Source organism: Plectrocnemia conspersa, unplaced genomic scaffold (genome assembly GCF_051122295.1).
Source record: "Plectrocnemia conspersa isolate PC_06_02 unplaced genomic scaffold, ASM5112229v1 ptg000010l, whole genome shotgun sequence".
NCBI classification, from domain to species: Eukaryota; Metazoa; Arthropoda; class Insecta; order Trichoptera; family Polycentropodidae; genus Plectrocnemia; species Plectrocnemia conspersa.
The window spans coordinates 869804-971242 of record NW_028277174.1 but is presented as its reverse complement, the minus strand read 5'-3'; the positions used below and the strand labels follow the sequence as shown (position 1 = coordinate 971242).

The window sequence follows — 101439 nt, the reverse complement described above, 5'->3', positions numbered from 1 at the left end:
GAACAGCATATTGAATTCCACCAATATGCGCGTAGGAGAGATCGAGGACTCTTTGCTTCATTAACCACAAACAAGTCTTAGATATGTGTGACAGAATACTGGAATATAACGATTACACTAACATCGGTGTTTGTATTTTAAGAAACCGATATACACTGCTTTTCAAACGTCGACAACAAAAAACAGTTTAAAATAATTATTTTAAATACAAATTTCCGGCTATTTGCTATTTATGTAGCTGCAAATATATAACATAATAAAATAATCAAACATATTACAGGTTGTATAAACATATATTTGCCACTGATTAACTGATAATTATTGCTCTTATTGAATTATTGATTTAAAATTACCTGAAATAGTAAATACTCTCACACTAACAACTGAATTTGATTTTATCGTTTCCATGGCATCTAATAAAAAAAAAATATTTGTTGATAAAATATTAAATATATAGTCCATTATGAAGAGGTTAACTATCATATTGGTAATTTTAATTTTATTTATTTTATACGGAATATTTCGGTGAAATTGCACCTGATGTGTTCCATACATCTTCGCTCATTTCCCCCTAAAGTTTCTTGCTCTTCTTATAATATGGCCGAGAAGCTGTAGCTTTCTTATACTAATGTTTCGCAGTATTTATTCTTTACTCATATATCCGAAAGACCTCAATATTTGTAATCCTACCCATCCACGAAATTTTCAAATCACAAAGGTCCCTTCTTTTCAGATTAATTATTGTTTAAAGTCTTTACTTCGTATAAAATAATAAAAAAAATATAACAACAAATCCTGTACTCACTCTATGAATCACACTTCTTTCAATTTCGATTCAAAACATTAGTTTTCCATATGAGTCCCATTTCTCATTAATCCTTATACTGTTTTATTATCGATTGCTAAATTTGGTATAGGAAATGATCTTTTCATAGAAATTTATATTTTAGTTTTACGAATGTTATTCTTTATTGTTTGAAGGTTGCTCGCTTTACCTGCAAGTATACTATATCATCTAAAAATATAATGTTATTTATTGATTAAGCTTCTTGAAAAATTGATTCGGAGTACATGTTAAACAGCAAAGGTAATAATATGCATCATGTCGTACACAGCGTCTAATTTGCACATCTTCGTGGAATTTGTTCTCAACTTTAACATGACTGCTTGATTACAGTACAATTTTTTTATTATTAAGATTGTAATTATCGTCAATTCCTTTAGCCTTTTTTATTTTTGATTTTTTATGGTAAGCATTTTTTTATTTAATTGTTTTTAAATGGGCTGTTTTAAGAATTGCATTGCACGCTAAACGGTAATTGCAACATTATTTATTATTATTTAGTCAAATTAAATAAAATTGCAAATTTATCGGATGTACGACATAATAACATACACTTACTGATACTATACTTTTTATACATATAATAAGAATACTGCAGTAAGAAAGCCATTATTTACTCAGTGATAATAAATATTTGCACGCTTATTGACACACATTTAAAAATCCAACCATCTTTGCTCTACCCTTCTGTTTTTTGTCATTTCTATGTTATGTGATTAAAAATTTAGTTATATACGTGTAGCGTGGCGATGTAAAAACGCATGATTAATCGCACTTCTTACACTTGACCTACACCTGGAACCTCTCCCACTGCCCATGCAGTGTCGCTAAATATTTTTATTATTTATTTACAAGTTAAAGAAACGGTAAGAAGTACACGTGAATATTTGATCGTTTTATTGCAAATTTTATGCCTTGATCTATGCGATATTTTCTGGAACATATCTACCGCGTAAATCAAGGGATTGTATCACAAACTTGTAGCAACACCTAGTCTCCCTCTATCCTTGAACTCTCTGAATTCAGACTGTTGCTGAACTAGACCTGATATGACCTGAGGTAGAAGAAGTGTCAAATTCTGACTGGAAAAGTTCTCCACAGCTTTGGCATAACGATAGATTTAAAATTGGCAAAGACGCGAATGGCATCATTAGCTGTAATGTGTAATTTTAGGATAGTTTTTTTGTTAAAATGGGGTACAACGGTTTTCGTTACATTAACTTACTGTTAGTGTTTACAGTTTACATCTATTTGTTATTGTAAATTTGAAAAAGTTTCATTTCTTATTATAAAATCATATTAGCGATTATAGGGGGCACTGGTTTATGTTTTTTAAATATATTTTAATTATTAATACTATATCTCTAGGCAGGACCGGCGCTAAAAAACGAGGGATCCGAAACAGTTATTAAACATTGTAATAAAAAAGCGTTTTTTTTACAGTATTGTATATTTAGCGAAGCCCGAAATTTGAGATAAAATGCCAAAAAATTGAAAATACAGTTTTATTTTTTTTTAAATATTATATGAAAAACTTTAATTTAAAAATATGTGTTAGTGAATAAAATATTTAAATATTAAATACAATAAATTAATATTAAATTTAGTGTATTGAATAAAACATATATATTAATTAATAAATATATAATTATGTATTATTTTATTTAAACAATCTATAAAAAGTGGCATTTTAATTTAAGTAAATAAAATATTTAAATTTATCCATAATTTTAATTTTAATATACATATAGTACAAGGTGGTTCAGAAGTCGCAAACTAGTTTGTTTACTTCATAATTTCTAAAATATCAATTAAAACACAAAAATATAGATTAGACTTTTCAATTAATTAGTAAATATTTTTTACAAATCAATCGCCAAAAATTATATTACGTAAGTGACCTTAATTTTCTGCTTTGCACAAAACAGCTATTTCCTCTGCGTTTTTCACGACTTTCCTTAGTATTTCGGGCTGTAGCTTAAACTTTATGTTCAATGTTGAGTTTTAGCGCTTGAATGGATTGACGCTGATAAACCTCTCTTAGATTTTCCACCAAAACACCAAAGCTTGCATTTTTGTTTATTATAAAATGTGCTTTATCGTTATGAATAAAATTATTGTTTGGTCTGTAAAAAATCTTGGAGTATAAGGAAATATTTCAGACGCTTTACTGATCCAATAGATCCAATATTTGCAGCAATTAAATTGTGTATAGAAAAATGTGCATCGTTTTTTAAAATTATTTGCAGTGTTGTTTCGAATAACGCTGTGATAAACATCACCTGGTTATTATTGCATTTTCAGCAACACTATCCTTCACCTGTTCAATCGTGGCAGCAATTATAATTATTTACAGCGTTCTACTTCGAGGCAAGTGCGTGACTGATCCTTGTGCACGAAAACATTGAATTATTCGCCTTAAAGCCAATCGCGAAGGACATTTTTCAGTATTAAAATTTGTAAAAAATAATTTGATCACTTTCGTTTGTTACTCCGTAATGAAAGTTTCCAAGATTAATTGTAAGGGTTGTTTTTAAGTGATTTTAAAAAATAAATTCAACAAAGTTATCTAATTATTAAGTTATGACTTGTTCACACTGGTTCGCGACTTCTGCGCCACCTTGTAAAATCATATGTGCCTAAAACATAAACGGTATTTTTTTAATATATAATCAATATGGTTATAAAAATATTTTTTTTATCTAAAAGCAGATCTAAGTATTTTATTCTCAATTTTTTTATTTAAATTATTGTGATATTAAAATTATTAATAAAGTGAATTCACAATAGACCGCCTAATAACACGGTAAATTGGGGACGTGCTATTTGTGTGTCCGCTACTTTATGTGTGAGAGAGCCAATGTGAGGATATGCACATGCACCTGATTCGTACGTATTTATTGAAAAAAATATATTTTTAGTTCCCCAATTACACGCACCCAAATAGCACGTTCCAATTTACTGTGTTTTTGGGAGGTCTTGTTGTTCTATTTTTTTCATTAATTGTCAATTTATTATTTTAATTGTTAATATATTTTCACTAGCGCCTATCAGACAAATTATAATATATATACTGGTAAAAATATATTTGGACTTCACTAGTGAAAATATGACTTTACTGAAATACACACATCACATATACATAAATAATGATAAGTATGTTTTCATCTATTTTCACTAGCACCTGCCAGTTATATTATATTAGTACCAATAAAAATATATCTGTCGGTGAAAATGTATTCCGATATGATTTAACTGAAATGACATATTTAAAAAAATATTTTCGGGGTAGATTTTAAACTGTTTGCTTTTATATTAAATTTATTTGAGGAATAACCTGAAAATTTCTGGTTTAGATTTTTTTCCCAGAGAAGGGAAAAAAAGTAGCCCAGTCAGAAATAGTTATTTTAATATTATGATTTTATTAAAACTCATAGTTTTCCATTTAATCACAATATATTTTTTTTAAGTATTATTTTAATTATGTATTTTTTGTGTATTCAAATTTACCAATGTATTTTTTCTGACCTATCCGATAAACTGTTTTGATGCAAAGCGACTTTGCTTTTGCAATAACCATAAAATATAAATAAATTGGGAATATAATAGGCACCTTATTGTATCCAGGTGGGGTGCGCTTAAACGGGCGTTACGATTTTTTTGTCGAAAAAGTTGCTTAACGCGTTTTATTTTTCGAATACAATTCAAAAAAATGATTGTAAAAGTAAAAAAAAATCGCGCGAGGCTCCTTAAAGAGCGAGCCCAAGGCGGTTGCCTCACCCACCTTGCCCTAACGCTGGACCTGTCTCTGAGAACAAACATAAAATATTTGTAAATCTTCCCGCTTAATGTGAAATTGCTTTAGCTTCACTTTTTAATGAGTATCTTAAATTAAAACTTACTTAAGTAAATAATTTCTACTTTTTAAGGACAATTTAATATATGATTTAAGTACACTTTGATTTACGCGGTTTCGCTTTACCACGATCAAAAGATTATTATACTAACTTCATTATTCAGAACCAAGTATTTTATATGTATTTAAAGAAATAGACCCAGACGCGTGAAGAGAAATAACATGTTACTGGCGTTTAAAGGGTTAAATCTATATAGCATAGACGGTGGCGCTCTCGGTGTAATTTAGATGTATATAAAAGATATTTTGTTTTATTTTTTATACTATTATTCTGTCGATACGATCCGCCACTGCAAGTGGCCCTTCAGAATCTTTAGTGTTGCGTTGCGTTGCGAAATATCTTCCGGCATCGACGCTCCACTCGAGTCGACGAGAAAACAACAGTCGAGTGTCGACGACACTTTTAACTGCCACGGGTCGTAGGATTTTGCGATTATGCAATTAGTCCACGACTGTTATTGTCAAGGGCAGTCGGTCGGATAGAATGCAGTGATAATCTAAGGTTAACGTGTTTTTTCTCTCTTTATTCATAATTAAGTATAGCGATCTCATGCGTCATCCGGATAAGGCTGAGAACAAACAACATGTCTTATGTAAAATACGAATAATTTATTAAGGCATCGTCACATCACATGTGTTTACAGATCTTTGTAAAAATACTTATAACTAGACACGTAAAAATGCATACTCGTAGTCGCGCTACTTCCTAATTACGTAAGTGTCGATGGGGGAAAATTTATAAAGTATCGCTTCTCATCCTTTATAATTCTCATTTTGATGATGTATTATTATAAAATAAAAGATTTTTGCTCTGAATTAAATTAAATTATATAAAGTACGTGTAATTAATGATATATTTAAATTAAATTAATCGACAATGACACATAATACATATTTAATTCATTCAAGTTTAGGTATATAAATTTAAATTTTTTTTTTTTTAAATAGTAAAATATAAATATTATGTAAATAACTAAAAAAGATTCTTGGTATATTTTTAAATTTTTAGTTTAGGTTTTTATTTAAGTCAGTCTTATTTTTTTACGGCTACTTGTTATTCGTAACTATATGTTTTTATTATTACTTTACTAGTATTACGTCGTTTATAAACAACGCATAATTTGACATATAAATATGGTTATTGAATCGTATTGAACTACTATAAACAAATATATATATGTTAGAATACATAAAAATTTTACTATTTTTGTCAATTCTTAAACTCTTCTTTGAATAATTAAAATATGTACTACGTATCATAATATATTATAATTTGAGTAAAAGAGCAGAACCATGTGGCAAAAAAATGTTATAAACAATTTACATTTATCATCTCAAAATCTGTATCAAATTTTCTGATCATAAATAATCTTATTCAGCTACATATAGTTTAAATTGAAATGTCAGTCTTTTCTTTCCTTTGGCGATCGAAAAATAATAACGAAACTTTAAATGCCACAAAATTTTCAGCTCAATTCAGAAAACGAAAGGAATTCGCCCTCACTATATAAATACATACCAAATTCGAGTCACGACTATAAATCTAATGCGAGCGGAGCAAAGAAGTACTTTAAGAAAACTGATGTGACGTCACGCGTGCGTTTTCATGAATATAGCGGTCGCCTCCGGATGAAGCGATATCCATATTTCTCGGCACTTATCTTATTTTGTTCGAAAAACTGAAAATTTAGCACTTACGTCTTTACGGAAGAGCGCGATTCGACTAATGGTCGAATAATGGACGTTCTCGGAACGTTTTTGCATTGAGAGACATAATCACAATAAATATCAGTAGAAAAATATCAAAAAAATAGTTCTAACACTTTTTGTACATTATAAATATCACACGCGCAGTGCAAAAGTCACTAAAATCACACACACGATTGCTTCAATTTAGAGTCGTTTTGGATAGTTTTCTTCTGAGAGTGAAGAACGCCGCGATCTTCAAACATACTGATATGGTGATCAGAGCTGCGATGTTGACCCAATAACTGTTCCTGTCCATGTCCATCTCTTTAAGAATCGAGATGGGGTATCTGCGGAAAAAAGTCAAAAGTATTAAAACTGCATTTTATGGACAGTAAATGTTTCGACATAATGATTCGACGCCTTCTAAAATTAAATGTTTCACAATAGTGGTTAATTATATGCTCTAGAGAGTTGCGATCGCGTCCCTTATTCTTGCACCACCATATCAGCGATTGAGAACGCTCTTGCATGAGTCATCCAGCTTCTCAGCGAGCTTTTAGCGATGGCTATAAGGAGCTGGATTAAATTATGTAGGATGGTGCTTATCAATTATAGTTGTGCACCACAACTGTTGCTTAATGTGTAATTCTATAATTATTTTTAGTATATTAACCATCATGACTATGAGGTATTGTAAAAATCTGTCAAGTCATAATGATAAGATATATAATAGAAAATAAATAGCATACTGATTTTATCGTGGCAATGAATAACAGCGATGATAAAAAGCAATCATTAAATTTTATTTTATATATTTTATTTATTTCATTAAATCTTCCGTTGTAACATGACAGACGGAATCCCAATGCGTTACAACGGGGAAAATCTGTACCAACTAAGTAAAGTTAATCAGATGTAATGATTAATAAAAGTAAGTATTAACCAATAGATTGAAAGTCCGAGAATCGGTGATATCTATATTATTAATAATTATAAATTATTATGTGTAATATAATTTATAAACAATAGATGTCACTGCAGCTGAGGCCGGTTTTTATTATATTAATAGCCATTTTTTTTAAATAAGTTCCAGTACAGCTGCCGAGGCTCGAACCCGCAACTTCAGAGTTATTAATCTGAGACGTTACGGACTACGCTATACCGTATTTTTAAATGTAAGCATAATTTTGCGCTCAAATGGACAAATGTTAATAATGAATAGCGAGGGGAGTGAGTGAACAATACGACAATATGGTTTTATAGTTCTAGCGACTGTAGCTTTATTTATTTAATTATTCTGTATTTATATTTAAAACGTAATGACATGATTAATGCATAACACGTGTATATAATGATAATTTGTGCGTGTTATGGTGATTATGGTAATCTGTAATATTTTTTGTGTTAACTATTATATTTAATTAAAAATCAGGAGCGTCTCGAACCTGACACTATATTCACATTATGAGATATTTTAAATAAGGGGATTAGAATTCAGAATAATATAAGCACTTTAATAAATTATTTCAATCAAAATTTTATACAGAAGAAACAGAACCGTAGATTGATGAAATTAAAAATGTTTTTAAAAATTAAAAAAAATATATATTTTAATTTTTATGTCATACTAGATTTTTTAACGGAGCTACGAATTTAATCAATATATTAAAAGCTAAGTTTAATAAAAATTCGATTGTGCTAATTACGGATTATGTGTTGAGACAACGCGAAAATTTATTCCCGGAAATTTTCGGATATTTTGCTAAAAAGTGTTCTGTGGATTAAAAAAAATAACCATAATAATTTATATAATATTAGGTATATTTAATGTTTTTAATAAAATCTGCATAGTCGAAAAAATCCAAATACATGTATCAAGCTAACCTTTAAAGATGACTCACAAGAAATGTTTTCAAAATAGAAGAAAGACAAAATGTGCTTTTTTAGGACAACTCAAAAACTATTTTTCGAGTTGTCCCAAAAAAGTATGCAAAAAATATAGTCATGAATTATTATGACGACTTTTTTCAGTGTAAAAAATTTGGATAGCAAAGTAAACATAAAAGAAAAAGGCATTGATTGAATTGTCATAATTTCGATTGAATAAAAAATTAATACATCATGAAAATATTTCAATGGTAAAGAATAATATACAATCATAAATTCGAATCAACTGGAACTCAGACTCCAAATTTAAATAAGATATTTATTTAAATTTAATTCAGACCATCGTACCTAACATGTTACTCCAATGCGTCACGATATTCGAAAATAATATTTGTATTATTGCAATACACAAAAAAATATATATACATAATTAAAATAATAAAATATCAAAATTAAATAACACGAACTGGACCAGCTCCTCGTAGCTAACATTAAACAGGTTAATGTGTAACGGCCATCAAAAAAGGACGCGAACGTGATTCTGGAACCCAAAACTGGAATTCCACGAAAATAGCTGGATTATCGACAACACCCTTTAATAATTTAAAGATATGCTTAGCGACATACAACTTTTTGTGAGAACTCAGCGAATCGTATCCCAACGCTCCAAAAATACAGACGCTGGGATATAACCATATGTCATTTTGTAAAAGTATTTTTACAACCTTTTTTATCTTTTCTACTAAAAGAGAATATTTGATTATTTAATTATAGACCCCTATTCAAAAACGCTACGAATGTGTTATAGAGGATGCGAATAACTGATGAATTGTAAAAGTGAAAGGTGTTCCTCATAAAAAGCCGAGCATCTTGGAAGATTTATCACAGACGTCGTGTATGTATACAGAAAACCGCAACTTGCTTTCAAAGTGATTCCGAGATCTTTAGTAGAAGTTTCTCTAGTCAAAATGTTTCCACAGAGATTGTAGGAATATACTGATGGCGAACGAGATCGACAAAATGACATAGTATGGCACTTTCCGACATTAAAGGCATGATCTTTAGTGTCGGAAAGTTATGCGGTAAACGGAAGCGTATCTTCTCTCTAGAGCAGTGGTTCTTATCCTTTTCAAAGTCACGGTGCACTTTTGATCATGGGAAAAAATGGCGGTGCACCAGAATTAAGAGGTCGAAAATAATATGTGGACATAATTTTTATTACATATTTTAAAAACATAATAGTTACATACAAAATTACATAAAAAATTTTAATATATTTTTTTAAATTAAATTATATAAAAAAGTTTAGTATTGAAAATAAATTTAGGTAGTTAATTTTGCCCTAGAACAAATTTTTAATTACGTGTTTTATTAAAAATATTTGTATTAATATTTAAAGGTGCTCTTTGGGTGGCAAATCTAAGTGGTGCATTTTCACCCCTTTGCTTACCCAAAATGACGTTCCTGCTTAACATAATGGAATTTATACGATCAATCAAAAATTAATTAATGTGATACCTGAGCTTGTTGGCTTTTGCAGATATCAGAAATATTACGTCGAATATTTTATTTAGTTACCCTGAATTCTTCGTTTAAATTTTTTTCTGTCTTTCTCGTTTTTTAGTTTTCATATTAGTTGTTGTTGAGAAACCAAGCTCACACAAATATGATGTTGGAAACTGTAACAAAATTTTCAGTGCCTTCATGTAAAGAAGTGAATATTCCTTTTGGACAGTAATCCAAAAATTCTTCATAGTTATTTCGGAAAATTTAATTTTTAGAGTACGATCAGTCGACAATGAGACTAATTTGATGATTTTGTATCCGGTCATAATTTTCTATATTTAAGAATGGAAAATAATGTGCAATTTTTTCTTTCAATAAAGTTAAATGTTCTATTATTGCGGAGATAACTCCCTTGGGAATGTTTTCGTTAAGTGAAGGAAACATATCTACTTTTTTTTCTATTATTCGATTTTTCGAAAGAGTTATTTTTTTCCGAAATCCTGTCAATTTGTCAATGGATGTCATGAATTTTTCGTTTTTTCCTTGAAGGCTTGTGTTAACGTTATTTAAGTAATTAAAAATATCTGCTAAATATGTCACTTTAGCATACCAATCATTATTCTGAAGACATTTTACAAAATCATCCATACCTTCATTTCGAAAAAGTTTAACAATTCATTCTTAAGTTCTATTAATCGGCATAAAACTTTACCCTTAGATAACCACCTGACTTCAGTGTGAAAAAGCAAACACTCGTACATAGCTTCCATAGAAATGCAAAGTTTTTTAAACATGAGTGTTTTTAAAGGTCTTGATTTTATGAAATTCACTATATTTACAACTTGATTTAGTATAAGTTTTAGTGTTGCTGGTAATATTTTCGAAACTAAAGATTCTCTATGTAAAAAATAGTGCGTAGATATGATATTAGGTTTTCTTGTCTTTGCAAGGGTTACAAATCCTTTAAATGAGCCTACCATTGAAGGAGCACCATCCATACAAATTCCTACACATAACTTCCATGATATTTTAAATTGTTCTAAATATGAAAAAATAAAATCAAAAACATCTTGTCCTGTCGTATGCTCGGTAAGTTCTTTGCAGCATAGATATTGATTCACTATTTTGTTTTCATTTATGAAACGAACGAATCCTAGTATTTGTGCCTTACCGCTAATGTCAGTAGATTCGGAGACTTGTAAAACAAAATATCGCTTGGAAAGTTTATCGTTAACTATTTTCTCAGTATCATCCGACATATTTAATTATTTTTTTTATTGTATCGTTTGAAAGAGGAATTTTCATAATTTCCTTTTTGCTTCATCACCAAACATATTTTTTCCTATTTCACATGCAGGTAAAATTAGAGACTCTGCTATAGTATGTGGTTTTAATTGTACAGCAATCAATTCAGCAATCTTGTATGACGCCAGTTGTGCCCTATCGGAAATTTTAACAGTTTTTTCAAAATATTTCGCTTGCTTATTTTGCATGCTTAACAATCTTTTGAAGTAATCTTTACTTTTTGTTGCAAGATCGGCGTGCTTCGTAGTGAAGTGGCGATTTAACTTGTCAGTATACATCGCGCTATTGGACAGTTTTTCTCCACATACAACACATAGTGGAATGTGATATCCTTCCTCATTGATGCTAGAAAAACTGAAACGTAAATATTCTTCAGAATACTGTCCATTATTTTTTTTTTTTATTGGATATATTTTCTTTTGTATGAGACGTATGATGTCTAGTAATATCGTCACTACTTCTTCCACTTGTACTCCCAGTGTCATTAATATTTTGGTCTGATTCACAATTTCGTTTGGTAATAAATTTATCCATTGTGGGGTATCACGACCATAATAAAATATAAATTGATTGAAACATTAAGATTTTACTATTTTGCGGAATTTTTGTTTTTACCAATTTTCTCGCGGTGCACTTGCAATAAGCTCGCGGTGCACTGGTGCACCGCGGTGCACCGGTTAAGAACCACTGCTCTAGAGAGAAGGAATCCACAAGAAACCGAATGCATTTATACAATTTTAAACCATCTGCGTACAGAAGAAAATATGAATTTTTAATGTCCAGGTTGGACCCTTAAGAAACTCCCGAAGGGGTGTAATAGTCTTTCGATAATCAGCCGCCATAGGTAACATACTAATATTTTTCAAATTTTATTTGGTTCTGAATATAAAAAATATTTACATTATTTTTTTCTATGAATTTAATGAAAAATATTCAAAGTCTTGAGTTCCGAGATTTCCCGGATCTATTCTCGATTCGCGGGAATTAGAGAATCCCTAGTGGTAATCAAAATCGTTACTTGCCATATAATCAATATCAAAATATATAATAAAAACATAAGTTTTTTATTTCAGGCTTATTCTTTTTTTAAGTTAATTTAAAACAGGTAGATCCAGCTAGCCAACTAATTCAATCAAAATATTAACTAAATATATTTCTTAAAACAGTTTTTTAGCGATTTGATTGAATCTGTGACAATTTTTGCTTTTTAATAAATCATTATATCCCATATAAATAAAAAAATGATAATTTTTTTTAATATAAGTTACTATATATATAATTAAGTTCGTGTTTTTTTATTCAAGATTAAGAGCTTAATATTTACATAAATTAATTCAATTTAAATGAACAAATTTATCATCTAATAATAATATTATTTGATGTAAAAAATACTATGACTGACATTAATCTTATTATGCACTTTATTTATTAAATATTTCTAACCTTTTAGCATATTGTTTAACAGACACAAAAAATTAAGTTTTTATACTTGTAATAAAACTTAGGTTCTTAGAATAAATATTATATTAGTGGCTTTTTTTTATATTTTTAATATATCAGGTTGTTCCATTAGTCTTTGCGTTTTTTAAGGTGCGGATTAAATTGATAAAAAATTAAAAAGTGTAATACTTTTAGTAAATTAATATTCTCTTTTTTCTACAATTATTCTTCACATGTTAATCAATTTTTTTATATCTAATTCGAAAAATAGTGTATTTTTGAAAGCAATAAATTCTTTAATGTTTTTGCAAAAAAAAAATTATATCTAAAAACTATTGCAGGGATCTAAATAGGTGTAAATATTTAAAAAGAATACAGTGGGTGAGAAAAGAGTGTCAAAGAAATCCATTGATTTTTTCTTTTTTTTTTATGATACACAAGGACGAGTAGTACTGTTATGGTGTAAAAATACCCCTCTTAAATTTTTCAGGAAGGGTAAAATACAGTGGATGCGTTTTTCAAAAAATGACACATAAGATGTTTTTAAAAAAAACATTCACTCAAAAAGGAAGATCAAAAATGCACTCTACCAGCGAATCAATAGCATATTTTTTAATCAATTCAAATGCAAACCTATAAATATTTCGAAAAGAAAGAAACATTACTTAGTCCACTATCTTAATATGGGCTCTTATAGAGATTAGAAAAATCAGTTCTTTAGAAGGCGATGACTCATCCTGTGATTGATTATATTGTTACTTGTAAGGACAGTAGAACTCTTCTTCTGGACAGTCCAACGGCATTCGTCCGTAGCCGTAAGTGCCGATCATAAGAGCAGACAGTCCGTGATACAGCGAAGAGGCGTAGGTGAGGTATCTCATGAACGTCGACATGTGAGATAGATGAATGAAGAATCCTGCAAACAGCATTTGGACTCCGGCAACTACGGATCCGATGTAGGCAGCGCTCTATAGTTTAATGTTCATTTTATTATTAGCATATTAAAGCCTCACTTTGATTATGTACCCACCGTTAAATTGAGCAGCGTTCCGACTATGTGACCTGTAGACTCGGCAATGGTAGATACTATGATATAAACTAAGAGATACATCAGAAAACGAGAGACCTCCAATGGCTGGAACGTCATAAAGTACGACAGAGTGCCGAAGAAAATGGCAAACAATATCTGAAAAAAAAAGATTGTCAATAAAAACTGATTAAATATTAATATTTTTTATACGGCTCACCTGTACGGGAGTATTGGATAATAGAGATGCAGCGTAGTACATTTTTAACGTGTACCAGTTGTTAAATATCTCTTTTCTGATCAATCGAATCTCGAGTGGAACTGAAATTTATAAGAGCAATTATAAGTCGATTGCTTTCCCGCACGACAACCCTTAAAGATGGACTGTTCTTCTATTGAATTCGCACTAAATATATTCATCACGCAAGTGTCGGAACTACTAAAAAATAACGCAATAAATTTACATCTGACTTGTGCCGGCATTATGGTTGCAAACGTGAAGTACGCTAATCCGACGACGAAGAACGCAGCATTTTTCATGGATTGCGCTCCGTTGTTAGATCCGCACTTGATGAAGTTGAGTGCCAGAACTATGCTCACGAACAGATGGAGTATGATTTTCAAGTACGTGAGAGTCTGCAAATCAAACATTCGTATATATCTATATCAGTAGAAAAATCGTTAGAATTCGGCTGTGTAAACGTTACCCAATCTCTGTGCTGTTGCATGTAAGACCTCGCGCTCAGTAAATATATCTTGGAGAAAGCCGATACTGGCTTTAAAATTTCGTTTTTATTGTTCGAGTTGATGTCAATTAGAGTTCCGATTGGATCGCGATATGATTCGTCGTCTTCTTCGGTCGATTTTAAATAGTCGACTTCTTGCAGTTCACTCATTCGGTTGATCAGCTTCTCTTTGTATTCTCCGTGCTCACCGTTGATCACTTCCATCACTGCAAACAATGTGCTAATAAAATAATGTAAAAAGGCGTCGTTAGATTCATTCGAGACGCGCTTACAATAATCGGCCGGATTGTGGTAGTTAGGGCAAACGAGTCCGAAAGTTCCCAAGTAGTTCACAGTATCTAAGCTGCTACCTTGATACGCACACTTGCCGTCGGCCAAGATGAAGACTTTGTCGAAGAGCGTGTAGTCGAGAGCCGAGGGTTGGTGGATGGAACAAATGACCGTCCTACCAGTTCTGGCGATACTCTTCAGCACTGATATGCATTGATAAGTGGCAGTGCTGTCTAAACCCCTGAAAAATAAATACTATTAAACGTAAGGGCGAAGGATAGGTATAATTCAAGAAAGAACGTACGTCGTGGGTTCGTCGCAGAACATGACCGATGGATTGTTGACCAACTCAATGGCGATCGAGAGTCTCTTCTTTTCACCTCCGGAAAGACTTGCACATCGTGTCTTGAAAGCGTTCGTAAGACCGATGGCATCTGTGATGTTTTTCACCTAGAATTATATTGCTATTGATTCATCTATACCATAAGTTCTCAAAATTCTTCCATCGCCCACCAGTGAGCGATTGGAAATGGAAATAGTTTTTAACTATTCAAATATTGAAGTGTTTGAATATTCGAGTATATTCATATTTTTCTTCTCAGTTCTTATTTAAACAATTAATTCAGGGACGTTATTTGAGGGGGGAAGATTGGGCATTTGCCCCCCATTAAATCTGTCAAAAATCATTTAATAAAATATTACTATAAATTAAAGTATTAAAATAACGAGTTCTGACGTAAATCTGACGATTTTTTTTATATTGAAAAATACTATAACTGTATGATATTAATAAAAAATCAGTAAATTCATCATATCAAGAATTCTTACCTATAGAAAAAACTAGGAAACTATATAATATAGCAGAGCAAGTAATTCTTTTTGCTACAAAACTAATAACGAATACGACGATATCAGTTAAATTTCATTATCAAAGATATGTCATATAATAAAAAAGAGGGGGGCTCAAAAGTCAATATTACTCACTACAATTAGATGAGATTACCGACGTCTTTGTTATCATTTATTAGATGTGAGTATGAATATAAAATACAACAGGATTTGTTATTTTGCGATTCACTGCCTTCGTGTACTACAGCTAAGGTCACATTTAATAGTTGCAATTATTTTATAAAAAATATTATAATCGAGTGGTCAAAATGTGTTGGAATTCTCACTAATGGAGCTCGTGCAATGTCAGTAAAAACAAATGGATTGATTGCTTTTATTAAAGGTGTCGCACCTGAAGTAGTTGCTACATACAAAGAAAACCATTAGCATCCATATATATGTCAATACACTTAGTTCCTGAGTTTTTGAAGCTTTGTACATGGATTATTACACACAAAAGTACGTTGCTTGTCACGTTAATAAGTCTTTAATCGTTTTTGAGCTTCTTGATAAATACGAAACACAGAAAAAATATTTTTGATGAATACACAATTTGACTTTTCAACGATTTCTCCTGATTAGCTAAGATTGCTTAGTTGGCTGATATTTTTATTTATTTAAATGAACTGAATTTCAGCCTGAAAAATGCAGGTATTAATATATTTAAAGTTGAAGAGAAAATAAAATCGTTTATAAAAAAAATTGATTTGTGGTCGAAACGCATTAACAACTGTGTGTATAAGTCTTTTTTAACACTTCTAATAATGAAACACATCAGGTTTTTGTTGAGCATCTAATGGTTCTAAAAAGTTGCTTTAGGAATTATTTTCTTAGTCCTGATTCTGGCAAAAACTGGATCTATTTAACAAGGAAGTCACTAATGCTTAACATTTTTTTTTAAATTAGACAAGATTTTCTCGTTGTATTGTCATGCGTTACATACGAAACTTTCAACAAAACTTTTGCATACTTCTCAGATCTGATCACCCTAGACTTGTAAATAAAGCACTCCAAAATTTTCTTCCGGTCTGTGCAACAGGCTTTTTCGGTATTAATATTAAATAAATCAAAGTATAAATAAACTAGAAGTAGACCTAAAAATAAAACTAAGAATAAAACAACACGAACCCAACTTTGCGGTTCTGATTTCAAGGAAACAACTATACCTATTTCATAAAGTAGAATTTATCTGCAGAAAACATATTTTAATAAGAACTATATTGATCAATATTTGACCAAGAATATTTTTGTATGAGTTTATATTATTATACTTTTCATTTTTTTTTTATTCTTTCTACTACTATTTTTATTCATTTTATGTTTTTTATTCTATATTTAAAAAAAAAATTATTTCTACAAATGCACAAAACCATCAATTAAAATAACCAGCAATACATTTTTACGAATATTCAATAAAACGTAGTGCAGATGAGATTATTGAGCCAGAAATTAAGTCGCATGAACGACGTAAAATTGTTAATGTGCCAATAATGTAAGCCAATCACAAATAATGAATACATTTAATTAAGTATTAATTACCTGACTAAAAGTCTAGGAATCGGTAGTATTTATATAAATTGTTATGTGTATAATAATTTATGATCATTAGATGTCAGTCTTAATATATTATTAGCGCATTTTTTATAATTCAAAATTCAAGTCTGCTGCCGCAGCTTAAATATGCGCCCTTTGGGTTACATTTTAGATCCTAAAAACTACGCTATTACCACCTTATAAATACATTCTAGAAAAACCTAATCTTTGATAATATATCGTAATTACAATTATATAAAAATTACCTGACACGATAGAAAATAAACGACATTAAAAATATATTGTTTTTAAGAAAATATTATTTTTTGAATCAGATATAAAAAAATAATGAACATGTGAATAATAAATTATGAAAAAAGCTGAAGAATATATAATTTAATAAAAGTATTACACGTTTCAATTTTCAATTAATTTACCGACACTTTAAAAATACAAAGCCTCACCTGATATAAACAATGATTACCTGATATATGCAATGATTACCTGATATATACAAAAACAACCTGATATAGGCTTCACAGAATTCACTTTCGTCACAAACTGTCACCAGACAACACGCTTCCGAATTAAAATAAATATTATAAACAAGAGAATTGACATATTATTTTTTTTAAATATAAAAATTGATGGAAAGCCTATAAAATATTTTATTTAAATGAGTGTTTATCGTCGCCATTTTAAATTACATAAGTAGAACGATCGGTGTTAAATACAAAGGATTGGTTCGGCGTGGGTTAAAATTCGCAAGGACAGTGAATTAATAATATCAGACCCGAATTCTATACAATTAAAATATTATTAATTTTAACATACTGTACAAATATTTAAGGCATATGGTTTAATTAAATAATAATTTAAGAAAATAAGTAGTCTATTTCCGGCAGACTAATTCTAAAAGAATATATGAAACTGTACTAAATTCACTTTCATCAGAAATTTCCACCAGACATTACGCTTCCGATTTTAAATAAATATTATAAACAATATATTTGCTGAACTAGTACAGTAGTACAGATAAAAAAATCATGAGCATTTGTATTAAAAAAAATATCACACCATAGTTTATTTTATTAAATCATATAAATTTAGTTTTATCAAGTCGACTTTTGAATGCAGATAAATTAAAATTAAGGGCGCGATCGTTAACCGTTATTCTATTCTCTTGGCCTTAACACTTGTTTTTAACAATTTATTTTTTGGGTGATAAATTCCAATAAACAAAATTTTTATGTATTTTGAAATAAGATCTATTAAAAAAACATTGATTTAATCAGAAAGTGCTTCTCTAAAATTAAACAAGCACGTTCCTTTTAAAAAAAATTGTAGAACAGTGATCTCTAGAGTGGGTACGCGTACCACAAAAGGTACGCAAGTTGATGCAGAGGATAAAGGAATTACAAATTAAATAATAATGATTAAAATATTTTAAATAATAAAATAATACTTTCCAAAGCACAAATAAATGACAAGAAACAATATTCCCTATCTAATTGCAATTCTGAAAACAGGATTTCACTATGTTATGAATTTGTTGTGATCATTAATAAGGATAAGGATGGAAGCATACAAAAGCCCACGTTACGATTAATAAAAGGGTTGCACATAAATTGCACGCAAGGATTCTCCGGTGCATTGAATGAATATTTATTTATTACGAAATGGTTACAGTAAACAATAAATCACCGGAAGAGAAAAAGCACTGTAAGGTCACAATATTCCCGTTACACAATTTGATCTCGGAGATGTCCATCAAGCAAATTTCATGCAACGTTAAATGAATGCAACGATTGGCTGGATGATCGCTGCATGATTGTGATTCGTCAGCAAGCTTTGCAACCCTTAATACTTAAGACTCGTCTCCAATGGAGACTTGGCAGATTTGGCCCGACTGGAAGACGTGCCCCCGCCGACAGAAACGCGAAGATACGGCCTGAGATAAAAGAGCCAAGATCATCGCAGCAAGAGAAACTGAGCTCCAATACACTGTCGCTGTCACGTCTGTAAGATCTCTGCGGATCTTACACGGAACATCATCCTTCCGCCAGCTTCTCCACCACTGCTCGGAAAAAAACGGTACTTATCCATCATATGTAATATAAGCTAATAAATTATTACTAGTTTCCATATGCTATTTACTGACTAAGTCACACCCCTATGGGTTACTAAACCCTAAAAATGAATAAAAGGTAATTTTACACCAGGACAGCGCTCGCTCTCATGTATCTAATAAGACGATTAAAAAATCAATGAATTTTCTTGGAAGCTCTTCTCTCATCTACCGTAATCTACAGACATTGCTACAAATGACTATTATCTAACTATAAATCTCCGCAACAGTTTTAAATGGAAAAATATATTTTACAAAAACGGGTATAAAAAACAATAATAAATAATCTATTGCTTTCAAAAATACATGATTTTACGAATCAGATATAAAAAGAATAATTAGAAGAAAAGTATGGAGAATAAATAATTTTGTGAAAGCTATAAATGTTTTATTTTTTAAGTTATTTAAACCATATTCTTAAAAACGCAAAAACTTATAGAACAACTTGATATTATAAATAATATTAAAAGGCTAAACGGTGACGACAATGTAGAGCGCGTAGTATTTTATTAAGACTATATGTGTCTGAAAAGCCAAAAAAACGGCATGCGCATTTAGAATTTTAAATCAATACTCTTTGTAATCGCCATTTTTATAATTGCTTTAAGCGATTGAGAAACAGAATGGTATAATTTTAAAATAAATATAATTAAAGTGAAATATCAGACGAGGTCAAGAGAAAAAAATTGTGGAAGACGATTGAGCATATGTACAATAAAAACAATGACAGTAAAATTTTTAGCAACCAATTAGACATAATGATAATTAAGGCAATCTATGTGAAACTTTTTTTAAACCAATGTTTTTTTGTAATAAAATATATGAAATATCGATATAATAATATAATTAATATACATAGGTATAATAATATATTGTTCATAAAAATTAAAGTAGACCGCAGTCCTCCAATGTTTGACCATCCCTGATCAATATAGAGAAAAAATGAGAATATTGAAATTCGTAACACGATCAAGTACCTGGTGAATAAGAGTTTAAATACAACGTATACACAAGTTTTGAGTATCCATTCTTATTCGTCGGTAAGCAAGCGAGTCACGATTTTTCAACGTGACCCCCATAAATACAGAAAATATTGAAAAAAATCACTATGTAGTGTTGGCAAATCGCCGATTTGGAATGCGTGAGATTGCTTAAGTCATATGCATCTTCAATTAGCGAGTGTACCATTTCCTAACCGATAAATCAGACACGTCGAAGGTCTGTTTCTTTGTTTATTTCAAAGGTCCGATTTGGACTTGGGGAAATCGTAGTTAAGAACGGGTTTCATACTAAATTGTCTCGCTGCTCTTCGGTGAAGTTCTTTCCGATCTTCATGCTGGCCGAGAAGTGCATGGTCTCCTCGACGGTGAAGAATCCGTTGATGTAGTTATCCTGCAAGATGTAGCACGAGTTCTTTTTCAATTTGCTCTTCTGGCTGCAGTTCCTGTCGTTTATTTTGCCCCCGACGCCTTCCCGCCTTAAACGAAATTAGCGCTTTTAACGAGGTGAGTGGCTATAAAGAGCCGAACGTAAAGAGTTACGACGCACAGAAAGCCCGTCAGGATGTTGAGCAGCGTCGTCTTGCCGGCGCCCGACGGTCCCATGATGGCCGTCAGCTCGCCGGCCCTGAACGTCCCCGACACGCTCTTCACTAGCTCCTTAAACCCTAAAACGCACACATTCTTAAATTATTATTATTCAGTAATATATAAGAGGGTTAATAATATTAAACACGCCCAGTTCCATCGGGCAAAATTAATTAAAGCACGCAGGAAGCGGATGCGCGCCCGATGCACGCCTGGGGCTTGGCGCTACTCAAGCGCCATGGAAATGGATGCTTAAATGTAGTAGGTCTTGTTCCATAGGCCCGATTTGTACGATCGATAAATTAAAAAGCACACGTTGTTATTTTTAATTATATTTTTATTCGCCTACAAGGACGTAATTTAGGGAAGGGCAGGTGGGGGCATTTGCCTCCCCTTGAATTAAGCCAGAAAAATGCATGTTATTTAATAAAGTACTATTCATTTTAATTAAGTTATAATATTAAAAAAAACAAACACTGACTGCCCAAACCCCCCCCCCCCACACCTCCCTGAAAAAATCTGTAATAACGTCCCCGATTCTAAATTCGAATTTATCGGATTATCTTTCAAAGAAATTCGTAAAAAAAAGTGTCAAATCTATCCCGAAAATATTTTTTTTAAAATCATATTGGAATACATTTCCGTCGGTAAATATGTGTATATATTTTTACCAGCGAAAATATAATTTATCTGGCTGGTGCTTATAAAATTATATGATTTCAGCTTTTCCATACGTTTACATACTTATCATTATTTTTTACATTAGATGTTTAAATGTGTATTTTTTTGAAAATATATATTTTCACTAGCGAAGCACAAGTAGATATATTATGTATATTACTACTAGCGAAAATATAATTTAACTGATAGGCGCTAGTGAAATTATATGCTGCTCTAAAATGTCATATAAAACTCAATTTGACAGTTGCGAAACGTCAATTTGCTGTTCAAACTCGAACCTAACCTATACGATCAAACCCAACTTATGACAATTTTAAAATTTTGATTTGGTCAAGTACAAAACACAAACTAATCCAACTGAACTCTTAAAATAAAATGAGCGAAAGAAGAAGTACAGACATCGCATCTCACATATTGGTTTACAGGTTAACTGCATTTAGATATTACACTATGTTTTAAAAATATGCACTTTTGAAATAAAAGTATTGGTTAAAGTGAATTTAAATCGAATTTTGGTCAATAGGAGTGTGAAAAATACAATTATCACTTCTCAGAAGTAAAAACTTCACGTCAAAAGCAATAAAATCGTGCCGTCGCCGTCGCAGAAAGATTGCTCGGTAATCTAGCGTTCATATTGCTACTCTTTTATAACAATATTAGGACTAAAATTAGGTGAGAATCGAATGAAACATATCTAAACCAAATTTTGACTAATAGGATGACCTTTGGGTTTATATGTATATGCTTCATTTGAATCTCAACAAGTTTCGATTATAAAACTACAATATAACTACATTTTCACCAGTTGATATATTTTTACTGGCCAAAATATAATTTAACTGATAAAATAATTAAAAATAAAAGTCAATGATATAATATCTAGTAGAAATGTTTTATCCAAAGGCAAAAAAAAAATATAAATGATGTATTTGACATAGCTTAAATTAAAAAAAAAAATTATCAAGATAAGAATAAAATTAAAAATGTTTATTTAATAATTAAAATAATAAATGAGGGGGTAAAGATTTAAAAGACAATTTAATATTACTAGCTGTCGGTATCTCACTGTCGTGAGGTACCGAAGCTAGTGAATGTGCGGGTACCGGACCCTCAACTGATTGGGTTTTAAATATTATTTTTACTTCGTACTGATTTTTTAGAATCTATTTTTAAATTTAATGGTTCAAATTTAACATTATTATTCAAGATTTTTACCGATAGTCAAAATTGTTCAATCTATAAAAAAACTACTTAACATTTTTAATTCATTTAAAATAGGTTTACAGCATAACTAAATATCTCCAGAGGAAAACCTTTTATGTTATATAAAAATAGATTTGAAACTTTTAAAAAATATCAAAAGATAAATAAAAAAAGTGTATATTACAACAAAATACATGCAAAGATAAATTATTTGGAAGTAAAATATATAAAAAAAAATAATTTAATAAGTATTTCGCTATTGTAGAGTTAGACATTACAAGGTTTAATGGATCTAGGTAAATTAATTATTAAATGGAATAGGTGCAATGTATACGAAAATGTATTTATATATATATACCGTTGTTATAACTGCTATGCATATAATCATGAAGCTAGTGAATGTAAAATATAAAAAAATGTGAAAATGTAAATGAGAAGGTAATGCAATAAAAAAGATGTGTAAATTGTTGCAGAGCAAATAAAAATGTAAATTTAAATGTTGAACATAATTTAATGGATCGAAATTGTTCTATATAAAAAATGTATGCACAAAACTTTTATAACAAAATACAACACAATATGTAGCAAATAAATAAATAAATTTCACATGGAAAACATGAATCTGTAAATAGGATAATGAATAATGCACAGTGTTATTTAAAACATAAATAAGGGATGAAAATTAATATCCACTATTTTTAAGATTAATATAAACACATATCAAAAATGATATTGAAGAACATGAGTTATATGTTGACGATTACAATATGATTAGATGCGATTCTAATTCCAGACAAATGTATATGAGGTGTTATGTTGTGTATTATAAAATATATAAATTGTTAAATATTAGATGTAGATATAAATAAAGAAACTAGGAAATAAATTAAATTATTTAATAAATAAAGTATACTCTAAAGAAAAAATATGTGATAATTTAAAAATTGCTACTATTATATCAACACATAAAATTAAAAAAATGGTGAAAAATTTGAAGAAATGAGACCAATTAACATGTTGCTTTTTATAGAAAAGGTAATGGAATAAATAGTAATTAAACAATTAAAGGATTTCATTATTTCTCAGAATATTCTATGAAAACAACAATCGTGATTCAAAGAAAATAATATTTAATTAAAAAAACTTTAAAAAAAATCAGTAAATAATGATTATCTTAATTTATAATAAAAAACTTTATTAATCAATAAACTTTTTATAAATTATAAAATATGCATAACATAATACTGTGCGAATTACAGGTCAGTGAGAGCGTCAAAAGAAAAATACTTAATTTATTATTTTACATACTTTTTGATCAGGGACGTATCTCCGAGGATGTCAAAAATAATTTACAGCGATATAGGAGTGGCTTTTGGTAAAAATAAAAAATGCAGCTTTTATTACTTTTTAGGTATGAAACTTGCGACTATTAACAAATAGATAATAATTATTAGGAAAAGGATTTTTTTTCGGAATTATGTAAAAGCAATGGATTTCTGCGAATTTCGGTCATAGTAGACACACCGATAAACACCTGTCTTTTGAAGCGTAGAAATATTTTTGTTGCATTTAAAACAAAATAAAAGGCACATTTATTTATATTGGTACTCTGGTATATTGATAGAAAAAACGACTACATGTGTTTTCCAACTATATAAATTATTTAATTTTAAGATTTGTGCATGTGGCGAATAAATAACTGTCTAAAAAATAAAATATTGCCTTCGAATATTGAAACAGAATAGCTCATGTCCATTGTGTGCTTTTTTAATGTATTGTTCGTACAAACCGTATAATTCTCCGAGAAGCACTGGCGTCCCAGGCGTGCAGCGGTACACGCATCCGCATGCGCGCAAAGGCAAACGAATTGAAATATGTTTTATTATATACCTTTCTTGACGGGGATCTTGCACGTGATGTTCTGGAAGTTAACGTCGATCTGGTTGGCGTTGCACGGCAGCATGGAGTTGATCTTGGAGCTCTGCTCCATGTTCCTGGCCGCGTTCAGCTTTTCTAGGTCTCGGAGCTGAAATTAATAGATCGTTGAAAAGGCGCAAACGACACTTTTCGAGAGAGATTTATCGTTTGCACAAAGGGTTCAAAGCAAATTTATTCGTTCAGTCGGTGCAAAATTGTGATTTATTCCTCTTTTCGGCCGGAAGTATTAAAATAATAATAATTGTAAATCTTTTCACTGGGAAAAATACACTTTTGTGCGTATGCATTAATTTGTACGCAAATGTAACGAATAAAACTCAGAGGGATAGCGGGAGGTCGAGGGGTGGGCCTCCCTCTTTTGTTTTGTTTCCAAAATTATACAGCACATTTTTGCGCTTTTTTATACTCACTTTTTTAATATGGATTTTTGCACAATACCACTTTAATACGTATTCTTTAGCGTCTTTATTCGCGACTGAAGTAACGTTGATAAATAGATAACCTAACCGACAATTAATCATAATAAATAATACTAATAAACCAACGTCCAATGAAAAACTAATTGAAACCTAACCTCGTTGCCAATTCCAGTAAGAATATTTATTCATTATAAATTCATGTTCAAATTTAAAAAAATATTTAGTTATTAAAAAAATGCAAAACTATTGAGCATTGCGATCTTTTTTATTATGTGGTATTGTATATTAGGTCGTGTTCTTATAATTACAATCTAAAATTTTGACTGTGCCCCTTAAACCCTTAAATAAACCCTTTTTCAGAAATGGCAAGATAGGAGGTGACTCATCGATATATACTGCGGATACGGCAGTATCCACAGATACCCCGTTCCAGTACTTTCAAATGTAAATAATGTAACTAATACGTTATACACTAGATTGTATATTTGTTTTGAAAAAGTTATTAAAAAACATTATTTTTCTCTTTCAAAATATTTTGGATGGTCAAACTGTTTATTTAAACATACGTAAAAAATAAAAATATTATTTTGCTTCCAGATTATTATGCGACAATATTTAAGATATTTGCCATCGTACTAAAAGTAAGAAAAGATCTACAAGTTTAGAAGTAGAAAAATACTGTTATATACATATTAAAGTAAAGCTGCAAAACGTATATTTTTGACTATAAATACAAACATCAATAATAATATTATTTTAAAATAAAATCTCATTAAAAATATGACTGCTCTTAAAAAACAATTAAATTGAATTACAGATAAAATTAAAGTATAAAATTATAATGTTTTAAATCTAGAAACACTTTATGTAAATTTAAAAATATTTTAGTTCTCAGTAATTTAAATACAAAATATTTTGTAAGACTATTTCTCATAATCAATACGCAGTGAAATAATTAATAAAATAAAATTCAATTTCTAAAATCTGACTTAAGAGTTGGTCAGTAGACAATACTGGAATAGCGTCAATTTAATAATGATATTAGGGGCGGTGTCGACAATCTCAACGAAATTCAGCTGCGAACTTAGTATAATACATTGATGCAATACATTATCGCATAAAGATGCTGAGCAATCGTGGGCTTAGCCACGACTATAATAACTTTAAAAAATATTTTTATAATATACGTTTGATAACAATCGCAAATAAAAATTTACTTTAAATATTTTCAATAATGTTTTACTCCTACTATGCAGTTTTATTTAAAGCAAACTTCGATGCTCAATTACTAGTGCAATGAAAATATTTTTGCTTATACGTGAAATTTAATTCAGTGGTTGGCAAATATCCGCTATAAAATACCTCAATTATGATCGTACTCAATTCGCCCGCGGGAGGAACAAAATGGCATTTTACCTTCATTCGTATTTTTATTGGTTGTTCGTTATCATTTACAGACTAATATTATTTTTAATATTATCAAAACTTGCATGCTAGCTCTTCTAATATTGCCATGCTCATAAAAAACTTTTCTCATAAGAAAGTCGATCTATCTATGTAAAATCGCGTCGGACACCCCTTATTTATATAATTACTTAATTCCATCACAATCAACTTCTTTCCGTCCGTCTGCGTATTTAATAGCAGCGATTATTTATTCTTTAAGCTTTCAAGGACATCGGGGAATATGCCCCCGTATCTCCTTTTTACCCTTCGTACTTCGGGCTTGCACCCCAGGGTCTACGACCCATGACTTGACAGTTATTGCGACACGTTAATCCGTAACCTTGAGAACCACTGTTTAATAGTATTTAATTTTATTTACCGAACGAAACGATTTCAATGCGAGAAAAGGTAGAAACCTAAATAAAAGACATCGAACGACTCAGGTATAATAATGTTTATTTTTCTATTCTTGAGGCAAACATCGCCTTGATGTCAATCACTCTTAAGTTCACCTGATATAAAAACGTCTCTATATCTTTGCCTTTTCCTTGGCACGCTGCCAACAACTATCAACTTTTCCCTTGCCCTTATATCTCAAATAAAATACTCGGAAATAATATGTAGTCTTTTTATTTTGGGACTCTTCTGCGTCCCTTTTACTTCTCTACCGATAAATTATTTATTAATCTTGTTTAGATTATAAACTTACTGAGTTTTTAATCGATATAATAAAAGTAACGATATAAAATAATCTTCAGACATTAAATTAAATGTTTTGGTATTAATTTGTTTAATTTAATATCAGGAGAAACACATAATGGAGTTTTGAATTATTACACAATGTACTCGATCATTCACTGAAAATTAAATCGTAGCGCCTCTGTAATTACGACTATGCAATGAATTCAACACGGAAAATAAATTAAATTTGATGAGGTATTTATTTTAAATTATTAATATATTTATAAATAATCTTATTTTGTATACGATAATTATATATTTGTATATATATTTTAATATGGCCGACTGGTATTTCTTGTCTTTGTCGAGAAGCTGTGATGAAACAATAATATTATGACAACCACAGTACATCGACGAGAGACAAGTAACATATTTATTATATATAATTAATATGTCTGTAAAATTATTTATATTATTGAAATATACGTATTTATTAAGTACTTTACAATAAATCACGCTAACAAAGGAACATAATTTAAAGATAATATAAGCGGCAATGTTAAAAGATAACGTCATATTCGACAATAAAAGACCGTAAAAATCGAACGAAGACGAAATCATAAGAGCACTAGCAGTTTTGAGATATTTAATATTACACCTGCAGGGAAGCTAAACTCAATAGTAAAAATATGCGATTACGCAATTATATTCGATCAGATCACTCTTTTACAAAATACACTACTTCACGGGAAAAAATTCATAACGCCTGTCACCTGAATCATCCAGCACAAAAGTAAACGCTATAAACTTCTACTGAGCTGAGCCGACAAAAAACAGCTGATATTTTGGAATCCACGAACTGCTTTTTCACTAGTTAGCATTGTCAGATTATTTTAAATATTAACACACTTCTAAATATAATTAAAGCAAACAATGAGCTAATATAAAAAATGTTTTTTATTCACTTTCAAAGATTAGAGTTTCACGTGCAACTTGATATTAAAAAAAATGTATTCCAAGAAGTGGTGAAATAACACCACATCTGTTCATGAGATCCGCATGAACACCCATATCAAACGGCAATAAACCTTGTGAATATTTACTTTCAAATATATTGAGTATCGTGGGGGTTAGAAACAAAGCCCTCAGGGAATCTGCCCTCGAGAATGCGCCCCCATGGAATTTTTCCTCCGGGAATCCGCCTTCGCCTTTATGTCATTTTGGGTGACTAATCGGGCGGCCATTTTGAAAATATTTGTCCGTAACATACAACAACGAAATCATTTAGACGTTAAAAAATTCAATATCAATTTTAATATGTACATAATTATGTACTCATCGATTTCGTTTTTTATATAATGGACATAATATTTGTTTAATTAAGAAAATTACCATATACTTATGCCATTATATGTTTGTTTTCTTCCAAACAGTGCTTCTATAATATACATAATAATGTCAAAATAAACTGCTAAAAATAGATCGGTCGCGGTTACTGTATTAATAAGTTATTTCACAAAACGTAAGGTTAACCGTGACTAGTGTTTCTGATTTCTCTACCGATTTTATTTATAATTCTCGATTAATTTATTTATTTATATAAATTGATAATTTAAATAAGATACTAACATTTATTGGAGTATATTTAGCTTTATATAGATATATGTAATAAATTATATTTTTAATAACATTAGTAAGAATCGAGTCATTACTATTAGATTTTAAAATCAGGAAGTATTTAATTGAATACATTCGAAGAAAATAAAAATATTTTATATCACAGAGAATAGCAACTTCAAAGCACTTTGTTTGACTATAAACAAAATATTCTAAGAATAACCTTTAAGGTTATCGAGCAAAATACAACGACAATCGTTGTTTTTCTTAAGTATTGAAATGTTTCATTTTTTCCCCCAAAAAATGGTAGAATCTTGAAAAGTGAATGAGATCATTTAATTTTACAGGCCAATGACATAAATATGCGTAATATATAAAGTCCATAATGACGCAAATATGCGTCATTTATAAATTTATCATATAAATATCGAAATAATTTTTCAAATAAAAATTCAAAGCTAGGAACAGACACCCGCGTCTCAGCGACACTCATGTCGTCATTCATAAATGGACACTGGGGTACTTGCGGAATTCAAACGGTTAAAAACCATTATTCCACGGTATTACAATATTGAAACATTTTTTTATTTGCACTTCAATATGCATTATCCAATTTGATTGAAATTGCATTATTCGACAGCTAGTAAACGTAGGGAGAATCTGCTGCAGTATAGTAACAAGAAATGTCATCTGACTAGTAAGTTTAATCATATTTATAACACATTTTTAATATAGATATTGACAATATTTATTATAAATTAATATTTTTATAGACTCGTTATGTTTAGTATTTTATTTAATTATTCAATCTGTATTTTTTTATTCATTAAATTGGAACACTGAGTTTGCAACACTTTTTTATTATTTTTTCATCCAAAGTTTTTCCAACATAGGAAGCGGAGGAAATTGTAGAAGATGAGAATTTTTAGGAAGTGTCAAAGGTGTGGTTGTGTTTATAACACTTGAGAGCAGTCCTCTTGTGTTGATAACACAAGAAGGTAGCGACAATAAAATTAAAATTTTGATATAAATCATCTGAGCAGGTACCAATTTCAAGCTCGAGGTGTTGCTACAGTTCACTCAAAGACATTAGTTTATAATTTTAATGAAATTAGTAAAGACGAAGATATAAAAGTTTCACTTTCAGAGTTACAGAAGAGACAGAAAATAATAAAATTCAGCGTCGTGCAGGCTGCTTAGTTTTAAACATTTTATATTTCCAATGACACCACTAGATATACCTTTAAATCCACTGGCTTGTTTCGAGTTATTTTTTGTCACCAAAGTGTATAAAGCTATTAAAAAATATGTTTCAGTAGTAACGAATCTTCCAAAAAATGCCCCTTTCAAAATCTGTAATAAAAGATTTTTTCATTATTGAAATTATCTGATTATTTGCAAACATATATGGCTATACGGTAACACTAATGGTAAATGTCCAATAGCCAATACTGAATTTATATAAAGACAAGAAAGGGGACATTTGAATTTTATACTGACACCAAAATTGGCAATACTTTTACAGTTTGGAAAGATGTGGTGCTCCTGTGAACCAGTAATACCAATATGAAAGGCTTAAATATAGATATCCTCTGAAAAAAACCACCCATTAAACAACGAATTATCATATGGGTGGTGTAAATCGAATGGATGAAAATATAGCTAACTATAAGTACCTATCAAATTTAAAAAATAGAGGAGGGGTACTTTTTGTTTTGATACTGCGATTCATAATGCTAGGTAACTTTAATAAAAAATGCAGAAAATAGTATTTTTTGCATTTTAAAAGAAATAGTATAATTGTAATAAATGGGAGGAAAAAGGCCAAAATCTTAAAAATAAATATCTAACAATTAATACGATATGATCGACTAGAGCAGGGGTTAAGAAAGCTTATTTGGATTGGTCCGCCGCAGATAGAACTCAAAATTCAATATACGCATCTGCTTAATTCTAATAAAAAAAATCATGTTAAAAAATGAAATTTAATTATTGAATAATGTTTTTTTTATTATCCTTGACTATAAACAATTCCGCCAGTAAAAAGTTACGGGTTACGCTCAACTGACCGCCGAAGGTTTTTGATATTTTCGGAGAAAAATCAAAACTTTGTAGTTGAGAGTTTTGAATCGCCCGCGGATGATTTTATAAATATCCAAAAGGCCCTTGGTATAAAACGGTTCACCGACCCTGGACTAGAGCATTAAATAGTTTGAGCTAATAAGAAAAATCAATGTTCACTTTGGAAAAAAAATACTACAAAATGTGGTTTAAATTTACACGAAGAATGTTTCAAACTATTCCATATTTGTTAATTCATGTTTATATATATTTTAATAACATTACTTTATGTTTGTGCGCTCATTTTTAATATTGTAAAATTATGTTTGTAAGAACATTTTTTCTATTTTTGTTTTCTAGCCTGTACCTCATTGTATTTTAGAACATCTTAAAAAAGCAATATAAACGTAAAAAAATATTTTGTAGTTTGTCATGTATCATTATAATTTATTGTAATTTTTAAAATTTTAAGAAAAAAAATCAGACAAAAATGGGTAGTGGCATCTCCACTTGGAGTGAATAGCCCCCCCCCCCCTTCGAAGTAATCGGCGCCCTCTTAATCGCTCCCCTATTTACCGTAACGAGCTAAAATTTTTACAAAAATAAAAAGTCTGGTTCCGCCCTAATTTTTTCATATTTGTCAATGATCGAGGAAGGGACATTGGATTTTTTTTCAACTTGAGAATTTGCCCACAGAACTAATTTATCTTTGACTTTGCATACTGTAATAAATAGCGTACTCCGTAACATAATAACATAAAATAGCGTAATAGCGGACGGAATAACGTAGTCCATAATGTCTCAGATTAGTAACTCTGAGGTTGAGTGTTTGAGCGAATTTTATATTTAAAATTTCGCTGTTAATAAAAAAAAACCGGCACCAGCTGCAGTGATATCTATGGATTATTATTTGTATAGCAAATAATAATATAGATTATTGTAGATATTCATTGATTCATTGACTTACTCAGTTGGCACAGATTTGGCCGTTGTAACATATTGGGCTTACGCCTGTTAAGTTACCACATAATATTTATTAAAAATAAAATGAATTAATAAAATTTGATATTTAGCACTTTTTTGACCTTTATTTATTTTAATCGCTCCATATTTATATTAAATGTTCAATACGATACACGTATATTTATGATAATTAAATATTAATGAGAAACACGTGTAAATAACTAATTACATACAATTTAATTAATTTGTAATTTGTGTCTATAAAAATAGATTCGTTGCTGCTCTGCGAATTTATTTTTTAATAAAAATAATATGCAGTTAATTTGTTGGTTCTAACAGCTATATTAGCTAATTGAATTAATAAAATAAATAACAAGTCATGCAGCAGCTTTCTTTGTGTTCGATTTGGTCTAGCTCGGCAGTCATCTTTGAGTCTCTAAGAGTTCAATACGACTTGAAAATTATTCAGTCATTTTTATTATTTACATATTTATATTGTAATATTTCACCGCAAGTTTGACTGTTTTACGATTATCGTAATCGTTGTAACGTTTAAATTCCTTTTAAATTCAAAATAAATGTAAAAATTATGTAACTTAAAATTTCGATTGCTTTATTATAAATATTATATAAACGTTAGCTCGGGTAAATTACGACTTGTGACGTCCGAGTAATTATTTAAAATTCGCGGCGAATACGCGGACGTCTATATAAATTAAATAAATTATAATCGAGCGTGCGGAAAATTTTAAGCAGTTCGAATCGAACACATGAAATAAATCTGACATTTGCCGTTAAATTGAAATTATAATAATACCATGTCGTTAATATTATATTAGCATCGCGAGTGGACAAACGTATGTATGTACGCGTGCGTATGACACTCAAACTGTGTCAATTGTAGTTAATTATTTACCAAGCGTCCATCGGCCTTGGAAAATTTGTACATATTAGCGTTAGTAGTTCCCTTCGATCGGCTGTGGATACAATGTTGGCAAGTCATCGTCGGTAATCGCGATGCAGCGCCGTAAAAAATGTTTTTTAGATGAAATTTAATAGTATGTAGGTAGAGAAGAGCGTTAATATTAACTTGTTGAATATTATTTAGGGGGCCTTAAAAGGTTCCAGACCGCCCCTATGAATCATAAATATACTCTGCACCGCCCGACTGCACAAATTCCACGCGGATTAAAATTCAATCTAAATTATTTATGTTATCGCTTTATGATTAACACCCTAATGGAATTGCTCGAGACCCGCCCCTGCCCGAAACCTTTTTTTATTACGCACATAACGCACTGAATTGCGCAAAATAGGCAACGCGTCTGCCGATTGTGCGAATACTTGTTGTGCCGATCGCATTAGCGTTATATACTTATCCGTCGACCTCGCGCATAAAAGAGAAATATATTCTAAAAATATATACAATAGTAGTACTGTTTGTTATCAATCGATAGAATGCCATCGATGTCAAACAAAGCCCGGCATATATCAGTATTTTAAGTGTCGTCTCGATCTATTCCGCGTACCTCTGCTCGATTTGACTTTGGCTGAACTCTTATTATTGCAATCAAAAGCTAAGTAAGTGATGTAGAATGCCTTGAAAATCAAAGACGGGAAGGGGGCAGATGGCTATATTTAAAAAATTCTGATTATTTGTTAAACAAATAATTTGACTTCTTCGCGTTGGGCAAACAGTAGGGTGAATATATTTGGTACCCATTTCTTTATAAAGTGTCTTATTTATGATCTTAACATGGGGACATTTCTCCGTTCCCTTGAATTTAACCAAAAAAATGCATGTCATTTAATTAAAGATCATTGTATTAAAATAAAGGTGAAATGTCATTCTCGATTCCAAACCAAAAATTCTCGGGCTATCTATCAATAAAAATCTATATTTTATATATGTTATTTCAGTGAAATCATATCGGAATACATTTTCACCGGTAGATATAAAATATGATTTAAATATTTCCATATGTAGTAATATTACAATTACATATTTATTATTTATTTACATGCGGTATGTTACATAATGAAAGTGTTAAAACTAATTAAAGTTTAGGTAAAGTTTAAAATACAAATAAAGCAATTCATCTCTCAGGGGAAAATAAGTACAGACTCGCATTTTTTAAATATGTTAACTTTAATTACATAAGACATACTAATTATATATAATTAACATGTTAATGGTTTATCACCATTAATAATATTAAACAAAAAGTTTGTTAATATTATTTAAGAGAAAAAGTAAAAATAAACTTTAAATAATTTAGGTGACAGAAAAATAAAAATACAGGAAACAAGCACAAGATAATTTGAGTACATATAAATAAAGAACTGGAATTATTGGTATGTCGTCTATAGTCACTGAAGCATTATGTGCATTAGCTTTTTGTGCTCGTATTTAAATTTAATGTTGTTTTTATCGTAGTCACCGATACACGAGATTAGTGGGTTAGTGTGGTTTCGCGAGATATTTTTATAATATATTCTGATATGAAAATGATAGTGTTCTTTAAATATTAAACCAAATTTTGATCATGAGAAAAGTGCAAAAACAATTATCACTTCTCAGATGTCAAAAATTCACGTCAAAAGCAATAAAATCGTGTCGGTGCCGTCGCAGTGGTAACGCTCGGTAACGAGCGTTACCACTGCGACGGCGCCGACACGATTTTATTGATTTTGACGTGAATTTTTGACTTCTGAGAAGTGATAATTGTTTTTTGCGCTCAACTATTAATTTAAATTTGGTTTAAATGTTCTTTATTCGATCGTAATATGGTTCTAAAAAGTATCAATGTGAGCGCTTGATAACCGAGTGATTAAACTGCGACGGCACGATTTAATTATTTTGATGTGGACTATTACATATTATTAAAATCAAAACTGACTAACCAATATAAGCTTTCCCCCCCCACCCCTGTGGAAAAATCTAAAATGACGTCCCCATTGAAAAATCTACAGTATAGATTCCCTAACAAAGTCGATGGTTCAGAGAATCAGACTTTTATTTATTTTTTATACTCTTTATTTTTAATCTTCCGTTGTAACCTTATAACGGAATAAATCTGTACTACCTGCGTCAGTTAATTAGACATAATAAATATTCACAAGTTAATATTAACCACCAGACTTTTTAATTTGAAAATCGTTGCCATTTATATAACTACTTATAAATTATAATATGTATGGTAATTTATAATTAAAGAGAATTTTTATAAATAAATATTCGAATCTGCTGCCGTGGCTCGAACCCGCGGCTTCTGAGCTACTTGTCAAGACCTTATAGACTACGCTATTCTAACTTTAATACTAGAGTGCTTAATCTAAGAATTTGGTTCTGTTCTGCAGAAGTTTTGTTTAAATAAGGTTCAAAGTTGTATGCAAGTGCTTTTAAGTTATTTTTGCACTTCGCTTATACATGAAATTGTATTTGTTTTTTTTTTACTAAAAAGAAACTTCATGCGTTTTTAAATCTGGGAGTTATAAAACCCTTTTAGCAAGTCTTTTTAATTATTTCTAAATATAAGTAAGGGTGAAAAATAATAATAAAATATTTTGAATTCTCTCCATCATCAAAGAATATATATACCAATGATGGAACGATTCATTACGCTTCAAAGATGTTCAAAACACATATTTTTTATGATAAAAACAGTTATATTATATATTTATAACTTTAATAGCAACTAAACATAATTGTTTAAAATAAATTAATGGGACTCTGAAATTTTTGGTAGATTTTTTGTTAGATTTGAATATGTAAAAATTCCGTCAAAGGCCGAAAAAATTTAGTATGTGTGTAAAATTGCTTTTTTACATAATTTTTCATGATATTTTTATATGTATTAGTATATTTTTTATCTCAATATATTTTTTGTTTTGACTTAGGAATTTATACTATTTTATTAAAATTGATTGTTTTTGCTATATTTTGATTTTAATTTTTATTACTTAATAATTATTACATTTTTTTATAGAGGTACAATTTTTATCTTTTAAATAACTGTCATTTAAATAAATAGCCGAGATATTTACTGAAGCTATTTTTGGAATATTTTATCGTTTCCTCAAAAAAAAAACACATGTAAAAAAATATTAATTTTAATTATAAACGGTTCTTTACATTTTCCCTAAGATTTTTTTAACGGAGTTATGATGTTTTCTATTTTTTTGAATAGCCGGAATCATACTAGCTAAAAAATGTGATTGAAAAAAAAAACTTTTATTAATATAGAATAAAAACGACGGTAGTTATCGCGTCCCGAAATTTCTAATCCATGTTCTGTATACAAAATAGCTTTATTGAACATATTAGAAAAAAACATATATACATATACGGCAACATTAATTTTTATTTTTTAATATTTTCAATTAACATGCACAAAAAATTGCTAATTATACTAATAAGATTAAAAAAAAATGATGTCGCACTTATCAGCTATCGCGAATAGCATTATGCTAAATATTTAGCAAGCTTGTTTTTGAGCGCTGACGTTCTGATTATTATGGCCAAGAACATAGGATGCAATTGTCACTCTTTAAAATAGCTAAAAATCGCCAAGCAAGGATGGATTGTCAACACAACTATTCGGCAAATTTTAAAGAGCTTCATTAAATATAGATATTTTTTCTCTGAATTCACTCCAACAACAATGAAATTTTTACTCAGACAATATAGCTATATTATGGTTCACTACGAGCTAACGTATCGTACAAAACGCAAAATTCTAGATTATGTAATAATGTATCTTTTGGCAATGCTGATAGCACCGCAGTGATTCAAGTTTTTTCTAAATACAATGAAACCGCAAATGTGCTAATACCCTAAAATACTTTAAGATTTACACCCCTGTCAAAATCAAAACCAATGCAACGCATTATTTATTTTAATTATTTCGTTTTTTTAAATATTTTACTTAAACCGATATTCTATAATTTTGTCAACATTATTTTTTTTTGTATTTTGGTTAAAAAGCTCTCTTGAAATCTATATTTGTTTGTATCTTTGACTAACTACTTGTTATGTAGTCTCAGTTTTTCTCTAAAACCCGATTATTGTTCACAAAAAATGTTTTGAGAAATCATAAAATCCATTGATTGGTTGATTATTACTTTTTCAGTTACCTTTTTAATTTATGGCAACATGATAATTAGTCTCTAGCTTTAATTGTAGCAATCTGAAACTTATCCAGTATTTTTTCTTCGGAGAAAGCTTTATTTACTAAAAAATGTAATTAAGTTCCTAGTATTTCCAAAGTTTCTTTCAAGGTATATCTACATCTAATTCATCAGTACTGGTTCCTTTTCTTAACCTGCAAATTATGCTATCAATTTATTTTTCTAAGATTACACTAAACTATTAAACTATTGAATTTACAATCTCTTCTATACTTTCAATGTATTATGTATTCTATTTTTTTGCTATTATATGTATATATTTTATTCTCCATATTTAATATGTCGTTTCTCTGAGTACGATTAACTAATTTTTTTATTGTTTTTCACATCATATCTGTATCATTTTTTATTTTATTAATGAGATTATAAAATACAGTAAAGCCTTATCTCTGGTAATCGATTGTAATTGCAAGTTAATTAATTAATAATTTTAATTTTATGCACAAGATAGAGATTATATTACAATAAAAAAAAATTATGATAAACCACTTTATATATCTAGTTATATTTTTTTATATAAAATATCTTTTTAGTTTATTCACTAAAGGTTGAAACTGGCGAAAAAATGCATATCATACACTTCAAACTATTAAAAACGAATATAACATAAAAAAGTGATATGTGCTAGCAAAAAATAATTACGACAGTAGATCTCTATAATTATGATAATGATCATTTTTTTTAAATATCAAGTATTTTTTGTGGTGATTTAGTACGATGATTTTTACGGGTAAAAGAGTGTAATTTTATCTGAACTAATAATAAATCATAGTTATTATCAGTAATAAGTTTTCGGTATTATTTTGATAGTTAACGCTTTAATGTTATTGTTTTTTTATATTATCTAACTCTTACTATCGACTAGGTTTTAGTTTCATGTGTTATCTGCGTTGAGTTTTATTTTTATATCGTAAACGACAAGGCTTGTTCCGCGTATTAGGCAAAACGTCTGCCAAATACATTAGGAAACGGAGATATTACACAAATCAACGAACTTGATCTACGCTGTCCTCTTGAACGATAACAAAATCGTATTTTAACGTCAAAAATATTAAATAAGACATCGCAAATATGACACAAATTACGGTTTAAACATTTTTTATAAACAAACATTTAATAAAGGTCTGAATCATTACTACGCAAGACCGTCATTATAAACTTTACGTTTGGCGAAATAAATAAAAAAAAAAAGTGAGTAATCGCTTTCACATAAAAATGTGACAAAGCAGATAAAGCAAATTTTAAATAAATTCGAATAAAACAGGAATGTTAGCATTTTACTTACTTGATCGCGGTGTAAAGTTGTAACATTATCGAATTGTAACCTACTTTCAATTCAAGGTTTTATTGTCAAACGATGATTAATGTGGACGTTGTTTTTTTAATGGAAAAAATACGTTAATTACGGAGCCGGATAGCAGATAAAAAATGTTTTGTCTCGTTGAAAATAATGTGTTTTTTTCGTTCGGGCGGAGGTCGCGGGTTCGAGTCGTCTTCGGAAAATGTCTCTAAATTCCATCGGGGAAAGTAGGAAGAGCTTTGTTTGCGACCGAATGAATAATGCAGGCGAACCGTCGAAGGGCGAAGTGTGCGCGTATCCGACCGGCGAAAGTTCGGGAGAGGTGCAAGTTGCCCTTTTGGGCGCGTACCTGTTTCGGTATCGGTATCGGTATCGCAGTTGTATGTATTGATCTCGCGGCGAATTAAAAATTGTCGGCTATCGGAAAGGCGACCGACGCTATCAGAGTCTGACCGTAAACTAAAGCGAAGCGGCCGGAGGTACACACTTGCAGTTTCTCTAGGTCAAGAATCCGCAGTAACGAACGGGCCACAGGTACAACGCCCGCATGCACTTTGCTGACTTGACCCTTTTCAAACTCGACTCAGAAATTACGCAATCACCGAAGAAAACATTCTCTGGTAATCGTGCAACATATCAGAGATAACCAAACTTTATGAGCACAACTACAAAAAATATCACTCTCCTTTTCTTGTACGAACTATGTTATTTTGTACGAATAAAAATGACTATCTATGAAATTTTATGTAATAATAAATATTTGTAAAAACGTGTCAATTTTGATCTACAACTACTATCGAAGATCGTGTTAAGCTCTTGAAATTCAAAAGTAGATAATGAGAGCAGCTGCTTGTCAAAAACGCAGTGGAGAAAGTCTCATATATTTTTCGATAATTTAAACAATGTCAATAATTCGGGGTAGAACCAGACTCTTTGTTGTTTGTATTTAGTGTTTTTGTCGGGTGTTACAAATTTTGTCACTATATATAGAACGACTATTCTGGTATATATTCATAAAAAAAATATTTAAGTAACTATTTTTCACGTATAAAAACATGTTCACAAAATTTAGTTATTGCGACGTACAACAAAAGTGGGCGGTAGGTATAAAAAAGGTTAACGATCCCTTATCTGATACAGTTTTATAAATAAACATAACATACCGAATCAGAATTGTGACAAAATAAAACAGTGAAAAACAGAACCATGACAATTCAGAACAAGTTAAAAAATTAATTTTATATCGCAAATAAATTATTTTTTTAGTAAATAGTCTTATAAATGATCAGTTAAAAAATTAAAAAATATCAGTTACTAAAATAAATAATCATAAGAAAATGATCAGTAATTAATAAAATTGGTCAGCAATTAATATAATATATTAAACATTAATCATTTTATTTGAATACTGATTATTTATTTTAAAAATATTACAATAAATGCTTGGTTTTTATATTATTGACAGTTGCGAAACGTCCATTTTCTGTTCAAACCCAAACCTATTAACATACCGAATTAACCACACCCAACTTTTAAAACTAATTAAAAATTTATAATTTTTGAAATAAACGCGGTAAACTAAAAAAAAAAATTATAATTCTCATTCGATCAAGTACATTTTTTAATATATTTTTTTTATCGAATCTTCCATTGTAACCTGATAGGCGTAAGCCCATTGCGTTACAACGGGATAAATCTGTATTAACTAAGTAAGCTTAATCAGATATTGTGAATACCTACAATTAAGTATTAACCACCAGACTGAAAGTCTGGGAATCGGTGACAATATTTATAAATAATAGATGTCACTGTAGCTAAGACCGTGTTTTTAATAATAGCGCATTTTTTATAAATAAAAATTCGAGTGCCGCTGCCGGGGCTCGAACGCATAACCTCAGAGTTACTAGTTTGAAGCATTACGGGCTACGCTATTCAGTTTTTTGCGCTCTCTTATTGGGTTTGATGTACTTTTAAGCTACCGTAATATGTTATATAAATATGAAAATGCTTCATTGGAACGCTTTATAAATTTATACTCTCCTATTGGTCAAAATTTGGTTTAGATATATGTACATACATCTTTGATTTTCACAATTTAATTTTGCACGTATGTTTGGAACATTTTATCATTATTAATATGTCACCCCCCAACTATTTTGTAAAATAAAATTCGATTTAATAATAAATGATCAAAGAATACTAATATTAATGAATTATTTATTGATCAAAAATTTGTTCTTTACTGACGATTTGCTTATTTAATTGAAATTATTTACTTAATAAATAATAAGTTGTCAATATAAAATTAATTATAAATATATTTTTTCGCTTGTTCTGAATTGTCACAGTTCTGTTATAAAATGATCTGATTCGTCCGGTTACCATTTAAGACATATATTAATAAATATATGGTGAATCTATGTAACGGTAGTTTCGATACATTTAACATTTATAACGTCGTCACTTAAAGGAACGTGTAATCTGGAGACGCTTGGTAGTTTTTCAAACCACATTTCTTCGCATTTGGCACCGACCTTTTAGCGCACTCGTTCAGTGAAAATATTTATACATCGACCCTATCTTTGGTTATAGTAAAGTCCACGATTCGCATGCAAGGTTTTAGAACTGTTAATTGATACCGTTTAATGAATGTACGCTGTATATACAATATCGTTTATAATCTAATTCAGCAAATAATTTGCAAAGAATTTATTTCGCAACGGAATAAATAATATAATAATATCATAAGTAAAAACCACTTTATTTATTTTAATCTTATGTTATAAGCTCAATACGTTACAACTGAGTAAATCAATAATAATTAAATGAATCAATCAAATACTACATTTATCAGTCTGAAAATCAGTAAAATATATTTATATAATTAATCATATATATATAAGTGTATTTAATTTATAATCAATAGATGTTACTTTTGTAGCAAAAGCTGGTTTTTATTGGGTGCGCATTTTTATGAATATAAACAAACTATTTTGACCTTAATTTATTTATTGTTGTAAATATATCGCTGTAACATATTAGGTCAATGCGTTAACAACGCCTCTGTAGTAATATTAGAGTCAAATATTAAATTTTGAGGATCAAATATGAATATGAGTACTACTAAAATAATTAAAATAATGGCATAACTAAATATTTGAGAATCAAAATCGTGCGCATTTTCTGACCCTGCGCGTCTAAAATAAAAATAAATAAAAAAATTTGGCGAATTTTAAGAGAAAGATGGCGATTAAAATTGATGTTTTTATGCATCGAAGATTAATTAAAGTTAAAATTCTCACGCGAAGAAAAGCAAATTCTGAATATTTATGAGTTGTTATATAAAATTTTTGACCATTTATGGTAACTAAAATTATAATAAAAATATAAAGACATATTGATGGGTCGACGAGCTATTAATCATCTTGTCGACTGACCTTAAGAACACGCGACTCACCGACCTTAGAGTGGGAACTACAAGCTGAGGGCGTTTTGTTATATCGAGGTTTTGAGATAGCTGTATTTAAATAATATAATATTATAACGAGGGACTTTTTTAATCTAGCTGCAATTCTGATGTCCACTTCAATAAAGCCATCGCGAGAAAGGACAACCAGCTATTATAATCCGCAGCTTGCAACCAATTAATACACCAGTTAATTACTTAATTGTACGGTAATAAAACTATATACATTTAAGTACATTATGTTAACAATACAGTCCGTACCATATAATTATAATTAATCAGAACCGGTATTTAAAATATAAGCGTAAATATAATCAATCAAAGTTCTAACAAAATATTGTCAAATTAAACAGAAAAAAAAGATATGTGCAATAGTTTTTGTGCATTTAAATTTTGATAACCATGAAAATATATTTTACAATGGCGATGATGAACAAATAAAATATATTTTTTAGAGGTGCGTTTCACAGCAATTTTTTCCTAATTTTTAATTTAAAAAAAGATTGCAATGTATATTTATAATTTTATTACTCATTGCTATTTATATAATAGTTAATTAACCGAGCAGTACGAAGGTTTGTAAGTTTATATTTTCCTTGAAGAGTCTACATATATTGCGCGTTAAATTAAGATTACAAACACTAATTGCATAAAAATTCACTAAGAACGGATGAAAGAAACAATTATTTGTAAACAGAAAACAATTAAAAATATTTATAATAATTTTCAGTAGCAAATATATTTGTGCTAAAGCTAAATAAATAAGTTTAAATAGCTGATCTTTAAATTCAGAGCCGGAAAAAAATACCGCTCGCAGATAAAAAAATGGGCCGCGGTAAAATAATAGCTTTTAACATCAAAGAACACAGTATTTTCACCGTGCATAAAACCTTTGTTAATTAATACTGTTTATTGCAGTATTACTTTTGCGGACTACTTAAAATATTTTAGCGATCGACACCTTGGCTACCCCTGCAATGCGCGTTTTATAAGACTAATTAGATACACATTATTACATTAAAGACCCAAGCTGTCATTTTTACTCACAGCTTACTAGAACGTTTTAAAAGTGCGTTAAATTTTATGGAATATGTTATTTCTCTATCGACAAAATAAAGCCAATTTTATAACTATATAATATTTATAAGGTAATAAAAAAAACGTGCTTATTAAAAAATATGCTCTCAATAATGATAAGATACTACGCAAAATATAAAAAAAATATGTTTACATTAAAAAGATAAAAGCTCAAATTTATATTCAAATAAAAGTAAATATTGCGATAAAAACGTACATTTTAGTCATAACAAAGTTATTTAAAAGAATTATGACGGCATTGGCCCGCTCATATTAGGAATTTTAAAAGTTTGACATCAATAAAAAATTCTCACTGCGCGGCTTCTACGTTTAATTTTTAATTTATTTTAAATGTTAATAATAATTGTAAAAATGAACGCATTTTGCATTCTGCGCCGCAAATTCGTGTGAGCATTTATCATATTTTAAAAAATTTTCCCTATTATTTGCATACCGCGCATTTGTATTAAAGCACTGTTATTAATATTTTTTATCTGAATAACAACTTACAAGGAAAATTAAATTTGATCAACCGGTTTTGTCAAAAATTCAAACAATATAAATATTAAAAAAAACGACCCCCATTAACCTAATTAATATATATTAGACACTTAATGTCATATTCTTTTTAGTATAAAGATAATTGTGAGCACATATAAAGATTTTATTTTCTAAAAAAAGACAATATCTATTATATAATACTTAAGCATGTCAATTGATTATACATATAACATGTTTAAATCATTTCAAGTCAAGTGTTCCGAAAATGGCTATTGGCAATTAAACATATAGCTCCAATATTCCAATTTAAGGAGAAGTTGCCCCAGAGTCAAAAACAAACCCTTGTTGTTTAAATCACAATACGATCACTGCTGATATATGAAGCTACTTTATGGCTGAGCATATCCGGTAGCTTCTTCCGTGTAAAAGGCGTAATCAAAAATAAGTGCTTATGGTATATTTAAGGGTTAAGAAATTGCATTTCGTATCGAAATAAATTAACAAAAAAACATCTGTCTCATATAACTAAAGTTAGCCAAACATATATTAGAGATAAATAAATTTAATGATCTGCATCTAGTTGATTACTGCTGTGATACTTTTAAGAAATAGTAGGATTATTGTTATTTTTTTATATATTAATTTACTGATTGTTACTATTTTGATAAAGATTTTTATATATTTTTAAGTGCAAATATTAATGAGAATATTACATTTTCAAACAGTTTATTTGAAATTCGGTATTATGTCATAAATTTTCAGAATATTAAGTGTGGTAAGTTCCAAAATAGTTAGATTGTCATTGATGCAAACATATTGTTGATTTGAAGGACTCTATAAAGAGGCTATTCATCAAGTGCAGTTAATTAATCAATACTATGGTACTAGGATTTACAATTATTCGTAATTTTCAACTATTCGAATATCGAATAAAAATGTACTCGCGAAAGCCCAAGTAGGAGGTCTGCTTAGCCTCGGAGCGCACAATGTATTACAATAAAATTATGTAAGTTTCGTAGTTGTCAGTGGACTAAAATTTATATTTTTAAAAGATTGTGGTTTTTGTGTCTGGTGGTAGTTTTTTTAATAAAAAATCCTATAATGAGTTTCAAATTAAATACATAAATTGTTATTTTTGTGACAAATAAACGTTGTGATATTATGTCTAAAGTCAGATATTCACTTGTTATTCTCGAATCGATACCAAATAGTGCTTTATGTGAAATATATGTACATGTCCAAAATCGAATAAGCTCGACTACCGTAGAGCGGTAGTAGAGGGCAGAGATGCTTTGTTTGTTTTTCAGCATTTTTCAAGCTGTCATTGCCATTGTTTCTGCCGTCCCTTGTCTCATAGTTTCCCGGTTAACTTCAACAATGATCCTTTAGTTGCTAATGGAATACCGCTGATTTCAGAGATGTACTCATAACATAAATAATAAATATTTATATAATATTCTTTAATATTATATCAGGTTGTTCTATAAATATTTGCGTTTTAAAAGGTTGAAAATTAAAACGTGTAATACTTTTACTAAATTATATATTCTGCAAATATTTTTCACATATTAATAATATTTTATATCTGATTCTAAAAATAATGTATTTTTGGAAGCAACAAATTCTTTAATATCGTATTTAAATCCGTTTTAAAATAAAAAAATTCACTTTAAAATAGCTGCTGGGATGTAAAAAAAATGATGCCAATGGAGCAATGTCTAAAGAATACGATGGATGAGAAAGGAGTTCCGAAAAAAAAAATCATACTCTTGGATACATGAGGGCGAGCGCTGTCTTTGTGTAAAATTACCTTTTTTAATTTGAAATGGAGGTCTTTGATATGTTATCAGTCGCTTTAAATCAAATTATCTGAGCAGTCTGGTGTATTTGTCTGCCTATAATCAAATAACTCATAATGAATTATGCCCTTCATATCCCACCAAATGCATTACTTTATCTTATTAGGGTGTAATCCTGTTTTTGGGGTTGAAATTGAGGTTCGATTTGCGTCCAACCACTGCATTTCACGTCGCGTGCTAAAGTAAGGGATCTATTTCTCATATTCAGTAGCAATGCGACTCAAAAATATTTTTTTGTATTAAGAAAATTATAAGATACACATATTCTACAAATTAACACCTTTCCTAATTTTTAAATCTTTGTAAACTGATGTAGGCAACACGTTGAGCTCGTTAATGTCGGATCTGCTTTAATGGCAGTACTCATATCCTCACTAACAACCCATAAAGAGTACAAACTTTTATGTAGATATTCAATGTCAAAATTTCCGGATAAAAATTTTTGAAACAATGCGTGGCAGTCAACTGAATAGGATATTTTTGGCAACATGATTTTTTTGTTCTTAAAAGTTAAATTGTTGCGTTTAAAAATCTCAGATTTGTAAAAAAAAACATTGAATCTACTAGAGGAAATATTCACCTGACTAAATGGTATTCATTAAAACTCAAAATGAATTGCTTTTCTCTAGTCTTATCCTATAAATACCACATGACATGAATTCATCATTCGAAGGGAGTCTTTGTCTATTTAAAATATTTCATAAAATAAAATAAAATTTAATATGGGGTTAACTACCCATTGCGATTCGATAAAAAGGAAACTAATCGTAAATTTACAAGATGACATATAGTGGTGAGTTAAAAGTGTATAATAAAACCTTATTATTTCTAGAAAGCAAATTTATAATGCCTTGAAATATTTTAAAAAATATTGAAAATGTCTATTATAAAAATAAAACTTCTGCACACTTAGATCGAAATATAGTAAGTTTTATTTAAAAAAATCATCTGAAAATTGCTGTAGATATAAAAAAGGTAATGCATGGAAGTGATATAAGAGAAAATTGTGTGAAGCAGCTTAACGACAAAATATCAATTGCATTGGATCGAACATTGCAAGGGCTAATATTATTAGCAGGTAATTTTCGTCAGTACCTGTTGTAACGCGTTCAACGGAATGTGAAGAATCAATGTTTTTCTCATGGTCAATTATACGTTGCATGTTCCGCGATTTGTTTTTATTTGTGCCAAATCGAATCACCGCAAACATCCTATATCCCAGAGCATTGCAGGTAATTAATTTATTTAATTAAAGTAAAATTAATATTAAATTGATATTTTATGGTTTTCGTTTAATATCCAGATGGCGCTGAAATAACACTATCAAAAACAAACGGCAATGAAACAGAAAAAAATTAATTATTCCGCAATTTAATTCATGTTATTTTAATTGTATCAATGAATTAATATTGAACTTCAATTGTATTTATTTAACTCATGTACATATACATATATTCAAATTTGGTAATAGGGAAGAATTGCCGGGGATGCTAGTAATATATATTAATGATATAATAAATAATATAGAAAATGTTTACGGACGACATTTTAACTTATTGCATAAGTGATAAGGTTAAAAGATTATGTACTCTAACACAATGAAAATGAAACAAAATATATGATCATTAATTATTAAGATATGTTAAATAATAATATGAAAATAGGTAAAGATCACATAGAGTAATTGTAAATATTTTTTAAGGAACATTGTAATTACATAATCCAAGAAATATATACAATAGTATTTTATTGTTCCTCTTAAATTTTTGTGCAAATATATTGAATATGCTCAATAAATTAGATAAAACGATGTTTTATTATTTATAAATAAGTAGAAATGAGTTGAAACTCATAGAGCATAATATATCTTTATTAAGATTAGTTCTTATTTTTGCCTTTGATAATTTATAGTCGAAAATATTGAAACAAAAAATATTTCGTAAAATATGCTGCTATTTAGCATTGATAAGATTAATGCTAAGAAACACCGAAAGAATAATAAAATTATGTTATAAAAAAAATATAAATTAATTTAACAAGTTTTTTATAATGGTAATAAATTTTCATAATTTTTATACGTGATACATTATTTATTTATAATATTAAGTACATCAATCTACAGCGTTTTCAGTTTCTTAAAATTATTAGGCTAATTATTTATAGAGAAAAAGTTGACAAAAAACTCTTTGCGGATCTGTTATTTTTGATTTAAAGATTTTTAGAAATCGCTTTACAATTTTCACACCAATTTTGGCGAGTCATTGAAAAATATTTTTTAAATTCATTTTTGCAAATGCAAAGAAAATACTTAACCTCATAACATAAATATAAGTAAATAAATCCTGATCAAAAGCACGCAATTAGAATAAAAAAAATGTTGTTAAAATATTATAAAATAAAAAAATGAAATGATATTATTTATCAAGTCACTCCGAAGGCTCTAATTAATTAAATGTGAAATTAGACAAATTAATTAAGATAGCAACGCTGTGTCCCTGGAAATGTTATTTTTTCCAGACTTAAACTCTTGGGATTCGCCGAACGAAGGTACGGAATACGAAGGTGCGGTTCGATGCGATCGAGCGGCATAATTAGATTATCGGATTGCAAAACACGGAGTTTGAGAAAAAGTGATCAGAATTTCAATCACCAGCTGTTAATAACTGACCGGCGCAACTAAACATGGTATCTAATCTGTCCGAGCGCCGAAAGTGAAAAGCGAAAGTCATCGCTTATCGGACGCTCGATGTACAAATTCGTCAGTTCGTTCCCGACGCACGTCTACGAGGAAATAAAACATGGAAAAAAGTGTGTCAGTAGGGCACGTCGGATAGAAAAAACATTGATAAAAGGGCTGCTTTTTACGTGTCGAGCGCAAAAAGTTAGTGAACGAGTGGGTCGGTCAAACGTACGGTGCGGACGAAGGGCGATAACCTCAAAATTCTGCTTGTTTAAAGACATTAAAACAAATTTTATGCAACTCCACCTCGCATTACATGTCGTAAATTATATTTATGCACATTTTTCGGCTTATTTAATATGTGAATATATTCGCAAGACATAACAGTAAATATAATTTATAAGCCGCGTCATGTTTCACTTATTCGTATAACGAATCAGGTTTAAAAATTAGCACTTCGACGTCGAGATACGTAATTTGACGAGAGTCTCGAATAGTATGCTGTGCTGCCATATATTATTTTATATCTAAACTGTGTCCCGATGGACGACAAGCAAACTTCTTTATCTTTACATTTTCAGTTATCCTTTGACGTACGAGTATGTGTCATGCGCGGCGGATATCAGAGTCCACAAAAATGTAGTATTTGTGTATATGTCAGTGTAATTTATTTATTCATACAGTTTATTTTTATTCAGTTATACGTTTAGCCATGTGTCACGCAAATATAATCATCATTGTGGCAGCCGACATGTGTCACATGAACGAAAAAAAACGGAATTTCAATGGCGAAAATGAGAAACAGATCAATTGAATTTTATATGAATCATCTGAATGGCTTAATTCCTTTGTCAAAAGAGATCAGACAGAACGGGCAGTCCAGTCGAGGTAAGTTGAGTCAATGTGAAATATAAGATTTTAAGACAAGCGAGAAAAATCTATGAAACGTATTAGTGAAACGTAATACCGGTTAAACCCTTTTTTAAAAAAAATACACTACCTAAAATAAAACAGCCAATAATGCAACGACATAAGAACGAATGTTTCGCTCTATCCTTGTAAATAGTATTAAACTGATTGTTCACTAGTGTAATTCACCCAAGATCAGTGGTTCTTAATATATTTTTATTCACACGAAATTAATTACTGTTTTTTTACTACAATACTACGATGTATAAAAACACGAAATATATTTATGTATGCACATTACAATTGATCTTATTTTATATTTGTCTATTGTATGGTATTTTTCGAAGCAATTTTCTACATGAAAATATGATTTTCAACTTAATTTTTTTACCTAACAAGAATTACTACGTAAGAATAGTACATATTTGATAAGCCACGTCTAGTCCACATCATTTCATACAAATACTATGATACCATTGTTCATTTTCATTTTTATGTAACAACTTATCCCTTGCGTATTTTTAATTACTTGTGTCAGACCATGTAATAGTTAATTATAACCGTATAAAATTGGCAGGATGATCCAATTCGAGTTTCATATTTAAGCAGCACTGTAAACCAGACAGCTGTCAATAATCACGGATGCTTACAGTATCAAATTAAGGCACGTTGTTTCAAATTTTTACAAGGGTAAGGAAGGTTAAAATCGTTTTTTTTGCAACATTTAAGGGGGCTTCCCTGTTTATAATATACATTAGACAACACAATTATACTGAATTTTTTTATAACAATAAGTGAGAATTAAATCATGCATATCTAAACTGAATTTTAATCAATAGTAAAGCAAAAAAAATTATCCCTTCTCAGAAATCAATTATCAACTTCAAAAGCATTAAAATCGTGCCGTCGCCGTGGCAGTGAAAACACTAAGTTATTTAGACTTTTATAACAATATTACTACTTGCAATAAATGAGAAGCGAATGAAGCATATCTATACCGAATATTGATCAATAGGAGAGCGCAAAAAACAAAAAACAAGTCAAAAATCCACATCAAAAGCAATTAAATCGTACCATTGCCGTTGCAGTGTGAACGCTCAGTTTATATTATAGCTTTTTATAACAATATTACGACTAACAATAAATGAAAATCGAATAAGTACCATCTAAACTAAATATTGACTAATGGAAGAGCGCAAAAAAATAATCTCTTCTCAGAAGTCAAAAATTCACGACAAAAGCAATAAATCGTGTTGGTGCCGTCGCAGTTATATTTTGATTTAATTTAGATTTAAAGTATTTCCATAAATGACATACATTTTTTTGAAGATGAGTAGGGAGGGAGGGAATGGGCTGCTAAGATCTTGCGATTTAACGCCGTTGGAGCACCTAAAAACTAACATCTCCACTTAATTGTTATTATTTTTCATAAACATTGAAATACATTAAATGTTCGATTAATATAAAAATCCGAAGAAATTTGTTTTTCTTTTTAATAAAAGAGTTCAGAAACTGTATATATGATATTTATATATGAAATCTTTTAACCGTAACATGTTGATTGAAATATCTTTAAATAAATAATGAAATAATACTGGAAATTATATTTTCAAGTCATTCAAAATGGCTTCAGAAGATAGAGAATATCTTAGGCATTACAGATGACTTTAGACTGCAATGGTAAAACAATTTTAGGCGTGGACTTCTAAAGATTAATTTATAAAGAGTTTTAAATCACTGAAGTTTACATGGTGGCGTTTAAGCATAGACCTTAAAGTCGGCTTTATGTAAAATATATTTATATTATTTATACAATAAAAATATAATTTTTACAAATATTATTTAAAAAAATGTATTGTGCATTTTTTAAAATAAATCTCGAATATTGAAGACATTTTTTGCAGAAAGTTAAATGTATAGTTAATATACTTAAAATTTAGATTTTTTTCATTTAAATTAAGTAATTAAACCAATAAATTGAATATTATATATAAAAAAAGCTGTAAAATATCGTTCAATGCAATTTTAAGTTAAAATAGCGATCGATCACTGTTAAACAAAAAAAATGTTACAACTAAAAGTTCAAGTGTATTCTACAAATAAAATTTATTAATTGTAAGATTCCAAAATGCAAGATTCTTTAAATTAATTTAGAGTTGTTGTATAAAAATGTTGTTTCAGTATTAAAAGAATACGGTACAATAAACTTGTTCAATACATATTACGCATATGTAAAAATCGACTGAGATATGAAAAAAATCATACAAAGAAAATATTGTTAACTTAAAAATATTTAAAATTAAAACACTATACTATATTTCAACATTTTAAAGTCAAATAAATTATTCATGCGTCGTTTGTAAAAACATATTATAAGCCGTTGACGCAAATAAACGTAATTTGTAAAACTCTCGTAAATACTATTTTATGCGTCAATCAATATAAGTAACACTGTTCGTAAAATTTAATATCTTATTTTAAATGCCTTTATTGTTTGCCATTGTATAATTGATAATAATAAAATAATAACGGTGATCCTCAACTCTGATTTTGGAAAGATTTTTTTATTAATGTATGAGCATTTATGGTTAAAATATCAGTCGTATAAATAAATTATTATAAATACACGCATTTTTACGTGTATAAAAAGTTACAAATTTTAAGAAATATTTATATATGATGATATTCCCAGAATTTATACATTAACACTTGAATTTTCATTGCATGTATAGCAAATAAATTAAATAAATTGTCCGTTATTATTTTTGAATAATACACTTTTATATTCCAAGAACGCGTGGTTATGAAGAAAAATGGTTGTAATGAAAAATTCATATCCCTCGGGGCTTTTTAACGTTTAACAATTTTTTTTATATATATCAAAAATGTTATAAAAAAATAGAAAATTAACTCAGATAGGTAGTTGTCGCCAACCGGTAGTCCGCGAGAGAAACTTTAATATATTGTTTTTACAATTTTCTTGTTTATTGAAATGCTGTCAATATATTTGCCTAATTAAATAAAAACACGATCATGCAATTATTTATTCTAATGATTCTTTTAGCTCAAACATAATTAAGGGTTCCAAGATCTCAAATTGGTAATACAATTTGTTAATTATTTTAAAAAATATAATTGTAGGGTCTACAGTGAGATTTATTCACATCAACGCACTGACCGTAAGAATACCTCTTACGCATTTTCTTCATGCCAGCTAGTGCGGACCGTACGTGATAATAGACGGTAAAAATGAAAGCATCATATTAGACATTTAAGACAACACGCTGAGAACAAAACAGTTTATCGAAATTTTAGTTTTTGACAAAAATATACATATAAAACATTTTTAATGAGCATTATTAGAGGAGAATTTTTTATATTTAATGCGTACGACTTATTTTATTGATTTATTGTTTAATCATTATTTATTTACTTTATTATTGATTTATTTAATGAATCATCACGATGTTTGTCCGTGAGATTAAGAAAATCTAAGTTAATCTAATCTGTGATAATTGATCGGAATTTTATTTATATGATAATCACTAACTCTGATCTTCTAGATAATATTAAAAAAATACTAGGTCAATAATACGATATAAATTGGTCATAGTGAAGTTTTGCCTTATTGTTTTTTCATTCTCCTATTGAGAAAAATTTGGTTTAAATATTCTTTACCAATATTCTTATAATATAAGTCCGTAGTAATATCGGAATGGATAATAAAATATTGATCTAATAAAAGTTGTAAACCTATATTTAATTTTAGAACTTTCATTAGGTTAGGTTTGGGTTTGAACAGAAAATGGACGTTTCGCAATAATTTCATTAAAATGACATATTTTAAAAAATATTTTCGCGATAGATTCGAGACTGTTTTTGATGTATAACCCGAGAAGTCTTAGTTTATTTAATTTTTTCAATGAAGGGGAGGGGGCAATAATTTATTATTTCGATTTTATTAAAATTTATAATGTCTCCTTAAATGACATGCATTTTTCTGGCCAAAGGGGGGCTGCTAAGATCATGCAATTAAACGCAGTTGGAGCACCTAAAAACTAACAATTTAATATTTTCCAGCATGAACAATGTCCCGGGAAAAATCTATGGTACAACTGATTTAAATAAACGTTTAGCCAAATTATAGACCTATAATAAGGCCCAAAATAATAAATATATGACAATTGATTCGTCAAAATCAACTTCACAATTTATAATTTAATGCTTTAAAAATAGTTTGTAAAAATATTAAGTTGAAACAAAAAGTGATTTAATTTATTTAAAGAAAAATATAAAAACATAACTTTTAGATTGAGAACCATGGATAACAATTTATACGTCCAGGTTTTGAGAGGCTGGCACAGAATGGTCAAAAAATTTTTTTCATGATCCATTGATGGGTTCTACAGATTTTTCGACGAATTTTATTAATTTGACAGTTCTATGTAAAATAGTTAGGAATTAATAAATTATTTTACCGCAATATATTGATAGAAGTATCGTTGAGTAACTAATGAAGTACTACGGGAAATCAAGTTATTTAAAATGGCTTCATGACTTACATACCTCTGGACTTCTAAAGGTTAAGTTATAACGAATCACTGATACATGATGGTGTATTATGCATACACCTTAAATTTTTGTGATTTATGAAACACATAATATTTATGGGTTTAAATGAGTAAAAACCAGTTTATTTTTCTCAACAACAACAACAACATATTCCAATAAAGCGAAGTACATTGAAATTATAATACATTAGATGCTCCTTTACTGGAAAAAGGATCTCAAGAAAAAGCCTGAAGAGCTAAATATTAAATTCAGAAAGATGTACTGGCTTATGGGCAGACACTCGCCGATGTCTGTCGTAAAAAACAAGCTACTACTGTACAAGCCGGTGTGGACTTATGGCGTCCAGCTGTGCCAGTAAAAGTAATCGAGAGGTGTTTCAAAGATTTCAAAACAATGTATTTAGATGCATAGTTGACGCGCCATGGTACATTAGAAACACTGATCTTCACTGTGGTCTTGGTATAGATGTTAGCGAGACTATACAAAAAACAGCGAAGCTGCAAGGGCATGTCAACGAAGAGGCTGTCCATCTTCTCGACGTTAAAAACCGAATAAGAAGACTCAAGAGAGTGAAGTCACAGTGATAAGTTTTTGTGACCCGATGAAAAGTTTGACACGGATCAATGTGTTTCACAACATAATATAATAAATAAAATAAAAAAATATTACTCATTAGCTGCGTTGATAAATAGATTGTAATGGGAAAAAAAATATAAAATAAATTTTTTACTAACGATACTTCTTTATCGCGTTTTAAAAGGTCAAACTGCGTTTGTTAAAAACACAAATATAGTCGAAACGCTCACCTGCGTTGTCGGACCTGTCAGATATCACGGCGATGACACACAGATTTATCACCCAGGATTTCCATAATCTGTATGGGAACGAGCGAAAAAGCACGCGTTTCGAGGTCGCTACAAATGTTTATTGGATCGACGTCGAAACGTAACGCACGCATTTGGCTTCTCGTCAGATAGACACTGCCGAACGCGCGATAAGTGCTCGTAATGATTTTTTAATCGCACCGCTATCGCAAGCGAGCGGGCGATTAACGATAACGGCGGCGAAAGGGTTAACGCACCTGAGGTCGGACCCCGGAGCGGAGCCGAATCAATCCCGTCTTATCGTCCGTGCAAATTTCGAGTCAATTCCGACGCACGTCAGGGCGATCGAATCGCTCCAATGCCCATAATTATATTAGCTATAAAAGGCTTTCCTTCTTTGTAACGAGTAACCTTTATTTTATTTGTCGTTATACGCGTGTTTGCTATAGATCGATAGTACATATAAAAAAATTCGTAGAGTATGTGCGATAGTGATGTTTTTTATATATCTTTGTTTAAAACAACTTCCTATTTTTTTAACACTTTTTTTGTGATGTATTATATTATATTTACGAACGCATCTAATATAGACTAGTAAATGGACAGCGCAATTATATTTTTGATAATAATGTTTAAATTACAAAATTATAAATTATTATTACAGCTGTTAACATGGCCGTCTTGAAGTTCAAGTTTACTCGTGGTGACTCAGAGTGATAGCGGTACTTAACCAAAATTAAACGATCGAAGTAGAAAGTTTGTCTAAGGCTCAAGATTACTGACTGAGCGCAAAATCACAACTGTATAGTCGACTTTCATCAAAAATATTTTATTTTAAAATTTGGACTCTTCTGCAGGTGTGAGATCATAAAATTAAATGATATATTATGCGTTACTAAATATTTTTAATGCACTCATGCTACAATTAATAATAATAATAAATGGCTTAAAGTATAAAATTGCTAACTCCATATTTAACAACTTAAGTAGTAAAAAGCTAAATAGACAACTTGAAAATTTATTTATTAAAATAATGACCTAATGCGTCATGATTGCCAAAACCATAAAATATATTATGCCTCTACTCCGAACCGAAGCTACACTGAAGTCGGTCAAGATCTACGACTTCGAGTAAGCGCACACACTGTGGATGACGTTCGAATGGCGGCTCCTATCACGTACAGCTGGCATATTTGCGCGCGATCAAAGAAAGTGCCAAATAATCGCAATTTTTAAATTGTCTTATTATTAAAATTACGCTACTGATAATCATAAAAGTTTGTGTGGGCACTCACTAATACAATATCAATGAAAACTTTTCGGTCGTAAAAATTAAATTAACGCGAAATCTTTGTCGGCTTTTGCAAAATGCCATAAGGCATGAAAATGATACTTCAGAATACGAACACCACACGTGTGGCTATCCTAGAATTTGTCGCCATCGATTCTAAATAAAAATTCGTTTTGGTGTGACATTTATATTATATACGCCGATCTAGAAAAATATCACGATCAAGTACAACTAATTATTTAATTTTATATAAAAAAAAAACTAATAACGATATCTGTTAGAAGAATATACTATTAAAAATATATTTAATCCATTTTGGTGCCCTAAAATATTCAAAGATGTCAGTAAGAGTCGGTTGAAGTCCCCGATAAGCATGTGGTATTATAACTTGACCACCTGACCACGATGCAGCTCTCGTCATGCGTGTTAACCATAGGACGCCTACGCGCATACTGAAATTGTTCCATCTGAGTTTGCGAAACAACATATCATTATCTCTCTCACTCTCGTCACTTAACACGCAAGAGAGCGAAAGAGGAAGTATCTCACCGCTCGCGCTCGAAAGAGCAGATCCAACTTCGGTTCCTTTGCCGACAATGTTCGGAAGCGCTCGAAGTTGGCCAAGTCGACTGAATTACTCCCACTTTACCTTCCGTTCTCGGCAACCTCGGACAACTTCCGAGAGATTTTAGAGCAGGCAGAACCGAAGTCGACCGAAGGAACTTACTATATTCTCCGTCCTTGACCAACCTTGGCCAACTTCCAGAAGGTCTAGTGCAGGCATTGCAATATTAAAATACATACAAATATATACGTATACATTCGTTCAGATTTTAATAAACAAACTAAAATTCACGGCGTGAAAAACGGAACGTTTTTGTATGAACTTAAAAATCTAAAACCAGCAGATAATTCATTACGGATAGTAACTGAATCGCTAATAAATAAATAAACCGACATTCCACGGATAAAACATGTAAATATCATAGCTGACATAAATAAGGATAAAGTGAAAATGTTAGCTAATGCTTTTTATACATCGTAACTCATTAAAAATATTAAATAAGCTCACAAAATTTTCCTTTGAAAAATGAACCTTTTCAAAAATTATTTAGAAAAGGTTCACGCCCACTTTATTAGCGATTGTTTTTTGTACGTTTCGGCATTTATAAAGAAAACCAGGTTTTAATCAGTACCCTTTTTATTCAAGTTTGCTTTTTCCATATTATCGTTGTAGACTCTGCCTCGGATTATGAAAGAGTAAACATTTGCATCGAATTGCCCCACCGTGCGTCCAAATAGACCGCAGAAGGTATCAGCGCACGACCTAGTTATAATATAGCCGGTTGAATTATGCACATTAGTAATAAAGTAACCTCCCGAGGCTCTTATTGTACATACGCAATAGGCGAGAGACCGTCCGGGATAATTCAAAGGCAGCTCAAGGATAAGCATCGACACAATGACTAATGTCAATATTGTGATGTTTTCGTCGAAACGCGCGACAATGTTAGCACACGCGATTATTTTTATCTCCGCTCTGTGAGATAGCGTCGCCAGTGGTAACTCTCGATATCGATATCGGCAAAATACGCCTATTAAATTCCGACTAAATTATATTCAGAGTAATGCGAGTCGCCGATCGATGTTTGCTAATACACCATACCACAACACTTTGCTTATATATAATAGCGAATTCGCACGCAACACACAATAACTACGGATCGATAGCACGGAAGCTTAATTATTATTGAACTACATTCAATATGACATATTTAATAATCAACTAAAATTGTACCGTACTCTAGCAAGTAATGAAAATAAAATTACTATACACGAGCATGCTTTGCGATTTTATTGAATTTTTTTCAAAAAATATTTAATTATTTTGCGAAAATTAAAAAAAACGGTCGGGACCTCCATAATTGTTGCGACGAAAATCAGAGACGTCATTTGGGATAGCGGGTTGGGGCATTTGCCCCCCCCCCCTTGAATTCGGCCAGAAAAATGCTCATCATACAATGGTCAATTTTTGCCTTAAATGTCGTACCTGATTCTGAACCATAAATTATCGGGTTATAACTCAAAGAAAATCTAAAAAAAACAGTCTCGAATGTATCGTTTCAGTGAATCATATTTAAATTCATTTTCACTGGTAAATATATATTTTTACCAATGAAAATTTAATTAATTTGGCAGGTGCTAGTGAAATTATATAATCTTAAATTTTCAATACGTAATTATTTATTTACATGCGATGTGTAAATGTTACAGAGAATCTGTATTTTTTATATTCTATAATACTAGCGAACATATAATTTAACTGATAGGCGCTAGTGAAATTAAATGTCTGTGAAACTCAATGTGATGCTTCCACTACACTCTCTGGAAGTTGTCCGAACCGAAGCTACAACTGAAGTTGGCCGAGATCTATGCGTCTACACTGTCGCAGATTTCATATGCCCGCACGCTTCGCGGCATGCATGACGTTCGCACGGCGGCTCGCGGCATATTTGCACGCAATCAAAAAAAGTGCCAAATAATCGCAATTTTTAAATTGTCAAATTATTAAAATTACGCTTTGTGTAGGCACTCACCAATGCAATATCAATGAAAACATTTTGGTCGTAAATATTCAATTTACGCAAAATCTTTGTAGGCTTTTGCAAAATTATAAGGCATAAAAATGGTACTTCAGAATACGAACATTACATGTGTGACTATTCTATATTTTTTCGCCATCAATTCTAAATAAGAATTCGTTATGGTGTGACATTTAAATAAACCGATCTTGGAAAAGATTTTTTTGAACATAATCAAGTACCATTAATTATTTAATTTTATATGAAAATTATATTAACGATATCTGTTAAAAGAATATACTAATAAAAATATAATTAATCCATAAAATATTCAAAGATGCCAGTAAGAATCTGTTGAAGTCCCCGATAAGCATATGGTATTATAACTTGACCACGATGCAGCGCTCGTCATGCGTATTAACCATAGGACGCCTACGCGCATACTGAAATCACCACCATATCAATATCTATCTCATTCTCGTCACTTAACACGCAAGAGAGCGAAGTATTTTACCCCTCACGCTCGAAAGAGCAGCTCCGACATTGGTCCCTTTGACTCGTAAAATATGCCGACAATGTTCGGAAGCGATCGAAGCTGAATTACCCCCACTTTACCTTCCGTTCTCGGTAACCTCGGACAACTTCTGAGAGATTTTAGAGCAGGCAGAACCGAACTCGACCGAAGTAGCCCACTATATTCTTCGTCCTTGGCCAACCTTGGCCAACTTCCGGTGAGTGTAATGCAGGCATGACAGTTGCGAAACGTCCATCTGCTTTTCAAAATACATTTTAAAACTTTCATTGGGTTAGGTTTGGGTTTGAACAGACGTTTCGCAACTATTACAGTGAAATTATATTTTTAATAGTACGAATCTCATTTTGATAAATAGGCCACTTAAATAGTATTAAAAAATAATTTAACAACATCTATAGAAAAACCTTATTTTTAATTTAAAATTTATTTAAATGATATGCATTACCTGGCGGTAAAATATTAAGCTATAAATTGTTTATGCAGTGAATTGAAGACATAGCGATTAATTATCCTGTTGTTTGAGCTTACGCTTGTTTTAAATATATAAATAAATAATACAAATGAAACTAACCACACATTTAGTGTTATAAAATATTTATTTTAATGAATTATTCAACAGCACAAGCTATTTTTAAAAACGTCGGCTTGACTGTACTCGTTCCCACATCGGCGCAATGAAACGAATGCGGTAGTTATGCATAAGATTATCAATACATAAACGCGTACTGTCCTTCTACTTTCGATTGTATGTAAATTTAATTAACTCGATGTACTTCAATATATTTAAAGGGCTCGAGCTGAGCTCCTATAGCAATAATATTAAAAATTCTACTTGAGCCACCTTGTTTATAATGTTGAATATGTAAATAATGCAACCCTAGTTTAACGCCTCAGCTTATAGCTGTAATGCGACCTGGATGGAAATAAATTGATTTTTATTATCTTTTAACACAGAGACGTCCTTTAAAAGATGTAATATGTCAAACAAAAAATAGGTTCGCGTCACGGAAACGAGTTGAGCGTTGAAAATAAAAAAAATGTCGTAATTATATTACACAAAGAAAATAAAGTGACATAAATCGAAACCGGGAGCAAAATAATACATACAATTCCAGCCGTTTATTATGAAATCTTTTTCTCAAAAAGTCCGATTGTGCTTCGATTGATTTCTACTTCCGTTTTTATTCGCTCGCCAAAATAACTCCTACCTTCGTTGTTCTCGTGGACTGCTATATTATAATGGACAGCGAAAGGTTTCAAAACGTAAAGAAAAATATATTTTAATATTTTGTAATAAAATACGAAAAGAATCCGATTTATTTAATTTTAATAATGATTTATGCGCGATTTGTCTGTAATGAAACGTAACTTTTAATCATAGGTTGTTTGTTAAATATTATACAAAGAATTTATACTTGGCTATTAATAATTTATATAAAAACATCGCTTAACAAATAATATTATTTTAAAATAAGTTGAAAACCATTTATTTTTGCTCTCAATATGACTCCCGGACTATACTATATTTGACTTGGAGTGATGCCCACACGTGTTTAATTGTTATATGATTTGTTTTAGTCTTACCCTATATGGAAGCAGAATGATATTTACAAAGAATCTTTATGTTAGCTTATATTGTATTTATAAATATATATTGTATATATTATAATATCTTAGATTGATAACATATTAATTTATAATTGTGTTATAGCTTAGGATGAGTGACAATTACATAACAATTTTAACTAACACAAGAAGTATTATTATGTAAAATCGAATTACATTACAGAAATTATATTTTAATGATTTAGCTGTATAAAGACGAAACATCACACGAAAAATAGAACATGTCGAACAGAACAATGACAATTCAGAACAAATTGATTTAAAATTAATTTTAAATTGGCAACTATCTATTTTATAAGTAAATAATTTCAGTAATGATCAGGTAAATAAAATAAACGATAAAATAAATCAATAAATATAATAAAATAAAATAGATCGTCAGTGATCAGTAAATAATTCACATTTTGATCAGTAAAATAAAATAAATGTCCGTATAAATAACTAAATAATTAGTAGACATAATAAATGATCAATATCCATGTGATAAGTTATTGTTAAATCCTGTACTTTACTAACGAATTTTGTTTTAAAATATGGCGACACATTAACTGTTAGGGCCAAAATGATCCGAACGTACTTGTCGTTTAGGTTAGGTTTGGGTTTGAACAGCAAATGGATCATTATACCTTAAATGCTTATTTTAACAACCATTTCATTACTAATCATTTTATTTGAATACTGATTATTTATTTTGGAAATTATAGAGGTTAAATTTATTTAAAAAAAATTTTTTTTATACATATTACATATTTCTATCACTGTTTTGAACAACGCTTTAACGCAACTTTAAGACATATTCATGTAGCAAAACAACATTTTGCTCCATAAATACGTTTTAAATGTAAACAGCTTAGGTGTGAACGAGCGGCAGCGAGTGAACGTTGGTCAGAACAGTAAGCACCCCATGAATAACTCTCTGCAACGAACCTACTTAAATGCTGTCATTTATAATTGAATATAATTAAATAAAATATATAAATAAATTTAAGAATAAATTTGCCACCCGATAGCAAAAAAGTACTTTTATTTAAATATTATTATTTACTTATAAAATACTTAGTTGCTAATATGAAATAAATTATAAATCTATTTCTTTACTTGTTCTGAACTGTCACAAGTCTGATTCGACATGTTTTGTTATAAAATTGTATGTTCTATTCATTCATAAAGTCGTGAGTGTATATTGTTTGTATCAAGTGATTAAAATAATTTGATTAAATGGGCCTAGGAAAACCTTCTAATACACTAATTATCCATCAAGTTGATCAGATTTGAATTAAATAAATATATTATATATAAACACTTGTGTTATAAGATAGATTTTTTCTAACGTTTGTGTTAGTTATTTATAATTATTTTTAAAACATGGAGATAGTATCAACTATGTATTTTTTAAATAAATTCATTCATGCTACAAATTTTTATAAAGGAATACTAGATCGTATATAAAAATTGTAAATGCCATATGTTAATAGCGCAGTCTCTAAACGGCACAAGCTCTTTGGTGGCGCATGGCTTTTAAGTAGTGTAAGCTCTCTAAAGATACAGAATCTAAGCAGAAGCTGCTCGCAGCATCAGGAGATGCTGGTATTACCGTATAACTTCCATTATGTTAAGATTAATAGTTATTCAAATAATGACATGTGATTTTTAACCAAATTTAATGGGATCCCTGTTTAGTTCAAGTCAAAAGCAAAGAAATCGTGCCGTCGCAGTGAAAACGTTCGGTTAGTACGACTTTTTATAAAAATATTACACAATAAATGAAAATCGAACTAAGTACATCTGAACCGAATTATGAAAGTTCTTAAACAATAATTATTTTGAAAACTTCCAGGTGGTTAAATTTAGGTCAGAACAGCAAATGAAGTTTAGAAACTGGTGAATTGAGTTTCATAGAGATTTTAAAGCAGCATATAATATCACTAGTGCCTATTATTTGAATTAAATTTACGCTAGTAAAAGTATTTATTTACTAGGGAAAATGTATTTGGACTTTGAAATTAACTGAAAAATATATAATATAAATAAATTATGTAAATGTTTATGTACTACATATGGAAAAGTTATTAAAATCATATAATTTTACTTGAACCTGACAGATAAATTATATTTAAATATACATCTACTAGTGAAAATGTATTCTGATATAATTTCATTTACATGACGTATTTTAAAAAAAAATCAATAAGAGTTAACAGAATTTTTTTAATATTTTTATTTTATGGAGATTCATAGTATTTAAAAAAATTCCATGCATTTTTCTGTTCAAATCCAAAAGAGGGGAAAGGCAAATTCTCTCACATGCCCCCCCCCCCCTCCTCCACAAATAACGTCCACGTGTAATCGCTACATTCAACAATATATTACAGCATAAACTTAGCAATAAAGCATTAGTATTGACTGTTTTCTCTCTTATTTCAATCTCTTGTTATAAATTCGCGGCTACTTGATAAAAATCGGTATTTATCGGCCAAATGATTGAACGTATGGTTTAAAGTTATTTGTCAGAATGCTGACAAACAAAGGATATTCCCCTCTTTATATATTTATGCTAATTAGCAGTTACAGCATCACGAAAAAGGGAATTAAAAATAACTATGCTGGATCAAAACTCGTATGAAGGGCGTTGATATTACAAACAAATAATATAATATATAACACGCTAAATACAATATATAAAATAAAAAAATAAAAATAAAAAAATATATAAATCGTTCAACCAGTCGTTTTAAGTAAGACAGACTACACATTTTCTCAGAAAACAAACATTAAAAAAATAAGTGTATATTGAAAAATGTATTGTACGTATAATATATTATAGAAAAAGTTGTAAAGTTTAAAGGCAGTGCAATTACGTTGTATATAGAAAATTCTAATCGATCGGTCATTTAGTGTTGAAAAGTCATAGTTTCAAATGTTAGAGAGCCACTGCTTTGGAAGCAAAGTGGCTTTATTCGGTCATTGTTAATTTGGTTTATGCGCGAACATAAAAGGAGTCATATAAATGCAAACGCTACTCTTTGACAATACGGTTTATGTAATTGGCGTATAAAATATTTGTTCGTAATTTGAATTCGTCGAATTGAATAGTACGAACATGTGCGTACTAGTAGAGTGCGCAATCGCACGACCTTGGCCGACGTCAGTTGCGGAAAACGAACAAAACGCTGCCGAAAGTAATTAAAATCGGAACGAAAAGTTAAAAGAAAAAATATAATCAGCGCGGAGAGGTATTCCGTGCATATTTATTAACTGTTTCAGCGGAGAAAATTAAAGAGATAACTCGGAGCGGAGATTAGACGGGAGGCCGTCCGATACTCGCGAGAATTAATAGCTCGTTATTTTTATTTTACCGGCGAAGGGTTACAGCGTTGATTTTCACAAGAGGCGTCGCGTGTTTAATCTCAAATATTTACGGATTTATTTATTCAGGCGCAGCCGCAATTTGCTCTACGTTCCGCAAATCTGACCTGTAGGGACTCTTTTTACAGACCTTACGCGTACCGGAGAAACCGAGAGAGAGATAGATAATTAAGCATCGCGTGTGTAGCGGTGCGATCGCTAAATAACGATGCAGACCACACTATAAAAAATAAATCGTAATTGCGTAGCGCACATGTTACGTTTCGGTAGACGAGCGTTGCGCAATCATTTTTGCGATCATAACTTAGTAGGCGGGATAAACGTATGTACACAGACGTCTGTACAGTCGGCACGAATTTCATTGGAGCTTATACTATGCTAGGAGCGTAGTCTAAAAAATAGTTTGTCAAATCCATTCCGTGAGAAAATATCTGGTGTTATATTATAAATTCCAGCGATGTCCGGAATAAAAACGCCGTCTGCCGAACACATTTTATTTTCTTCATTACACAGTTACGAAAGAAGCGAAATCGCCAACATTAAAAATAAAATACTAATGTTATATATTTATATATTACAACTCTTTGTTTATGTGGAATCAACGAACTTACATACGAGTTTTGATCCAGAGGGTATTTTTATGGACTAAGACGACGAAACACCCCTCTCTTACATCTAATTAACATACTTATATAAATAGGGGAATGTACCTTGTTCGTCAGCATTCTAACTAATAACTTCAAACCGCACGGTCAGTCATCCGTCTGATGACCGACCTCCCTAAATACCGATTTTCATCGAGCACACGCGAAAATATAACACTAATAACAAATTCAAAACAAAGATTACTCTGACATATTTTGCCTGTATAAAGGGTGACGGGAGCACGGATACTTTGAGTGCTTATATCATATGTTACCTTCGAAAATAGTAATCAAACAATTAAAGGATTTTATTATTTCTCAAGACATTCTAAGTGAACAACAATCAACAATCGGAAAAACATTCACTGAGGCTGCATTATAAGTAGTGATAAATGATTGCTCATGGTCAAGGATAAAAACAAATCATTGAAGCAGTTTTCTTGGCCTTCAAAACAATAGATAAAATAATATTGTTAAAAAAAACGGAGAATATCGGTATAAGTTTAAAGATGGTTTAATAATTATTTAAAAAAAAAGCAAATGCGTAATTAATATCTCAGTGTACTGCTTGCACTAGACTCTCTGGAAGTTTTCCGAACCGAAGTTCAACTAAAGTCGGGGGAGGTCGTCGACTTCCGAGTAGCGGCCACACTGCCATAAATTTCATATGCCGTCCGGACGGCGGGCGTGAATGACATCCGCACGGCGGCTGCTGTCATCTACAGCTAGCATATTTGCGCGCGATCGAAAAATGTGCCAAATAATCGCAATTTTTAAATTGTCATATAATTAAAATTACGCTACTGATAATTATAAAAGCTTGTGTGGGCACTCACCAATACAATATCAACGAAAACTTTTCGGTCGTAAATATTTAATTTACGCAAAATCTTTGTCGGCTTTTGCAAAATGCCACAAGGCATAAAAATGAAACTTCAGAATACGAACACCACATGTGTGACTATCCTAGAATTTGTCGCCATCGATTTTAAATAAGAATTAATTATGGTGTGACATTTATTAAAACCGATCTAGAAAAATATTCGAAACGATTTTTTTTATAACAAAATCAAGTACTACTAATTATTTTTTTAAAATTTAATATATTAACGATATTTGTTACTATCAAAAATATAATTAATCTCTTTTGGTGCCCTAAAATATTCTAAGAGGATATAAATAAAAGTCTGTTTAGTCCTCGATAAGCATGTGGTATTATAACCACGTGATCACGATGCAGCGCTCGTCATGCGTGTTGACCATAGGACGCCTACGCGCATACTGAAATTGAAGCGAGTTCCTCGTTCTATCTCAGTTTGTGAAACCCCATATCATTATCTCTTTTACTCTCGTTATTTAACACGCGAGAGAGCGAAAAGGGGAAGTATCTCACCGCTCGCGCTCGAAAGAGCAGCTCCAATTTCGGTCCGTTTGCCGACAATTTTCGGAAGCGTTCGAAGCTGACCAAATCGACTGAGTTACCCCCATTTTATCTTCCGTTCTCGGTAAACTCGGACAACTTCCGAGATATTTTAGAGCGGGCAGAACCGAAGTTGACCGAAGTAACCCACTATATTCTCCGTCCTTGGCCAACCTTGGCCAAGTTTCAGAGAGTTTAGTAGAGGCACTTTACAGGCGTCTAAATAGGGACCATTAATGATATAGTTAATAATGTAAGCAAAGTGTAAAATAAATGTTTGATAATATTAGAGAAGTCGTAGATAATTTAAATATTAAATTAAGTATAATATAAATATGGATAAAAAATAATATACTTAAACTGAATGAGAATAAAAGTAAATGTATGTTTTTTAATTATATAAATAGGTTAGCTAATATTATAAAAATAGTTATATTATAGAAATAGTTTATAAAATAAAAAATTAAGGAGTGATTTTAGATACAAAATTAAATTTTAAAGAACGTTCTAATTACATATTCAAAAAAATAGTAGAAAAATTAGTATATTATCCAGAATAAAAATATAAACGCAATAGAAATTATTTAATTAATAAATATAAAAAACTTCGTATCGTGTGTTCAGAAAACTTATCCAATGAAACCACGACAACTTTGAAACTTTGATGACACTTGCAATCAAAACACTCGGATATGAAAACTCAAAGAACGAGTGAAAATATGGAGAAACAAATACAGTCGATCTCGCTTTATCGGGACACATTGTGCATTAAATATGCTGTCCCAAATATACGGCTAGCTCTAATAAGTAAAGTTTAAAATAATATGAATTTTTAAACTTTATTAAAATATTTAAAGAAATATAAAATTACCGAAAAATAGTATATAATTATAAAATAAACATATTTATATATAAAATGAGAATAATAATACGTATAAAAGAAATCTAATGAATCAAAAACAATTATAATAACAGTCGTCAAAAAATTAGCTTAAAACTCAGACCTTTTCTGAATAGCAGTTTACTTTGTAAATGCTTTCTTGTTGTAAATAATCTAGATTAAGATAACAATTTAGAGAAACTGAAAATGTTGTAGATTAAAGTAAGAACTCGGGTTAGATACTTAATAATATAAAAATGTATTACACGCAAAAATTATGTAAAATTACTAGGTCCCTGTTTTTAAACCAGAAATTCTCTAAGGATCCCTTAACTAAAATCTATAAAAAAACAGTCTCGAATCTATTACAAAAATATTTTTTTAAATATAATATTTAAGTAAAATCATATTGAAATACATTTTCACTAGTGAAAATATAATTTATTTGGTAGGTGCTAGTAAAATTATGTGATTTCAACTTTTCTATACCTAGTAATATTTACATTTACAAACTTATAATTATTTATTTACATTAATCCTTACTTCTAAACTCTTTATACAAAGGCGTAATAAAGTAAACGTTAATTTCACGCAATTTTGCTACGCCCTATTAAACTTGATAACAAGCGAATAAGTTTACGTCAGGTCGTGTTTATCAATGAACCACCCTAAAATATACAGCCGTGGGAATCTAACGCTTTTAAGTCGTAAACATTGCCGATAAAGCAAATCGCAAACAAGTCGTATACAAAGAGACATACACGTTAAAAAAGCTTTGAGATACATTTACATACAAAAGTGAGAATTTAAATATTACGATATCAAGCCGTAAACGTTGGCAGGTAACTGACATAAAAACAAAGACTTACAATTTAAAAAAATGTCTAGGGCTTTATTTCGTTAAGAATATTTTTTATAAATATGTTGCGCAATGATTAAATAATCTTTTAATGAAAAAAATTGATTCTTGGTTGCCCGCGTTTTAGTAATATATCCATTGAAGTTTTATTACAACCGAACTGGCATTTTTATGGATTAATAGCACAAGTGGCTTAATGTATAAATTTACAAAACACTGTTTTTAAATATCGATACGATTATTAATATTGTTAAAACGAGCGCTTAATTTTTTTTACATATTTAATCGATGTTGCGTCTAAGCGCGCACCTACTTAATTGTGCGTGACCAACGGGAAACAATGCGATTAAAAAATAATGTCTTGGGTATAATTAAATAGAACAAACCAGCCATTGGCTAAAACAAGAAAATAAAAAACGTCCTTGACATTAAATGGATTAATAAAATAATCTAGAAATAAAAAGTTAAACATGAAAAAATATTACTACGACATATTAATATTATAGTTACACAATTTTTGAACATTACACATGAGCTTAAAAACGCCTTAAAATAATTAAACCTCACAAATTAATTATTTGAGTGCAAGGTTTAATTAATTTTGGGAACAGAATACATATTTTTGTAAACCTACAAACGTTCAGTAAGATAATTGTGTACAGTATTAACAAAAGTAATAAATAAAAAAAAATATCAAAACCCATCTGAATTAAGATTTTTGCGAAAAATGGGAACGAATTTGCCTCTAGAGTAATAAGTCATATTATTTTATGTAAATTTAAATTGGATAAAATAAAAAAATTGATTCTTTAGATGCCTGTTGTAACATATTTATTTTATTTAATTACCAAGATAAAGACTTTAAAACAAGCTACTAGTTATTCTATTAAGTTCGTAAACTTTCTCAATCTAAATATATCACTAGATCATACGATATTAATAGCTCTATTATGCTGCTATGAGTGCATTAGGATTGTGATTGGATACATATAATAATTATTATTCTAATTACAATAATCTTGATATACACATGGGTTTATGTAGATGTCACTCGCTCATGTCAGTTATTTGAAAACAAAATTTATTTTACATTTTTAATTCACATAAAGTCATCATATAGAATTCCATACCATACGGTCCATCATGATACCGATAATATCGATCTTCAACCGAGTCACAGATAGATCGTATATAACGTTTATTGATAAACATGGAAGCTGGACTCACCGAAAGTTTAATTATATAACATGACCTCGCTGAGTTTTATCGAAGACTTCAGACCCTCCTTGAAACCTTCACAACCACAGAATTTATCAACGACACGCTACACATCGGTGAGCTTTAAAGAGACTTTTGGCTTCGAGCAGTTTCAATCCCGAGTATGCTTTGCTATAGTTTTAAATTAAAATAAATATGCTTTGAAAACAGGGATTCACTTGAGAAAATAACGTTTCTCTCATTGTGATTTGTATGTATATATGTAAATATTTACTACCACAAGAAAAAAACATTCAGAACACCTACATATATGTATTTAGCAAGATAGAGAGTTGAAGAATACGAAATATTATTTATTAAAGTCGGGTATGAGAGCCATACGAAAAATAACTATGTATATAAAAATGATGAAACATTATTAAGAATGGTCAGGTGGCATTTGTGACTATTCTTTCATAAGGGCCGCAAAATTATGGGATCGCTAACCAGTGCGGAAAATATTGAAGTCCACTTTATCGCGTGAAAAGTACATGGAATTGCTTTTCCGAGAGCATTTTCGAGCGTGCCGTTTGAAACGCGCACAGGAAGATTGGGCGTGTCGAGATGGGTGCCGCAAAAACGCGTTCGAGCTGCGACTTCAAAGGAGTGTTTGGACCTCCTCTACAGGATTTTTTTGCGACGTAACATGGGTCCGTTACTGAACCCCCGAGACAAAAGAGCAGTCGAGGCCGAGAAAATCCCTCGTCTCTCTGCCACCGGGAATGGAACAGATGGTTCCAGATTTTCTGGATAGTCGAGAGAAACATATTCATTTATTACTTTAAACGTCGCAAACAATTGTAGTTAGAAATGCACTTAAATTTTCTACTCTTAAAAAATCTATAAACATCACTTCTAATAGGTTTTTATGAACAAATATTTTTAAATATAAAATTGGCATATTTTTGTATACATATAAAATATATAAAAATGTGTATAAGTATTTTTTTTAACATTAACTTTTTTTTAATTTATTTTTTAACAAAAAAATATATTTAAAAGATTTTTAGTATTATAGTTTCTTTATTAGAATGTACAAATTTATTTAAGAAATATGCAATGTGATTTTTGCAAAAATTTATTATAAATATGATTAAAAAACTACGAAAATTATTAGGTGCATAAAAACCAATGCATGACAAATATATTTTTATTTTTTTTTAATTTCTATAGTTCAACATTATTGCCCTTTTGACTTTTTTCTACATAGAAATGATCTGCTATTTTTCATAATAGCCGCACTTTTTTTATATAAAATGGTGAATCAACCTAGCTAAAGAATTAAACCAAGAGATGTTTATGAATATAATTAATTTTTTTTGTGAAATCCGATTAAAACTACGGCAGTTACTGTACCCTTATTAACAAAAATCGTTAACCCGAACCCCAAAAATTCAAATCAAGGCCGTTATGGGACGAATTAAATTTATTTCTCTATATTATTTTATAAGGCATAGTTTAATTTGAATTGAAATTTATTTTATTATGTTCGAAGCATGGCACATACTTGCAAAATAGGTCTTTAATTTATTGACTTTTCTTTATTTAAGATAGATATTTATGAATTCAAGAACAGGTCGGAATAACGACTCGTCCCTGAGGGTAAGGGTTCAAGCCACAGCAGCAGATTCGAATTTTATTTATAAAAATGCTGTATTATTAAAAGCGGCTCCAGCTGCAAAATGAGATCTATCTTTAAAAAAATATTTTATTTGTATTAATTCATAATAAATAATGTACACCTGGAAGTCACTAATTCCTAAAATTTATTGGATATAGTTAATACTTGTATATATTCATTATGTCTGATGGACTTACCCGGTTAATTCAAAAATACTCCATTGTAACGTATTGTTACAACGAAAGATTAAAATAAAAAAAACTTACTAATGTGCATTTTTAATAAAATGTTTATTCGTTAAGGAACATAAATTTCACAAAGTTTATTGCTATGCGACCTATTAAAAATAAAAATCATACTGCATAGCCTATTGGACTTTTAGTTTTTAAAATCGGCATATTAAATCGGCAGTTAGTAAGATACTAAAAGAAGCAAGCGTAAGACTTACTAACTCTCTGTGCGAGAAAAATGCCAAGATGAGAATAATTATTTAAAAAAAAATGCTAATAACTCTGGAATTTTCATAAATCGTTTTTTTTTGTAAAAATTATATTGGTACAAATATTTGACAAATGTTTCACTATTTTTCTTATGCTGTAAAAGAAAGGACGAGTCGATGCCAGATGTTTAAAAATATGTATGCTTTTTTGAAATCTCCTAATAGAGGTCAGAAATTATTTAAAAAAAATATTTCTTTCTTTAATAAGCTTTATTTTTGCTTTGGTAATTAATAATTAAATAAAGAGAAACCGCCCTGCGTGTGAATCGTGAAATTGCAAAAATCGTTTCGGAGCCGTCACGATTTTATTGCTTTTGACGTGGATTTTTGACTTCTGAGAAAGGATAATTTTTTTTGTGCTCACCTATTAGTCAAAATTCGGTTTAGATGTGCTTTATTAGATTCTCACTTATTGTTAGTTGTAATATTATTATAAAAAGTATTATTAATATCGATAGCCAAAAGCATAAAATTTAAAAAATACATACAAATGTCTACATATACACTTAACTAAAAACATGAAAACACGAGAAAAAGACAGACACAAGTCACCTCAACGCATTGTCCCATACCAACTGAACCAAATCCTCGAATGTGGACGAGAAAATTTCAATATGCCGATTCACAGTATTTAGCAGTTGGACGACATTTGCCAGAGAAGAGTTGGCAAATGCTCCAATCATATACTTCACAGGTAAGAACCGTGGACGCGACTGAGTACTATGATCACATTTTAGAGCCCACATTAGAAGCTGCTCGAGCCCCATAGACTTGTTTACTATGCCTTTGAGAAAATTAAAAAAGTGTTCAATTATATAAACACTTCTGCGGGCTAAGCAACAATTTGTATTCAAGCACTCCCAAAATAAATCACTAGAAAGCAGAAACGAATAAAACCTATTATGCTTTAAGTATAAATACCGTATGAATTTAGCCTTAATTCATTACATTGACTCATTATGCATAAAATTATTATAATACAACCAGATTCTAGTATGCTATGGACTAGGGCATCATAAAGAGTGCGCTAATAAAGTATTCCTGAAGTAGCGCGCATTTCTTAAGATAAAACCAAACATCTTCATCGATCTGCTGTGAGTCACCGAAATGTACAGACTAAATTTCCCGTGTGTTTCGAAAGTCATTACTAGATCCTTAGTACTGGAAGGCCTACCTAAAATATATCCGCCAAGATGGTAGGAATCGAGGAACTTGAAAATTACTTTGTGTGACATTTCTTTACATTGAAAGGCAATCGATTATAGCAAGCCTACTTGCATAAAGAAATAAGATACTTCTGCAGATCTAAGAAATCTTAAATCACTGCACTCTCTTTTAAATTTTTAAGTCATCCGCTTGCAATAAAAAAATGAGCAAGAAAAACAGCAATGGATCCAAGTTGGATTGATACTCCAGTAGAGGTCTTATATAGTTTTGAAAGTGAGTTTTTATTCTTAAACTAAAATAATTTTTATTCTTAAACTCAATTCCAGTCCATACCTAAAAGTAAATTATATAACAAATTAAAATATACAAAATTTTTGAGCGAGCTTCCGCATACATTCCGATCCCTCACGCATTCCACCTCATTCGTAATTATGCTATTTTTATCTATACTTAACTTTATCATTAGCGCAGGGTGATAATTATAAAGGCACTTTTGTAAATTCGTTCTTAACTACTTGTCAATTATTTACATTTGTATAAATAAAATCTAACATGTATTCAAAATTTTAAAAAATTAAAAATATTATTTATTAAATTAATATCAATATTGGCGCCAAAGTTTGTAGATAATGATCAGTGTACGATCGGCTACGTTGTGGTCTACCAATACCAAAGTGCGCGCTACTAGTGTGCCGTCTAGTTTTTGTGGCTAAATAAATCGGCCCCCACAATGGCATCGAAACACAAAGTACGATTTTGTATTAAAACATAAAAAATAATTTCGCTTTTTATTATTTCGCCCTTGTAAAACAGTACCGTTCGTACGCTGCGGTTTAAATCGTTCCGCGTGAACGGGGCTCGGAGAAATTTACATAAGATTTGAATTGTTTTTTGCTGGGCGCGGACGTCCGATTGTCGTTATCTAAGGCGTCGTTGCCAAATTTCGTAAACAAAAGTGTAATCCGAAGCCACACGAGAGTACGAACCGTTGGCGAAAAATCGATCCAATTAGCTGATTGGATAAGCCTGATGTTGACATGTGATATAATAATTAATTAGGCGAGAGTAGAAAGTAAGCACGATATGTGATTTTTTTTTTAATAAACGCTATTTATTAACATTCGACCGTTTCGGCGGTGATTATCACTCGGTTTCTAATTTCGGATTCGGATAAGTGTGTGAGATTGATTTCGAATATCGGCCATATTCATTAAAGCAAACTCGGCAAACTTGCGTCGGTTTGGAATTTATTGTTATCGTAAAACTCGTATTCCATTACCCGCCCGATTCCACACTCGAAATGTTCAATATTCACGTCGAATACGCATTCAACGTAATTATGATATATATATTCTTCTGTGGGTTTCGTCACCTGTCAGCGAGAGATAGACAGTGATGCTGCAACGGTGGAGAAATCGTAGAGTACTTTGTAAAATTCAACGAAAATAAATTATGCCAAGACAATATTTATCGCTAAATAATAAATGCTACTGCAATACGTGCCAATAAAACCGCTAAAGAAAATGAACAACGGCGTGCTGGTGAATTATTACGAGCTACTGTAATAATAAATATTCACGTACAATAAAATACATTTGTAAAACTATTTATAATTAAATTAATTCTGTACCGGCCGAATCAGTTATTTAAATAAATTTAAATAAAACGAAATACTGACATTGTTTAACCCTTAGCTGCTAAACAACATAATATCGTCATTCGTGTTAACATAAAATAAATGCTAACAACGTTCATTGTTAAATGCTAACAACAACATCGTGATGCTCGAAAAGGCGCACTTGTTACTACGTTAGTCTGTTAATAGTACGAAACATTTTTTATATATCTAATTTTATTATTGTGAAGCATGAACCTATGAATATGTAATAAAGTAGGATGCTTAAAAACAGCATAGCAGTCAAAAAGTGGAGCACTATTTCCGTAATTATTTTTTGTTATAATGCATAAGAATTATTGTACAATTCGACTATTATTCGACTACTTGTGACGCATAAGTTTATAATTGACCAAGCGCAAAATTCGCGATGGTTTTATGATGCTGAATTAAAAAAGCCGTAGAGGTAAGTTGACGGTTTTAAAACTGTCAGCGCCAGGACGCACACATCGGCGTCGGCGTGTCAAGTTTGAGTCGATGGGATTAAACACTAGTCGTAATTTCTCACAATCCGTAAAATAAAAATTCAATTTATTTAAAAAAGATCTTTTCTCTGACTAATATGGCTCATCAAAATAAAATATTTGTAGACGCGTAATAAATATTTTAACTGAAATTGATTTTTTCGGGTTTGCCGTGAGAATATCGACTATTGTATAATATATATTATATAATACCTTCCTTCGGCAACAAATGATTATGCAGCTGCTCAAGTGAATAAAGGGTTCCTTTGATTCGTAAACATTTCTTCATCCACTAAATTTAAATTAATACGCTGAATAAATAAATGATGAGCAACAAACAAATTATTATCGCACATTGTTTGTATAATTATAAAATCGTTTTTAATTAAAAAAAGGTATAAATGGTTTTAAAATATGGTATTATTATTTTATTTTGTGGCTTAAAATAATGTTTTTGACTTAATAACATTATGTAAAAAATAGACCGTGATATTTTTGTATTAAAAATTCAATTTTACTACTTAATATAAAAATTATTCTGATGATTTTTTTATCTATATGTTTATATTTAATATGGTAATCACACAATGGCACACGTGTGCTATTGTGTAAATAACAATTAAATATGCCTCATTTTAAAAAAAAAAACAATATAAGCCGATGACGCCAATATGCGTCATTAAAAATATTTTTCCGTTCTTAAAAAACAAAAAATTGCACTTATGCTTATGTCATAAACTTATTTATATAACTAGCAGTTCTTTTTAAACACTATTTTGATTAAAAAAATGCTTAAAATATCAATTTACTTTTTTAAATTTTTAGTTGTTGTTTTTGTCAAATACATTATTGTAAGCCACAAAATAACACAATGATACCATTTTTAATGAGAGATGATTTTATGCTGCGGTGTGCGGTGTTATTATTTATTAATTTTTTAGATTAAATTAAGACCATCGTGGCCTAACAGGTCACCCCAATGCGCCACGATAGTCGAAAAAATATGCTTGTTGTTAATAATTACTCTATTCAGGTGTTCATCTAAATTTAGTACAAGGCTTTATTTGGAACACCCATGAAAAAAAAACTATTTTTACCGTAATGCTTGCACTACACTCTCTGAAAGTTGTCCGAACCGAAGTTTAACTAAAGTCGGCCGAGGTTGCCGACTTCCGAGTAGCGGCCACACTGCCACAAATTTCATATGCCGTCCGGACGGCGAGCGTGAATGCGTCCGCACGGCGGCTGCTGTCATCTACAGCTGGCATATTTGCGCGCGATCAAAAAATGTGGCAAATAATCGCAATTTTTAAATTTTCATATTATTAAAATTACGCTACTAATAATTAAAAAAAATTGTCTGATCACTCACCAATACAATATCAGTGAAAACTTTTCGGCCGTAAATACTTAATTCACGCAAAATTTTTGTCGGCTTTTGCAAAATGCCACAAGGCATAAAAAATGATACTTTAGAATACGAACACCACATCTGTGACTATCCTAGAATTTGTCGCCATCGATTCTAAATAAAAATTCGTTTTGGTGTGACATATATATTATATAAGCCGATCTAGAAAAATATCACGATCAAGTACTACTAATTATTTTTTTAATATTTAATTTTATATGAAAAAAAAATATAATAACAATATCTGTTAAAAAAATATATTTAATCCATTTTGGTGCCTTAAAATATTCAAAGATGTCAGTAAGAGTCTGTTAAAGTTCCTGATAAGCATGTGGCATTATAACTTGACCACGTGACCACGATGCAGTGCTCGACATACGTATTAACCATAGGACGCCTACGCGCATACTGAAATTGTTCCATCTGAGTTTGCGAAACAACATATCATTATCTCTCTCACTCTCGTCACTTAACACGCGAGAGAGCGAAAGAGGAAGTATCTCACCGCTCGCGCTCGAAAGATCAGCTGACAATGTTCGGAAGCGCTCGAAGCTGGCCAAGTCGACTGAATTACCCTCACTTTACCTCCCGTTCTCGGTAACCTCGGACAACTTCCGAGAGATTTTAGAGCGGGCAGAACTGAACTCGACCGAAGTAACCCACCATATTCTCCGTCTTTGGCCAACCTTGGCCAACCTCCAGAGAGTGTATTGTAGGCAGAATATATTAATAAAAGTATCTCTGAGTAAATATTAAAATAATATTGGAAATTATATTATATTATCAAGTCATTTAAAATGGCTTCAGAAAATAGAAAATATATTGGGTATGACATAGATGCTTTTGGAAGGGTTAAAATATGAAAACTTCACCTTGAAACTAAAACTGAGTCGCCACAATTTGCAATTGCCATATATTCTTATTTTATAACATTTTAAACACCTGATGGGCACGATTACGTCAGCACCTTTAAAAAAATATATTATTCTTTATCAGTGGGTTAAGGACGATAATTGAAAAGTCTCTTCCGAGAAAGAATCCACGCAAAACAGCCTTATTAAAAACATACCCACACCTCAAAGTCGATATTTGGAACATTCGTTTTTTTAATTATGCTCGTATAGCTTCGTTGGTGGTCGGCATTTTTTCGTTCGATAGAAAATAAGGTTAAGCATTATTGTAGTCTCGATGAGTTTGACCTTATTTCTGCGCTCGGATAAAATAACGCGTCCCTAATATCTCATCTAATCCGACGACGAAAAACCGAATCCTTGTGTATCATGTCAACACGCGAGGAAAAGAACAATAAAGAAGAAAATTTACTCGAAATCCGCAACAACATACGAGTAGGGTCTTTGCGTCTTCTACCGGAAATGTCCAATTCGGGTTACGATTTAGCGAGTGTTTATATTTAATAATATAATATTCAATATCAAAGTATGTTAAATTGGAGCAATGTAATAATTCCTTGCACGTTTTGTGGCAAAACTTAGATATGAGGTGCAAACCGCAAGATGACATAATTTTGGCTAATCGCTAGCTTTTTAGCGTCACACGCACGCGGTTCGCTCTAAATGCTAATTCTTCGTTTTCAGAAAACAGTGCGCGTGGCGTTTCTCAATTTCGCTGCAAGTGTGCCCGAGAATTTTAATCAAAAACGACAATGGTAATTATGCTACAATTCAAAGGTCGAACGTCGTTCAATTGAAAAACGACAGTCTGATTCTTTATTGTCCTCTATATTTGGGCGACGCACAGTGTAGAATGACCATCGATAAAATCCAAAATATTTTAATTTAAATGAGTCGTTAAGGAACTTAACGCACAGGTTTACTCTGTTCAGAAATCGCAGCTAGTTGACAGGATTCAACAAAAGCATTTCATTGGCCCGCTCTCGCAAAATAAACCAGTCATATATTTTTTTAATATTTCACATTTTTCGGTACTAAATATTTTTTTTAAATAGTGCGTTCTATTGAACGATAAATGCTTTGCTTAAAAACGTAATTTTATCGCTGTGTTCCGCTTTCAAAAATAATTTAAAAGCAGTGAATATGATCTATCCCACGTTTTATGACTAGTAAAACCATTAGAAATTATTATACTGTACGTACCGCTAAGGAACTCTGAAAATATGCATTTTGAAAAATAGTATTAGTTCCTTAGTAACAAAAATTCTTGAATTGTTTTATCCATATTTAGTAGTTGTAATTTTTCACGTGATTTAATTGTGTTTTAATAGGTTTTTGATGATAATGAAATATTTTTTTGTAAATATCTTCAACAATAAGGTTAAAATAGTAGTTTAATACTTTAGTCAATTTTGCTTAATTGGAACATATTGCACACAAAAATGTTTGTCCCAAATAAGCGGTTGGCTCTAATAATGAATATTTAAAATCAAATTAATACATCTTTAACGCCTTTTCCAACACTCTAAAATACCGCTTAAATTCATCGTAAGAAACCCTGATAAGGATACCGTCATTTAGTACTATATATTTAAAAAATAAATATTATGTGTTTAAAAAATCAACTTAATAATTTATATGTGCTAATTTTAATACGGAAAAAAGTACGGGACTTTTAATGTTAGATATTGAAAAAGCTTTTGACACAGTATGGCACGCCGGTTTGATTCCCAAATTATTCAACAATAAAATCCCATATATATACATTGAAAGTAGAAGCTATATTGTTTCACTAAATAATGTACAGTCAATCTCGCGTAAAATTCCACTTGGATTTCCTCAAAAAAAAATTCTCGGGCAGTTCCTCTTTAACTTATATACTAAAAATACACGTTTATCTATATACATTTACGATACTGTGGTTTTTGCTAATGCTTACGGACTAAAACCAATCGTAAATAAGTTACAAACATATTTTTTAACTTAAATAAATATTTTGAGAGGGGTAAAATTAAAATCAACAGAATTAAAACAGAAGAAACTATTTTCATAAAACGTAGACAAACTTTGCTACCACTTTTCCTAAATAAAAAGGGCAATAACGTCAAATGGAAACAAAGAGTTAAAACATATTTTTATAATTCACTCTAATAGGCGTGCCGCCATTGCAGACCTTAAACCGATATATAATTATTAATATCCATTTTAACATATGCTTGTCTAGAGTGGAGTAGCACCAATTATAATAATTTTTCTAAATTACATTTAATACTAAGCTTGAAAGCATGCACATAAACCTTTAAATACCAACAATTAAAAATATTTTGTAAAACCACACTAACCCACCATCGTCGAAATGTAAACGGTTTTTTTCAGAATTTTTTTCCTTAAATTATCACCACAAACGTTTTGCTTTATATTCTAATTTCTCAATAAATTTAGCTAACAACTAATTTTAAACATGAACATGGTTATTATTCAGTAACATGTATAATATATATTTGGAGTGTTTGTAAAATAATTTAAATTATTGAAATAAAAAGCCAGGTAGTGGTCGTTTTTTTAGTATTTCTAGTACATTAAAATTTATAGTATTACATTAAATAAACAGTAATTTATAGTTTTAAGTAATCCATTATTAAATAATATATTATTTACGTCAAAAGCAATATATGCTGTTGTCGTCGCAGTAAAAAAGTATATCTAAATCGAATTTTGTCCAACGGAAGAACACAAATAACCATTATTCTTTTCACAAAAATATAAAATCGACGTCAAAAGCAATGAAATCGTGTCGGAACCGCCGCAGTAAGAACGCTTGGTTATCTAGCGTTCATATTACGACTCTTAGAATATTATTAAAAATTAAGTAAGGAACGTATAAACCGAATTTTGCCCAATTGAAACATATCTAAACCAAAATTTGACTAATAGAAGAGCGCAAAAAAATATTTTGTAAAATTATGTGCGACAAAAATTGGAAAAGTTTAAGTCTGATTTTTGATCTAAAAAGGCAGCTAGAATGAAATACTGACACAAGGCTTATAACGATAAAATATTGTAATACTTTACAATATTTGAATGACATAATGACACAAGGCTTATAACGGTATTATATTTTATTTTTTTACCTTTAAATGATATCGTTGCTTCTCATATTTGAAATGAAGACCAATATTCTTAAATTGTGAAAACCGTTTTCGTGCCACGGTATATTTCGTAGTTCATGACCTCAATGCCAGCAATTTTTAAAAATAAAAAATATGTTAACGACCTCAAGGACTTTTATATCTCAATAGGAACCTCCGGAATTTTCTTGCTTTATAAGCAAACTAACATTTGTATTATATATAAAATAAAAAATACATATTTTTATAAAATCTAAACCAGCAATATAACAATAAGAAAAAAAATATTTTCGGAATTTTTACATGTCATCTGAGCATCTAACGCGTGAAATTTGCTCCAGAAGTATTATATTACAAAGCCGCGAATTAGAGGGAATACGTTTTAGCCATGGAGAAAGAAAAATAGTTTTTGGTAATAAAAAATACTTTTTATTCATTACAAAGATGCAAGTGTCTATTGGCCAGCATGGCGTCATTTAAAAGAAGCACATTAATTTCGGCTCTTTTAAAAATATTTAATCAAGTTTCATCATATATGATTTTATAAACCTCTATAACAACCTCAGTAACAGATTTTGAATATGGCTCTTGGAAATACGGTCGCGTAGCGACGGAGCCTCGTATGTGGCGCGTGGCATTAGAACGGTTAACGTTAGGACGGCGAGATAGCAATTTAAATACAAGTCAATACATATTTAGTCTTTTCTTACATAAATCGAAATTTTTAAATGGTGCGCTAGTTTCAAATTAATTAATGCTTTAAAATATATACCAAGCAATTGCTAAATAAATTATTATATTTGCAAAATTGACAAAATATTGCTACAAATAGATCTATGTATATAAAGTTAAATCGTTATGGTATTTAGAATGTAATATCTATTTTTTGCAGACAAAGAGATTTGAATGTTGAATGTTTTGTATAAGGATTAACCAATAATATGAATGTTACTCTTAAAAGAACGATGGATGAATCATTTGACGAGTTTATTGAGGATACTAGGATAATATAAAATTCAAAGATATTAAAGACCAAGATTATTGTATTCGAGTCTAAAAATTTAATACCTAAAAATTATGATGTTCTATTTTAAGCTCTCATCACGACACAACCGAATTCTTTAGACAGTAAAGGAAATTTTGTGACTAAAATAAGAACATTGGTCGATCAGCAGTGGTTTGGAATTTTTAAAGACACATTTTTTCAGAAGACAAAATTAAATTAGATAAAAACAAGTTTGTTCTAATCGCTCTTGATTATATTATAATTGGTCATTATTTTAATTTAAGAAAATAAATAAATATTAAAAAAAAATATTGTCCTATATAAAATATTATTGCATTATATATTTATTTTTTACAATGATTTTATTTTATTACAATTTTTACAGAATCACTGCGCGCATCTTACTGTTATACATACACACAAATATATGGACGTATGTAGAGGTCACAGGCGTCATTGTTTGCTGAAGTACCTAGCGCTGTAATAATGTCACCGTGGAGTTAAATTTGACCTCGAATCGGGAAGACGCAAAAGTACATCTTTAAAATGCGTAAGTAACACATGTTCATTAGTATTTTGCGCTGTATGAGCAGTATTATAAAACTATATAGTCCGCGAGAACTCTCTCGGTATTATCAGTTGATCAATAAATCTTAGATAATAAGTCCTCAAACTCTCCTCTCAACCTACACACACACACAATGTTTACAACAATACGCATCCAAGCAAAAAATTCTCTATACATCACTTTGAAGTGGCAAAATAAAAATATCAAGCATTTTTTATAGCTATTTTAGTACAATTTATAAAATATATATAAATATATATTCTATATTGTAATGTAATCGCTACAAGGGTCGTAATACTAATATTTTTGTATCCCTTAAATTTGTTTTTTTTTTGTATTCAGTTTTTCTTGGCGTAAACAAACAGAGCATTATGTTATATACTCTGAATAATAATAAATATACATATAAATATACATACAATATGATTACGACGCAATTATTTTTCTGTGACTGCAAGTGATTGATTTTTGTATCATTCGTGTGATAATATAATTTTGCTACTTGATTCCGAGAGCAATGAGGTACTGTTGCCTCATGAAATCCATTAAAGATCGTCACATGTTAAATATATTTATAAAGGAACAGACACTTGCACTCGGAGAGGGAGAGAGATGAAATCAGAGCCAATACAAGTGTTCGTCCAATCAATTCCTCCTCCTGGTCCTTAACAAGCAGATATGCATTATTGGTATTTAATAGTAGTTCCAGAGCAAGGTGGACTCTACTTTAACAACAAAGGTCCAAATATATTCGCCAATAAATTACTATACTTCTGAATTACACATTCCAGAAGATGTGTCGTGTTAGAATATTCCGTTAAACACGCGTAAGAGTCTGATATAATATGTATTAGGCAAAAACAACGAGTCTCGTTACGCCCCAAATCATTGACATTGAATCTTTCGCTGATATATTTGATTATTACTTCGATTCTTATTTTAAATACCAAGAGTTCAGCTAGCTCGCTCCAGGCAGAGCTATGACGAATCAACCGAGACAACCATAATAACATCTTGAAGATATTATTATTATTAACTAGTGTTTATTTAAGTTTTTGTAATAGAAAATGTAAACGCGTGTACCTTTTAGGTTTCACACAGTATTGTTAGCTTAAGAGATGAACTTTGTATCAATCCTAAATAAACTTTAAATAAATTAAATGTACTGTATATTTTAATCTTAATTCAAAGTAATCATAAAGATAAATATTTATCGTAAATTTAGTTAAGAGATAACGAACTATTAGACGATATAAAATTACATAGAACGTTTACCCGCACTGTGCGACGGTCGTAGGAGGTCTCAAGTGCAAGAATAATCGTGGCCCCACAATTTAAAGTACAAGGTCAAAAGTGTTTCTCGACATTTTTGGATTACACTAGTAACTGTAACAATTAATATGGACTCAACGGCGAGACAACAAGATTAGATATATTTTCCAAAAATTTAATTCTAAATTTTATCATATCATTTTATTAATTAAAATAAAATATTTGAAAGAGTTTCTTTTATGTTTTTTAAAATAAAAATTGAAAAGTAGCGAAATATTAGAGGCCTCAATTTAGCACCTCGCTCGCCTGTTGCCAAGTCGTAGCTCGATTTTGAGGTCATATTTCTACGGTTACGATCTGATAAAGGAACTACCGGAACTATTATAATGCGGGAGTCGCTGTAGTTTCCGAAAGGTCCGTTTTACTAGATTAACGCGATTTATGTATTAACAAAGGTTTGGGAGTCGCCGCTCGATAAGCAAACTCAAAGTCGGCGAGAAAATTGGCACTTGTGCATTTTACGAACCGAATGCAACGATGGCGTCCTTCGGTTCAACGTCCTGCACTTAAAAAGACACTAACAGGACGGAATAAAGAAAATACTACATCTGGCCCGTAAACACTTTTTTCACAATTCGTTAATTTATTTTATCGGTAAGTGTCATAGATACGTGACACATGTGTTATTGATATTAATCATCCAATGTCATTCAATATTTTGTAAAAATCTGGATGAAAACTTACATGAAAAACGTGCGTTTTTTATGTATGAAGTAACTGGAAAATTAAATAATTGTTATTTAATAATATTTTAATATGTAGAACCAGCGACGTTTTTATAACTTTTTCTTTTTAGTTAATGGTATTTATTTTTTAATATTTCGATTTCATTAAGATTCATAGTGTTTCATTAAATAACATTTATCATTCTGACCAAATTCAAGGAGAGAGGCAAATGCCCCACCTGCCTCCCTTTGTCCCAATAGACGTTCCTATCTAGAATTCACGTCAAAAGCAAAAATTTGCAGCACAGTTTTTTGCTACAATACCCGTCGTTAAACACCAGAGATCAAAAACGGTAGATACTACCTGTCTCCTGGATTACTATCAACTAACTTATAGCTCAGGACCATTCGACTTCTCGGTTAAGTGTTAGGATTTTGTTAGACTAGAAACAATTAGAATAATGATATATACATATTTTTTAATATTGAATCTTCCGTCGTAACCTGACAGGCGTAAGCCTAATGCGTTATAATAGGGTAAATCTGTACCAACTGAGTAAATCAATCAGATATAATGAATATCTACAAGTTAGTAATAACCATCAAACTAAAAATATAGGAATCGGTGACGTCTATATTATTATTTAAAATTATTTTAAGTAATAGATGTCACTGTAGCTAAGACGTATTTTGTTTTATTAAAATTCTAGTGCCGCTGCCGGGGCTCGAACCCGCCACCTCAGAGTTACCAGTCTGATACGTTATGTATTAGTAACTGTAGCATCAACAATGTTACTATTTTTAAGTAATTTCAGTAAAATGATTATATATAACATAAACGTAAGTGTATCAAATGTCAACTTTCATTGACTATGAATAGAACGCCTTAACATAGGAGCGTCATTTCAAATTTTTCTAGAGTTGGTCGTATTTTTAATATTTATATTTCATTAAGATTCATATTATTCATTTTTCTGAGCCAATTAAATGAGATTTTTATTTAGAATTCACGTCAGAAGCTATAAAATCGTGCCGTCGCCGGCAGTTATAAAACGCACGATTACCTAGCATGCATAATAAGATTTTTTTATAATAATATTACGACTTTTAATAAGTGAGAATCTTAAAAAGCACATATAAACCGAATTTTGTCCAATAGGAGAGCGCAAAAAACAATTATCCCTTCTCAGAAGTCAAAAATCCACGTCAAAAGCAATAAAATCGTGTCGTCGCCGTCGCAGTGGTAACGCTCGTTACCGAGCGTTACCACTGCGACGGCGCCGACACGATTTTATTGCTTTTGACGTGAATTTTTGACTTCTGAGAAGTGATAATTGTTTTTTGCGCCCTCCTATTGACCAAAATTCGGTTTAAATACACTTTGACCAATACTCGCATAACAGAAGTCCGTACTAATATCAGTAAGGATACCTATAATTTAGTGTAATATCTAATTGCAGACATTTGGCGATGTCTGTCTATATCTATACTTCTTGATCCGACTTGAACTAAGCAAAGTTCTAAAACTGTGTTTTATAACTTTTATTAGGTCAGTTAAAATATATTTTATGCTAGTAGAAATATATATCTACTGGTGAAAATGTATTTGGACTTCACTAAAGAAAATATAACACAACTAAAAAATTCAGATTCACTTTAATGTTTATAAATTGCATGTAAATAAATAATTATAAGTGTGTAAATTAATATATTACTATGTTTTTTTCTCAAATCCGTACATTTTATTTACTGAAGATGATATCTTTATTGCTTTGAATTACAAAAACAACAATTTTCATATTGTTTGAAAGCGGAAGCGAATAATAAAATAATGCTCAGTGTAAGAGATTAACCTAAGTAGAGTAATCAGCGTAGGATATTTTAATATTTATATAAACATTTATAGCTATAATTAAATTTATGTTACTTTTAACTTTAGTAGAAATATATACATAAATATACTAGAATATTTTTTGATATTAAATAAACAGATTAATAATTTTCTACGCACTCCTATGACATTGGGCTCAATTAAAAAATAATGAGTAAAATAAGAATATCAGGAAAATATATTGCAGTGCTCTGTCTCCTTGTATTAAAATTTAAAAGGAATCTAGAAGCATTCGAGCAAAGACAATGATTTATAGACTAATTTTTCCAAAAGAATATATTTTTCCGACAAATAAACGGGACAAAACTGTTTTTGTATTTTTTTTGTATTCGTAGACAACATACTGAATGTAAGGAAAACGGTTTAAAAGCTTCTTATGGTTTGAAGCACGAAATATGCATAAACATGTTCATTAATGTCAACAATTAAGGTCGAAATTTGATTTGCTTGTTTATTATGTTTTAAAAAAAATATAAAGATTACAATAACTACTATACCTTCATTCAATATATACATTGAATCCTTTGATTTTTTGCATAAATTGCAAGCATGTATGATAATTCAACAATATTTTACAGCATAAACATAGCAATAAATTTAAAGGAACAGACATTATTTTTTCGATCTTTTTATTACCAATTAATAATAAAAAAATATCAATACCGGTAGAACCACTACTAACTATTTTTTCTCTCAGTAATATTGCAATCCCTAATTACAACGGAACGTTAAAAAATATAAAAAAAATTAGGCTTGACAAATTTTACTGTAAATAATTTTTTTTAGTCAAATTTTACGGATGGTCCTAATATTATTTTCTATAAATCACTTTTTTTTTAAAGTTAAGGGCGCGCTTTTATTGTTAAACTAAGAAGCTGCTTTTTCCCAATGAGTTGTTTTTATTTTTTAAGTAAATAGTTAAAACGGGACACGGTCAATTGGGCGACGGTGATTGGGCGACGGTCAAATGGGCGATTCAAAATGGGCGACGGACAAATGGGCGATGGTCTTTTGCGCGATACAATAATAATGCATTACAAATAAATGTGATGCAAATCATGATCTTATAATTAATTAAATAATTAACATAATTTAATAAATAATAAAATATATATATATACATATACGTACATACGAAAATATAAGTAATATTTTTAGAATAGAATAAAGATGAAAACATTATTCGGTCTAAACAAAATATGATATACCTCCATAAGATATATGTATATATTTACTTATTATTTGTGCTTATTTAATCATAAAATATCACTTATACAGTTTGATTATTTTTATTCAAGAATTTAAGAGAGTTACCCGATATCATAAAACACTTAAAACACACGGCTTAAGTCGGTAATTTTATTTTAAATACCTACCTGATAAATGTTTATAGTGGGCCCTTAGGCGATTTTTTTTATGTTTTGAGCCTTGGAAACTACTGTGAGAACAATCTTTTGAAATTTCCAAAAATCGCATATTTTACTGTTATCTATTTTTAACTAGATAGGGTAGTTATATATAAATATAATAACCTAGAACTAGCACTGATAAATGTTTATAGTGAATTTTGCCCTTAACGCGAATTTTTTTTATGTTTTGCGCCTTTGAAATTAGTGTGAGAATAAACTTTGGGAATTCACAAAAATCGCATATTTTACGGTTATCTATTTGAAACTAGATAGATTAGTTATATATAAATATAATAACCCATAACTAGTGCTCAGTATACTTTTAAATTTTGACTGGAAACGTTCGCAAAAAGTTTCGTTGCGTCTTTGAAAATTATTTTTGTCGTGGTTTTAAAACACTTTGTCACAGTGTCATTGTGTTTTTGGTTAAAAATTCAGTACAGCAAGAACATAAGTATGTGTCTTTTTATTCACATGTGGGTTATATTTTATGTGTTATTTATAGATAATTGTTTTTTATAGATCATTGTTGAGAACGACTAATTTGAGTTACCACAGTTTATATTCTTCATAAATGGATAATTTAGGCATATTAGGTCAAAAAGACAAGGAAAAATATGTTTGGAATGGATATCTTTATGAAAAGAAAAGACCAAAGAGTTTTTATAGAAGTTTTGAGGTACAATAGAAAAAATATTATAGAATATTTACGTAGTATTGCATATAATTATAATATGAGTTAATAATTTTAAAATAAAATTGTTTTTCATTTAATATACTTTTTCGTTTTAATGTATATTTTAATAATATTTACAATAAAGCAAAGCGTGCAAGTTTTTTTTTAATTTCTGTCGCTCATATGACCATCGCCCAATTGACCAGAATCGCCCATTTGTCCGTCGCCCAATTGTCGCGTACCGAGTTAAAACATCATTATTGTATTATTCTGCTTGTCCAATAGAAAAACGCTACAATTTAATTCGAATAGTTTACCAGCACAATAAAGCAGTAGTATAGTCATTGTCTAATATCCGAAAGACCTGAGTTCGAATCCCATATGAACCTTTGAGTCGATATTTTCAATCGTGTGTGGGAGATCAATTTAGTAATTATTTATTTTATAATTTTAATTCCGATCGATCACCACCGATAAGGTTTATATTATGTTTAAACAAATAGTTATAAATATAAAATAAATAAATTGCGAAAAACTAAAATTACTTCTGGTTTGCAGCCGAGTAGTGACATAAAATGGTTAAAAAAATGCTATTCAAGAATCGCCGTTTTAGCCGAGCTTTGCCATTTACATTTTTTATGCAGCATTAACAGTTTACGAGATAGTTAGATATTGAGATTGAAGCGCGTATATCTTAAAGACTATCAAGTCGTCATCTAGGCTGGTATATTTTAAGCGGAATACGGGAAGTATAAGAAGATAATGTTGTTTCGTGCGGTAACGACCGAGAATCCCGGAAGACGCGCACACGGTTGAGTTCGCAGCGTTAGAGACACCTCGCAGCAGTTTTTAAAAAGTGCTCGCTTCAGTCGTTACATAAATGAAGTGCGCAATATTTCTCGGGGAAGTGTCTGGCGTAAACGCTACGCGACGTTTCCGCGGCTAAAAACGCACCGCGCAAAGCGGAGAAGTTAACGAAACGCTTTTGCGAGATTAGTCGTAAATAATGCCATGCTACAAGTCGTAAGCGCCGGCCCTGCTTTATGAAGAGGAGAGGAATCCATAAAGCCGGTCGGACTGCAATAAAAATAAATTGAACCGTTCAATTTGGGCGCGCGCCGCTCTACATACTCCGCACCCTCGCCGAATCCCGAATCGAATAAATCCACTTCCAGATAGGGGCGATCGTCGTCGGCGGTCTTAGCCTCGCGATCGAAAGGCACCGCGTTCGAATCCCAGTAACGATTGAAACATATTGCGGGACACTGACGATAATTTGCGAGAAGGAACCGGTGAAGAAATGTCCTTACCAATCCACATAAACCCATTGACGTTTATTTTTTGCGCAATTCCAAATTTATGAATTGCTATTATTAAATATCGGCATTGTTAATGCTGAGAGTGGGGGGGGGGGGAGGGCGAATTCCCAAGATCCTGGCAATCCACTTTAGTAACGCAAGTAGCTCGCATCGACCGGTCTTCATTAAGTTTCACTCAAAAACGCTTCAAATATTTACTTCTAAATTCGGCTCACTTCCGGGAAAGTTTCTAACTGCGTGACTTCAAAGAATCAGTACAAAACAAAAGTGTAGTGTTTGATTGTAGGCAGTACCTACATATTTAGATTTGTTACAAGTCAATTTTAACCCTTTCTGCTCGTAAGGTACGTGAGACGCACCAGCGTTTGGCGCTATATTACTCGTAAGGTGCGTAAGGCGCACCATTTCAATTAATGAAATATAGCTTCGATTTTTGGGTATTTCCTGTGCATGTTTTGAATGGCGTTTTTGCAGTGTTGTAGACAAGAGTTTCAAGAAGCATATTTTATCAAAAAAATATCATTTTTACCTGAATCAAGCCAGGGAGAGCTCATTTTTCGCGATAAGTCGGGGTTTTTTGACGACTAAATTTAAATGCAGATGTGCCGTAGATTTCTCCCGACTGTTTAAAATAGTGTTACCATGTTTCAAATGAAGAAATATACTTGTAGAGATTCTACAGAATACTTTACACAGAGGGTTACAATGGTTACGGTATAAGTACAGGTTTCTTTTGCTTGTTTTGCCCAGTTACATTTTCACGTTAAAGCGATCCTGTTCATGGCAAATAATATAAAAAAGTAGTACTCGTATAGTCTAAAATATCTAAAATTCCGGGTAGTGTGTATTTATTATTATTGTATATTATATTAATAATCTGCGCTATTAATTATACATCACCATAACAGCCAGTTGAGCAACGGAAAGAGCAATTACTAACACTATAAAACTCTCAAGACCGATACGAAAGTTAAGAACACACATATCACAACGAAGTAAAGATTTCCGTATAATAAAAACCATGCATGGACAATAGTACATTTCTTCCAAAGACGTTAACCACTTATTGCCACCGCCAATAAAAACCACTATGTATGATAAGACGTGCGTCAGCGATAAAACTTTTGACCCTACGTATATTACCATTGTTCTTCGAACTCCCTGATTACCGAAGTACCCATCTGGACCATAAGAACCGTTTTTCAATAGCTGCTATTTAAAAACAAGATAGCATATCATGCTAACTAAAAAATCTAACTAAGATATGTATGAATTTGATTCGAGTACTGGCCAATATTTTGGCACCTTTGCATAACTACATTGATCCAATATTTCAGATACTTGTTAGCTAAGATGTCAATTATTAAAAACTAGATATTTACAAATCAATATTTTTAAGAAAAATGTAAATTTTCGACATCTTCGTTTATGTATTGTCTGGTGATGACTGAGATAACAATATAAAAATCCACGTTATGACTTACACCATTGGAGTCGAAATCTTTTCATATTTTTATTTATACGTAAAATAACATTACGAGCCAGGACAAAATCACAGACCAGCCGGTACTTTGGTTTTTCAGAACCCGTCGTAAAACTAGGACGTATGGTGCGCCTACTTCAGCTTAATATGCGTATGTCAACCCTTTAGCTATATTTTTAGAATTTGTAAGATATTTTATATGTTGTGATAGTAATGAAGAAAATGCGTTAAGGTAAGCTTTAAAAAATAAATAATATGTTTTTTGAAGGACCTAAAGAAATAATATCAAATAAAAAAACGATAGCGCACCTTGAAAATAACTAAGCAAAGCTTAGCAAAGATCTTAATAATCTTTAAAAGAATTGAAGCAAAACTCGATAAACGAATTAAGCTCAATCTTTTCCAGAATATGTGATTTCATTGTTGGTCCTATCTTTCGAAATTTTCATTCCTATAGTTGTTACAGTTACAAGAGTTCAAACGTATGTATCTGCAAGATTTGCATGGACGTTGAATCATTTATTTTTTTTAGCAAATATCGTTTTTTTATCTAATCTAGCCAATCAATTTGAGCTCGGCCTTGCTCCTCAAAATGAGCTTGAGACTCAATCAATCAACTTGCATCACTATTTTCATATATTAAATCATTTATTGGGACTGGCAATTAAGGTATAGTTGGAAATTTTATAATTTTTAAACTTTGAATTAAACTTTCACATTAAAAAATAAAAATTACATGACAAAAAAAGCTCTGGTTCTTACTATATAAATTAAGGGGTTTTAAGCTGGAAATTAAAAGCGAGAAGCGCCAGTCTATGTGCGCAAAGGACTAAATTATTTACGTTGTACTAAAACGCGGTACTTAGTTCAATCGATACGACAAATTACTTTTTAACATATTATTATTATTACTCGCCTAAATTTGGTTTTGTCCTTTATTAATAAATAAATAAGTTTCATTAGATATCTAAATTGTTTAATAGCTTTATTTTGCGCTCATCGACATACATTAAAGAACTTTATCAATTAATCAGAAGACTTACTGAGAGGAAGATTAAAATAACGGTAATGGACGTCGGACGAAGGCTAGAAATGAAACTTCATATTCTTTAAATATTTAACGATGTTTGCACTCTCCTTCTTGTTGTGTTATCTTTGAGCTAACTACGCTTGTTCTTATTTTACATAATGTTTCGACTTATTCTGTAATTCAGCAATACAGTGTAAATAGTGAATACTCGATAATTTTTAAAGACGTTGCGGAAAAGATCTATTAATAAATTTATAAAACAGTTTAACGATCTTGCACTCATTTCAGACTGAGGAGAATCGCTCTAAAAAACATAGGTCGTCTAAAAATGAACACTATATACACACCATGTGGCATGTAACGCTAAACATCGATAGCGATCTCTGACGTTAGTAAAATTAGTTTAAAGTATATTTTAACATGGTTTTAGTGTTGATTTTTTTTTAATTTCGATTTTATTACGATTCATGGTATTTCACTAAATGACGCATTTTTCAAAGCAGGGGATATGATTCTCTCCTACCAAATGACGTTTCTATTTAAAATCCACGTCAAACGCAATAAAATCGTTCCGTCGCCGTCACAATAGAAGCGCTCGGTTATCTAGCGTTCATTTTTATTATTATTGCAACTTATAATAAGTGAGAATTGAATCAAGAAAGCAAATCTAAACCATATTTTGACCAATAGGAGAGCGCAAAAAAATTTATCTCTTCTCAGAAGTAAAAAATTCACGGCAAAAGCAACAATAAAATCGTTTTGGCGCCATCGCAGTGGAGACGCTTGGTTATATTGCGTTCATATTACAACTTACAATAAGTAAGAATCGAACGAAAGAAGAATATCTAAACCAAATTTTGACGAATAGAAGAGCGCAAAAAACAATTATCACTTCTCAGAAGCCAAAATTCTACGTCAAAAGCAGTAAAAAAGTGCCGTCGCGGTCGCAATGGAAACGCTTGGTTAAGTGAAAGTTTTATGAAGCACATAAAAACCAAATTTTGACCAATAGGAGAGCGCAAAAAATAATCATTTTTCTCAGAACTCAAAAATCCACATCAAAAGCAATAATGAAAGGGAACGCTCGGTTATCTAGCGTTCATATTACGACTCTCATAATAATATTAAAAATTAAAGAGGAATATATAAACCGAATTTCGCCCAATAGGAGAGAGCAAAAACCTATTATCACTTCTCAGAAGCCAAAAATTCACGTCAAAAGCAGTAAAAAAGTGCCGTCTCGGTCGCAATAGAAACACTCAGTTAAGTGAAAGTCTTATGAAGCACATAAAAACCGAACTTTGACCAATAGGAGAGCGCAAAAAACAATTATTTTTCTCAGAAGTCAAAAATCCACATCAAAAGCAATAATAAAAAGGAACGCTCGGTTATCTAGCGTCCATATTACGGCTCTTTATTTATCTTTCAACATTTAAACCAAATTTCGCCCAATGGGAGAGAGCAAAAAACTATTATCACTTCTCAGAAGCCAAAAATTCACGTCAAAAGCAATAAAATATTGCCGTTACCGTCACAGTTGGAACGCCGACTGCAATTCACCGACGGAAAGTTCACCGAATGGTAGATTTGTCGAATGGAAAGTTCATCGATAAAAAACCATGGAACATCAGTTAACTATTGATCCAATTTGAATAAAGTTTAAAATGGAGCGATAAAATAAGGAGCTAGGACATTTCAACGCCGCCGTTTCCTCGCCGGCCGATTTATTATTTTTATCATCGCCATAAATTTTTCAACATTGTTTTTTTAAACTAATAATTTTATAAACTATTCGCGTTTTATCTTTTTATTGTTTGATTTATAGCACTGTATAGGTATGCATAAATCTGTCGAATTTTTTAGACCAGATAAATTGTTATATAATCTACGCATCATCGGTTCTTTTGTACCTGGGAATGCGTAGAGTTAAAAACATTGCATAAATTTTCAATATTACATTACATTAAAATAAAATAATTATTAAATAAGTGTGTGAATAATACGTAAGTAAATAAATATTTTTTCTAAATTTATAAAAAAAATAAAGAAAAGGGCAAACGTTTCAAGATATCGCAAAGAAAATTTATTATAATAAAAACAAATTAAATTTACTAATTATAGTAATAATAATAAGGAAATTAAGCAAGATATAAAATGTATATATATAGACATAAAATCCAAAATATTTCAAATACCTGATATCAAAATATTACTACATATATTATCATCTCATTTATCAGTGGTTTTATTTTCATTAATTTAATGGCATCCTAATAAAACAAATGCATCGAATGTTGATGAACCCAAAAATAACAACACAACGATCTAAACCATTCGTTCTCAAACTTATTTAAATTCACAATGCCCCCTTCAAAATTTACCGTTTTTAAATTGAATTAAGAAATATGTAGTGAACATTTTTTTATGTTTATATATCTATTGCTACACTTTTTTATAAAATTATATGTATATGTAAGTTTGCAGTTTGTTATTTGCAATAATATTTCTGCAAAAACTGCGAAAGTATTTTTATAATTTAACATTGGCATTTTAGAAACAAAACTATTTAAAAAATATATAAAGGTATTTATTAAAACATAAATTTACTCAGTTGTATAGCTAAAGGTTGCTTAATTAATTATTAGTAAATATTATAAGAGAAAAAAAAATAGTTCTTAATGTAAAGGAATAATCTGGTATTTTACCAGTATTTTGTCTATATTTGGTTCTATTTTTGTCAGCAGCATTTGCAATTCTATGCGTTAAATTATTTGCAATCGGTTCCTTTTTTTTTAGATAAAATAATTGAGACTGCGCTAAATCCAATTATAATGATAGAAATGCAATTAACAATTTTCTTGCCACAGCCCACAGTCCAAGATAAATTATGCGTATCTTTTGTAACCAGTAATCTTGGTATACCGTATAATTACCATAATATTGAAAAAGCCCCTTTTTGCCCTTCCAGAGCTCCCCAACTACAAGAGCCATCAGGGCTCCCTTTGTTCCTTTTAATATCGCTAGGTGAACCGAAGACCGAAGTTTGAGAACTTATGATCTAAGCGGACCAATACAAAAAAACAGATTAAATTTTGAATAACCTATATTTGAAAGTCTGAGAGATGAATTGGTTTAGTTTGTATTTCGGACTTGCTCCAATGAAAGTTCTAAAACTAATTATTGTCTTAGAACTTTCATAACGTTAGGTTCTGCTTTATGGGAAGTTGCGAATATGATAAAATAACTCAACAACTCATACCACCAGAAAATGGGCTAGAGAAAATAAGGAAAAAGCTAAAGCATTTGCTAAACATCTTAAAGATACGTTTAAACCTTTCTCTTAGTGCAATAATTTAACTGATATAAAAAAAGAAATAGACTACTACTTCAACTCACCTCTTTAGCTCGTCTTGCTAATTAGGAACTTTACTATTAAAGAGGTTTAGTCTATTAGATAATTATAAACTGTGTAACATTGTAAAGGAATACCAATACCAATAAAAGCCATAAGATGTATAACTATTTTATATAATGCAACAATCAGCTTCTACTACATTCAACCCAATGTAAGTGCCTCAAATATGTATACTTCTAAGACCTGTCAAAGAGTCAGAAGATGTACCATCATACAGACAAATAAGTTTGCTACCGATAAGCTCAAAAATATTGGAAATATTAATATTAAAATGCAGCCTATAAATGAAAAAATAAAAACCATTTTTAATTACCAATTCGCTTTCAGAAATCAACACGCCACAGTGAAACTAGTTCACAGACTCACAAAATCCATCAACATAATAGTGTGTTGCTTTATTTTTAGATATCTCGCAAGCATTTAACAAAGGATTTATATTAAAACTTATTTTTAACAATATTACTTAAAATGTATTATAGTACAATTTTAACAAAGTGAACTATTTATTCAAAATTGCATGGTAAATGATTTCCGTAAAAAAACTAGGCAACTACAGCCACTAAAAGCAGTTGTGAAGTGGTAGGTGATTTATTAGATGGACATTAAGAATATTTGAACGGCTCGGAGAAAAGGTGAATGGGTTTCACACGAATTAAGCGAAAAAACAAGTCAGTGCGCCAAGGACGCCTTTTAGCTTTTTCCAGGAAGGCTCAAAAGTTGTCCATTTAGTTATTGTTTTCTTAATATTTCTATTTTATTAAGAATTATAGTATTTCATTGAATGAAATGCATAATTATGGTAAGATTCAAGGAGGCGCTCTGTTTAAATTCCACGTCAAAAGCCATAAAATCGTACCGTTGCAGTGAAAGAACTCAATCACATCTAGGGCTAAACTTAAAAGACTTACAATAAGTAAGAATCGAATAAAGTACATCTAAACCGAATTTTAATCAATAGGAGAGCACAAGAAACAATTATTAAAAATCTACGTCAAAAGCAATAAAATCGTGCCGTCGCCATAGCAGCGGCAACGCTCGATATCGAGCGTTTAATTAAGAAAATATCAATTTTTTAAAAAACATATTTTTGAGCGCGTTTATATTAAAACCACACCACAAGAATGGGTCATTCCATTGCGAAAATGCCGCCCACAAGCAAGTGCCACCCGGAGCGGCCCGTGCTCCCCCCGCCAACACTACACACGCCTCACCTACGCCACTGCTCCTACCATTTCAGTAAATGTATTCTCAGTAATTAGACTCAGGGACATCATTTCAGATTTTTTTTTTAAGAAAAAAATGAGGAAAGTTTGCCATATTTTATTAGGATTAGTATTTCATTAAATGACCAAATATTCAAGAGCGAAGGAAAGATGCCTCCCCCCCAATTCGCCGTCATAGTGGGAACGCTCGGCTATATATCGTTCATATTACGACTTAAAATATAAATAATCAATAATAAACTAGAATCAGATATTTGTATTAGCTAAATAAATAGTCAATAATAGGTATTAATCGAATGCATATCTAAAATATTATTACTTCTCAGAAATAAAAAATTCACGTCAAAAGCAATAAAATCGTGTCGGTGCCATTGCAGTGGGGACGCTCTGTTATATAGCGTTCATTTTACGACTTATAATAATTGAAAGTCGAACGAAGGGAGAATATCTAAACCAAATTGTGACCAATAGGTGAAAGCAAAAAAAAATATTTCTTCTCAGAAGTTGAAAATCTACGTCAAAAGCAATAAAATCATGCCTTTACCGTCGCAGTTGGAACGCTTGAGTATATAGCGTTCATTTATAATAATAATATAACTAACACGAAGCAAGAATCTAGGCCAAATTTTGACCAATATGAGAAGATTCAGAAGTCAAAAATCCATGACAAAAGCAATAAAATCGCGCTGTCGCCATTGCAATGAGGACGTTTGGTTATTTACCGTTCATATTACAACTCTTATAATAATATTACAAATTAAATTAGGAACATATAAACCGAATTTTGCCCAATAGGAGAGCGCAAAAAACAATTATCACTTCTCAGAAGCCAAAAATCCACGTCAAAAGCAATAAAACCGTGCGGTCGCCGTCGCAGTGGGAACGCTCGTTACCGAGCGTTCCCACTGCGACGGCACCGACACGATTTTATTGCTTTTGACGTGAATTTTTGACTTTTGAGAAGTGATAATTGTTTTTGCGATCTCCTATTGACCAAAATTCGGTTTAAATATACTTTAATCAATATTTTCACATCAGAAGTACGTAGTAATATTGGTAAGGATGGCTATTATATTTTAAAAAGTGCTGACAAATTATGGAGCAAAATGCGAGACGTAACATCTGTCTGTATTTTCTTTCCCCCTTATTTTCTCCTCAGAGATGAGTTGGCTTAGTTTGTATTTTGAACGTAATGAAAATTCTTAAACTATAATAAGTTTTATAACTTTCATTAATTTAGATTTGGGTTTGAGCAGCAAATGGACGTTTCGCAACTGTCAAATTGAGTTTCATTACTAATTTAGAGCAGCATATAACTGCACTAGCATTCAGTTTATTCATAATTTAAGAAATGCTGTTTTTTCCTTATTCTTAATAAAGTATTTTATTCTTTTGACGTCAATTATTGCTTTCTGAGAAGTGATAATTGTTTTTGCATCTTTCTATTGACCAAAATTCGGTTTGAATATACTTTGACCAATACTCTTATATCAGAAGTCCGTAGTAATAACGATAAGAATATGCCCTCCTGCCCCTCTCAAATGACGTCCCTGCATTTTCAACAAAGTGAGGTCATGTTTTATATCTTTTTTAGATCATGGCAAAAATGTTGTTTCGTTATTGTTGATTTAAGAGAAAATCATTTAAACATACATTACGCGGTGCTAATGTTCTAAAACAACTTTTTCTTTTCTCTCGCACGCGGATGATATGCGGCTAGTGCCGGAAGGACATTTTCGCGTTCGGAGCGAATTTATGAAATGAACTATTTACGTAGCAGTTTCGACACGACATCGGAAACGAAATAAAATCGTTACGACGCATACATACGCACACTCGACTCTGACAGAAAAGGAAATCGGCACGGATGAATTTCGTTTCGCCGGTGCAAAGAAGACTTTCTCCGCGTGAAGAATACGCAGCACGCGCACTCACCTCATGGCCCTCTTCGAAATCGAAATTGAATTCCATGCCGCGCGTATTTGTTTATCAGCACATCCCGCGACACTTCCCGTCTATATGTATGTATGTATATATATAGTATAGAGCGATATACCGCGCGACGCGAGTACCGGCGGTAAAAGCGGTACTCTCTCCGCGGCCTCTGTCCAAACACTGACTGCTTGCCGTGTTTTTTGTCAGCGGTCATCGCGGCAGTCGGTCGACCGCCTCACCCGAGACTCGAACCTCCGAAATGCACTCGTTTCTTTGTTGCCCTAATCGCCTTTATGTCGCTCGTCAGCAGCGGTCGGAGTCGGACGCGTTGCGCGCCGACTCTGCCATAGATTCACTGTTGCTGCTATTTATAGAGGACTGAAAATAACGAGACGCGAATAGTGTTTACGTTCATCAACCGCTTCGATGATGATGAGTAGTGCTCGTATAAAAAGTCGCATCGTTATGTATAATATAGGCAAATGTCAATTATAATACTGAATACTACATCAAAACAGTGAATTTATAAAAGGTATATTTATATATGAATACGTAAGCGGTCTATTATTGCTGATTGAGGTCGGTCGGCGAAAAAATCATTCACCCGTCGACCGACTAGGGATGAATCTTGATATACAGTAGACCCCCTATTAGCACTATTGACCGAAACATTTTTTGACCATACCCCCAAAAACACGTTCCCCACTACGTCACACTCGCTCGCTAAGAACGATTAATGGATGAGTACATTTGTCCCGCTTGCTCTTACACTACGTGCATCAACTTTCTGCTAAATTTCATTTATGACTTAGTGATACTAGAATTCTATATAAATATAATCAACACTTAATTTTTTAACCGCTATTATTATTTATTTTAATTTTTATTTGTAAGTCATGCTTACTAACGGGAATAAAAAAGTTATTTTAGATCGAATAGAACATGATGATAAATTATTTGTAATTTCAAGAGAATTAATCTAACATATAAATAAGTTTTTTATAAAATTGATTCTGATTTCAATACAATATTAATCCAATTCCAATACGGCTTAGAGTACCTGAACAAAGAGGATATTAACGAATCAATCAAATATAAAGTAGAATTAGATGATTAAGAGCTAGTAAAATTTCACAAATAGTGATAAATTTTAATGCAGAAAAATTTTATTATAAAAATTATAATTAAGAATATCTGAATCAAAAATAACATTTAGCAGAAGAGCTGAAAACCTATTTTATTAATTTTGATCATTGAACCAAACGATCTGCAAAATTTAAAAACAATAAAAAATATCTCAAGCTCCATATTACAAGTTAAGAAAAGAACGTCAGACTACAAATGAACAATCACATAAAATAAATCTAGATAATAATAGAATAAAAGGTGTTAAAGATCATCAACCAGATACAAAAATTGTGTAATTGGAACTTGATTTTAAATGATAGCGAATGTGCTTGTTGACTGCTTTTTCCCCAATGTTTTTATTACTTTTTATATAAATGTTTAAATACTGTTTTTGATATTAATTTTAAAAATACCGGTATTATTGGATCGGTATCAAAGGATCAATTTTTCGGTCTATTGAACAATAAAACATTTAATTAATCCATTAATTAATTGAAATATATTAATATCCTTATATAATAGCAGTAAAAATTAATACATATTACATTGAGAATATAAAATAAATAGTAATTTAATACAATATAATAATGAAGCATTAAATACAAAATTAAGTAAAATTTAATCAGTATTATTAGAAGAAATTCATAAATTAATATATAAATTAAAAAAAAGAATCAGTACTAATGAATGGGATATAATTATTATTAAAGAAACTTGGGAAATAATAGGAACTTAATTAAATTACTTAATAAATATAGCACTATCTGAAGGAAATTTGAAGATTGCTACTATTGTACCTATACATAAAATAAAAAATAGTAAAAAGGTTAAGGAAATGAGAACAATCAACATGTTGCCGTATTAAATTTGTAAAAGGTTTTATGTATTTTTCCTTTAATTTAGTATACTCTCGTATAATTTATTATTCTTTTTATGTTATTGTATAACTTAACAAATTGTAAACAATATAAATGGTTACGAACCAGTATTGTGCATTTAATATATCTGTATGCTATTATACCTATGTCTATTTAAGAAATAAACTTTTATAAAAAAAAAAAAAACATGTTGCCGTGTATTGAAAAAGTGATGAAAGAAATAGGATTTTATTATTTCTCTTAACATTATATGTAAGAAACAATCGGGATTCAGATAAAAAGACATTATACTGAGACTGCATTATAAGTTGTAATAAATGATTGTTGGTCAAGAATACAAACAAAATCATTGACGCAGTTTTCTTGAATTTTAAGATAGCCTTCGAAACTATATACTGAATAATAATGTTGAAGAAATTAGAGAATATTGGTATAAGTGAAACAAAATAAAAATTTAAATAAAAGAAAACAATGACAATTATGCATATTACAAAGAGAAATTATTATCTCACGGTGTACCACAGGGTTCTGAATTAGGACCATTGTTATTTATATTATATATTAATGAAATAGTTATTAATGTAAAACAGAATAAAATACATATGTTTGCGGACGACACATTAATGTATTGCAGAGGTGATAATATTACAGAAGTTGTAGATAATTTGAATAATTAATTAAGTATAATAGGAACATAGTTAAAAAATAATGTACTGAAACTAAATGAGAATAAAACTAAATATATGTTTATTGCTTATAAAAATATGTTAAATAATAATATCAAAATATTTATTGATAGCTCTATTATAAAAATAGTTGATAATATACAATGTCTAGGAGTAATTGTAGATACAAAATTAAGTTTTAAGGAACATTGTAATTATATATTAAAAAAATAGTAGAAAAATAGGTATATTATCCAGAATGAAATGTTTAGTATAAGCACAAAAAAATATTTATAATAGTATATTGCCGCTTTTTTACTTATTGTGCGACAATATTAGATATGTTAAATAAATTAGATAAACTAATGTCGCAAAAATTACAAAATATGGCAATGAGAGTAGTCTTAAATAAAAATTGATTTACAAATTGTAAAAATATTATTAAAAGATTGAAATGGTTAAATGTTCAAGAAATATTGAGGATGAATGTTTTAGTATTTATATATAAGTTAGAAAACAATATGTTACCAGAATATTTTAATAAGAAATAAAGATCTACATAAATTTAATACTAGAAATAGAGAAAATTTAACGATAGTTAGGTATAAGAAAACGAGTACGGCTAGGGGAATTATATACGGAGGTGTTTTTTTAGGAAAATCCGAAAAAATAAAACAATAATGGGTTTCCTAGATGGAATAAAAAAACACCTTTGTGCATTATGAGATAAAATATAATTTTAAGTATTTTTTTAAACATAAATATTTCTCTTTTTTTTTTAATTTGTAAAGGGTTTTATGTATTTGTCTTAAAATTTTACTGTACTTGCAGATAATTTATCATTTTTAATGTTTATAATTGTAAACTATGAAAATGGTTATGAACCAGTATTGTGCACTTAATGCGTCTGTATCCTATTGTACTTATGTTTATTATTAAAATAAGCACTTAAAAAGTAAAAAAAAGGTAAACAGTGTTAGCATATATACAATAAAAAATATATTTTATTATTGAAAAATCCCGACTAACGCGTGTATTTGGGTAGTATGTAATTTAAAAATTCACATCCTTTTTCTATTCAAAATTCAAAATTCAAACGCGTGTATTTGGGTAGTATGTAATTTAAAAATTCAAAATTCAATACAAAAAATCAAAATTCAAATAATTAGTATGTAATTTAAAAATTCAAAATTCAAATAATTAGTATGTATAATAATTAAAATATTCTAAATTCAAAATAATTATTATGTAATTTAAATATTCAAAATTTAATTAACTAGTATATATATTCAAAATTAATTATTTAAAAATTAATTAAATTAAAAATA

General features: G+C 30.4%; 1 protein-coding gene across 5 annotated transcripts; it reads right to left on the bottom strand.

Moving 5' to 3' along the window:
- Window positions 1–5964: 5964 nt before the first annotated feature.
- On the bottom strand, window positions 5965–97783 carry LOC148230264 (ATP-binding cassette sub-family G member 1-like). Of its 5 annotated transcripts, none has more exons than XM_088193806.1 (12): window positions 97633–97783; window positions 24540–24675; window positions 20728–20845; window positions 20470–20656; window positions 14935–15080; window positions 14633–14871; window positions 14322–14566; window positions 14079–14250; window positions 13835–13935; window positions 13618–13773; window positions 13347–13555; window positions 5965–6796 (listed from the first exon to the last, which is right to left on the bottom strand). In XM_088193806.1, exons 2-12 carry the CDS (start codon window positions 24637–24639, stop codon window positions 6649–6651), a joined length of 1821 nt encoding a protein of 606 aa, XP_088049932.1. In that variant the 5' UTR covers window positions 24640–24675; window positions 97633–97783; the 3' UTR covers window positions 5965–6648. The 5 variants fall into 5 exon arrangements, with proteins under 5 accessions (XP_088049932.1, XP_088049929.1, XP_088049933.1 ...); XM_088193803.1 differs by having other exon boundaries at window positions 97441–97642; XM_088193807.1 differs by lacking the exon at window positions 97633–97783 and adding an exon at window positions 54135–54158.
- Between the last annotated feature and the right edge of the window lie 3656 nt (window positions 97784–101439).

Excerpts from the sequence above, each read along its gene's own strand:
- LOC148230264 (XM_088193803.1), bottom strand. The coding sequence starts at position 97,476 with ATGGAATTCAATTTCGATTTCGAAGAGGGCCATGAG. Across the intron at positions 24,676-97,440 it reads ATTTCGAAGAGGGCCATGAG|CTCCGAGACCTAGAAAAGCT; the intron begins GTGAGTGCGCGT and ends TATTAATTTCAG. Across the intron at positions 13,936-14,078 it reads AATGCCGGCACAAGTCAGAT|TTCCACTCGAGATTCGATTG; the intron begins GTAAATTTATTG and ends TATAAATTTCAG.